General features: G+C 40.7%; 3 protein-coding genes and 1 non-coding gene across 4 annotated transcripts; 2 read left to right on the forward strand and 2 right to left on the reverse strand.

The window, feature by feature from the left end:
- Window positions 1-392: 392 nt before the first annotated feature.
- On the forward strand, window positions 393-18,182 carry NELFA (negative elongation factor complex member A). The gene is made up of 11 exons (XM_065735897.1): window positions 393-795; window positions 5,720-5,891; window positions 7,355-7,516; window positions 8,391-8,480; window positions 11,260-11,390; window positions 11,543-11,612; window positions 12,432-12,520; window positions 13,518-13,629; window positions 15,413-15,669; window positions 16,394-16,493; window positions 17,810-18,182. The coding sequence occupies exons 1-11, from the start codon at window positions 544-546 to the stop codon at window positions 17,992-17,994; spliced, it is 1,620 nt and encodes a 539-aa protein (XP_065591969.1). The 5' UTR covers window positions 393-543; the 3' UTR covers window positions 17,995-18,182.
- A 5,472-nt stretch (window positions 18,183-23,654) lies between these two features.
- LOC136048294 (uncharacterized) lies at window positions 23,655-32,973 on the forward strand. The gene is made up of 9 exons (XM_065735882.1): window positions 23,655-23,860; window positions 26,427-26,903; window positions 27,676-27,811; window positions 28,274-28,362; window positions 28,774-28,837; window positions 29,555-29,643; window positions 30,386-30,498; window positions 31,201-31,357; window positions 32,668-32,973. The coding sequence occupies exons 1-9, from the start codon at window positions 23,806-23,808 to the stop codon at window positions 32,817-32,819; spliced, it is 1,332 nt and encodes a 443-aa protein (XP_065591954.1). The 5' UTR covers window positions 23,655-23,805; the 3' UTR covers window positions 32,820-32,973.
- Window positions 32,974-37,538: 4,565 nt separating this feature from the next.
- Window positions 37,539-109,164, reverse strand: NSD2 (nuclear receptor binding SET domain protein 2). Its single transcript, XM_065735883.1, has 22 exons — window positions 109,054-109,164; window positions 95,677-96,302; window positions 79,753-79,918; window positions 73,631-73,797; window positions 72,806-73,300; window positions 68,288-68,432; window positions 65,643-65,761; window positions 62,604-62,685; window positions 61,477-61,601; window positions 48,863-48,994; window positions 47,721-47,844; window positions 46,399-46,599; window positions 45,533-45,712; window positions 44,328-44,484; window positions 43,373-43,578; window positions 42,806-42,909; window positions 42,280-42,549; window positions 42,068-42,184; window positions 40,904-41,045; window positions 40,160-40,266; window positions 38,913-39,117; window positions 37,539-37,898 (listed from the first exon to the last, which is right to left on the reverse strand). Exons 2-22 carry the CDS (start codon window positions 96,271-96,273, stop codon window positions 37,630-37,632), a joined length of 4,110 nt encoding a protein of 1,369 aa, XP_065591955.1. The 5' UTR covers window positions 96,274-96,302; window positions 109,054-109,164; the 3' UTR covers window positions 37,539-37,629.
- LOC136049095 (small Cajal body-specific RNA 23) lies at window positions 41,139-41,269 on the reverse strand. Its single transcript, XR_010622263.1, has one exon. It is a non-coding gene; the product is annotated as a small Cajal body-specific RNA 23 (non-coding RNA).
- Window positions 109,165-129,769: the final 20,605 nt, after the last annotated feature.

Here is a 129,769-nt window from a genome sequence, read left to right on the forward strand (position 1 = left end):
GAAAACGATGGAAAAAAAGAAAGCACTGAGCCCCACTTTAGTCAGCTGGCAGCCTTACAGGGCTTTCATCACCGCACTCATGGTGTCAGCAGGCTGCAAGGCATGCTGAAGGCGGGCAGATAAGGGAGCAATGAAGGACCCACGGTCAGGGAGGCGAATGCGCTTTAGCTTGCTGTCAGCCACAAACACAGCAGTGGGCGCAGCCGAGGAGCCCCTAAAGGACAATGGAGTGCCCAGGAGAGCCCTCGGGTAGGACACGAGGCGCAACGCGCGGGAGCTGACACAAACACGTCTCAGCGTCAACGCGGCACCATCTTGTATTACGGAAGAACTGCGGTGGCGGGCGCCATTTTGCATCCGAGCGAGAGCGTAGAGCAGCCTCGCTATTTTCCCTGCTGGGCGCCGCCATTTTAGGTTACGGAAGAATCTCCGCCTTCCCTAAAGCGAACGCATAGGGCGCCGCCATTTTGGCTTACGAACAAACCCGCGACCCGCAGGGGTCCTCACCCCCCTCCCGTCCTCCTTTTTAGGTGTCTTCATAAAATGCCTGTGGAGAACCCCCTCTTTTTTCGCTCCGCTCCCAAGATGGCGTCGATGCGGGAGAGCGACACCGGCCTGTGGCTGCACAACAAACTGGGCTCCACGGACGAGCTGTGGGCTCCGCCGAGCATCGCCTCGCTGCTCACGGCGTCGGTGATCGACAATATCCGCCTCTGTTTCCACGGCCTCTCCTCGCCCGTCAAGCTGAAGCTGCTACTGGGGATGCTGCACCTGCCCCGTCGGGCGGTGGATGAGGTGAGCTCCGTGAGGCCCATGTGGGCTCCTTCACCTGTCCTTATTTCGCTATTACTTTCCGAAGCTGGCCCTGAGGGAGGGGGCGGCCGCGTCTCAAGGGCAGCGCCGGGCGGGGTACTCCGATCCCCGCTTCTCTCTCATCCCCTGCACTCAGCAGTGATTTTCTCCCAACTTCTTGTAGTCAGTTTTTCCCCGCAAACATGGCCTGATAGTTCTTGTTACATGCTGCCTATTTGGGAACAGCTGGTGCTTTCCTTCCCTCCCCTACCCAGTTTATAAGCTGGCACTACAAGTGGGCTCCAGCACTGGCCCTGGACCGTACCTCATCTGCACGTGGCTTTCTCCTACCAAACAGCAGCTGCTGATGGCTGGGGTAGTAGTCAAAGAACAGCTGAGAAATGTTAAGTTTCTTCTGCCAGGTTTGAGGACTTTCCACCCATGCCATGTGTGGTGTGGTTTGTGATCATGGTTATGGAGATGGTGCACATTTAATTAATCAGAGAGATCGTGGAGTCTCCTTCTCTAGAGATGTTAAATATCTGTCTGGATGCTTTGCTTTGCAACCTACTGTAGGGAACCAGTTTTAGCAGGGGGTTGGACTTTATGCTCTCCAGAAGTCCTTTCCTACCCCTGTGATTCTGTAAACTGCACCTCAGCTGTGCTTGCACCAGTCTCTGGGATAGGACACAGCTGCTTTGACTTTATTTACATGTATACTAGGCAGGGTATTCATAATTCTGGTTGTGTGCTGGGCTTTTATGTACTTCTAAGTTGGGAGCTACACATGAGCTTACGTAGGCTGTTGAGTATGTGAAAATTGCCTGCAGTAGTGTGGAAAAATTGTAAAAAACTGTCTTTAAAATGGTTCACGTTAAGGAACCTATACCTGTAACAGCCTGAAAGCAAAATTCTTCATTTAAAAATCGCTCCCATATGTGAAAATGATTTAACTCAACTGTGGAAGTGTTTTATTAGCCCCTTTGGAAAGTCATACGTATGTTTTCCGTGCCATGTGCCAGCCTATAGATGATGTGTGAGGAGTACTGAGCTGGCATTTGGAAACTTAATAGTGTTAGAATATACTGCATCAGTTTTGGGTATCTTGGTGGTGGATGCACGATATAGTAGGGGTGTGTCATGCAACATGTTAAATGATATTCTCTTCTCTAGATAACAGATTGAACTTTTTTTCATCTAAAAAAAAATATGTATTTTAATATTTTTTATAATAGCATTTTAACTGGCATAGCATGGAAACAATTTGGGAACAGACATCTGAGTAAAAAAATAAAGAGAAGTGTGGTATTACTTGGCTTAGGAGGGATTGAGCTGGCTTCTGGTCCTTTCTAAATCTCTGAAGGCTGCAGTCTAGACAGGCAGATCTTCAGTGATCTCTCTTGAAAGCTTAGTCCTTAGCTGAAGTGCTACGTTTCTTCTCAAATGTAATATCCTGTAGCTTTACACTATATGTTTTCATTTGCTGCTCTTAATACTGCATACGTATTAGTGACTTAATCCTGTGGGATAAGTAATAAACTTGAATTTTTGTCACGCTGTGAACCTCATTACAGCTTGTTTGTTCCTGCTGACTAATAAGAATAATTGGCTCCCATTTTCATTTTCACAGTTAAGTGTTCTGTAGGCAGTTATCAGAAATATCCTTTCCTGCTGCAGTTCTCTGGGCAGAACTTGCAAATTCTCCAATCTCTGTACCTCCAGCCTTTTTTGCTGCTATTTCTTTTTCTAGATTATCATGCTTATTTTAAACAGTGCCTACTGCTCAGAGCAGTGCTGACCAGAGTTTAGGTGGTGATTTTGGCACATATTGCTTCTGTTTGGTTTGTCTGCTACATTCCTGTGAACTCGAGTCACAATGGCAAGGTTTTGTGTTCAGAGTCAGACTAAGGTTGGTGTCAGGACTGGAATGAAGACTGTGCACCTGTGTGCTCTATGAAATACAGTGAAAGGAAGGCACTGCCTGTCCCTGCAGTGGTGTGCCCTTTTATGACAGTAGCTATGGAGAAGAGAGCACAAGTCAGACTTTTATCTTGCTGGTATGAACCAGGAGTCTTCTAACCATGGATGTGGGAGCTGTGGAATAGTAGCACAAGGGACTGAGCCTTTGCCTCCCTCTTCAGAAGAGTCAGGCTGTTCTGTTTGGCCTATACATAATGTTCTTTGTTTTCCTGGATGTAATGGGGTTTATTTTAATCTAATGCTACTCTTGGCCACTCCTATGCTTTTTCATGATTAAAATACAAAACATTACGACGATGCTACTTGATCCGTCCTAGTTTTCTATTGTGTAAACAGTCATACTGTACTTTCCAATGCTTTTAGCTTAATGAAAATGCTCTATAATATTACAGATACTTATTAAGCACCATGTTCTCTGTGGCCCTGAAAGTTTAAAACGTGATTGGCTTTATTAGCCAGCTGTTGATGCAGTTGTTTAAAGGTACAGCTCCACGTCATTTTAGGCCTAATGGAAAGTAAATTAACGAGACTGCTTTACAAGGAGTCTTGTTGGAGCTATGACTTTGTGTATTCCTAGTAATATTCTTTTTTAACTCATTCCCACAGGGCTGTTTTCATGCTCTTCCTGCACAGCCATTATTAATTTCCCTTTGTCTCTGTTCCCAGACTACTTCCATCCTGCCTGATCCTTTCTTCTCATGTTTCTAGTGATGTCCTATGCCAGCAGGCTGAGAAAAGTACTTAAGATCCCTGGGTTTTACATGAGAGAAGTGCCAGAACATGTTGCTTTAGGTCCTGATGTTCGTGCTTAACAAGATGCTGGTTGGAGCCGATTGGACTCTTGCTTGACCCAGTGTTGCAAACTTATAATTAAGTTTGAGATTATGGCTGTGCTCAGTAGGATAAAGCAGCAAAGGGGAGGGGAAACGTATCAGAATCACAATTTGAAGAAAAGTCTGGGTCAGAACTGTAATCCAAGCTCTTTAAATGCAAACTTGTACTCAGGCAAGGTCTCAGCTGAGCTCACAGTGCCTGTTAGGGTGCTTCACTTGCCTGTGTGGCAGTGACTGTTCTTTCTCTGGCTGCTGTGAGGCTTTGTGATAGTGCTGCTTGCCTGGTGCTAGGCAGACAAGTTGTTCTTCAACTCCTTCCTTGAAGAAACCAAAATTGTGAGGTACAGGAGCTTGGGCAGTGTTAGGTGTGTGAGCTCTAACTGCCCTGAACGTAGCATGGATGCAAATGCTTGACAATAAATATAAATAGTGCAGGCTGTAGCTCTGTGTTTATCTATTTGCTGCAAGGATGAGTTTTGTAGAGCAGACATGAAGGATCATTTAGGAGGATACAGGAGAAATCTTTTGTCCAGCCATTGTCTTTCTGCTTTTGATGGAAGAAAAAACCTGTGCACTTGTCTGTATCTTTGGTATCCAGCATCTAGCTGGTAAACAAGTGAGAAATAAATCACAGCTTCATCAGTTATGATTGCATATTTTGAGGTGTTTTGTGTAAAGCAGCACTGTTGGGGGATCCTAGATTGGGTGTGTTAACACGAGCCTTAAACAAGAATGCCTAAAGGACAGACTCCCCTTTGTTTTATACCTGACTGAAGTTAGAGGGCAATAACATTGCATGACTGAAAGGAGCTGGGAAATGTCAATGTTTGTCTGCCTCTGAGTGCTGAGGTTTATAAGTGTTTGGGGGAAAAATGGAGGGCAAAAATTCAGCTTTCATTTCCCAGAGTTGTGTTAGATTAAGCTGATGAAATCTTTTTTGTGTGAGAAAAGGGCAGCCCTAAATAAAGGGAAAGAATGACAGCTTTAAGGTGAAGAGGAACCTTTTTGCTCATTTCCCTGTGTTCAGAAACAGGTAGACGTAGTGATCAGCTACATATGCTGTAGTGGGTTGTGAGAAGTCAAAAGTGAAATATTTTTCCTATTCTTAATTCCTTTAATGCTAATTCCATACAGATAGAATATGTCTGAATACTTTCCATGGCTTTATTGTTATATTGCTTGGCAGATGACATGCTGCATCTCAGAAATCTCAGTTCTTTGAAGCTAATCCTTCTACGCTTACATAGGAAGAACAATAAAACAGGAGTTCATTCTTTATTTTAGGGGTTTAAGCTAGCTATGAAAAGTAAAACAGCCAATTTAAGAAATCATAATTCACTCAGTAAAATCCCAGTTGTGGTCTCTTGATATTTTTTTTCCCCATAACGTTGATCAGTAATTTAAAAAATGACTGTGGCAATCTTATTCATTGATATTACATATTCGTTCCCTTTTTTCAATGATAGATGATGAAAAATGTGTTTTTCTCACTGTTGAAGCTTTGGCTAGGTGGAAAACCTTGCTACTTCTGATAGAAGAGAGTTGGGTGCACAGCTTCAATAAGGAGATTTTGTTGAGCAATAGCTTATTAGCATGAAACACAATTCTTGGCCTAAACTAAACTTCTGGGGACTCGGCTTATGTTGATGTGATGTAGATACTGTCTGTCTGCTGTTCTGTAGCACAAACAAGGGTCCATCTTCATTTAGATGCATGTTTAAATAACTTGTTTTCTAGTTGAATATTGTTATCACTGACTGAGGTGTGGGTACATGGAGTTGTAAGTGGGCTGTAGAACGTACCGAGACAACACTGTAAGAATCTGGCCTGTATTTAGTGAAAATTATCTGAGGTGAACAAAGCTTTGAACTATCAGAAGTTCAAAATGCTCTTGTTAAATTGACCAAAAGCAACATTTAAAAACAAATCTTGGTTCATTCTTTGCTTTGTTCAAGGGTTAATGTTTAACTGTGACACAGTCTCCCTCTTCCCTTCCCTAGTAGTAAAACATTGTGCATGTTTATCCTAGTGTCTAACAAATATAAAACTAACCCAACTTCAGCTTGTTTAGAACTGTTTCCAATTGGCTGATTTTCTTTTTCTTTTTTTGTTAGATGAAGGGGGCACTGACTGAAATTGTCCAGCTCGCTACCTTGGATTCAGACCCCTGGGTCTTAATGGTAGCTGATATTTTAAAATCCTTTCCAGATACTGGCTCCCTTAACCTTGATCTTGAAGAACAGAATCCCAATGTTCAAGATATTTTAGGAGAACTTAGAGAAAAAGGTAAGTGTCCATTGAAAATGACAGAAATGTGACAGCTCTTTTCAGGAATAGCCTCTCTCTGCTCAGGCAGTTGAGTTACCTTAGTGCTGTTGGTGTTGGGACAAGCAGTATGTCTTCTCTCAACTGCCACAGTTCATGACCTGGTATATTCCTGAACTCCAACTGTGATACTTGAGGAATGGTAACCTCTTAAATTATCTTTCCACAGATCATTAGAACTTGCATGTCAGGTCCCTAAGTAATTGTGAAGGGCAACATAGAACTTAATGTGGTTTCGCTTGCTTTGTAGACAGACTGTATGTGCAGTGTTAGGTAATAACAGCTCACCTTATTAATCTGCAGCACAGTTTAATGTGCTTCTGTCCTGTACACTGTTGTATTAAAGACAGCAGTAAGACTTTTTTTTGCAGAACCCTGTGTGTCTGGGAGCAGCACTATTTTCATTGGGCCTGTGGGAGCCCTCTGTTCAGTGTTCCTTTAGCCAACAAATGAAGGTGTGAGGGGAGCTGATCAAAAGGAGAATTATGTTGTCAGTCCAGCTAGTGAAGCTATTCCTACATCAGTGGGTTTGAGCTAGCAATTGTTCAGGAAAAAAAAACCTCTTAGACATCAGTGATCAGAAATGGCTTTGGAGTTAGGACTGCTGTAAGCCAATAATGGAATGATTCAAGCTTGGTTCTTTCCATGAGCAAATGAGTACTTTGCCAATGAGAAGAATGAGAGAGTTGGGGCTCTTGAGCCTGGAGAAGGCTCCAGAGGGGCCTTATAGTGGCCTTCCAGTACCTGAAGGGGCCTACAGGGAAGCCAGGGAGGGACTTCTGACTTTTTATAAGGTCATGTAGAAGCAGGATGAGGGAAAATGACTTCAAACTGGAAGAAGGTAGATTTTAGACTAGACATTAGGAAGAAATCCTATACTCTGAGGGTGGTGAGACTCTGGAACAGGTTGTGCAGTGAGGTTGTGAATGCTCCCATCATGGAGGTGTTCAATGCCAGGCTGGATGGGGCTGTGAGCAGCCTGGCTCATGGGACATGTCCCTGCCTATAGCAATTGGGTTGGAACCTAGATGATCTTACAGGTCCCTTCCAACCCAAACTATTCTGATTCTGTGATCATTTGTACATTCACAGTTTTGGTTTAGCTTTTCATTCAGTAGTTCCCTTTTTGTGTGTAGTTTTTATAAAAAACTGAGAATGTTATCATCTTCTATCTTTCTTAGAATTATAGCACACCTAAAATTCCTGTCATTTGACTAGGTAGAGTTAGTATGGGAGCATACAGACTTAATGTAGAAAACAAACACCCTAATGGTATGTACTGTTCAGATCAGAACTAAATTACTCATAGCGTTTAAATGAGTATCTAAACTTCAATAAACCCTTATAGAGTCTAGTAGAATATTTTGTAATACTCTGTCAACGAGATGCTTACACCCCATGTACTGTGTTAACTCTTTATGCAGTAAGTGAAGGTGAAACATCAGCTATGTTGCCGTTGGAATGCCAGTACTTAAACAAAAATGCTTTGACAACACTAGCGGGGCCACTTACCCCCCCAGTGAAACACTTCCAGCTGAAAAGGAAACCTAAAAGTGCCACTCTCCGAGCTGAACTCTTGCAGAAGTGTAAGTAGTACTCCAGCCAGTTGTAACACCGAGTAACAAACAGGGAAAGGAAAACTTGTCAGTTTTATTGTGCAGTGTGGAGACATATGCCAGAATTTTCTGTTACAAGAAGTGCGACTGATTGTACCCCAACACCTTGATAGCATGTGTAGAAAAGCAGGTGCAGGTCATTCTAGCCGTGATTATATTAAAATGCTAATCTGGATTTAAATGCTGTTCAGACTTGAAGGGGTGTAAAAAAAACTGTATCTTTTTAAAGCATAGATGTGTTCTCTCATAAGTATATTTAAGTCAGTGGTGAAAGCTTGAAGGACAGCTTTGGTTAAAGCTCCTGAAACAATTTTAATATGCCATATGTTTCTGCAACAGGGAGCAAGAGCTGCTAATTAATGCTTCATTTCCCTCAATATAGGGGGTGAAAGCCCATAGTGTTCACTAACAAAAGGCAGCATATGTATGCATCTATATATTGGTAGCTGATCTGACTGATCTTAAAATAGTTTCCTGACCTACTGCTGTGTTGGAGTAGCTTCATGCTTTCTTGCTCGTGACCCAAGAAATTGGTGTTAAAAAAGCTGTGAATCCTATATGAAAATGTTATATCTCAATCTTACATAGAACTTAACTTATTCAATAAAGATTGAAATAATTTAAGTAGCTCAGTCCATCCTGTCAGTTGCAGTTATACCTCTTTTGCATTTGTGCAAGTGCTGTGTAGCTGACAAATTACTTGGTTGTTTTTTTTACTTACAATATAATTCTCATTGATATTCCCATTTTTAATGTATTAATAACATTTTATGTAGGAAGCCATGTATTTTCTAGCATAGACTTTATAATAACTGAAGTTTTGGGTTTTGTTTTCTTTTTGTAGCAACAGAAACTGCTCAACAGCTCAAGAAGACTGCAGGAGTGCCTTTTCATGCCAAAGGCAGGGGACTGGTCAAAAAGATTGATACAACAAGTATGGCTCACTTGTATCACTTCCCTGAAAGAAAATCTGATAAAATTGTTTTGAAGACTAAAATTACTGTTTCCTTCAAAGGCTTAATTTATTCTGAAGCAAAAGATAGATCCCCTTCTTTGTTGCTTTACTGCTATAAATGTTTTTAACAAGTCTTATGAGAAGGAAGAGTAGTTTATTTTGTAGATGTCAGTGTTTCTGCCATGCTTATCTAAGATGTGTGCAGCTAGATCTTGCCTACTGACTTCAGTAAGAACTTAATTTGCATTAATCCAGAAGTAACTTCTGAGTAATCTGCATTGCTCCGAGAGGGAGCAGTGTGGATCACAGTAATCTGTGGTCTCAGAACTACTGTGGATTGAATGAAGCTTGGATTTATATAATTCCCCATAGAGAAGGGGAGGGGAAAGTAATGAAGATAGCGTGTCTAATACTTTATGATTACTGCAGAGGATAGTTTAAACATAGTAAATTAGAAAAGTGGAGATAAATCTCAGTCACACAGATTCAAGCAGGGATAAGGAATGCTCAAGAGCCAACACATGATTCTGATACTCTTAACTACTTTCTAAGTGTTAACTAGCACAGCACTTTAGTGGAAAGGTGCACTTACTGTAGCTTAGACTGTTCAGTGTGGCTTCTGTTTAACAGACGTGACATGTACAGCTATTAATGTAAGAGTTAGGACTGTTCAGTTCCAGAGCTGCCTAATTTTTTGTTGATGCATTTAATACATAGATTTGAGCACCAGGGTGTTTAGCCATGTGTTTGTGCAGGAAATGCAACATGTAGTTGTGATTTGAACTAAAAATCATCTCAGTGTAAAAATTGACAGTCAGTTCTGTTGATGTTTCTAATTTTTATTTAAGCCATTGAATAATAATGCCAGTCTTTAGAGCCAGGTGACTTCTAGAAATACCAATTATGGAACAAGCTGGGCTTTATAACTCTGAAGCTTATACTGGTGTGAATTGGCCTGTGCTGAGAATGTTTTCACTAAAACATACCGAGGGGTTCAGAGTATCCAGCCTCAAACCAAAATCCTATTTGACCTAAAATGTAGACTTTCAGTCCATAGGCCATAAGGCCTGAAGACCTGACGCATTTGCCTACCTTATTTTGTAGCAGTTGGTGAATGGATGCTGTTTTCAGTGCTTATTTTAAGTGTGATGTGGAGGGATAACAGTGTAAAGTTTGGGGAAACAGCTTCATAGGCATAGCAACTTCTGAGCATTATTGTAGCGAGTTTTTTGGTCTGCAGTACAGAGCTAAGTTGGGTACTTCCTTTGCAGACCACTAGCTCCAGCATTTTAAACCCTTCTGTGAAACAGTAATTCACAATTTCACTGAATTACAAAACATTTGAGCTCTGCAGATCCAATATTGCAGTGTAATATAACTAGCTAACGAGCATCTTCATCTGGGGCAGCATCCCACCTTGCAGAATTTTGAAGCTCTATCTTCATTTCTCCAAACTCCAAGGCAATAGTGCTTTTATTTCTTTGTGTCTTAAAAGGCAGGAACCAGGGATATTGTGAGCCTTGGATGTAGAAGTTGCAGAATCACAGAATTTCTCAAGTTGAATGGGACCCACATGGATCATTGAGTCCAACTCCTGGCTCCCCATATGACCACCCCAAATTCAAACCATATTTCTGAGAGCAATGTCCAAATGCTTCTTTAACTGTGGCAGACTTGTCACTCTGACTGCTTCTCTGGGAAGCTTGTTCCAGTACCAGATTTATGCATTTATATTCAGAGGTGCAAAGTGTAACAGCCAGTTTTGTGGAGGGACCAAAAACTAAAATTTGGATTGATATAACTTTAAAAAAAAAAACAAAACCCATGGTGTTTTGGGACACTTTGGAAGAGCTCTAAGTGGCTCCACTGCTGCTTAGGAGCTCTCCAGGTGTGGCTCCCCTAACAGTATATTTTTGCCCAGGAGTTGTGTGATGTTGACTGCCAGCCTCAAGCAGTGGCACCCTTGGTGAGAGGAGTAACAGTACTTCAGCTGGGAGGTGCTGCCAGAGCTCTCCTGCTTTCTTAACTCTGAAAAGTAGGCAGCTGTGTGTTGTGGCTTGCAAGGTAGATAGGTTGTGATCATCCTGCAAAAACTTGCCTTGAATCAAAACAATTTGTGTTCCACAAATGCTCTGTGAATCTTGGATATTCACTGTATTCTTCTCATGGCATCCACAAGCAGGTCTGATTCTGACCCCTTTAGTCCTCATTCAGCCTGTAGAACGCTGAGACTCTTCAGTAAGCACAAGCAGTAAACTCACTGAAATGAAGGAAGCTAGTGCAACACTGGGTAATCTGCTACAGGAATTGCAACTGCTTTTTGGGTAGATACAGTTTTACCAAGAAACTAGATACTGAAGTTTGGAGAGTAACTGAAAGTAGTAGGATACTGAACTTATGGGTTTGAACTTTGTTTCTTGTAAGTGAGGAAAGTATCAATATATGTAGAGTATATTCTGATAGCGGAGTGCTGATGTGATTACTTCTTAATAGAAGGCGTAAAAAAATACTCAAGATATAACTGTAGTAAATATTGCTTAAACTTTGGGATCGCAGATGTTAGTATGGAGGGACTCATTCTCCTTGGTTGAAGGGCAAAACCCAATCTGAAGTTTGAAGAACATTTACTGTTTTGTGGACAGTTCCATTTTAGACACTTTTGAAGTTGGGGGAGCGTTAAGAAGGGGGAAAAAGTGTTATTTGTAATCAGTGAAGCAGGTATTTATTCATTGCTTTTTTTTTTTTTATCTTACTTAAGCACCACTCAAAGGAATACCAAAACAAGCTCCATTCAGGAGTACTTCAGCACCTAGTGTGTTTAACCCTTCTGGGAACAGAAACCCTATGCCACCTTCCAGAACACCTCTGCGTAAAGAAAGAGGAGTAAAGGTAGGTGGATTCCTGCTCAGTTCTCCTCCCTGTTTTAAAATAACTCTTTGATGAATCAAGCATCAGCATGTTAAAGGGGAAAAAAAACAAACAAGGATAGTATTGAGATAATTTATGTTGCTGTTGCTAAGATTCTGCACTCTTTTCTTCAGCTTTTAGAATTCTCTGAGCTGGATATGGTAGGTGCTGGCCGTGAAGCAAAGAGAAGAAGAAAGACATTAGGTTAGTATGGAACACTACATTCAGAGGCTGTTAATACACATGCAGATATACCTGTTTTATACTTGGTGTCTTGAAACTCATCTTCTGCTGAGGTTACAAAGAAGAAAGGGCATAAACATCCTAGAGGAATTCCACTTCTGTTTTTCTTTATTTTTTTCCTCTGGTGTTGCTGGCTGTGCCTCCACGTGCCTTGGTAGTAGCTTGACTCAGTAGTATGGAAGGACTGAACCAGCCATTTGTGCTTTGCACAGCAGTTAGACCTGAAGCTAGTCTCACATCTGGAATTGTTCAGAGATTCTTACATGCTTGTTTCTACCAGTTGCATAGCTGAGTAAAGGAATTTGAAGTAATCTGGGTTTAAAAAGACTCTTTTCAAAGTTGTGGTTTAGATTTTAACAAGTGAATGATATCTTTTACTCAGGTGACAGTGCTACTTAAGCACAATGTGCTAGACAGCTTATTTTCTGCAAAATAAAAAAAATAAACCCCAAATTAGGGTTTTTTTTGGTAGCAAATGCTATCATTTTGTTCTGAGACAGTAACTAAAAGTTCTTGGTGCTTTTTAACATCAGAAAATCAGGCTAATTAGCCTTAGCACTGCATCTTGATGGATATTTACTGTGGTTCACTTAATCAATGAGCTGTTCCTAAAATTGTGTATGAAGATTACTGTCTATTCACTACTGGAACCTCTGAGCATATGCTTCTTAAGTGTGGTCTAGCAGACTCTTTAAAAATGTGATTATTTTTTTTTAGATTGCTGTTTAATTCGATATTTAAGAATATTTCCTTGAACTGACTTTTGCCCTTATGCAATAGATACAGAAGTGGTGGAAAAGCAAGCCAAAGAAGAAACAGTAGTAGAAAATGCTACTCCAGATTATGCTGCTGGCCTTGTATCTACACAGGTAAACACAAAACATCAAAGGAAAAAATCCTACCACGCAGTCAAACAAGAGAGATGAGAAAACCATGGTGCACATTATTCTAAAACACTTAGAACTGTTACAGTGTTCAAGTTGTTGAAACAGACTTCAACATGGTGATTTTTTTGTTTTTTAAGAACAAAAACCAACACTGTTACATAATTATTTCACTATCTTTGAGCAATATTAAAACAAATCTATCAGGATTTCAGTGAAGTTCACTGCTATAGGTTTATGATGAGGTATGGTATGTAATTGAGGGCTGCCACCTTCTGTCAGAGGTATCAGGGACAGGAAGCATCCCTGTACTTGGAGGAATGGTTGTTTTCAGGGGCACCTGCAAGTTTCACTGTGCGTGCTTTGTGACTCTAGTGAAACAATGTAAAGGAAGGTGAGGATGCTTGTCAGTGGATGGTGCCTGGGAGGGATAACTGAGTATATGTAGCTGAGAAAGAGAAGTCTTCAAAAATTCATCTTCTGACTTGAAAAAAGAACCTTTATGCTAGTGCTATTCGGGAGCTCTTCTCCATTTTCCCTTGTAATCTCATGAAAATGTTGCTTAATTCAGGAGGCAGCTTCTTCTGGGATCTCAAGATATGTTCTGTTGAGGCTAACCCAGCCCCATTCCTTCTGAAAGGGAAGGAGAAATAAAAGGAGCTGATTTCTATTCAGAATACCATTGGCTTATAATCTCTTCCTAAAAGCCATGAAATGGCCACCTCCCAACTCCTTCTCTAAATTGGTATTTTTTGTCTTTATGAAGTGTGCGTGATATTGTGCTTTAAGTACAGAACAGTGATTCCTTTTGCTCGATCCAGGATGGTATCTGTGTCCTACACTGGTGTTGATTGCCAGTTTGAGTGGAGACAAAGACTTAAGCTTTTACCTGAGGACAGACCTTCTGCATGCCTGTGTCCCAGAGGCCTTTGCATTCTTTCTGTAGATATTCTACCAGGCATAACACTTCTGTGTTTTACAGAAACTTGGCTCGCTGAACAATGAGCCAGCACTACCTTCTACAAGCTACCTACCTGCTACTCCCAGTGTGGTGCCATCTTCCTCATACATCCCAAGTTCTGAAACACAGCCAGGTAAGACATGCTTTTTTTTTCCCTATTGGGACTTTTTACTGTTTGACTTCTTTTATTTACCAACTTACTATCCTCCAACTCCACCATTCTTGGCAGTCTGAAAACCCATTGCAGGAACCCAGCCTTTAGGTTAAATCACCTAAATGTCTGCACCTAAAAAGCAAACAAAGGTGTTTGTTCTTTAAGGCTTAAAAAAGGCTAACTGCTTTGCTTACTAAATTTTGTTGGGTTTTTTTCTGTCCCTATTACAGGAAATACATGTATTTCCAAAGAAACACTAGTGATGCATATAAATCTTAGAGTATGCTCAGTATGCACACACTCATCTGTTAAAGAACGGGTAATTGCTTTCAAGAGTCAGATCTGTTCCTAGAAACAAGTACTATGTACTTTGACACAGGTATTCTTCTCCACTTCCTTTTTACCTTTTTGCAGGTCTAGTAGGTAATAGTTGAGCTCCTGTAGATTTTGAGGGAGAAAAACCCACACCCTTTTGTACAAGTCTTTTCTCTCCACCCTTTAATACACTGGCCTTTAATTTTCCTTCCCTGCTGCGTGTACAGTCTTACAGGAGCATATCAGCTTGCACTAACAAATGTACATGACTGGGATTCATTACCAGAGCTTGTAGTTCATGGAGCACCAGCACTGCAATTTGTTATTTTTGTTCTTGCTTGTTAAATGTTACTGTAGCTTTAGCCTTTGTGAGCTGTGGTGTTGGTCCCACAGAAAGTCATACACAAAAACTAATCACTTAACTTGGCTCTGAAACAGTTCAGAATCTCTGTGAAGGTCTATGCAAATCTCTCTGACAGAAAATTGGCATCTCTGGAAGGAATGCAGCCAAAAGCACATCAGTGTTGTCAGCAGCTAGTATTATTTTCCAGAGCATTGGCAGTGTATTCCACATCAGAAAAAGCCTAGTTTAAAATTCTCTATTGTCTTTTATGTCCTGATTTTTTTTTCTTTCTCTTTCTAACTTTCCTTACAACGAATACTGTATTCTTAATGAGCTGTGAATTTGGCTTATATAATCTGATGTTGCATAGTTAAGCCGTGTGTTACTTTATGCAAGTCAGTTCTGACATGAGATGAAGCTGGTAATAAAACTGTACAAAATTAATGGGTAGCTAGTTATCATACTGGCTAAGAGCTGTGTTAAAGCCAGTGCTGTATGTGCCTAGATGAATGAGGGTACTAGAACTGTCAGATTCTCTAAAACCTGATCTGAAAGGCATCCACTGAGTTGTGATCTGTATCTGCCTTTTAGTCTGTTGTGAACACCGATATAGGTTAGTTTAAAAATCTCACGAGACTTGGAGTAAGTACTTACAGAGCTGTGCCTGTGTTGGAGAGCTGCAAGAGAACATGACTGGCTTGAATGTGCAGTATTACTCTCTGAGACTGCATTAGGTTACAAAGAAAGATTAAATTTTGTGCTTTTGATTTCTGCGTAGCAATATGACAAACATGGTGGGGTCAGCACACAGTTGTTATAGCAACACATATTAAAAAGTAGATCAGTGTAAGTTTAATTATGCACGTTAAAGATGGAATTTGCTTCTAAATGTAGTGTAATCCAAATTGGAAATCTGATCACTGTGTAATTGATAAAAGTGATAGACTGGGGAGAGCACTAGCTCTTCATGTTTTCAGATGGGTGTTCGATGGCATAGTCATAGTGATAAATAGAATCAGAGATATTAGATCCTTTTAAAATCCATTGGTGATGCTGAGCAGCCTTGTTTGTGCATTATACTTCTAATTACTCTGTTTTTTGCAGCAGGCTCTGCACGAGAGGCCTTGCAGACTAACAGACAGACTGAAGAGCCTGCAGCTCCGAATGCTACCACAACTCTTCCTGCACAATTCAAGCAAAGGACTCCCATGTACAACAGTAACTCAAATCCACCTGCAACTACGCCTACCTCACCCCTCACACCTACCACTCCTCCTGCCATTTCCCCTGCAGCACAAGCACCACAAGTGGCCCCTCAAACTCAGCAGCAGCCACCACCGAAAAAAAGCCTCTCTCTTACAGTAAGTAACAAGTGGATTGTTCTTTGCTGATGAAGTAGATTGGAAAAGCAAATTTTTATTTTGATCTTACTTAACAATGTGGCAGTTCCTAGCTTTAAGATGATAACAACATAACTGAGATTGCTTGTTTACAACCAAAGATAAAGAAAATATTCTTGTGGCTTTGTTAGCATTGCTGTCTGAAGTGTTAATCATAACTTTTTATTTATGCAATGTTAACATTACAGTAAGATGTCTGCACTATTTATTATCAGTCTTTTAAATCCTGACAGTGTGGCAGTAACTAAACAGCAGTTACTCTAGAGCTTCTTACTGCTCATACTATATTTGTATATTGTGTGCATGCTTGAAATAGACAGGTAACCAGTTTGAGATACAGCTGGCTTTGTAAGCCCAGCTTGCAAAATCTGAACCTTAAAAGCTATGACTTTTCAGTAGATTTGCTTCATTTAAAAAGAAAAAAAAAACACCTTCCCTTTGAAATTACTTCAAGCGTGCAGAATGTAGAGACACTTTCTTTTTTTGTAACTAAGGTCATAACATAATACGTAGTGGAAACAGCAGGTCTGTAACTCAAGTATCTTCAGTTTAAGTTTCAGAACTGTCACTGCTGCAAGTGTTAGGCATAAGCATTAAAGATGAAAAGCTTTGAGGCTAAGGTGTTAATTTTATGTGAGGCTACAAGCTTTTCTGCTGGAATTCATGTTTGTTGTATCTGTTACAGAGGGAGCAAATGTATGCTGCACAGGAAATGTTCAAGACCGCAAACAAAGTCACAAGGCCAGAAAAGGCTCTTATACTTGGATTCATGGCAGGATCCAGAGGTATTGAAATGAAATTACTTTACTTTTCAGTCTTCAGTCTGAAATGCAGTGTGGCAGTGAGTGCACATCTCTCCTGCTTTACCTTTACTCTGTGTGTGTTAGAATCTGGTTTACTGTGGACTGTGATTATCTTAATAGGTTGAAGTTCTGACTACCTGGAAGCAGTTTTTTAGTCTGTTTCTAATAAAAATAGAATCATCTTGGAGCAGCCACTGAACACAAAACATGTAGAGCTGAACTGAGCACATCTAATACTGCTCAAGAGTTGAGAAAGTACAAGCCAATGCAATTGGAACAGTACAGGCTGACTGGGTTCTAGCATTCTTTCATGGCAAACTGAGGTACAAATTGCATAATAGAGCCTCTTCACTAGCTCTGTAGCATTAAAAATGTAGCAGCTAATTCTCTGACTTCACCTATAGGTGCTGAAAATCATAGGGAGATCAGCTGTCTTCTAGGTCTTGTATATTGCCCTCGATACACCAAGACTGTTCTACTCAGTCATCTACTAAATGTAAGATGAGAAGGAGCCTAAGAGACTTTAAGTGAACTTTAACATCTGCAATGGCTCTGCTTTCTAGGGTTGGTATTTGAGGGCTTCTAGCACAGGAGTGCTGGAGTCTAAATGTAGCTTATACATTTGGATTAGTGCAGTACATCATCCAAGATAGCCAGGATAGAGTTACTGTGATGGTCCCAGGGCTTAAAGAAAGTTTTGTGTTTATTAGTTCAAGGGCACTCTTAGTACTAGATACCAATTCAGAAAGCTGCAGCAGGATGTACTCTAATATCTATATTGACATTTTTTGTGTTCCATGTAAACATTATTTTGATAGTGTGCACATGTGTTTCCTGTGTATCTGGACATTTACATATGTGAATGTAAGAAAATAATATAAATTCCTAACTAGTAATGTCAGTGTTTTTTTTAAAGTTGGGTAAATAACTGTCAACTATGATATTCCTGATCCTCCTGACTGTCAGTTGCAGTAGTTGGATGTGTAGGAGAGGTATTGGCATGCTTCCCATGCACTGACTCACTTCTGTTCTTCCAGTTACTTTGCCTTTGAAGGCTTATCTTTTGAGGTTTGGTTTGAATATAGGAGAACTCCTACAGTTCTGTGATTCTATGAAATAAAGTCCATGACATGCAGAGTGAAGGATGTCTGTGGTTACATGGTGTAGAGAGGAACCCAGAACTAATAGAAAATACTGAGGGTTTTTTTTTCCTCAGCACAAGGTTTTGAATCTCCAAATGCTCTTTGTTTTCTCATAATGCCAAAGTTTATAACTTGTTTCTGTTTTTGTTTTCACAGAGAATCCTTGCCAAGAGCAAGGTGACATCATTCAGATTAAACTTAGTGAGCATACAGAGGATTTACCAAAGGCAGATGGCACTGGCAGCACCACTATGTTGGTTGATACAGTCTTTGAAATGAACTATGCTACTGGTGAATGGACCAGATTCAAGAAGTACAAACCTATTACTAATGTTTCTTAAGAGATGCAGCAACAGCAGACTGGACCAAATCAAGCTTAGAGTCAACCAGCTCATAGAGTATGTCAACTGTACAAAATGGCATTCATGTGTACATTTATTACCCTCCAGCATAGAAGTTGTGGCTCTTCAACCTAACTGGGCTCAGTGAATGCAGAAGAAGATGGTGTTGAATATACTTTTCCTTCTTTTTTATTATCTGGGGAAGATGGTCTTAGGGAGAAAGTGGTTGGTGGCTCTTTGTTCTGTTTTTTTTTTATACAGTTTAAGATGCTGGAAGAGGAGAGGAGATCACAGCTGCAAGATTAAAGATGGGAGCAGTTTACTTCTGAGTACCTGAAGAGAAGACTACTGCACAGTCATTCACAGTTTACCATTTAAACAAGGGCACAGATCTTGATTGTTTAAAAAATAATAATTCTTTGACTACATGGGTTCCATGAGCACTTAAAGTACCACATGGGTACTTTGTTCTGTAATTCAGTTGCAGTACAACTAAATACTGCAGGTGGCAGATGTCCAGTGTCTAAATGGTACCCACTGTATGCTTAGCTTCTTTATGCTTGAGTCATAGGATGGGATTGAGCAGCTTTGGTTTGCTATATTGTCTATGTCCACACACAGTATGAGTTAATCTATGTTTGGCATTACTTGAGGTCAAGAGAAACTGAACATTGTGGTTTCCTGAAGGGAAAAAAATAGCAAAACCAGGCAAGAACTGGAAGGTAGCAGTGGGCTGCTGCTGTGTGGAAGTTACAGTTCTCTGCCATGCCTTTCTTAGGGTGAAAGCTTATCGGTGGCTCTTGAGTCCTTCAGACAACCTGGGAGGAAATGAAGCTAGGACGTATTGAGACTGATGGCAACATTTTTGTTTTTTAAGTGGCCCTGGAGATGGTGAATGAAGATGATGAGGAGGAGGTGGTAACATATGTTTGGTTGGGCAGTCATAAGGTGCTTGGTTATCTTATCCAAAAAGTTTGGGATGAGTGTAGCTGTGGTTCTTACCTTTTAGTTACTAGTATAACCATTAATGTGGCTGCAGTTATTCTGGCATATAAATGTGCCTTAGACGTGTCCCCTTCTAGCAGAAGCACGTTTTGATCTTTCTCAGTTCACACCACTAGTTTCACCTGTCCAAGTATAGCTTGCATTTATTGAGAGGGATTGTGTACGTAGGTCAGGATTCATTGTTTGGAGACTTGTTTGCATTCTTGGCTTAAATGCCTGGTTTGTGCCAGTGCCTCATGTGGAGCTGTGCTTAGTTGGAAGGAGGCCACAAAACAGTGGCATTTCTGGTGCTGGGAGGGTCCCTTGGGCTGCCTGTGGGTTCACGTTAATGTGGAACTCGTGGGACAAAATGAGGCTTTGCTTTTTCTGAAAAGAAAGCAAACCAAATCCTTTAAGTCCACTTAACATAATAAGATGTTTAGATGATTGTTTAGAATGTTTTGTATTGGGAAATTTTTATTGTTTTTATTTTTAGTTTTTCAAACTAATAACCAACTGAACATGGAAAGCATAAGAGACGAAGAGTCTGGATTTACAGTGTTTTAAAATGTGACCAAAACAGTGGTTTCCTTAGATTTATTGGAGCTAGTACACGCAATAGTGGGCAGGTTGTTGAATCTATCTGCTCATGTTATGGAGTGTCGTGCATGTTTTAGTGTGAGCTCCAGGCTGCACATTGAACCGTGGTGCTGGGAGCTCTCCTCCACGTCTTATTAGCCCGTTTCAGAAGCAGTGCAGACTGTGGTTCTGACGGTGTGTTTTGTCCTTGAAGCAGCTGGAAACCAGCCTGAAAGCAAGCAGTACTGGTGGGTTTTAGGTTTAGAATGAGCTCAGTTAAAACGTGTTTTCATGGCTATAACTTATTTGGTTATACCTTACACAGTGAGGGCTAATGGTAGAATATGAAAGCATTCATCTTTTAAAAGAAAGGTTTGAGAACAAGTCACATTCCTTTTCTCATCTGCGTTTGGATTTTTAAAGGCTTTTTTTTCATTTTTTTTTTAAACATGTTGTATGATAGCTGTCTTTAATGTCCCTACTTGCTAGGTGAGCTGCAAGTACCAAATTATTCTTTTAGAATAAATGTTGTAAGAACATTGGCCGACTTGAGGGGTGTGCTGTTACCTGAAACAGCTGATTGCAGTCCTTTGGTTTGGTAGTGAGGAGCAGCTGCTGCACGATGACTCTCCGAGCTTTCTTAGATCAGTGGAGGCACTCCTCAAAAGCTGTGGTCTGCTCAGGTCAGTGTGCCAGAGCCGTGGTGCTGGAGTGGAGGCCGCTGTCTGAGGTCATCAGAGAATGAATCTGAGCCCTCGGAATGGGGGTAGTGTGTCAGACACCTACAGTGCTGCTACCACTTCTTGTTTGCTGCGTAACAGAGTTGGTCTCCAGGCCTTTGTTTGGAGTCATGCACAGCAGGTTGAACCTTTAGGCAGAAGTGTGGTGTATTTTTAACCCTGTCGGGTTATGAGGATGAGACGGCACTGCGAATGTATTTGTTTTTAAAAGCAACTTTCCTGTCCCTCAACACTACAGCATTACTGCAAGTTGATCTGTGAAGCTTGGGAGGTTTCTTAATGCCTAAAGAAAGGGAAGCTTTTGCAACGTTATGGTAAGAAATGAAACTACGTGAAACTCTTTGGTGCAGAGAAAAAGCAGCGTGCCAGGCAACTCAGGCAGGGAACCCCAGCATGGAAACTGTGGTGTAGTGGAGTTGCTGCAGGCAGAAGTCGGGCCCTGGAACTTGCTATTTTTTGTCTTAAATGTTCAGTCACTCAGCTGCTAGCTGTGTGCTGTGCAGTGATGCTCAGCGTGTGCTGCAGAGCTAAAGAAGAACTTGTGCTGTCTCTGGAATGATCTGCCAGTGCACCGACCTGATGCTCACAGGAGCAGTTCAGAGCTTTTAGTTCTGCGTTCTTTCCCTTTGCCCAAGCATGAAGCTTTAGGAAACAGCAAGCCCCAGCTTCCTGAGTGTGTTAGTGAACCTGAGCAGGGCAGGATGTCCCGGCTTCTCTTGCCCTCGCTTGTAAAGAAGCACCTGTGTGAGCATGTCAGGGCACAGGATGAACAGCTGTGGCTTGTAGCAATGAAAGTGGCTGTCCTGTCCAAGTTTGTTGGCTGGGGGATGGAAAGAACATGCACGTGCATACCCAGGATTCTTAAGAACTTGCCCTAAAAAGTCCTGGGTTTCTGCAGGCTCCGTTTTCTTCATGAGTGAGGACCAGAAAGCGAAATGAGTTTAACAAAGGTGAGCCCAAGGAGGATGCTGAGCACGGGTACCGATCACGGGTTCCTTCCTCCTCCATTTTCCCCTCCAGTGCTCTGTAGTTGTCTCCGTGCGATGCTGTTGAGACTTGGTGTGGTTAACACTGTGGTGTTGGGCCGGTGTTGTGTGGGTTCACTTCATTCTTCACGGGTAGCATTGCCAATTCATCTTCAGTTGAATGCCACAGGAGACTGGAGGAGCCTTTGGTGGCCGCTCGATACCTCTGTGAAATTGGTAATATCACTAATGATGTCCAAGTGTGGACTGTTGTCTAGGTAGAAGCTGCTTGAGATTCTGACATCATACAGTTTGAGTGAATCACGTTCTCATAGTGTAATCTGACTGGAAAAGACTAAAACATGTTAAGCCAGAGCCCTCTGGGAGTCTGGTGCCTTTAACAAGAAATGTCATTTTGTGAGATGTTACATCTATTGCATAGTCTGTATGTTTTCTATTGTTTGGGTTTTTTTTGTACAGTGTAAATTCAAAATACTCTGTCTTTGGGTACGTATTTTCAGTGTAATACAGTATGTATAATAAAGATTTAGATTTTCTATGGAAGCAGACTCTATTTTAAATGGTTATACGATTTTTAGTGGTCTGTCACTAGATGCTTTGTGCAGCATGGCTGGCTCAGGCAAGCAGAGCTTTTATTACATGCTTAGGATTCTGTTCTAATACCAGGTTTCACGGTTGGCCAAACACTGACCTTTATAAGACCTGGACTGACGAGTCCTGAAGCTGTCCTGTATTCCTGATGCCTTCACGTGGAACCCACCACTCGCTCCCTCCCAGCTCTTGCTCTCAGGTGTGTACTGGAGAGCCTTCAGTTGCTGATGACCTTCCTGACATGGCGATGCTGTTGGTGTCTGATCCTGAGGTACTTGGAAAGCCTTTCAGATAACCACAAGACTTCCCTTTATGTCACTGAATTATGCTCTCTGTGTTCTGCTGGAAAGCAGCTGACTGGCGTGTCTTGTTTTCTTTGCCTTAGGCCACTGGCTGGGTTTGAGCTACACCCATAACACTGGCTGTGCTTCAGAGAGTGACCCTGGTCTGTTTTGGAGTCACACACATCACGTCCTGAGATCCCCCTTTTTAACTGATAGGGGCTAATAGAGAAATTAAATGTTCTCTGCTGGCTGGGAGCAATCCCTGCTGGACTCGCTTTTTTCCTGTCATGCTTTTGCTTGTGCAAATCAGGTTCCTGTTACAATAACTTACTTTTTCTCTGGTTATTTTTACCCTTTTTAATTCCCTCTAAATATAGACGCCTCAAACTCTATGAAGTGTTTGCTTGGACATATTACTTGTATTACTTGTATGTGTTACTTGTATTACTACAGCTTCCCTTCTGGGGGTTCCATCTACGCCACGCTCGGGGGTTCCTGCGGGTACAATCTTAAAATGTCTCTTTCTTTCGTGAAGATTACTTTAGCGCTGACTCTGACGAGTAGTGATGCGAGTTTTGCTTGTCAAAGCCGCATTGCCGCCATGTGGCTGTTCCAAGCACTGCAGCCAGTCGTGGTCACGGCAGCGGGAGCGCGGGCAGCTCTGCCTTGCTTCTCCGTGTCCTGCCCCGTGGTGCAGCCCCCAGCTGCCCCTCCCCTGACACCGCTCCATGCCGTTCCCTCGGGCCCTGTCGCTGTCACACAGAGCACTGCCATCCGCTCCCTGGGAGAGCGGCAGCCGCCATGAGCCCTCCCCTCAGCTCTGCTCTGGGGCTGAGCAAACCATCAGCAAAGGCCAACGTGGCTGTGAGGGTGGCAGCTCGTGTGGGGCTCAGCGGAGCGGGGATTTGGGTTGCGGTGAGGTTTGTCTGCACCCCCCTAGCCCAGTGCTGGAGCAGGTTCAGGGGAGGGCCATGAAAGATGCTGAGAGGGCTGGAGCGCCTCTCCTGGGGACAGAGGTTGAGGGAGCTGGGCTTGTACTTTTGACACAGAACGGTAGTGACAGGACAAAGGGGAGCAGCTTTAACCTAAAGAGGAGAGATTCGGGTTGAACAGCAGGAAGAAATTCTTCACTCAGAGGGCAGTGAGGGCAACCAGATCTGGTGGGGAGCAACCAGCCCGCAGCGGGGGTGTGACGGGGTGGGCTTTGAGGTCCCTTCCAACCCAAACTACAGTTGTCTGTTAAAATGGGAACTGTTTCGAGCTGTGGTTCTGCCTTGTGGTTGTTCTTGCTGCAGGAAACCCTGGCTATCTTGAAGTGCAATCCTTCCCCCCGAGGAGATCACAGGGCCTGGCCTGCAGCCCGGCCCAGTTCTTCCTGTTCCTCTTTGCTTAGCACCTTGCTCTTCTTGCATGACTTTCTGCATGAGAAGAGAGTAAGGTTTGCTCTTCTGCTCGAGGAGGCCTCACGGAGATCTGCTGCGGCCCCTGTGCATAAACACGCTGTGTTTTGTGGGGCGGCTGATCCGGCCGAGCCGCATGATCGCAGTCAGGTGATGACATTGAGCACAAAAGCAGTGCGGGATAAGCAGCTCAGCCTGGCGGATCGGCTGCTGGCCTGGCCCCTCTGTGAGCTGTTAGCAGGGGAAAATGAGCACCTGGCCCCCTCCTCTGCTCTGGAGCTTGACCACAGCTTGTCTGACAGGTGAGCCCTGACGTTGCTGCTTTGCTGTGCGGGGCTGAGCGTGGTGATGTGGGGTGGGCAGGGAAGTGCTGGGAACAGCACCGTAACGATGCACGGTGCTGCAAGCAGGCTGAGCGGTGTAGCTATCACAGAATCGTACAGGTGACTTGAGTTGGAAGTTGGGCTGTTAAAGGCCGCCTAGTCCTACTACTCATACCTCTGCTCCTGCAGCCCTCAGGCACTCACTGAGCTGCAGACTTGCAGAGCCCACTGTCACCAGCCTTATTGGAGCTGGACTCCACCAGCTGTGTTGAAACAGAGCTCCTCAGTTCCTTTCCCCCTGCCCACTAGGCAGGGTGGTGCTGGATCACTGGCACAGGGACCAGAGAGGCTGTAGCATCTCTTCCTTGGGGATCTCCAATAGCTGCCTGGATGTGGGCTTGGGCACCCTGCTGGTGGTGGCCCTGCTGGGGCAGGGCTGGGCCAGGGGAGCCCTGAGCTCCCTATGCTGTGAAAACTCCTCAGAGCAATTATCAGGTCTTTACCTCTCAGTCTAATGTGCCCAAGGAGGTGTTGAAGAAACCCAGAGATTGGCACTGAGAGCCATGGCTAGTGGGCGTGGTGGGGATGAGCTGATGGTTGGGCTGTGTTTCTGTTTTGCCCACATCTTGCTGTTTTCTCCCAGTGGCTCAGACAGCTGGGTGCTCATCTGCTGCCTCTCCCAGGGGTTACAGGAAGACTGGGATTTCTACACTTTAAGTACAAAGCAGTCAGTATATGCATAGGAGGGAGCCCTCTGAGCAGACTTGTTTCCATGTGATCATGGCTTTGTAAGGACTCTTTCATTCACTGAGTCCCTGTTTTGCTGTAGAAATGCAACTGGTGTTACCAGCCCACCTCATTGACGTGTTGCTGGGTTGGTGTTGAGCCCTCGCACCAGAGATGTCCAGCAGAGCATGGATGGGTGTAGCTCAAAGAGGAAGAAATCAAAACAGCCCCTTAAAACCGTCCTTTGGTTTTCCCCATGGGGTAGCTGGATTTCAGAAGCTGAGGTTATTGTGTGGAGGAAATCCCTGCTCTGAATTCCTGATCCAAGATGGTGTGCCTGCTGTGGTGGCAGGAGAGGGCTGGGTTTGGTTTGCTTTGTTTGCCTGGGTTTCCCTTAGCAGTGCAGTACTAACTTGCTGCTTGTTGTGTTTAGTTTTATGGGTTTTTCTTCCAACCTGAGACTGAGAAACATCCAGTCCCTGTGGCCATGTACTTGAGAGATTGCTTTCATCAGCTTGCACCATTTCAGTCTATCACATTTCACAGCAACACAACCTGCACTGCTCTAATACCCCCAGACCTCTGAAGATTACAGCTCCTTGGCTGTGAAGCACTCCTGCTCTTACAAAGGAGGGATTTTGGAATCAAAGCAAGTCTGCCCACAGGCAGGTTCCCTTTGGGTTACTGGATGCATCCAGAGCAGCTTAAAAAAAATCCCAAACCCATGACTTCTCTTCCTTGATCCCTTTAACTGAGATGGGATAAAACGCCAGTTACTTGACAAGCATCTTAAATCAGGTTGAGGGACCTCCAGGGTAAGCACCACCAGCAAAAACAAGTGTTTCAGGCAGTTCTCACAGCCCTTTATCTTGGAGAGTCAGACCTCTCAGCACAAAGATGATGAGCTTAAGGGTTTTTTTTTCCATCCTAAATGATTTTATGGATCTAATGCATGTGCTTGATTGTGCCCTTGTGTGCAGATGATGCTGCACATGAGTCACTGTCTCCCACAGTGTTCTCCTGCAGCCCGTGGCTGGGACAGGTACAGTCTTTGCTGGGTAAAGAACTGGCTGGAGGGCTGGGCCCAGAGAGTGGTGGTGAATGGAGTTAAATCCAGCTGGCGACCAGTCACAACTGGTGTTCCCCAAGGGTCGGTACTGGGGCCTGTCCTCTTCAATATCTCTGGTGATGACCTGGACAAAGGCATTGAGTGCACCCTCAGTAAGTTTGCAGGTGATATTAAATTAGGAGCAAATGTTGATCTGCCTGAGGGTAGGAAGCCCCTTGGAGAGATACGAACAGACTGGATCACTGGGCTGAGGCCAGTGGGATAATGTTCAACAAGACCCAGCACCAGGTCCTGCACTTTGGCCACAACAACCCAGGCAATGCTGCAGGCTTGGGGCAGAGTGGCTGGAAGAATGTGTAGAAGGAAAGGACCTGAGGATGTTCGTTGATGTCAGCAGTGTGCCCAGACAGCCAAGAAGATCAATGGCCTCCTGGCTTCCATCAGAAATAGCCCTGCCAGCAGGAGCAGGGAACTAATTGTCCCCTGTACTGAGGGACGTGGTTTAGTGGCACAATTCATCCAGTTGGACTGGATGATCTTGGAAGTCCTTTTCCAACCTTAGTGATTCTATGATTCTGTGATGCTGCTGCTGTTTCTGCATTGCTCTGTAGTGGAACGTAGCAGAAGGCAACATCTGGACACCAAACAGGGACACAATGTTTAAGCAATTGCTTAGAGCCCAACGGTAAGCCTTCAGTAAGGGGAGAACAATAACTTGACCACAAATTCTTTATTTTTTCTTTCTCTTAGGTATTGCTTTAGGCCAGACAACCACTACCCAGGCCCCTGCTGCATCAACCCCGCTACTTCTGAGTGCCACTGCCACCCAAGTCCCCGTTGCACCAACTCCAATGTCTTCTAGTGCCACCACGACCTCAGCCCCCGCATCCCCATCTGCTGCTGGGATGCTCTCAGCTGGAACAGTGACAAACCTCACCACCCCAACAGCTGTCCCAGCTGCTGTCCCAAGCACAAACCCTCCTGCTCCAGCCCTGCCTACCACCCCACACATCACTGCACTCACCTCTGAGGTCACGACTGCTTCTCGTGCACCCACAATGCCAATGGCCGCATCCAGCAGTGCCTGGGCCACCCCTCCAGGTGTAACCACATCTCCTGGGGTCCCAACAGTGGTCCCATCCCTCAGCACCACTGAGCCTTCAAACTGCAGCAGAGTGAATTTGACAGCATGTGCTCCTTGCTCCCCGGGAACAATTCCCAGCAATGGTAAGAGCTCAGCTCAGCTCTGCTCTCCTGTGCTGGGTGGCAAATGGAGTGACTGAGGGAGGGAAAAGCAGCATGGGGTGGATGCTCTAGGGTAACTCTGCGGAGGGCAGGAGGTAATTTCCCCTGTGCTGTGTACAGGATGTGCTACAGCAGCAGGACCCTCTCCTCTTGCCTGTGCTTCATTCCTGCAGTGCCAAGGACCGGTTTCCACGAGGAGTGGGGGTGTGGATCTGTGTGCCACCACAGCAAGTCCCACACAGTTGTTCTGTGTAGCTCAGATTTGTTTTGAGGAGTGCAGACTGCCAGAGCTCGTGTCTGGTGGGAATGCTGCGTTGCCTGTGCTCAAAGGAAGGCTGTTTCTGCTTAAGGCAGATTCTCTGCTTTAGGGTTTTCTGCTTGCAACAGTTGTAAATTTATCAGAAATCAAAAAAAGCTCATTTATATTCACTTCTCTGTGGTGGTAACGAAGGAAAACCCTCCTCTCTCCTTGGATTGGAAGAGGAAAGAGCAGTCTCAATAATTACCAGAAGTCCACGTTGATAGAATTGGGACCATGGTTTGCCTTACAGCTGATCTCCTGTCTAATGGTGCACAGCAGCATCACTAGCCTTGATGTTACTATTTTCTGCCCCCCAAAGCTGTCATGCTGGAGGAGCTGGATCCAAACACCTGTGCTCATTGCTGTGACACGTAGACAAGCCAAGGGGGGTGATGAGGGGTTGAAGTTAAGCCTCGCAGTGCTGACCCTGCTCTCTTCTCTGTCCCTTTTCAGATATTTGGAGCTGCTCGTGCTGCACAGAGGGCTCCTGCATGGACACAAGTGCCTGTGCTCCTTGCCCAGTGGGGCACTACCAGCCTGCAAGGGGACAGCAAGAGTGCCTGCCGTGTCCAAAGGGACGTTATGCCAAGTAGGTGATGGCCTCTGCTGGCCCTGGGCTAATGGTTGTATTCTTCCTCATAGTGCTTCCCCAGTCTCTCAGCCCTTGGGCTCCAGGTGCCTTGAAGCATGGAGGTGCCAGCCAGGCCCAAGGCCTGTCCCTGCACCAGGATGGGCACCAGCCTTGTTGGTTTGTTTTAAGCAAAGTATTTGCTTCTATTCCTGTTGTCTTCTTAATTTTTTTCCCTCCACAAATCTTGCTCAGCCCTGGGGTTTCCAAAGGAATAAAGGGCATGTCTTTGTTTTCCTCCAAAGCATCCCTAGCTGCTAACAGATTCTTAAACCCACACGTTTGTGGTTGGGGATTTGGCTCTATCAGGGAATGAACGCACCAGATTTCCCCCTCCACCTCCTTCCCCCTTGTCCTCCCTCTCCTGCCAGAGGCCTGACAGTAAGAGGAAAGCACACTAAACCTCTGCTTGATTCCCCCCAGCACTACGAGGAGCACGGCATGCTCACCCTGCCCACCTGGACACTACACCGACGAGCTGGGGGCTGCAGCCTGCAGTGCATGCCAGAAAGGTAGGGCTGCTGGTGTGCAACCCTGCGTGCTCCCATCACACTGCAGACTTTTACCTGTGGTCAGATGCAATTACCCAGCTACTTAAAAGCACTGACAAATACGTGGGGATCACTTTGTTCAGGCCAAAGATAGAACAGCGTATACAGCCCACGCTGCTATGGATGCTCTTGTTAAAAATGGGTCATGCAATTATAAATGATTATAAGCTGCTTTTCCCCCAGGAGCTGGGGGAGGGGCTTTGCTTTTTGCTTCCCTCGTGCTCAGCTGTAGCTCACAGACACGTTTCTGTGTGTCCTGCCCACGCTGAGGGGAGTCTGAGTCCATTTGTTTGCATGCAGAACAGAAGCAACTAACGATGTGGGGACAGGGATGGTAGAGGAAGGATCCTGAGAACTTTCTTTCTCCTCCAGGTTATTTTAGCTCACAGCAAAATGCAGCTTTCTGTCTGCCTTGCCCGCCTGGATCGTTCTGCAAGTAAGAAATCCTCGTGTGACCTTGGCTGGGGGTGGAGTGGCACATCTGGTAGCAGCCACTGAGCCCCAGCAGTGGCCAGAGGGAAGACACTGCAGATCTCCAGGCAGTAAGGATGGTGCTGCTGAGATTTGAAGGAGGTTCTACATAAGGGGGAGAGTTCTGCCAGCTGTGGTGCCCTGAAGTGAAGGACAGCTGTTGGCTTGTGTGTTCTGGGGTCAGTCCTATGTCTGCTCCCACCTCAGCCATGCTGGGGCTGACAGAGGAAGAGGGCACCTGGGAGAGGTAAACTTTGCAGCTGAAGTTCAGTTTAATTGCCACAAAAGCAGTTCTGGGGCTTTCACAGCCCTATGGCTGTTGCTCTTTTCAGCATCTACTGAGCACTTCCAGTCGAGTGTGCTGGGGAACAGCCCTGGCCGGGAGATCAGTCCCTACGAGTTTCATGCAAATAAGAGACCAAGGAGAGAATAGAAATGCCATCTCATTCCCAACCCTAATTAGACATATGGGAGAAGCTACACTGGAGAGAGTCACCACAAACACATGCAATATGGTGAAAGCTGGTAGACTGCAGAGCAGTCAGCTTCGGGCTGCGTGTGCAGAAAGAAAGCAGGTGGTGGGTTGAGTTGGGCTGTGTCAACCCACAGAATCACAGAAATTGTGGATGCTGCAGAAATTGCCTCAGTGCTCACCGTGCTATCTTGCTGCTCTTCCTCCCAGCACCAGCAGCTGCACGGTGTGTCTGCCCTGTCCTGCTGGGCACGAGGTTCTGCATGAGGCTGCTGAGGAGTGCGTGCTGTGCCGGGCAGGTGGGTGTGACGGGTTGTGATGGTGGGCACTGAGCAACCTCAGTGCATTGCATGGTTTAGTGCAATAACAGTGCGTGACCTCACACCAGAATGGAGGGACTTCTTCCCCAAATTCGGTGCTTTAGTCCAGAGGACGTTGCTCCCTGCCAGCTGCAGAGCAAACCATTGCTGCCCGATGGCTGTCCCAGTGTGGCAGGATGCACTGTGCAGAGCCCTCCTCCAGCATCAGTACTGCTGGGCTGCCCTGGAGCACTGCAGTCAGATGTATTCAGTGCAAACCAGCATTGATGTCTTTGAGACCGTGACTTCCCTGACCTGTCATTCCCACAAAGCTTAGAAAACTGAGCTTTGTGTTGCACTGCACTTAGCAAGCTCCTAACAGCAAAGAAAGGTGCTTGAACCTGGAATTAGAGGGGATGAAACACTGCTGACCTCTGGCTCTCACCTTTCCTTCTGCTTTTAAGCTGCAGCTCAGCACTAACCCAGCTCCCACCGTACTCCCACTCAGCTGTTCTCGGATTTGAGATCAGGTAGCAGTCAGTCTCCTTCCCTATGCTTTTGTTCTCCCCTTCCTTCCCCTTTACCATCCAGCTACTACCAAAGTTCAGGCTCAGCTTTTGTCATGCACATGAAGTATTTCATGCTTTTTCTCCTCGTGGCTTTGAAAGCAGACTCATCCATATGCAATTGCAAAGGCCCCTGGATCCGGTCCCAGATGCTAATGTGCTCTTTTGCTATTCAGGTACGTTCAAAGGTCCTGGCGATGATGCCTGCAAGCCCTGCGAGCCGGGGGAATACCAACTGCAGTGGGGCAAGGAGAGCTGTGACCTGTGCCCAGAGAACCACTACTGCCCCGTGAGTCTGCTTTAGCAGCTGGCATTAACAAAGACAGCTAACACACTTTTAATTAAGGCTAATTCTAGCTTAGCTTGTTTCCTTTTCTTAATACAGATAGAGCCCTTGTTGAGCAGTGGGGTTGCAATTAGAGCACGAGGAAGCTGGCTTTGTTCCACCCTTGGCCTCAGTGGCCCTCAGGGCATGGTTAGGGGATGAGGCATCCATTAACGAGGTACAAAGTGCTTATAACACAACAAGACCTGAATTCAGTGTTAGCAGGTTCATTTATTGGTCCTTGGATATTGCAGACATTCAGGTAGCTGGCTGCTAGTCCTACCTCTGCCTCAGTTTGTCATTTCTAGTATCTCTTCTGAGGCAGCAAGGCAGTGGGTGCTTTGTAAAGCAGGTTTCACAGCATACCCCAACTCAAGAAGGCATCATAAGATGGTCTGAGTTGCAAGGGACCCATAAAGGACACTGAGTCCAACTCCCCTGCAAATGAACAAGGACACCTACAGCTCTATCAGGTGCTCAGAGCCCCATCCAGCCTGACTTTGAGCCCCTCCGAGGATGGGGCATCCACCACTTCTCTGGGTAACCTGTGCCAGTTCCTCACAGGGACATGCTACGCTCTTGCTATAGCAGCACAGAGGCAATGCTTACCCTCCTGCCACTTCTCTGCTGTTTGGCGTTGAGGAATCTGCCTTTCCTTCTGGTCAGAGCCCAGATGTGAACCCGATCAAGTGCCCTCCTGATGCCTTCTGCCCCACGGGCAGCACCTCACCCCAGTACTGCATGGAGGTCTTCCTGTACAAGGTGGGCAGCTCCTGCCAGCTGACACCACTGGTGATCGTCCTCCTGGCCCTCTTCTCAGCAGGTGAGCATGGCCCTTCTTTGCTTCTGTCTCTTCACAGTGCACATAATGTTTTGTTAAATCTGGATTTCCAGTCGAGGTCCCTCTGGTTGCTCATCCCTTTAAAAGGGAGCAGAAAGCTGGCGTCCCTTCCTTGTTTCCAGCAAAAGGGGCTGCAGAGCCATAAGCTATCCTAGTGCCCATCCTTTCTTAAGGCTTCCCCCATCCTGACAGCACAGTGCCACAGTATAAAGGCTGGAGTCAGGCTGCAGTAACACGGTTATCAGGTTACAAGTGGTTTAAATGCACAGGTTGTCCTTTAAAACGTGCCAGCTCTGCATCACACAACTTGTCATTTTTATGCGCTTTCTATGCAAATGACAGTCCTTTCCACGTCTGCAAGAGGGGATACAGTGAATATTAAATAGGGATATTATACTGGGAACATAATGGATTTCTTCTGGTTGGTTGTCCTTGGGAAGCAGCTGTGTGTATAGGCTCCAAAAGAGTCATATTTTTGCCCAGAAGAAAGAAAATGGACAATTTCCCTTCATGTATGAGACCAGGTTTCCTGAAAGCATTTCCCCTGCCCTCAGTTAATGTTTCTCCAGCTCAAGATGAGCTGTTCTGTGCAGTGGTGGGGGAGCAGGCACCTGCACCCTGCACTAATTAGCTCATTAGTGGGTAGGGCAGGAAGCCAGCAGGTGGATGAGACCTCAGTGAGGAAGCTACACCAGGAGTGCTCATCCTAAAACATCTAATTGGCATTCATAGTCCTAACAAAGGAAAAAGCAAGAATTGTGTAGTTCTAGGTCCAAGTCTAGGGGGGGAAGTTTGGTCAGAGTATGATGCAAAGAGTATGATGCCAGCTGAAGTGAGTATTAATTAGAAAGAGTAGTTTTAAATGAAGCACATGAAGGGGTCATCCATGCAGGAGCAATGGGCAGTTAATCAGTGTTTCTCATAAACAAGTCTGAGAGTCACAGAGCAGTGCTCCTCAGTGATGCCCAGGGTGGCAAAGCTTGCTAAGACGAGGGGCGAAAGAAGCAGGCTGCACAGGAACCTGCCAGAAACAGACAGCTAGAGATGTCTACTGGTGTTTTGCAATTATTTCCAAGTCTGTGTGTGCTTGCAGCCTGACCTCGAGCATCTCCAAGGATGTGGCAGCCACCACCTCTCAGGGCAGCCTGTGCCAGTGTTTCACTACCCTTACTGCAGAACACTTCCTTCCTTACAGCAGAAGATAATACAGCAGTCAGAAAGTGCTGGATCAAACCTCACTTGGTGCTTTAGCTTCCTATTTGAAAGTTAACTATCGCTCACATTCCTTACAGGTGCAATCCTTATCATCTTTGTGCTCATTCTGAGAAGAAGGCAAGAATATAGCAGCAAGGCTCTGAAGTCCCTGCTGCTACCACGAGGGTCGGAGCAGCACACGACGTACGGAGTGATGGAGCACACAGAGCCTGTGTATGCTGGCTGGTAGTGGGGGAAATGCTACCAGCAAGCACTGTGTTCCCTTTTCTATAGGGCAATGTGTGCATATGTGAAAAATGCTTAAGCATCGCCAACCTATTTCTGCGTAGCTATAATAACTACAGAGAACTGAAACGCAAATCATTTTTCAGCTGCTTTGAAAGAGGGGAAAACGTGTGACTGAACTCGTGGTTCATTCCTGGACAAATGTGTCCCTTATGTTTCCTGCTGTGTTCTCTCATGCAGTGCTTTGTATTATTCCACAGAGCTACAGAAGCAACGCCTTCCTCCTCCTCCTGCAGTGAAATTCATTCACATCCCAGGCAGGCTGCAAAGCCCTGCTCAGATCATCCAGCTGTGGTGCTTCCACAGTGCTGTGCTTCATCAGCTCTGAGAGCCCTGGTAAAAGCAGTACTTAATCTTATGAGAGCTGTGCTTTCAAGTGAGCGTGCGTGGAGGTGGAGGCAGGTGTTACTTCTCACTAGAGTTCTTTCCCTGAGCTAAAGCAGCAGCAGCAGCCAGCTGAAGGAACCCAGCTGCTGGGGGTTAAGTGGCTGCTGCCCTCCACTGCTCATTCTTCTCATCCCAGGGGACAGTACTGTGCTTTTTAAGAAAAAGGAAATAAACGACCACCAAAAAAAGAGGTTCTCTGATCTGTGTCAGCTCTGCCAGATGAGTAAATGGACAGGAAGAGGGGTGTGTTGTCTTCTGTGGTCAGCAGTAATGCAGACAGTGACCCTGCCACCCGGATCAGCAGCAGCATGGACCAACCACACACCAAGCTCAGCCCGGTCCCAAGACCCTTTCTGCCCTCGGTCTCCACTTTCCCTCTGAAAGCTGGTTACCTCCCACCCTCGTGTTCTGTTCTGTTCTTCCCACCTCCTCCTCACTCCCAGCTACCTGCTTGAAATGCGCTGGCTCTCAGAATCCCCCGTCCTAAGAAGATATGTGTCCTTGGCAGCAGTGACCACCTGGGGACAGGATGGGGTCCGCTCTTCATGGTGATGTGGCTGCAGGAAATGATGCCCAAACCCCTCTTCCGTTCTTCAGTGCTGAGAGCTGTGGGGACAGGGTGCACACAGCCCTGCTGCTGGGCCAAAATACAATCGTTATCACCTCCACGTGAGCTTTAAGTATTATTTCCAGCAAGTCCCTTAGGAAATCCCAGCGTGTAAGTTTTCACTATGGAGACATCCAGTCCTTTCACTTCCAAACCATGCTCAAACAGCATGCTGCTGACTAAAAGAGAAATAGAGATTAAAACAAAACATAACAAACTGCTGAAGTAATGATACGCATCTGTTTTCCCCCCAGAAAGAACGAGCAGCTTCTTAAATAACTAGGAATAAATTTGACTATTTCATAAGACACTGAAGTTTCTCAAATCAGACATGGAACGTGATGCAACGCTGTGGAAAAATCACATTAATAATCTTTCATGGTATTTTGCTTTTCAAAGTAGAAGAGCCCCTAAAAACTGACCAGAAAAACAAAGCTATGGAACAATACAGATATTTGATTAATTATTGTAAGTAAATTCTCCTAATGCATTCAACTGCAAATGGTCTCTGGGCTTGCTCGCATGAGAGAGGAACAACAGAGTGTGAATTTACCTATCAGCTTCGATGAGTTTGCTGGAAAAGAAAATACACATTTCTACTACTATGGGCAAGATGCTGAGTACATAATTTAACATCACGTAATGTGCCATAATTAGGTGCTATTTAGTTGAATTTAGAACAGAGCATCTTTACGCTGTTGATGTGGAGAAGCACTGAGTAGCATCTTGAGAAAGCTTGATTTTTCCAAGGTTGTTTTCCCTTCTATTTGAACAGCAGAAGGGATTTGGGAAAAGCTTATTTATTTTGTTTTCTTTTTAAAACAATTCTTCAGTCTCTTCCCAGTGCTGCAGAGTAAGGTAGAGAAGTCTTTGTTAAAAAACACTTCTGAATTGAAAGCTAACCTACCAGGTCACCTCCTGAGTGACTGAGGTGGGGCTCATGGGGACAGCACATGTATATGGCCCAAGCTTCTTTTAGGGATCAGCCTCCAAAGCATGTAATCAGCATAAGAAACGATTCCCCAGCCGTTCAAAAGCAACCTTGCAGTTTGCAGCCTTTTTGTCTGTGACTCAAGCTTCCGCTGGCCAAGCAGCTAAGTAGCAAAGAGCAGAGGTAGAAGGAGGCAGAAAGTCAAACAGCAGCTCGCTAAGATCCACTTGTGTCAATGTGACGTTATGAAAGGAGTGCCAGAGGGACTGCTTTGAACACTGAAGTCTTTATTTACCCACAGACAGATACAAAAGGGGCGGCTGTCCTGCATCCTGCCGTACTAAATGTGCTTGTGGCCCCACCTGTGAGGAAGGCAGGGAGTTGTAGGCTCCACGACCAATCTGAAAACCGCTGGTATTTCTGGAACAGTGACAATCAGACACTATTGGAGCTGGTGGCTTCTGGAAGGGGGAATCTGCCCACTAGGGCATGGGGAGTAACTGTTCCAGGGTGCCAGAGTCTAGGTATGTAGAGAAAAAGCAATGAAACGACTTACAGATTTAACAAATTATATAAAAAAAAAAAAACAGTGGAATGTAAAGGTAAGATTTTATAATAACTTACTTATTTAAAGGTATTCTTATAAAGTCTTCCTTACATGGTTATAGTATTCAAACAAATAATGGTCCCAATGACATAAAATTCCTTCATTTTGTTCCAAAGTGATGAGGATAATCTACTTTACTACCTGATCTCACTTTCCTGAAGAAGCGATATAAACGTACACAACACATTTTTTTGGTTTTCATTTTAGGCACAGGCCCATGTTTCAGTCCTGGTACAACAAATATCTATAGAAGAGGGAAAATTTCCCTCCATATCAACTAAAAAATCTTCATTGTTTCCTTGAGTGCAAGGCTTGGCAGACCAGTTTAAAAACACAAACGCGGAATGTTTTCCCCCCATTCTGAACTGAGCTATTCTTCCCATAATTATTTTGGGGAAGAAAACCCAACACTTTCCAACAGTGTTTAGACAATGGATTAAAAGAAAAAAAACCACATCTGTTTGCTTACAAAACAGAAAACAAAGAGTTCAGGACAAGGGTAAGGCTACATTTAAAATCTGATTCAGTTAATAACTCCTAATAACATGGAAGTTTTAAGTGTTGGGAACAAACGGGGATCTCAATAATTCCAAAAACTAAATCTGCAATCAAATTCTGAAGAAAACACGTTTGGAAAGTAACATACATTTTATGATATAGCAAGGCTTCCATTTCAAAATGGCTACACAGAGTTTCTGCACTATCAAAGGCAAACTAAGCTAGAACATGCACAAATTCTTCCATGGACGTGAAGGCACACATTCTGTTCACATAGGCTGGATACCATGGCACAAGTCAAAACTCAGAGCACTGCCTAATCAGTCACACACCAATGACACACACTGGGAAGCAACAGGTAAAGACATTTTTCTCTACCATTTTTTCCTAGTTCTAATATCAATCCCATTAAAACTAAACCTTGTGTATTTATCTCACTGCAGGAGTAGGAACCCCATGGGAGCAAAGAACTCAAAACAGCTTTGCTGACAAACGCAGCGGTCCTAAAAAAAACTCTAGAATGATTTTGAGCAGCCTGCCAAGTCAAGTAGCCAGTTCTACATAAATTGTAGAAAAAGAAATGGAGTCGGGCTAAATTTCATGTGAAAATTGTTCCTCGTATGCTTTTTGTTCAAAAACTGCCTTCACTCATAATTAGTTGTTTGGATAAACTAGTTTTAGCGCTTGGGCAGTCAAGCTTCACCTTCTGTTCCATTGTTTCATCCAAGGTTTTCTTTTTTCTTCCTTGTCGGGCAGTCTTTGCATTGCCATAAAGTTGCAGTGCCTGGAATCCAAGCATTCCAAAGAAATGTTTGCCTCTGCATTGTACATGGCACTGAGAAAAGAAACTTCTTTTTCTTCAAATAATAGGCTCGGTATTATTTATTCTTATTAAAACAAGAAAAATCCTAGGGCACTGGGCCTAGATTGCAAGGCGATATCCCTTTAAATCCAGACCTGTACAGCTCTGCAAGATCAAATCATTTCTACTTTGCTGGAATGAAAAACAGGAAAAAACAGTATAGAAAAAAGTCTCTTACAGTGTAAGATTTCCCATCTCTGGTACAAGGTCTGCCTTTCCCACCACGTACCATATTTCTTAGTGGGAAGATACTAAAAAAAAGTGGTTTAAGAATCACTGGAGACTTGTACAATAAGAGCACAAACAAACGGTTATGTGTGTGGATCATGAACGGCGTTCAAGCACTTGCTCAAAAACACACAAGGCAAGCAAATCTCATTGGGACCACAGACCAAGCCATTTCTCACTTAAAAGGACTCAAGAGCTAGTAACTTCTTTCAAGGATATACTATTTTAAACATCTGTTGATTGACAAATACTACCTCAAAATCTATGTTTACTCCTACCTGGTTTGATATCAACCTACCTCCAACCTGAAAGAATATCGGAGGGAACCTCATACATTCGTAACAATTCAAGTGTAACTGTAATGCTGAGTATTAAGTTTGGTTTGTCCTGAAATTTTCTGAACTATGCAGTTCGTTATCAGTGCAGAAGCAGCAGAAGACTGCTGTGGTTGGCTCAGTGGATTTATAAAACAAAACAAAATAAAAACACAACAAAACAAAACAAAAGATCTCCCCCTCCTCCCTTCCCCCCCACCCCCCGTAACCTTTACAGAATATATGTAAAATTGTGTCCTTCCCTGGTAATATTCACAACTTATCTACAAGATAGTGTTGGCAGCAACTGCAGTCCATGACTATTTGCATTCGGCTCTCGTCCATCTGTTCCTCTCCTTTCTCTTGGGCTTCAACTTGTTCAGTTTTTTGCGGGGTTTCTCAGTCTTCTGAGTTTCAACAGAATCCACCCCAAGAACGTGTTCAGAGCAGCATAACTGTCCGTTCAGCGTGGAATTTAGTACTGTCCCATCTTGGTGTTCCTTGCAAAAAGAGTTTGGGCAGAAGTGGCAGAATGAAACAGAAGGTTTGCCACAAACGTCACAGTGGTGCCAAGGACACTCCCACTTCCCTGTGAGCAAAAACAAAGGACAAATCAGTAGGGAGTAAAAAACATCATGGTCTTTTTAAAAAGTGTTGCCTTTTAGCATCTGAACAACACACAACTTCCTTCAGAAAACAAGATGAGACAGCAACTACTACGGCAATCTCTAAAATCAAAATGCTACGTCGTACTTCTGAAGCTCATCTGACATCACTAAGTAGCAGAGTTGACAACTTTCATTTAAATACAGCTGTGAGTTCAAGTGGAAGAAATCATTCAGGTTTTACTCAGCAGCATTTTACAGAACTTGCAGGCTGGCAGGATACTCAAGAAGACCAATGGCATCCTGCCTTATATCAGAAATAGTGTAGCCAGCAGGAGCAGGAGGTGATCGTCCCTCTGAACTCAGCTCTGGTGCGGCTGCACCTTGAGTACTGTGTTCAGTTTTGGCCTCTCACTGCAAGAAAGACACTGAGGCCCTGGAGTGTGTCTGGAGAAGGACGACAAAGCTGTGAGAGGTCTGGAGCCCTATGAGGAGCAGCTGAGGGAATTGTTCAGTCTGGAGAAGAGGAGGCTCAGGGGTGAACTTATCACTCACTATAACTGCCTGAAGGGAGGTTACGGTGAGGTGGGAGTCGGCCTCTTCTCCCATGTTACTGGTGACAGGATGAGAGGGAATGGCATCAAGCTGTGTAGGGGATGGATGTCAGGTTGGATGTCAGGAAATGATTCCCCGAGAGAGTGGTCACGTGGTGGAACGGGCTGCACAGGGAGGTGGGGGAGTCATCATAGCCAGAAGTGTTCAAGGAACAGATGTTGTACTGAGAGGGCATAGTTCGGTGGGAAATACTGGTGCTAGGTGGACGGTTGGACTGGATGACCTTGGAGGTCTTTTCCAACCTTGGTGATTCTATGACTCTACATACTGTGCACAAGTGAAGTTCTCACCATACAAAAAAGAATGTTTTCAAAGAGATTCTTGCGAGGTTTCTGTGCAATACATGAGTTATTTATTAAGTCAAGTCAGGCAAGGTGACTTACCAAAGGGACGTTTCACCAAACCAAGACAGGAGAGATGATAGGCTTTAGTACAAGATTTCCTGTCGCACAGTACCAGCTGGCCTCCATCACCACAACGGAAACAATCATCTTCAGATTCTTTCTTCCCTTCATTTTTCGTTCTGCGCCTCCGTGTTCTCTTTTTGGTCTTTTTGCCTTTTTCTTCTGAGGCATTGGTGGAAGAATTCTAAAAGATCAAGTGGCAAATCTGTAAATGCCAGTTTTACAAAAGAAAAATTTAACACAAATGAGCAAAACCTTTGCATTTCTGGTAGAGAATGCACGCAGGTAGAAATGTGATTTGGTGCAGACCAGCATCCACTTCTCTTTTTTAAGGAACACACAGAAGAATTTCAGGAACTATAACTGTGTCTGAAGAACAGACCAAACCATATCCCTATTTCAATCTGACATTTTCTCCTCACGTTTTATCCTGTTCTACCTACCACTGCAGAGAGTCCTGCAGAATGAAACTGTAACATTTCATTTCTTCATGGCTGTCTGCATAAACTCATCCCAAGCTTCTGTGAAACCCTGCTTAAGCCTCTCCCTTAAAGAAAAGCAGCAGTGCAAATTCTGGAGATTTTAAGCCCACTCTCTGAAGCATCTGATGCTGAGCAGTGTGAAGGACCACAAGAAGGTTTTTATATTCACAGCTGAGAATTTTATTTTCACTTGGGAACATACTTGTGCCTTCCCTTCCACTCCCACGCCAGGTCTGGATGACAGGTTTTAAATTCAGGTGACCTGAATCACTCAGGCCATTTCGTGACATAATTTTACATCTCCTTTCCCCCCTACTGTGTTTATTTCTCAAAACTCACATTTTTTATTCATTAGTTTAACTTCAATTGAAAGATCTTTGATGAACTGAGCACACATTCTAGATTTTAAGTCAGAATAACAACACTGGCTACAGCCAGGCTTTGCAGGATAGGATTTACTCAGTAACGTTCAATTTTGTGCTACCATCTCTCTCTGAATTCATTCTAGTGCAGCATTTGAGTACCTTTGGTCAGTTTGTACCAGTGCCTGGCTCAAGGGAATGGGGATCAATTGAAGGCTATTCCAGTTAGTGCCAGTACCTATCCATGTTTCCCACTCAGGACCTGATGTGATCAACCCTTACCACAACATAAAACTGGTCCACCCACACGTATCTCAAAAGGAAAAACAAAAGGCTGACAGTTAGACAAGACACTGTCAGACTCTTGTGACGTACTACTTGCCTTTGGTCTGTCCCCAAGAAATCCACTGCAGTTTGGGGCACCACATTTGCAGACTGTTTTTTCATTGCCCAGACAGTCAAGGTTGTAATTGAAAGTCAGTTCCGTCCCTGAGTGAGATAAGACACACTGTTTCATTACAAAGGACAAGGTAATGAAGTCTATCAGAATTATTACAACAAATAAAGGTTTTATTGTCTGTCTTCTGGTTTTGTACTTGCTTGCTGAGCTATTCTCATAAGTATTTTATCCCCTCCTTTTTTACTGATCACAAGCACTGACCACACAGGCCATATACCTATGTGTGTATATGTAGCTGTAGATACGTGCAATACAGCTTCATCAGTAGCTATATATACACGTGGGTGTGTGTGTGTGAACACAAACCAGAATATACATATTTTCCAACAGCCTACTAAAATTCACTCAGGTTTATCTTCAGTTGAAGAAAAGATGCAGAAATACTGTTTGAGATCTCTAAAACAAAAACTGCTCTACTCTTTTGTCAGGCAACACAAAATGAGTGCAGATAGCAAGGGCTCTTTGGTGCAACCCTGAGAAGTAAGCAATAAGAAACAGCTATAGGATCCACTGTTAAGAAGCAATACAGGAAAAGGAAGACCAAAAGCATCTCTTCCCCGTGCTGAGTTCTCTACAGGAATACTTTGAGTGAACCAGTTAAACCATGACTTAATATAACCACATAAGATGTTTAGTTCAGTGAAAAACCAACATAAACTAAAGTACCTGCAGGAATATCACACACAGCAAACAGGCCAACACGAGTATCTCCGTTTACCGTCCATTTTAGAGTTTCACAATTTGGTTGGCAGCTGTGATTCATAAAACGAGAATAGTTTCCTTTGGGGCCAGCATCAATAATACGGTCCTGGAGACCAAATCAGCAACAGAATGAATGGTTTTACTTTCAAAACAGACATGCTTTTGCTACCCAGAGAAGCCAAAGTAAATCGATGTTAGGTGTTGTATTGAAAACTGTAGTGTCTCATGGGGCCTGAAATGAGACACTCCCAAAGCAATACTCTTTATGTAGCTCACATTGTCCCCAAACCCATCTCAGCCACATGGCAGGATAAGTGTTCTTGTGAGCACTCTGGTGGTCCTTCCAAAAAGCCTCAAAACGCACGCTCAGTCCCTTTACCTTTTGCTTGGCATTCAAAAAGCTCTTATGCATTTACAAGTGCTGTGCTTTATGTTACTGATGAAGTGACTGAATGATTACTTGCAGAGATGATCAGTTTCTTACCAGCTTCGTCCCCCCAAATCAGCCTACTGAACAAGCTGATGCTGTATGCCAGTTCAGCAAAGGAGTGAGAACCTTGAGCATTAAGACAAATACGGCTTCATCATTCTTAGGCAATAACTCCTGGGTTACAGAGCTAACAAAACCCAGTAATGGTAGAAATACAGAACAGCACACTCTTGGAGAAAAGTGATTAGGACTGCAAAAATAAGCAAGACTGACATCCAACTCTTCTTTCCTTGGGGATGCTTTTTTTCTCCTAAATAGCTGTCTGGGGACAAAAGCAATGAAAAAAGCACGTGTTTATAATCAATCTGCCCAGGTCTACTGTAGTTTCCCACTTTCTCCCTCTCAGGAACAAAACACTGGGAGAGCTGCACAGAAAACTGCAGCTACTGAATTAATTTGCTGTGCTGGCCAGAATCGATTTGTGCAGTGCCAACTGGCTCCTAATGAAGATGGTACACTCAGGAGAGAGTTGCTACAAAAGCCATGAGCTTATTTTTGCTATAAGGAAAGAAAGGGGTAGATGGTTAAAAATGAAAGTTCAAATGCCCAATATAGGATGATCAAAAGAAGGAAGAGAAGGGGAAAAATCAAAGTATTGTTACAACTAAAAACAAGGAATGATTTTTTAAATACTCTACCTTATCAATAGTAAGCATATAGAAGTGAGTAATGTCATTTTCATGTGCGTATTTGATTCTTGCCATACATTCCTCCTCATCAATGAGCTCACCAACGTACTCATTCACAAACTCTCCCTGAAAGACATTGAGTATCACTAGTAAAGTATATACCAAACCCACAAACAACATCACAAGTTAACAATTCTTTGCTAGGCAAGAATGATTCATACCTTCTTAATGTCCCTCTTTGCAACCAAACCCCATCCTTTCCCATCTGTTTTGATGATCTCTGTCTCAGGGTATTCACGCTTTGTAAAGCACTGGTTTTGGCATCGTTCTCCTGCTGGACAAACTTGTGGATGACATTCATACATCAGCATCCGATTGAGGCACTCAGAATCAAAGCCACAAGGGTTTTCATCTGTGGGTTTGCAGTTGCACTTGGGAATCTCAGAAATGTCAGCAGTATATATCTGCACTTTACCACAAGGTTTATTCACCTGAATAATACATTAAAATAGTTCAAACATCACTTTAAAACATTTGTATTTATGGTGAGAGTTATTACAGTTGCTAATAAGACGGTTTTGCAACACTAGATGTTCCAACAGTAATGAAATCTCCTAATTACATGACCCTGAAGAAGCACAGTTACCAATACAACGTCACAAGCTCTCCTCCCCATCTCACCATTCAGCTCCTCTCCAGTGCTACCCTAGGTCTCTGAGTACCCAGTGTCATTTCCTCAAACTTTACCTTAATGTGTTTGTATGGTGGAGGTTTACGTTCACTTTCTTGGGTTTCTTTGGCTTCTCGCTGCAGCTTTATTTCCCGAAACCGAGCTTCAGCTTCTTGCAAGGCTTAAAAAAAAACAACAAAAAAAAACCAGGACTGTTGTGTCAACAGAAAACACTAGAAAGAGAATGACTCTCCTCAGGTTGACCTGCTTAGTCCCCTGCGTGTTAAAGAAGCACTTCTACTTCCTAGCTAAACCATTAATTTTCTTGCAAACAATGCTTCTGAAGTGTTGACACTTTTAACAAATGTATTGGTTCTACTCTGCCCCCAGCTCCATTCAAGCTTTGCTCCCCAAAAAGCCAAAGTCATCAGAAAGAATTTCAGTTAGATGCTAGTCCTCTACGAGTAATGAAAACGATGTTTTAATTCAAAGTTAATATGACTGACTACTGCACAGGACACTACAACAGAGTTTTGTAATTCATTACAGTAGAACAAATGCACAGAAACAGTCCCAAGACAATGTGTGAAAATGTAAAGCACGCCTATAACAAGATCATTTTTGCTTTACTTCTGACTGTGTACCATTTTTGAAGACTTTTCCAATTCCTTTAATCCCCCGGTATCTGCTCCCTCTGTCTCCCTCCATATAGGGGAACACCCGTGCTTGGTGTGTCCAGAAGTAATCCTTAGAACCAAAGAAAAATACAGGAAACTCTCCAATTTCGTGCTTCATTTTCTGGATATTTGGGGGCACGTTTTTCGGATGGCAAACTTCTGCAGGCCACCACCTAGCACAGAAATACAAACAGAAAAATACACCATTTCTGTAAGCTTAACAAAATCACCCTGAAGAGGAACTGATTTTTATTTCCAAACACGGGGTGAAAAAAAGCCAAAGTGCATCAAAATAAAATACAAAACAAAACATCCTGAAGGAGATGTGTTCCTCCCTACAATACAGCTCATTTGGCACAGGAAGAAGAGTGGGTAGAAAAAGGAAAGCTTGACACTCAGATCTGTGGGACTTTTGTCTGCCTGCAAGATACACGTAAATCTCCTTGTATCTGGTTAGCAAAAGTAACATCTTTAACAAAGTCTGCCATCTCTGTATTTGTCAGCGATCAAGAGGCAGTGTGTAACAGCTATTAATGCTTTCCAGGATAAACACCACGCATCTCTACGGCACTTAAATCTCAAGGTAAGTGTAGCAGCCTGAGCGACTTCTCTCCCAGCCAAGGAAGCCAGTAACTCAGCCTATTACAAGTTATACACACGCAATTAGTCGAAGAGGACTCTGAGACAGGAGCCAGAAGGCCAAGCACACAGCAGAAGTCTGCAAGGAGTCTTGTACGGGCACTGCTGTGGCAGAGAGCAACAGCAGAGCTTTCAAGTCTGGGAACAACTAAGCACAGGCAAAGCAATAAGGGAGATGTGGTTCCTAGCTTAGAGACACGGGGAATCTGTGTGCAGCAAGGCACAGAAAAGCCAGCAGTATCACGCCAGTATCACTGTAAAGAAAACAAACTGTTCATCGGACCTGTAATTTCCCAGTTTAACCCAAATGATATCCTGGAAATGCAGTTTCTTCCCCGCCCTGCAGTCATTGCAGTACCAGCTCCCATCTGGCATTTCGATGTTCAAACAGTCCGGGTGAAACGCTGCAGGACACGACTCGCAGCACAACAAGCTTCCTCCTTCCAAGAGAAAAAAAGATGGAAAAACATCAAGACAAAAAAGAAAGATTTGCATTCCAACCAGATTCAAAGCAGTGGGGTGTGTGGTAGGGTCGGCCAGGAAAAAATGGTTAAAACATGCCAGCTTGCAACAAGCACACATCATCTAACTGTGCACAGAAACTAAATGATCTTCACTGATTTGAATGCCTGGCAGACTCCAGTTAGTAAATACATACAAATTAAGAAGCAAGCTAATGATATAAAAGCCAGAATAATGCACCATAGGAAAATCAGTTTGTTTTACTTTAATGACTACAATACATTTAACATAGCCTAATATATATTAGTAATTCACCACATGTAACATTTTAACAACAAAAATTAAGCCTAATTAGATTTCTCTCTCTTTGTTTCCCTCTGGAGAAGTGGTAGGGATGAGATTGTTTGTTCCATGAATTACCACTAGGAAGTTAGCTGCTGCTTAGTAAGCTGCCATGCTGCATGTTAATTCGTTAACAAATCAGGTGAGTTGCCTCCTCATTGCCACGGTTTAACCAGCACGATGTATTCTGTGCTTCTCAATACGAAATAAATTTATTACTCAGCATGAAGCAAAATGTCCTTCATTAGTGGCACACCAGACACAAATGTGGGTTCAGTTTGCTGTCTGCTACCAAAGTAAAAGCAACTCAGGAAATATTTATGTTTTAATATTGTGTGTTAGCAGTAAGGAAACAGAAAAAGCTTCAGGATATTGAACATGGGGGAAAGAAGAGAAAAGGATTTTTTGTGATGTGTGTCTGGTAAAGAATTAAATCAGGCTTCCGGTTGCTGGACAAGGTCTGAGTGAAAATATTCTTTAATAAATTATATCTGCAAAGGAAAGGACGCTCGCAAACTAAAAGCAGCACAGGCCAACTTGAGGGCACTTCAATACCTAAGGGAGCTGAACTGAGCACGCCACATTTCTAATAGCTTTCTGGAGAAAGATTAGTAAAATAAGATTGAAACAGAAGAACAAAACACCTCGCCGCTGCGCATACGTAAGAGCTTTGCATCGGTTTACCTTTGGAACACACAAAGCACCAGCTCACATTGACATGCGCGTGATGACTTTTCCCTTTCATGGCAGTGAAATGATTGGTACAAACAATGCTGTTGGAAGCGATGACTGCACATCCCGCAGCAATGCACACGTCTCCAGCATGGTATGCCACAGGACAGCGGACACAGCGCATCATCTTTCCTAGCAAAGCAGAACACTGCCATATTTATTTCTGAACAAAACCCACGTATTAGTCGAACGTCAAAAAGAGCATTACTGCTGGGAATGGCTGATAAACACAAAAAGCGTTTCAATTCCGTTTTCAAGGTTTACGTATTTAGTTTCAGTGACAACAGGGAATGAACAAAGGTTTTTAGAGAGCATTATACCGAGCTTCAAGCACTGTAACATTTAAATACAAAGGCTTCAGCTATGAACAGAGCAGATAACCTTTTCTCAGTCACACAGTTGTCTGCAAACGTTTCCCAAGGCTAAAAACATGCACAGAATCATACAGAATCAGCATGGTTGGGGTTGGAAGAGACCTTAAAGCCCACCCAGCGCCAATCCCTGCCGTGGGCTGGGTGCTCCCCACCAGCTCAGGCAGCCCAGGGCCCATCCAACCCGGCCTGGAGCACCCCCCCAGGGACGGGGCACCCCCAGCTCTCAGGGCAGCCTGTGCCAGGGCCTCACCACTCTCTCAGTAAAGAACTCACTCGTAACAGTACATTCACTCTCAGCAAGCCTTGCTGCAGTATCTCAATCAATCAGTAGTCCCCGTATGGCTGTAACTGCACTGAGGAACGACTACATGAGGAGACTCCTTACCTTAACATACCACAAACAGACTTAATTTATCAGTCATAAACATGTAAAAATGAAACTACCTTTTGAAATTCGTGGATGGGAGGGGTTACTAACATGACAACTGAGGCAGCTGTGCAGAGGACATCGAAAACCCCTGTTCTCAAACACAGTAAGGTGGAATTTTTTCACACAGGCTTCATGGTAGAATTTTCCACAGTGGGATACGACACAGCGCTTCAGATCTGCCTTTCTCTCTTTACACACAAAGCAGGTATGCACACCTAGCAGCAGAAGTAATAAAAATCACATAACTCATTTTTCATTCAGACCTGTGCATTTAAAACACTTCCGGGAGTTTTTGTTGTGTGTGGAGGAGGGTTTTGTTTGCTTTTTTTTTAAATTCCATTATTTGAAGCAGCAATTTATCTGCTTTAACTCTTCAGTGTTGAGCACTGTTTAGACACAGATAAAATAAAACACAACAAAAATAAAGTTACAGAACAAATCCAGAACAGTTACTGTGTACATAGTAATACTGTGTACATAGCCAACATCTCACTGGTCTGCTTTTGTGTGTCAGCATGCCAGCACAACCCCAAATTCTGTTTTTAAAGCAATAAAATTGGATGCTAGTTTGTCTGCAATTCTGTACAATTTGGACTGTAGGTCCACAGACTAAGAACAAGTATCATAGGCTCATAGGTTCATTAGGTTGGAAAGGACCTACAAGATGATCTAGTCCAACCATCCTCCTATCACTATCCCTACCCAACGACTAAATCAAATCCCTAAAATTATCCTCTAATCCTCCCTCTGGACTGCTTGGGACAACCTTACTTGGAAGCAGACTTTTTTTTCCCAGCAGTATTCACCACCTCCACTGTACTGAGCTTATGAGCAAGGACACAAATCTTTACGTAACAGTTTGAGATTCCAAGCAGTTATTGCAGGATTAAAAGCAAACAAAATTAATAGCAGTAAGATGGGACTTTTAATGGGAAAAGCAAAAGATTTATGCAGACACAAAAAGAACTGAGAAAAGACTTAAAATGTTTCACTTGCTGCTTTCCCCCCCCCCCCCCCCAGTGTTTCTTAGGTCTTTGTGGCAGACCTTAAATCTGCCCTGTAATTGTACACAGACAGATACAATCTGCAATTATTAAGGCAGTGGAATTCAGAGTAAATCAGCCACGTTGCAAGAGATTTCTCACTGAAAAGAGAGCGAGCACCCTGAACCATGGCACAGTTAATGATAATGCATGAATTCCCACACTGTTAAGCACCAAAGGGTAAGTATAGTTTGTTCACAGATACATCATCTGTATGGGATGATTTCCTGTAACAATGTAAGGGAAAACACCACCTTTTCTTTTTACAATTTAATAGGAAAGGACAAACTTGCCTGATGTACATTCACTACAAACGAATTTTCCTGCTGGTCTTCCAGAGAGCCCAAGGCAGCTCACGTGAAAAGCTCGATAGCAAAGTCCTTCACACAGCAGGAGATCACCTGTTTTTTCACATAGCTTTTACAACACAAAGGCATTGAATGTTAAAGAAAAGTTCATATGCAGAAAAAAGAGTATTCACTATTCCTTTCCATAAATTGCTCCTCAAAATCTCTTTTCCCACGGTCGAAATCAAACTTAACAAGTGAAGGACAACAGTACAAGTATCATCACATGCCCTTGCTTCCTGTTGCAACAAATACTAGTCATTAAACTGTGAGAAATAAGCACTGATAGGAACATGGTACACGAGAACACACCCAGATACAAAAGAAAACAGCATTAAGAATTTTTCCCTGAGCAAACTGATGCATCTGAGCAGGGTTAAAAGAATCCTTCTTCTCCTTTTCTTTGGCAAAAGGAAATCAATCTAGGAGATACAGTGATACTTCTATATCCAGGCTCTTAGCAGTGACATAAAACTAAAAATGAACTCAGCAATATTGCTGGCAGAATTTAAGCCATTAGCAAACATTTAAAGATAGATATAACCTCGCTGCCATTATGTACAAGAAGAAATGGAAACATAACTGCTTCCCAGCCTGCTGGAAGCAGCTTTAATCTGCCCAGAGCTATCGTGTAACCCTTCCATAAGCTAAGAGCTCGGTGAGCATGGCTCCAGGAAGTGTTCTGCTTGCAGTGAGCGTGCTGAAGTGCGGTGCAGCCACCTCTGCTGTGCTCACGCTGAGGCACACAGCCAATTGTGTCAGATTTCCTGCTCTTCGTTAGCAGGCAAGCAAGCAGTTCTCTATCACTTAACCCAGGGACCTGGCAACATTCATGCGCCGTCCTTGAGGTACAAATCATGGTTATTTTACTGATCTGTGATCTAAAATAGAAAGGCTAAGTCACTTATTTTAGCTCAAATTCTGCCTTTCTCTCCATTTACTGATATGTGGACCCATTCAGTGACATCTCCTCCAGCAACAGGCACAACAAACCTGTTTTGCCCTAATACTGTCATTTTCAAACTTAAAAATACCTTTTCCAGGACACCTCAGAAAACACAGCTCCCTGCCCAGCTACAGTCTCTCACCTGACACACATATTCTTTTTTTGTTCCCGTTCCTCGCTCAGACTTTTTGGATGATATAGACACTTCAGTCTGAGTTTCATCAGCACTTTCATAGGGAGACTCTGAGCGCTCATCTCCTGGGCCATCGAAGATCTGAAGATTAAACATACACGTTAGAGAAAGCAGCCACGTATGGGAATCGTGTTCAGACTGTCAACCGAAGGAAGCAAACAGACAGCAATTCAGGCTAACAGATTGAGGTTAGTTCTTTTGGTTTTATTTCCCCCCTTTAAAAAAAAAAAAGTTTGATTAAATTCAGAGTAAGCACTTGTGGAAGTCTCAGCAACAAGACAATATAACAACTATTTTCACAAACTCAACAGTTGCCAAAACAAAACACCAAGACTTTGTAATATGGCATTTTATTTGTACTCAGTCCTACAACCCAGTCAGCCAGTGCCTAGCCAATAACTTGGGGACACTGTAAAAACCCACCATTAAAGCTTGAATACATGCTTTACAAGGTATTAACAATGGATTTTAGAAAGAAACTCAGTAAAACTTCAAGCTGCGTACCGAAGTCTCTGACTCAAATATTCTTCAAGAAGTGGTAATGCTATACAGAAGAGAGAAAAACTATGTTTAAGGAATGTAACAGCTAACCATGAATTCAAAGATGACCTTGTCACACATAAATCTCACATAACAAGTCTTACCAAATGAGTTAAAGTTAGAAGATTTCTAAAAAATATGTTCACCATTTACTTTAAGGACAAAAACCCTAACATTTAAGAGAAAGTACCATGCAGTTTTCAGCTGAACAGAATTCAGGGCTGGGGTGCACATGAGTCACATATCCTACGTCTTCTTGCAGAAGAAAATGCAGAATTTCATACCGAACTCAAAAGAGTTGTTTTGGCTGCAGACATTCCTTAGGAGAACATCACCATTTGCAACTGCAAACCCCACCTGTCACTTCTCTCAATGCTTCTTCTAATGGTTACTCACACATATAAAACATAATGACTCGTGTCCCTTCTGAGCTAACTGCTACCCACAGCTGACGATGCTTTCTTGAGGTATTTCACCTACAACAAAAGCCCTTTGGAACCACATTTTCCCTCCCATTTCCATCTTTTTCGGTAAGCCAGAATGCAGTCTAAATTTCTCACTATGGATTTCTTCCAGCCTCAGCAGAATTTTGGTGAGTTTTCTCTAGCTGGAGACAACATTTGCCATGTTAAAAGCCCATGAGCATCTGTCCTCTCCTCTGCACTACCTCTGTTCCACTGCCTGAGCATCTGCCCAAACCTTATCAATACAACACTGAAACTCACTGTGAATTGCCAGAGTGCTCAAGAGATCATTTTGCCAAGAGCTGCTTGTCAGGACACAAACACCCCACTCCATACGAAGAATTTGCATTCTGTTTTCATACACACAATCTTACATGTATCCATTTCATTAAAAACAGTCCAGCTAAAGTGATTTAGACAGCTAAGTGCACGCTCCCTATCAGCAGACCTACACATCATGTGCAAATTTATTACAAGTGATTTATTTTGAAATCGGAGATAAAAATATAAAATATAAAGACACCAGGCCCAGTATTAGTCTTCATAAAATACCTTGAGAAATGCTGGCTTTGTCTGATTACTTCTCACCGTTGCTGCCAGCTAATCTGCATTCCTCCATTTAACATTTGCTCTCCTTGACTGTGTCTAAAAATATTTCATAAATTGGATCTGACCTCTTTTTCAGATTACTTTCAGGACTCCTATTACAAATGCATTTTCCCTGTGCAAATACAAACTACTGAAGTGATTCCTGCCTACATGTCATCTATGGATACACTTCTACAAGCGGATTCATCTCGGGATTCTGCACAATGGTTTTATAAGCAGTGTTCTTCAGTGGGTTAAAAGAAACTGAATGTAAAGCCATTGCTTCGTTCAGATCAGGAAACCTCTGACCTCTGGAAGGAGATGGAGAACATCGAACTACAAATGCACAATGAATGGATGGCCAGGAGAAGCCAGGTTTTGCTGGGAAGTGGTGGATTAGTGGAAGGCAGTACTGGGGTTCTGTAGAAAACCAGAAGTGTTTTCCCTTAGGGTTTAAGTAAACTTACACAACACTTTTGTGTTCAAACTCTTCCCACAGAAACACTATTTGGTATAAGCAGCACACTGCTCTTACTTTTTTTTTAGTACATCATTATGGCCTTGTTAGAACTAGCCAAAATTAGTCACTTACAGAATAAAAACCAAAAGAACAAGCTAAGCATTAGACCTGTATTTCTCTTCTATTGTAAGAATGAAAAGGTAAGCTTCATGTTCTAAACAGAACAACAGGCATATACTAATATAACACTACTGCTGTCCTCTGTATTCCCCTCACACCAGAAACTTTCTGAAATCCTAAGTAAAAACTTTTGTTCACACATCTGAAGAGTTAAAAGAATTGTCTCCCCACTGTGCACCCCTGGAGAAGAGCACCCTGAGCCCCAGCTCCCTGCTCTGAAGGCAGGGTGTGGAAACAGAACAAACCCAGTGACACGTAGGCCAAGTCACAGGAGAATAAGGTTTGCTTTAAAGCAGCAGTTTACTGACGTGACTTTGGTTAATGTACCTGTAAATAGTCAAATGAAGGATGCAGATCTCTATGTGGAAAGGTAATCCTATAGACAGAGGGCAGCCTTTCAGAAACCCCCTAGACAAGGGCTACAAAATTACAGCCATGCACAAACTCTAGGTTGAGAACCTTTTTCTTACACACCTGGCATTTTACTGCCCTACTTAGAGTTAATGCAATAGCCCTTCATTTACAATCGACGGTTACAGAGCCAAAGCAGTGCTGGCAAGAACTGAATGCTACCGTCACAGCCACAAAACCCAAATTCTTGCCAAATTTTAAGACAAAACTCAGCAATTCACAGCAGCCTATAGATCATGATGGATTTCAAGCATGAATACACAGAGCACGAACAAAGTATCAGTAGTCAGTCAGGCTACCAGGCTGAGAGTATCTTGGAGGAACAATGCAACCTGTGCTTTGCATCACCAGGAGCCCTCAGCACATCACCCATCTCCATTCAGCACCAGCTCTGTGCTGTGCGGCCGAGCAGGGACACATCGCTGCGATACCAAAGGGTCACTGCATCTCTAAGCGTAGCACTGCACTTAAAATCGTTTTGTGCAGGGTGCCACAATCCCAAAGGTTCATCCCATGCAACACTCAGAGCTAGTATCAACACCTGAGTTTTCATACTAGCTTATCTTAGGGAGCAAATGAGTGTGGAGAGATTTGTCCTTATATCTGTAAAAGAGGGATGCCTTTCTGGAGGAGAATACTGAGTTCAAACTCATGTTCTTAATCTCACTTCCTACTGGTCACCTCCCTCAGGAAATAACCCTGTTCTGTACAGTCATCGTTTGGGTCTGCTCCCTCTGTGACAGCCAGAATCAGGGAGCTCAGCTCCCAAGGCTATCTGATGGAGATGTAACGAAGTCAAACGCGTGCCAGCCCCCTGAAAGCCAGCGAAGGAGAGGCTGGGACAATCTGCTGAAAATGTTTCTTGGAGAACCTACAACAAAACGGCATGAAGAACAGGAAAAGGCCGAGGAGACGGCCTGCAGCCTGAGCGTGCCGTGACAGCACAGCCAGGGCTCCCAGCCACCAGGGAACAGTTTCACAATAAAAATACCTTCAGATTAAATGCGCTAACTGAAGCGGATTTATAAGACTTGCTGGCAATCGCTTTCCACAGTAAAACAGTGCCACCTCTAGAATTAAACATTAACACCCGTGGGGTTTGTTAACACAGCTAGTTCGTCACATCGTGACCGATGCGACAGATACGCATTCGCAAGAAACAATACAAGGTTTTGAGGCCTTCTGTTTTTTTCAATGTAAATGTTCCTGGTGATCATGCCAGAGCTTGTCCTTTCCTTATTTCTGTAACATAATCTCCTTAGAAAAGTAAATTGCATGTAATTACCTCTTCTGATATTTAGGCAAAGGTTCAAAGGAAGCCACACTTAGATTAGTGGCAAAACCTGTTAATTAGTAATTTACAGCAGTCGCTGGTTTCCTGCTTTGTTCTGTTGCACACGTTAACACCTTATTTCTTGTAAAAGCAAAGTAAAACTCTTAAGAAAATGTAAATTTAGAGGGAAAAAGGCAAAGCTGTTCACTTCAGCTGTACAACTGACAAGTCGCATCAATGAGATCACTTCCAATCCCAATCACCTGCGTTTCTCATTAGCAATTAACAGTGTTGCAACACAGAAGCTACTGTTGTTCTTCTGAAGCTAGCACAGTCACAAGCACCAGCACACATCATATTCTGCACAGCAGACAGGCTCTCCTCTCATTTCCACTATAGAACAACTCCGTTTTGTGTAGCTGCCGTCAGCAGCTACTGCACAGTGTGCTGGCTGAACACACAGCAACCAGCTGATATCTGAGAACTCAAATCCAGGTCTTTTTACTGAAAACTGTGCATCTGTGAGCACACAGAAAAGGGAAAAATCTGACCTGAAAAGCAGGACTAATTGAAATCATCAGGAGCTGTACTTCCTTTTTCCATCAGATCCTCACAGCTACCTTTCCTTCTGCATGTACATCATTCACTGCACACACATGTAAGTCTCAAAGAGGACATGGAAGGACATACGCCTACTTTAAAAAAGTAAATAAATTTAAACATGCTCTCTGTAGCTTTGTTATTGGGAAAATATTCATTACGGAGTCAAACTGGGATAGAATTCTCTGTAATGACATCTCTGTAAATTCTTCAGTGTTAGTATTGTATTTTTATCATGTTTTAGCAATTGAAAGATATGAATTCTGGCAAGAGATCACAATATTAAGAAGTGGGCCTGCTGATCTCAATGTTCACTGATCATACATCTGATATACTTCAGTGTTTGGGTAACAGTCATTCAGAGCGACGATGGTACAACAATCAGGGCATCAAGGCTTCACATCTGCAACGTTGTGGTAATTTTCCTTGGAACCAAGCCTTTTGCATATGCTAAAATTCCCTATTCACAATAATCAAAAGAAGCATTTACTGGATTCTTTCAAACATTGACCTACTTTTAGAATAACTGTGAAAGAATGGTTATTAAAGCCATCTCCAGCATTAATTCTTCTCTGAATGAAGATGCTTTGCATACTGCAATATCTGATGTACAAAGGCAGATTACACCAGCAACCAATACAGCAGGCAGTTGTTTATTTGCTAAATACAAGACTTTCTACTGCCTAACAACCTCATCTAAAAGGTTGTGCATTCAACGTGCACAGAGATGTGAGGACAGTGCACAGAATAATGTACTTTCCTTCTTAAGGTTATGCTGAGTAAGAATTCACTTTTGATGGAGGCTGTTTGGGGGCAGGCTAAGTACGGAGGGAGAAATGTGTGTGTGTTTACATTTAAAATAACAGTATTAAAAGGAAGTAAGTTGAGTCAGCAATGTATATCATGAGATTTGACATGTTTATATTCTCAATTTTGTCTTTTCATTGAAGCTGTCTAAAAAGATATGTGGGGAGAGGACAGGAAAAGGATTTAACAGAGGCATTACGTAAAAATCACTTTAAAATTAATGTTTTTCTTGTAATACTTTCCTCAGCTACACCACTGAGAGTTTCAGCTCACTGCACCTTCAACTAAGGCATTCGAAGGTGAAAGGATAAAGCACTAACATAAGGAAACATCTTTCACTCTTACATCATTCAGTGCATCTAAATGCTCAACTCCATCACAGTTTTTTCAAGTATTCTGCAACCAGATTCCTGATTCGTTTCAGCCACAAATTTCAGCAGAAATGTGAACCAATTCCTTATCCCCTCTGACTTGTCTTTACTTAAATTTACATGCAAGTTGGCACATACGCTCAGCTTACCAACTTCTAGATTCACGTGGATGAACTCTGCAAATGGCACCACACATTCCACATCTGGATGGTTGAAATGTCATGCCTTCACAACATATATATATGGTACTGACATACACTGAGGGATCGGATGCCAACTGAGAGTAAAATACAGGAAAGGATGTGGAATTTAAGAAGTCAAATGATGACACGCTTCAAAGAAGTGAGTGAGGATGAAGTGAAATGCTTTGTGGATATCTACTCCACCCAACCATTCTTTTTTTTTTCTATTTAAAAACTTCTACCCCGTTTACAATTTTCCTCTTCCTTTCAGACAGCTCCCATATCAAACAGCAAATACCAGTCCCAGCTAAACTGCTACATCATAATTTCAAGGAAAAAAGATGTTCAGAAATACCAGATCTGAAAACAAATGGCTGTACTCATCCAATCTGCAGCTTAAGAATTTAAGAAAAAAAAGTTTTGCTGGAGGATGAACATAAAATGCAACTCTTCTGCTCTTCAAGGCTGACTCAACCAGCTGTTGACCTGGCCATTAAATGTGCTTTTTGTTTTAACATTAGGATTAAGTTTTCATTTTTGGAAGCTGATATCTAAAAACCATTTTGCTGGCTCGTGTTGTCTTAGGGGCTGGGAAGGGGGTTTAGGTGGTGACTTTTTTTCTTCCCTGTCTCTAAAGGATGAGAACATCAATATTTGCTGAGGTAAAAGCACATCTCCTGTGAAATGTAAGGTTTTCAAATGCTATCCACTGTACATTAGCAATTGGAAAGTGTAGAAGGTTCAAGTACACTTCAGTGCTTATTGGTTTCACCAGGAATTCTCCTTTCCTAGAGCCAAATCAGACAAGCTTTCCCTGGAAAATGGAATTGGACATTCCAAGTGAGAAAGTTGCTAGCATTTATGCATCCCTGGTGCACTCACAGGACTGGGCTCCAATAGCCATCACTTCACCAGCTGCAAAACCTTCCAGATTTTTCTAGCTACGGAAGTGCAGTTCTCATTTAAATGCACATACTCTTCCTCTGAGCACTTACTTTATCAGCACATTCAGTCTTACAAAAGCAGTTCTTCTACTACTCAAACGTGCTTGTAAAACAGCATACATCAAGAACACAAGCTGTGGTCTTAGTCACATTAAGACAAGGTTGCTCTTCTGTCACGTTGTGCTTAGTCAGTTAGAAAATCAACTAAAGGGCAAATATTTTCAGTCAGGGAAGTTAACCGTCCTGCAGCCCTTTGTTTGACCCGAACATCTTTTGCTCTATAATCCTGGCTGTAGAACATAAAATGGAAACAAAATCCACAAGGTAGACTTCCTTTAAAGGCAGGGGTATAGAAAATGAAAAGAGAGCATAGCAGAAGCAAGTCACCTCTGCTGCAGGTTCATCAAGACCCCCCAAAAAAGTAACCTAGCACTTTCAGGTCACCCACTATCTCTAGCATCTCGTAAGCATTTCAGAAGCATGTTTCCATGACTTCTGAATGCTGTTGGCTATTAAGCTCCACTCTGCTTAGAACTAAGGACACTGTCACAAGCCCAGGCTTCCTGGAGTGACTTCAGCATCAGTGATGTCCATACCACAATCAGCCAGGAGGAAGTGGACCAGTCTGGCTAAGAGCTCCCTATTGAAAGACTGGAGTATGGATCTTCCGAAAAGGAAAGCCTTTAGTCTTTCCACAGAGAATTACCAACTAGATTTTCTTTTTAACAAAAGTCTTAATGACTAGTTGTGTCATCGTTGTTTCTTTTTAAATCTAAGCACAAGATAGATAAAAAATAAATAAACAACATGGAGATAGATCAGACTGTATTCAAAAGACAATCTATTGTGCACCCACACGGAGACAGAAAAACTGACAGAGCCAATTGAGTTACAGTTAACATTTCCTTTATTTCAGTATAAGAATTCCTGAACTGAAGAATGGTATTTTGGCCCATACTGCTAGACTAGATAAACTCTTTAAGTATGCGGTGCCACAAGTGTACACAGTACTATCATAGCAAAAAGACGGCCTGGGACAAGTTTCATTTTTATTATTAGCAGTAGTTAGACGTTTCGGGTTAAGGATATTATGCATTTTGAATTTGCCTGGAAAGTTAATTAGAATTTTGAGAACATTTTAAAACATTATAAAATCGCCTATAGACACCCACGGTACTTTGGTATGAGATGTGGAATAAAAACCTACATTAGATAAACATTCAGTAAACAAGATTCTCTGCACTCTGAAGCCTAAGTAATACACAAGCTGAGAGTAATTACATAAGAAACTTAATTTTCTACACAAAATGTGCTGCCAAAGAATAAGATTTGAACCTAAAACTTCTTTTTTTCCATGTGAAAGTGAAAGCATTGTAACAAAGCAGAATGGCCTGGTGGGCAATGCAAGTCATTTCAACTGTTAGGGGCTTTGGCAGAGGTTTAGTGTGAAAGAAATCCAATTACTTGCAGTGTTCCACAAAAACATACCCCTGACTGCTTATTGGTGCTTTGAAACAGGGAAGAGAAATCTACAGGCACACAGAAACAAACAGGAAACAACTGTCTGCTAGGTCACAAAGCATGTAAACAGACACTAAGTATTAGGTTATTCTTAAGTCTTGTTTTGAAGAGAAAATTATCAATAAAGGAAGCTAGGAATAAAATGCCAGAAGCACACTGATATGTACGTTTTTAAAACAACCTGCAAGGATATCTTCGACTATTTTTTCTTCAGGGCAGTAGTTTCTTTAGAATAGTGTGAATTTCCTTCTTCCTTTCTGTTCTTAGGACACAAAGGCAGTTATTTTTACCTTTAGTAAGCATGCCTAGAGTATTTTAGTTGCGTAATGTAGGACAACTAGACTCCAGGGTTGATAAATGGAGCTGATGTACTTAGTTGCAAGTTGTACATGTCTCATGACTGCCTTCTGGTTCGAGCCGCTTACCTTTCAAGTTCTGTATGTATTCTTCCCATTCTGTATACATACTAACACCCATTAAACAAAGAACGCAGATAAAAGAAATCTGCTTCAAATTAGTAATTAAAAAAATGTACTGTTTAATAAGCACAAAAAGAGCACAACTTAAGGCTACTGTCTTACATTATTAGGCATTGGAAATACAAGAAGTTGGAGCTATCACCAGCAACTGACCATGTTTTGACACTGGATGTTATACAAAAAATTCCCTCTAGGGAAGATACAGACCTTACATTAAAAACAGTGCTTTCAAGATCTTTCACAGGCTCCTCTGAACTGCCATCTGCTGGTCAGCTCCTACTTCACTGAGGGTCTGATGAATGAAAAACTATGAAGAATTTAGAATATTACACGTTCTTTATTTATCCTCTTTAAAGGTATTATGATTCTCTGACAAAGTTCAGAGGTATTACGTAGACCCTACGAGATACTATGACATTTATGTACTGTGAACAAATCCATTCAATTTAATGAAGCCAGCCAATAACCATAAAAATGGATTGAAAAGCTACAACAGGTATGTCTTCTGCAAACACACGAGATGCACTAATGAGCCAACAGCAATGGTAACACAAAGCCTTTTTTTATTTATTAAAAAATACTGCTTACACTCTACTGGCACCTACTATATTATTGAGGGGTAGAAGGAGAAGGCAAAAGACAGCACTTGCATCTCTTCTCAAAAATACGAGGTTTTGGATGGTTACATCAAATCGTATGGCAGCAGAAAAGTACTACTCTGAACTTTTGTAGACTTGGAAATGCTGAATATCTTTCTCACACTATGCTCCTCAGCTGCTCATTAACAAATAGATTTTACGGAAATTATTACTGATGCCAAGTGCCTAGAAGTAAAATTAAGTTTTGTTGTTTTTTTTTCCCAAGATTAGATGCAGGTTTGTCATTTATTCATTCATGTATAAATACCAAATAAAAACACAGGCATTGCTATTTTTTGCCCAGTGATTTACAAAAAATCCCTACTGGTCCCATCCATCATGTCAAAATAATTAAAACTCCAATGTTCTGGAAGGAGCAAAGGCCTACCTTTTACCCTCCAGTATGTTAAGTCTATAAATATTTTTTAAGGGAGAAACCCACTCCATGGTTCTCTCTCCCTTCTAAATTAGGCACCTAAAGTGACTTATGGATTAAAAACTTGGCTTCCATTCATTTTGTAATATTTCAAGTAAATCCCATCAAAAATAGCCCAAGTAACAACAAAAAACATCCAGTATCTTTGTGAGTAGTCAAAATAAGGTATCTTTCAAAGAAGAAAAATAAAACCGTGCACACCCCTCCTTACTGAACATACTTTTACTAAACTTTAGTTGCAATGAGTGACATTTAAGTGGTTTGCAACTAGCTACAGTCCTTGACAAGTAGCAGTTACATGCAGGTTCCCTTCTGGAACAAGATGTCCACAAGTAGTCAGGGAATAAAACAAACAATCAAACAAACAAACAAAAAAAAAACCCAGCCAGAATCCACTTAATATTGCTTGTGAAGATGTATGTGCTTGTGAAATATGCAGTATGCTCCTTCACCTTTGTTAGAAGGTCATTTAAGCCAACATTTAGAAGCGTAATAGTGAACACAAATATAAAAGTTAGTCAGCAAATGCATTATTTAATATTGAAAAGAATTGCATCCTATTCAATTAACGGAGCAAAGCTTTCAGCATTGCACGACTGTGTATATTTTTAAAAACTCTTTCCTTATCTTTCTGGAGAAGGTTTTTCTCTGGATGAACACTCGGGACATACATGTACTTAGCTGTAAAGACAAGTGCTAAATGACAATACAAAAGGGAAAAAGGTTTAAAGCCACCCACAATATCCAAGGTTTATATCTTTCCTTGTTTTGTAGAAAATAGTAAGTTCAGAAACATCTGCCTGTCATATATTTTTTTTATATTTATTTAAAGGCAAAATATATCTAATATCATAGGAAACAAACTGGGTCCAACCCTTACCTGGTAAAAGTTCATGTCAGTGCAGCTTTAAACCATTTAAAGATCCAGCCCACTGTTAGCTACTCCTCAACCCACCCAGCTCCCAGCAAATCCATGTTTGTTTTTTTTTTAATAGGGTACATTTTTGTTACGCTGACTGCAATTGTTTTGAAACAATAGGAAAAAATGAATTCATTCTCTAATTTGTACATCTGTCTTATGAGCAGTAAAATGAGCAGTGCATGATGTTAATTTTTCTCACATCTTTTGCTGTTCAGCAGTAGCTGAGTAAACTAAGAGCTAAGTTCTAAGGTTTTCATCTCAGCCTAAACAATCATTTACACTGTTACATGTGAACTGTAAAGACAGAACACAAAATCCTATAAAAAACAAGCCTTTTATAGAGAAAGATTTCTATAGACTTTTTTTCTATAACGCTATAAACAGAAATAGAAGGATCTTTCTCCTGAGATTACAGAATTCAGAGATGCATATTTAGAATGAGAAATATAGTATGATCCTTAAACGGGTCTGGCTTAATAGCTGGTCCCAAACACCAACAGCTTAGACAGTAAGTTCCGATAGTAAAGTCAAAACAGCAGAAAGTGTTATGTCAATAGTTGGGAGGTCCCCAATTGCAAGAACAAAACAAGAACAAGTATTACTTTTCTTGACTGCTGCCCTAGACATTTTTTTCTGGTGGGACTTCTTTAGTACGTTTTATTAGGGTACAGGAGGGAGAATGTGAGGTGGTTTTTGATTGTTTTTTCCTTAAAAAAGGTATTTTTCCAGTTACAGTAAGATAAACAGCCATTAACATGCAACCTTCCCCACCCCCCAAAGGTAAACCATTTACTGAACATAGTCTAGATATTTTAACTGCATTCATTATAGTGCCTAAGCGCCTCATGCTTTTTGTTTAGGGAGACTAAAGTGTCTCTAGGATATTTGGAAGCCCTATTCCCTCAGTAGCAGGCAAGTATTTTCTCTACAACTTCTGTAATACAAACTTCTTGAAGCCATTTGTCCGTGGATATTTTACTAAATGCTACGAACTACCTTTCTGTATCCACCTGCAACACAGCATGCACACTTGACCCTCATGCTGCTACTCTTTGGCCGATTTGTTTTAATAGTGTAGATAACTTGGGGAATGGTTTAATGGATTGTATGAATACAGTTCTGGTACATACATTTAATTTATTGTATGTCAATTGAAAAGAATTACAGTTCCAAATACGCAGAGCTAAGACTACGATTAGTAAGTATCAAAAGATACATCCTTCACTGCCTTCTTAACTCTACTATGAAGCTACTTGTATCACAGAGAAATAGCACTTAAACAGCCTGAAAACTAATCTGAGCTTTAAGGGGCTCTGCTCCGAAAACTGTCCAGTTTTGGATTGGAGGATTAGGAAACTTGCTTCAATATAAAAGCTATGGCAACGTGACAATATTGAGTTACATAATGTAACTAATGTAGTACGCTTACATAAAGTCTGTAGAAGAAAATACAGAACACACTGGCATTTTACTTTGCCTCTAACAGAAGGTTACAATTCTAAAACTTCGTTGGTAAATACATTAAAAACCACAATAATATTTCAACGCCCCCAAATCAGACGTTCTTGTTACAATAAATGAATTTGCAATGCACACATTAACAGGTTTCACAGAGGCCAGAACTGTAACTTGTCTAGAGCACCAACGTTAGAGAATTCGCCTTTGTTTTTTGCTTTGAAACAAAAAGATTCACACCTGAAAATTTCTGTAATTAAATGGCTGTGTGCAAACACCATTTTTTTTTTACCTCATTCTCAGTTAAGGAAGCTGAAGGAGATGAACTTTTGCTAAAAGCAAGAGTTGAAGATTCTGCTGCTGAAGCCCGATTTCGCTTCTTCAGAGGTTTACATGCATCAGACAGATTTTTCGTTGCTGTAAAATAATTTTGGTTTACAAAGTGAAGTTTGGAACTTAAAAACGTTATCTCCCTGAAGCCATTTAAAATATTCCTTCGGATAAAGGAAGGAATGATTTAGGTAGGTCTTCTGGGCATCCATGTAAGGATGAGAGAACAAGAAGTTTCTGAAACCACGTGTTTTTGCTTGATTTTAAAAACAAAGAGGTTTCTATTAAGCAAATATATACTACAGATGGCTAAAAAATGTTTCCCCCAAGAACTTATGTCTATTAACAAAACACCTTGTGACTTATGACCTCTTTAAAGCGGAGGGAACAGGTATGTCCTCAGATAAACACTGGAAGATCTACGTAATCTCATCACAATCTGTGCACCAGTAGTACTTCATTAAGAGAAAACTTACATACAGGGACAAGGTACCAGACATATCACCACTTCTATGTTGAGCAGAACTTTCTGAAGCTTATTCATCTTTGGAATTTCATTATAATATGTAAAGAGACATGCTCTTACAGAAGTTAACTTAAACTTAAACATCTGATTTTTGGATTTTGGTACGAGGTTATTTAGGACTCCCTCTCATGCACCACACTGCCTCCCATAAAGCATCCTTTAAAAGGTCTAAAATGACACGGTAACTGATTACAGTGATGGTCACTGTACTTGTTTTATTGGGCAAATGAAGAACAACAAATTGGAGCATTAGGATTTATATCGCTGCTCTCCAAGGGAAGAGCAGCTTTCTCTTCACAGGGAAATAGCTTTAATTTGGTGCCATCAAATGGTGAACTTGTGAACTGCTGCTTCTAAATCAGCAATACACAATTTCAAGCAAGTATAAAGTTGCAAAATGGTGGTAGCGTAGGAAGAGGGCACAGTCCCCCCCCCCCATGTGTGGCACAGTGGCTGTATCTTGTTACTGCATCAGCAAATTTAGCTGGCTGTCTCAGAAAACCTGTTTATTTTATATTATTTAATTGAAAAAGTTACATTAAAACTTATTCTGACCACATTACCTGACTGGTTCTTTTGTGAAGAGGAGGTTTCTGTGACCTTAGTAGAGTTTGTTTTTGCTGTTTTGTCATTGCTTGTCTCCCTCTGTCACAAAAAAAAAAATATGAAAAAATAAAAAAACTCCTAATTTATGAGTGGTTGGACAAAACTGTCAATTACTTCTGGATTTATGTTATTAAAATGTCTTTACCAATACCTGAATGGTAATGTCATTAAGCTAGCCCCATTTAAGTGATATTTTTAAAGCTCACTTTACAAAACAGGGTACAAACCCATAAACAAATGAGTAAAATTAAACAAGGAATTCCAGCATCCCACTTATCCATCCCAGACTCAGCATATCAGAAAGGGGAGTTCTACATGAAAAGAAAACATGTAAGTTACCCTTACTATCTTTGTCTAAACTCATCAAATTGATATCTAAATATTAAGGGTAAACTGCAGTAGTAGTATATAAATTTGAGAATAAAAGCAGAATTTAAGTCTCAGAGGCTTGCTTTCAACTCCACAACTTGCAGCAGTGCCATTTTAAAAATTACTATGGTTAAGATTGTTCCAGCATTTCCAAAACATAAACGCTATTATCAAGGGAGCATATACAATGAGTAACATTGCTCCAGGCTGAGAATTTATCATTAAAAGTTTAGGCCAAAAACTGGGGAAACTGTTGTCAGAGCTGTATCAAAAACAGACACTGTTCCTTGCAGGATATCACCGTATTTTCATTGTTATTTTTAAATAGCAAGTCCCTAAAATTGTAGCCAAGGATACTCAACCCTAAAAAATACTCAAATGAGCAAGAACAAACTCTGCAGAACAAATGTTACGTACTTTTTCATATCCTTTATCTGACTGTTTTATAAAAGACGTCCAGGTGAACACCCTGAAGGTGAGACTGTACTACAAATGTGCTGCACCATGCTTCTACTGAGGTCTAACAGACTAAGGCACCCTACCACTGATGCTGCTGTGTGTAATGAGCAAAAATGTACAGTGTAATTCACACAATTTAAAGCAGACTTTACACAATCTCCACTGTGAATGTGCATTTTACATTCAGCATGAAAGCATCAACAAAAGGTTTTTTTTCACAACCTTCATATACTTATTATAATTTAGTCACTTGTGAAACAACATTCAGACTTTCAAAGTAAGAGTTGAGGACAAAAAGAAAAGGGTAACACACAGCAAGAGCTCATGAAGAACGGTTAAACCTTCACCTAGCCCCAAAAATTGTAATGTTAAGTCTGCACACAATCTGGGAATAGCAGAAGGGAGTGTATAGCTAGTATTTGCTTTTTTGAATCACTGTGCATAGACTGTCTATGACATTCACTACATTTTCTACTAAGCAGCAGCACACAGAGCTAGCATCTTGGGCTGGTGGAGGCAGGAAGATGACTAAAAAATTACCCATAAGAAACAGAAGAAGCAGGGAGCACCCATTCTACAATAACTGATCCTTCTGTGGGCAGAAGCACAAAAACTGCTGCCTTATGCATTTAGAGTTTCCAAGTCGCATAGTATTTATACATACCAGACTCCTTGCAACTAATTCTAATAAATTAAATAAAATAAACAAAGCATGTTACCTAAGTCAGCATTACTAGTGGTATGGATCTTAAGATGATTGAGATAAGTGATTCTTATCTTTATTTTCCTGTTACTAGTCACATCTGCATCATTTATCAAAGATATCAGAACTCCCTCCTCATGAACTACACTGTAACCACCCTTCACTCTAATTTGGGATCATCTAGGCCAGCTGTTGCAAACAAAAGCCTGTCAGGCAATAAAGGGACTTTTATTTCATTCAAAACAGGGACTTGTAACAAGGGTTAATTTCAATAAATAAACTTTCCCTGTATCTAGCATTATAGTGATTCAAATCAATTAGACATATGTTTCTAAAAAAATTATCCTAGAGTATAAAATGAATACTCCATGACTGACCTGTCAGAGCAGAAAGTGCAAACAACACTTTTGTCCCTCTTTTCTGCAAAGGTAACAAAACTCCTCTGAGAATTATTTTTGTTCCTTACTGATCAACTACTTAAGTCTGGTTATCTGAAATTCTACTTATTGTTTACAATGAGCTTTAATCAAATTGTATGGATATTTGCAATATCAAGACAAGCTACTAAAATAACAAGCATGTCAGACCGACATCTCTGAATGTGACTCCAGGATTCACCTAAAAATAAATCCATCACCTTTCCATACGTTAGATTGCTTCATTTAACCAATCTGACACTGAAGTATTTGGGAAAGGTTTGCAATACCCACAGCACAGTACGCTAGACAGCTACACATCTGAAAATATCTATGAACTAAACTTCAGAGAAGTAAAACCCAAGAAGTGCACCAGTCTAAAGCCACAACTAAATAAACCTATGCTTGAGCATCTACAGGCTTCGGGCAGATACCTGTATACATCATTTTAGCCACCTACAGGAGGAACATTCTCACCCTCACAAGCAAGTTAAACTGAAAAGAAGCTTGTGATCTGCATGATAAATACACTGTATTTACCTCAGTTTCCTATCTTAAGCAATTAGACAAGAGGTCACTAAAATGTACTACAGGATTCGATACAGTTCTTGAAAATTCATTTTCCTGCTCTGCTTAACTTGCATTCCTCTCTTCCCCAACTTTTGGCTAAAAGAAGTATTACTAACAAGTTAAAGATTCTTGTACATGGTCTTGTAAACACACCTGAAATCTGATTCATGGGGAAAGAAAAAGTACTATGAGGCTTGGCATTACTGAGATGTCATGCCTCTGCATATTCCTTTGGGAAACAGGTTTTCTCAGCATACATTTTCACCACAGTCTAAGTAGCAAGAGCGACTTCACATCTCCACACAAAGAAAAAAACCCATGGCAATAAGTTCACGTTTCTCTGAATATTTACAACAGTCTGATTTGATGCAAAGACGTGACTTTTTTAGTCCTGGAAACGGAAATGCTGACAAACTTAACTACAGCAATGTGATTGGTGCTGCTATAAATCCACCCAAACAAACCAACAACATAATTACCTTCCGATTATTCTGTTTATCCATCCTGAGTCTTTTCCTAGGTGCCTCCTGAACTTCAATATCTTCTGTAGGTTCCTTTGTCCTCTTTTTTTGGTTTCTTTTATTTCCATGTAAGTTACCTTGGGATGGGGGATGGGGGAAACTTACATGAAAAATAATCTAAAACCCACTTTCAAATTATTTTGAACTGATCTAGTTATTTAAGTTACTTTTCTTTCAGTCATTATTTCTAAACATGGTTAAACATTAACACAGTTTGATGACCTCTTAGTGCCTAAGGTCTGGTTTCTGTTGCTGAAGGTAAGCTCTAGACACATCCAAATCAACTGCTTAACAGTCATTTTAGAAAGATGAGTCTACCTACAAAAGCACTACTTTAAGATCTGAATATTACTGCCCAACATTCCATTCATACTGTCAGACTGTACATGGTTTTAACTCTTCTGCCACTTTCTAATGGTGTCTTATCATGGAAGCTAATTATTACGTCTCAGCCAGGTTCTCCAGTTGATACCAGTGAAGGTACTGGAGATCAGCTTAAGGGACTTCTGGAAAAAACAAGCTATCACCAACTGTACAGATAAATTCTCTCTTTCTGGCATAGCAATTCCAGGTTCTTTCCAACAAGCTTACTTACGTTTCACAGGAGACCATCAGATCCCCTTCCTTTGTGCACCAAAATTCTTAGGAACAGATTCAATTTGGTCATTATAAACCAAAACAGATATTCACACATCTATGTAATCATTCGCTGTAAAGTTCAAAGGCAGCTAGCTAAATAACAAAAGGTCACTGACTAACCTACATATTCTTTCCCTAGGTTCAGCAATTGTTTACACTTGCTCTATCGCAAAAAGATAGATGAAGGTTTAAGAAGTATACTGGTTCATCAGGATGAAACAGCAATGTCATGACACTCTCCAGTACTCCCTAGTTTATGAAGCTACAGAGAATTATTATTTCAAAGATTGTTATCTCCAGGGGCACAAATATGTTAAAAATGAAAATTGCCCTACAGCAACAAGTATCCCATTCCAGTGGGAAGAAATAGTTGCAAATATTAAAAATATAGTAACTTGAAAATATGGATAATTTTCAAATTAATGTTCCTATCTAAAAAAAAACAAGGACTCTGATTTCATAAAGCAGACTGAAGTGGCTCCAGGAGAACCTGCTACTTACAAAAAGCCAGTAAAACAAATCCCACAGTGTTCTTCCAAGTTTAAGAAAGAGGATTTGGGTAGGGAAACGATTCAACTGACATGTTTTCATCTGCAGGTAACTATAAATGTACACAATATATGTACTAGAAACACCTGGTACAGGTACAATTTCAATTACATTTCTTGCAATATGACACTGAGGAAGGTGAACAAAATTCAGCACTACAGTGTTTAGATATTTAATTTGGGATCCATTAAAATTCTATCGTCAAGGAAGACAACATCTGAGATAAAGAGATTATGATACGTGGGCGATTACATAAAAAAATACACTCAATAGCTACTTATAATGAACTATTTGCACACAACACAGATTTCAATTACTTCTGGATCTTGATCTCCTTTTAGGTGAGTCTTGAAACACTTTACGTTTGGCCTCTCCAATATTCTTCAATGATGAACCTTGAGAGATACAGAATGTGTTTTTTTTTTAAACTGATATCCAAATATTTGACACTTAAATTTTAAAGTTAAAAACTTTTCAATTTTCCACAAAATTATGTTATTTCACACACACACACAGATAGTTAACAAAACTGACTGCCATTTTTATACAAGTTTTTCCAAGTCTCACAAACTTTCAAACACTCACTCTCATTCTTGTCATTGCCCAAAGCAGCACCTGTTGGTTTCTAATACTTCCACATTATGTCTTCTTACAGTGCTGAAAAACTATTTAAATTTGAAATGTGATAACTACTAAAAATTGAATAAAATCCATGGATATGCCAAACTACCTTCCTCCTTTCTCAAATACGTGACACCACAACCCTCAAATATTTTGCAAAATAATGGAGACTGATCACTAGAAGTAAATGCTAGACAACAACGACAAGAAAAGGGAGAAAAAAAAACGTATTTGAAATCTTGTACAATGTCCTAAAATTTTGCATAGTACAATAAAATGACAAGTGGATGAAAGGTTCAGCATAAAGTTTGGAATACTTCCTCCTGAGTTGATGATGATGAGGCAATACACTATAAGTATTCACATGAAGAAGAGGTGTAGCATCGATCACTCTTCTGAAGCCATTTACTAACTATTCTGTTTTTAAAAAAGGGCAACTCTGATTTTACTAGTATTAACACTTCATTCTCTCTTCCCAGCATCCACCTGTAAACAGGCAGTGGATGCAATGGCAGCTGCTTATGGGCAAAAGAAGAATGAGAAATCAGAAATCTCTGAACAGTAGAACGTTTACATATAACAACTTTTCAGAACAATGAGCAAGAAATGTAGACTTCATGGGTTGCTTTTATTGTAACCATTGGCATTCCTTCGCTATTGGCACAAACACCAAGAATTAAAACTTGGAAAACAGTGAAAGCTGTTTTCCCTACAGGTCTCAAGTATGTGCTTAGTTTAACACCACTATGTTTATCAAATTTAGTTAGAGTACACTAGCACAGTTTTACGTTTACCAGAGTCTTCTTCAGATTTGGGAGAGGTCACTATGGCAAACTTTGTGTTATAGCGAGCTTTCTGTTTTTCACTAAGCATGTTCCACTGCGATTCAAGCAACTCTTCAATCTCCTCACTTGATGCATCGGGATGTTCAGCAACCACCTATACATGCAGAAACAGGGTTTCATTAAAAAAAAGTGACCACTGAAAAGAACGGGTTATGTTCTTCTATTGCTTCAGCAAACTGGATACAAACGAGTTATCTCATGTTTCTGCTACAGATGGAACTACATTTTAGCATTCTGTACCCAGTTTGGTTGTACTTTTTTTTTTTTAATAACCACTACTGTTTCTAAAAAGAGAATCTTTTAGCAGATCCAGAAGGATTAAGAACCATTTTGGAACCATTTGCCTTTTAACATACAGAAAATTGAGTACATGTAAATGATGTGGCAGGATGATTCAAAATGGTTTTACTGTTTCTGGATGAAGTTAAAACAGAATATAGGCCAATGATATTGGAATATGTGCTTGCCTATAAGGACATCCACCAATCTATAGTAGAATTCACTATTTATAGGGAATCTCCTATCTTAGCAGACAGATATACTCAAACTAACATCAGAAGTGATATTTTCCTGTATTAATTTCTCATTTCATACTCTTTATACAAATACTAGGAATTCAAAAAGCTGTGTATCCTTTCTTAATATAAACGCAACACACAATAGCCTTCATCGCTGAAATTAACTGACTTCCTAGGAAGTTTATTCAACACAAACAGAAAAGCCAGAAACTCTTTCAGTATTTCCATAATTTCTCTTAAGAAAAGGCAGATTTGGTAGCTTACAGGAATCAAAAAACTCTTAAGATTCTGCATTCTACAGAACTGAAACAAACCTGAAACACAGCCCTTGGTCCTTCTCTCACTAACCAACACTCTCCAATTCTAACCAGCAGTCTCAACATTTATTACTGTACTGATGCAATCAATACCCCTGAATCATGGAGCAAAATAAATCGTAGGCCAATAAAGCCAAGTGTTTAAACAATAACACCATTCAACAGAATAGAAAGACATTTCTTCTGTGGACCTAATCAACCCTATCTTCTTAGAAATTAGTATTTTTACAAATTCTGGTGCCAAGCAAGGTACAAGTGTGACTACAGCTTCTCCAGGGGTTGGAATAGTTGTAATATCTTCCTTCCGTTGAGATTAACTAGTGTCTAGTATGGAAACACATGCTGTGATTTTTCTCCTAGATGCTAAGATTATTTTTGCTTTTATTTCATATAATTTACTTGCTCATAGAATATAACTATGGGGGCCTCTATTCTAAGTCTAATTAAAATTGAGAAGCGTCCAAAAAGTTATTGAGAGGAGATAACACAGGCAGATCTACAAGATACCCCTTCCACTGACCTCACTTCTTAAAGCAACCTAGGTCGTATCAATTTTGACCTCAATTTTGGCTGCTGAGTGAATACAGTTCACTGTGCCAAACTAGGGCATGAAATTATTTAACTTTCTAAGGAATATCTAGCTTTGCTTGCACAAATGGGATACAGCTTAGTGTCACCTCCAGTTCCAATAAAATACGAATAAAAATAATTGTCAGTCAAATAGGAAAGCAGTGAAAAGACAGGCAGGAGAAGCCCATGTTTCTTAACCATTAGGGGACATAGGCAAAGAATGACAGCAACATATTCACAGTATAATACTCAATTCCTGGCATGTGCAGTTGAAACGGTACATGTGAAAGTGATGCACTCCTTGAAGGTATTTTTCTAAATATGAACAAAACATATGAAATTTCTTGCATCTGGGAATTAATATGAGCACAGGTGTATAAAATGTGGTGCTTAGATCAGGCATGTACTAGCTCAACCAAGCAAAGCAAATTATCTCCACTCTTATTTGTCACGATGCTCAACAATTCCTTATACATGCAGAAAACTTAAATTGTACACCCTACTAATTAAATCAGTTCTTCAATTACCTCCAAAAAGACTCAAGGCCCAAATCAATTCAGTAACACAAACAGTATGGCTCTGTTTCTCACTGAAAATACCCTTATCTCAAGACACTTCCCTTCTAGCAATTTGTGATCATCGTATTTCACAGAGGAAGTGCACAACGATGCCAACAGTACAAAACATGTCCAAGCTCATTTGGGAACTGCACAAAAACCCTGATACAGTAGAAGTCTGGACTCCAAACAAGACATAGCAGAAATGTATCTACTTCTAAGATACCCTGTGATTATTAGAAGCCTTAATGAGTAGTCATTAGTCCATCCTTTCCATTTACTCCGTCCCTCCCACATCTGGGAAAACCTCACATAAATCCAGTTTTTTCTTTTTCCTAAATATCTATCTTCAAATACTCAAGCAACTATACTCTGATCTTTCAGATGCAGCCAAAACAAGTGGCTTAAAAAGTGGTCTGCTTTTTAGCTAACATTATCACTCCATATAAAATAACAGTATCTACAACAGGAAAAAAGAACGACCAACGAACAATTTATATGGACAGCAAGTTATTCAAGTTCAAACAGACAAGCCACACAGAAGGGAAAATACCAAATGTTATTTGGATACAATCTCCACGTTTCACTGAAGACACAAAACTGCAACTTAACTTAAGCAACTAACAAGCTTGATGTGTTAACTAAACTTAAGAAGCAGGCATCTAAAATGCCAGTTATCTTCATATAGAGAAAGGAAAAATCAGGCCCCAGCAATCTTTATTTGACAGAGGGACTGGTAGTTGCTGCTATGTGTTATCCATCACTTTTGTAACTTCGTTCCGTTCTATGTGCTATGTTTCTAGTGCTTCAGTACCTACTAGAAATAATCCCATTATCATGTGGATTTGGGTTTTCCTGATTGAATTGTATTAAAGTGTATTCTAGACAGAAAAGACAAGATGCACTCTCTACATATATAATATTTTGAAACTCTAAAATCTGTAAAATATTAACTTTACCATCAGTATGATTTTTCAAGTTTATGCAAGGTTTTCAGTGTCTCAAAGTGACACTGAAGACGAAGTGTTAAATACTGCAATATCCTTTGTATTTTCCATCTATTCATTGGAGAGCTACAGTATAATCACAGAAGGGAAAGAAACGTGTTAATTGGCACCGAAAAAAAAATAGACAAAGCATGTCTCTCTGTGGAAAAATGTATTTGGGTAAAACCAATCGTAATAATCTCTTTTATTCCAGAGAAGTAATCTTGTACGTCCCACTGTTGCACAAGACTTCTTGTTGCATATCTCACAGGCCAAGGAAATATCCTCTTGCCATTATACAAGATGCAAGGTTATTTACAGAAGTAGAATCAGGACTCTCTCCGATGTGAGAAAGATGTTTCACACATACAGCTTTTCATGAGTATATCAAGATCTGTACTTAATAGTCTAGCTACAAATGCTCATTTCCAGAGCCAGCAAACTGAACTGTCAGTGTTTTTCTCAAGTAAACCAAACCTGCTAGAAGCTATGTACACTGTATTTGTTTTTACTCTCATCAATATCCTGACTTGGAATGATCTAAAGAGGTCCTTATATTGAATGACAACTATTTTATCACCATACAATATAATCTGGCTTTCAATTTTTCCATATAATGGTCAGATTTTTTAATATTTTCCAACACGAATATCTTATATTGAAATCAAACTTTTAACAGCAGAAGTCTCTGACCAAGTCATCTCTAACTTTCTGCCCTTGTGGGTATTACAGAAAAGTACAACTAACAGAAAACATCAGAATTCATGCTTGTTTCAGTGCATGGAATTGTACTGCAAACGCAGCAGAGGGTTGTAAAGAAGAAAAATAACATTCACAACTTCAAAATAATGGGTTAGAACAATGGTACCACTTTTATACCTCTAACAGTCTTCCTTGGAAATGTTGATATTATGGTAGTTATTTAATCTACCTTGCCCTGGAGTGTAGTCCTCTCAAGAAGGCCTAGTTTCTGTCCCAAGATACTGCACACTGACAGTGATTTTCATACACTTTGGTAACTGTTGAAGCTTTTTCTGAAGCTCAGCAAAGGACTCTAGGTAGGGAAATTGAGTTTTTGAGGAGTTAAAAGACAAGGGAATACACTGCATAATTTGAGCCATGTTATCAAAATGAATGCATAAGCTAACTGTAAGTAGATGACCACAGATACCAAACAGTATACCCTTACTTGTATTTGCCTGAGCATATGTATAGCATATTTACCACATTTTATGTACATTTAAAAAATTAAGACTAACAGAAACTACTGTTAAATTATGTAGGAAGATAGTAATATGACACGCTTGAAGTAAATGGCATTGTCACTGTTTTGTTCATATTATTTATATACATTCTCTCCTTTCTCTGTTACTGTCTAGACCAAGATTTGAAGCAGGCATACTTTGTCAAACTCAGAATATTATGGATTCTATAGTAACAGTTTTCAACTGAAGAATTTCCTTTAAGTACAGCAATGAGCAGAGGCAATCATCTGTATTAACAGCTAAAAGAGACTAACCTCATCTCTGTGCTTCTGACAGAAGACCAAAAACTGAGATACTGCATCGCCCTTTCTGCTTCGTGGAGTAGATGCTGGAGTTTTCTTTCTACTGAGAGGGGAGCCTATCCCTCTTTTGTATTCAGCCTGTTCAGATGACTTTTGAGGAGTCGTATTCTTAGCTTCCAACTGAATGCTTTCTTGTGTATCATCAGTGGCAGACAGTTTTGATGTCCTTCTCCTCCTCTTGTTAGGAATGCCAGACTCCTTCACTGATTTCAGATTTTCAGTGGTTTCTTCGTTTGAGTAAGGTGACTCATCTACCTCCTCCTCTAAAAGCTCCACAGCAATGCCAACTTCCTTTGCCACTTGAGGATTAAGATGAGGTCTGTCCCTAATGTAGATGAAGGTGTATTTGGCCTTCCGTTCTTCCACTGTCATGTCTACTGCTTCACCTGCTTGCTTAACACCCATCTCCCACTGCGGTCGCAGCTTCCCTGGAACAGGCTTTAACATCTGCAAGATAAGAAAACACTGTGAGAAATTTGCTTGTTTTTCATTCTAAGATACCAACATAAAAAAAAAAAATTCCAAGCGACTAAGTGTAATGTATATTTACAATTCAGTTATTCAAATCTAATTGCATTTGAGAGTAGTAATACCATGCATTAATCAATGACAAAGCAAAACAGCAATGACTTTTAATAAGTAACAGCGACGTGTCATCCCATGCTTCTCACCTATACATAAAATACAAGTTGACATGCCAGCTTAAAAGCTCACCAGGATATCTATTTACATCTGTACATACCTATACAACAGAGGTCAGAAAATCTTGCCTCTTACCTTTATTTTCTCTGCTTTAGTGAGGGCTTGTTTTGCACTTTCCTGGCACAATTGTTCAAACTGGTCTTTTCCTTTGAAAGGCACAAGGCTCTTCTCAAATATCCAGGCTCGTTCTGGAGCATCTCCAAAGAACTGAACATGATATTGACGAAAACTCTTTTTCTGTCCTGAAAAATAAAACCAAATGTATTTGAAGTTCAACTGAGGTTGTTCTTTAAGTTTTGCAAGCTGCTACACTTACTATAATGACCAAAGCGCCGTACAAATGGTTTACCTTTCAAACACCCACTTACTGGTTTCTAAGTCTCTAAGTTAAGTGATGAAGTTTGATATCAAAGCCCACTAGTTTAACCCAAACAAGAATATGCTTTGCTGAATTAACTTACAATCATCTGGCAGTGTTATATTAATTTATATGTAAGCCCACATTTTTCTGAAAATGCTACATATGAAAATGAATTAAAAAGCCAAGATTTCAAAGCTTGTATAGTTTGTGCACTCAGCCTGATCTCCAATCTGCCTAAACTTTATCTTTTAAGTATTCCTGAATAGAAATACACACTAATCTTATCATTTGCAATAGAAGTTTCATCCTAACCAAGCTTTTAAGGAATCAACAAGAATGGAAAAGGATTTGTAAGGTGGATGGGAGAGAGGGAAGATGAGAGAACTATTCTGAAATCTAGACAATAAATATTCATCTAAGATCATAAACAGGAACACTGTTTTCTTCTCTAAGGCATATAATCTTTCTAATATCAGGTATTCTAAGAAGAAGGGGGAACAGAACACTCTGAAAACACACGGAGGAATTCACAATTAACAATTCCTAAATGGCAAATGGCAGAGGTAAAAGAATCAGACTTAAAATATCTTCTAGTATCTCCTTCATATGTTTTTAACATGTGGATTTATTGTCTGCAAAGTATTTAGATTAGAGAATCCCTCAAAGAAAATAAAAGTTTTAACTGTAGTGAGCTACACTTCTGTGCTTGTCAATCATGCCAGAAAGGATTCATTGCCCACTTTAGGGTATGTGCTTCAATTCAATGGTTTTTCAAGGTTCCACCATATTAGTATGTCTAAGATGTAGTATGTGAGAAATAAGAAACCAGGGAAGAGTATCTATACAGCAAGAACAAGTAACAGTCACAGCCATTGGCAACAGATGTCTTTAAACTTAGTTCTCAATTTCATTCTTTTTCACAATGCACCTTCTGCTTTAGTCAACAAATACTTCCAGTTGATTGCCTCATACACTGTATTATTACTGGGCTTTCTAGGCTTACAAAGAACACCCTCTTTGTAGTTACTCAGACAGCAGTTACTTTTCAAGGCTTTGATCTTGCCTCAAGATGTGGCATCTGGAATGGTAATATGAAATCAACCTAATTAATGGCACAAGCAGACATTTTGTTAACCACTGCAACCATGTATACTACATACATGAGATCTACATGAGAAAGATGATGACCAGTCAAGATCAGGTACAAGGCTCTACAGGAATAGTATAGGAAATGGTGTTGGTCTGTCTGCATCATACATTCAATCCAGTATCCTAATACACATTCCAGTAAAGTCCTAAAACTTGAGAAAATCCTTAACTAGAGACTACTGAGTTCCAATGAATTATCTCTGATGGAATAAAGGATAATTTTTGTATTTAACCATGATGCCTAACCTGCTGATCAAGAGATGGTCCATGCTGCATCTACAACCACTCACTACGATCTGCCTTTGGTCATCCAACAGCCCAGTACCAGGGCAACACAAATGCTCTCTACCTTTTGCAATGTAATATTGGGCATCTGTCACTGCCTAATTAATTAGTGCAATTAATAGTGTCTGCTGATACAATAACTGAAGTTAGTTTTGAATCCGCAGGTGTCTCCTGTGGCTGGAATCCCTAACAATGCTCTTGGATAAAATAAGGGACATTACTAAGGATTACTACACATGAAGACACCATTTTTGGCTCAAAGAATCCCAGAACCACCAGTTACTAAAGGTTTGAGAGAGTGTTCTGTGGGGCTTATCACTATCATTTGTCTTCTACTGTACCCTAGCTCTGTTCTTGACCACTGTCAGAGGAAGGATACTGAATGAAATGGGAACTCCACCCTGAAACAGTATGGACCTTCTTATATGCAAGCATGCATCCTGCAAAATTCTCAGGCCAAAACAGCTGGAATAATGAAATCAAGTATAAACAGCAAGAAATTCAGACTGTTTATACATACTGTTGATCCTAATCCTAGAAATGAGAAAGACTCAACTGGGAATTTCTACAGCTCCCACATAAAATAACTCTTCTGCTTGGAACAGAAGACTTTTGATGGTCTCTCCACAGTAAACAGCAGCAGAAGACAAGATTGGGAATACATACTGATGTAGAAGAATCTATATCTGTATCTGTATCTATATCTATATCTGTATCTGTATCTATATCTATATCTATCATCTACTATATATTTATATCTACATCTACATCTAATCTATATCTATATCTAATATATATTCTTACCAATTGCATGAATGCCTGAAAGGGATCTCAAGAAGCCACTTAGTTTATTATCAACACGGAGTCTACCTACGATCCTAGAGGTCCTCCTTCTATTTTAAGAACCTACTGTGAATAAGATCATGCAATCTCTCCTAGCAATCCATTCCAATGCTTCACTGCCTTTTTCAGTTCCAAGCTGTTTCTTTATATGTAGTCTAAACATTTTTTGCTAACAAGCTTGCTTCTTTCCAGAGCGAGAAATTTATGCTTTTTCTCCTTTGTGTGTTAATTAAGGGCAGTTAATGAGCTTTCCTCATCAGCTTAAACAACTCCAGTTCCTTCAGTTTGTTCTCACACTACATTTCTGTTTATGTTCTCTCAGTACCTTCTCCATTTGGTCCACATCTCTTGAAATAAGATGAAATGAACACTGCTGCCACTGAAAGAGCAAGCGATCTACTTCATGCATTTTACAAACAGCATTATTTATGTCAGTTTAACTTTGGTCCTACTGCTGGCAAAACTACATGGGGACATTATGACCCTCCAATTCTCCTCTGCAGTAATGCAGCTTTCTACTCATTTTCCAACTTGGTCTTCTGCCACTGTAAAAATCCCCTTCTGATGAGCTCAGTTTTTCAGACCAGACCCACAAAGAATCAAGATCACTCTCACTTCCAATCCTACATGTTTATACTCTCTCTACATTAGAAATTTGTAACTGTAATATGATTTTTATACGTATTGTCTGTTTTCCAAGTTCTCAATGCAACCCTTGATATCAACTGAACGGTGAAGGGTCCTCTTCTCCCCCCGAACTCTCTCTTCCCTACTCTTTCACACACATGCAAAAAAACCCTCAAAATACATAATTAGAAGTTTTGTAGTAGCAAGAAGATGTCCTACTCTGTTTCTAGCAAAGGAAACTGATACCTTTTCTTGACCAAATAAAACATATCAAAGTATTCAGGAGTATAAATAAAAAAGCAAGGTTATGTCCTCCTACTTTGGTTTGATATTCCTATTAACTTGCTTTTCCCCTTAAATCTCCAAATTTTTTGGATTCTGTTGCTGGTTTTCCAAACTTTCAGTAAACCTTGAAATAAACATAGTAAAAATACTTTATAGCATTCAGAAGGAGCTAGAACTAGTGAGGGACATAATGTGCCTGCAAAAATGCTTTCTGTAAATGTAATGGTAGCAAGAGAAAGCCAAAGGAATGCTCACTGTTTTAAGTACCAAAGGACACTGAATAGGCTGAAACACTGTCTTTTTTTTTTTTCCTTTCAAATTTGGTAATGCCTACCTTGAGCCTTCAGCTCTCTTAGTCTAGTGATCAGGGCTGTAAGAATGAAGCACCACCCTGAGAATACTGAGGAAGCACTTAAGCAAATTGGACATATACTGCATTATGGCACCAGATGGGATGCCTTAGAAGGAGCTGAAAGCATTGGCCAATGCGACTGCAAAGTTGATATCTCTAATTTTTGAAAAGCAATACTGGGGATATCCCTGATGATTGGAAAAAGCCAAACACTGCAAAAATCACCTCTCCCAGGACTTGATGGGAGCTTATCAACAGGAGGGGAAATGACTGCTTACACAGGTTGATAGTGACAGGACAAGAGGGAATGGTTTTAAACTAAGACAGGAGATTATGGTTATATATTAGGAGAAAGACTTTCACTCAGAGGGCAGTGATGCACTGGAACAGGTTGCCCAAAGAGGATGTGGATGCCCATCCCTGGAGGCATTCAAGGCAAAGCTGGATGTGGCTCTGGGCAGCCTGCTCTAGTGGTTGGCAACCCTGCCTATGGTTCTTTTCAACCTAGGCCATTCTGTGATTCTATCTTCAAGAAGAACAAGAAAAACTGAGGAAATCTGAGGAACTACTAGCTTAGCCAAGTAATTTAATGCCTACAAGATAATAGGGAAAATTCTTTTTGAAGAGATGTCCATGCACATGAAAGAAAAGAAGGCGCCTGGGAACAGCCTACAAAGACTCACCAAGGGCAAATTGCACCTAATCTGTTCATTTCCTATGAGGGGATAAAGGAAGGGCAGTTAATTTGATAACTAAAATGGTTTCACAGTGTTCTTAAAACACTGTATGAGAGATGGTTAGGAAAGGGAGAGAGAAAACTGGCTTAGCCACTGGGATTTATAGCACTGTGAAGAGAGATAGAGTGCAACGTGTGGCCATTACTAGCTGTGTCCATCTATACTAAAGGCAGATACTGGCTGGCATCTTAACAATAATCTGGAGCAGAGCAGAGCACGTCTTCAAACTGGGGCGTAATTCTAGTCAATACAATACTGCTGTGCAGAAGAACTCTGGAGATAAAGGGTGATAGGAACCTCATTAAGTTAAAAAAAGTCATATATGAAGTCCTGAAACCGAGACAGGATCACCTGGATATAGTAGATGCTGTCCAACTAGACTGCAAAAAAAAAAAAACGTAGGGTCCTTGCAGACATCAAATTAAACTTGAAACAACAGTGCAACCTTGTAGTGAAGAAGGCCAGGTACTTGCATTAGCAACAATAAAGCCAGCCAGACATGCTTATTGCCTTCTACTCAGCCCCTGTGAGACCTCTGAAATACTCTATCTAGTTTTGGGCTCCGCAGATCAGTGAAGACATAGGGTCAACAAGAAGCTAGAGTACATGATGTTCAATAAGATGCTCAGAGAGCTTTCTCAAGTCTCAAAAAACCAACCAACCAAACAAAAGAAAACCTAAACAAAAGAAAACCAATCACATCAAACCGAACAACCCACTGATTATTGGAGAGATCTTACTGCTGTCTTCAACAACACTATGGGAAGGATATGCAGAAGAAAGAGACAGACTCTTTCTGGATTAATGTGGTACTAATATAAAAGGTTGTACAGTTTCCATCTTTAAGACATTTAAACACTGCACTGGAGAAGGCCATATACAACCCGGTCTACCTTAGAGACCATACAGCTTCCGGGGATCCTTCCTAACCTTTATTACTTTATCATTCTACAAACAGCACAGATAAGCCTTTACAGTTTAAAGTATAAGAACAGAGTAAGAAACTACAAATGAGATGCTGAAGAAATGGGTAGAGATTCCTACATAAGAATTTCACTCACACTGAGTAGTGGCTGCACTTAGAATCAACTTATGTTGGCTGCAGATAACTATCGATCCCACAAAGCACAGAAAATTGAGATGAATTAAAGACTGCTTTTAGTAGCATAATCATTGGGATTATTTAATCCTTGTGAGTTTTCAATAAAACATTCAGCCCATATCACTGCTCCAAACATCTCCATAAGAAACACTGGAAAGCTTGTGTCATCAGGTCATTTTTTAATAGGACTTCAACCAGTTTCACAGATCAAAACTTTGATTGCTTTTGAATAATATTCAAGTTAAAAAAACAAAACAGAAACACAGTAGAAAAAAACAAATTCAGGCTGCTATATGCTGAAAAATAGTGCTTGCATGATTTTAACATCCCTCTTGACAGAGATGAACTGGTTCAGTTACTGATACAAACAAACAGATAAGACAAAGAACAGAACTTTCCCAAAATAATGTTTACATTCTGAAAGAAATATAGATATTTGTAGCACCACTGACATACCTTTTAGTTTAGTGTAGGAATGGAGAATAGGATCAGCAGAAACCATACATGGCCACCAAGGAAAACCCGATACTTTTGACCACACTAGATCTCCTATATTATACTTCAACAGATGGACTTTGTCATCTTTGATGGTACTTTGTGTTGAATCTCTCTTAGCAGGAGCCTTAAAAAAGAAAAAAAAGGGGGGAAATATTATCATGATTTCTCCTTCAGATATACACTAGAATTAGTAACCATCACACAAAAATAAACAACAAACTAAAGTTTGGTTTCAGTTTAAATATTCAAGTAAAATGAAAAAAAACCCCAACAAAACATGGTGATAATGAAAAGAAGAAATAGCACACTAATATAAAGGGTTATAGCATTTGCTATTATTATACTTCATGTAACAATTACTTACATTATAACAATAATTATACTTCATATGTAACAAAAATTTAAGTCACATCTTTTGTTCTTTTACAGCAAAAAAATCCCTATTTGTTCTTCTTTTTTAGCTTGAAATATTAGCATGTAAGCTGTGGCTTGCCTCTATCACTTTGATTAACTGCTGACAGAGCATCAGGAAGGCTTGCTTTAATTTCAAACATATTCACTGAACACCAACTGAAGACATATAAGAGGCGATCTCAGTTTTTATTGAACATTATCAATCAAGTTAAGTGCTATACAAACAAAAAAATCTGTTTTGGATTAGAATCTACTCTAGATTGAAATGTCTTTATGTCTAAACAGAAACAGCATGCATAACCAGTCATGAAAAAAAACCCCACAAATTTTGCATCTTTTTACATCATAAAGGAAGCATGACACAAACCTACATCCCTACACTCTTATGCAAAGTCTTTTTTTCCCCAGTTCCAGAAGTTTGTGAGTGCCCAGTTCATGCTCTAAAGGTAGTTCAGTTCTGGAAAACTCTCACAAATCTCTTTCCATTTCAAACAATAGATTTAAACAGTAGGAGGGAGTTGTGTTTCCCACTGACAGGTTTATATCTTCTATTATTTATAATGAAATTCACCAATGCAGACATTTATTTAGAAAATAAAACTCTGCCACATTTCATGAAGTTAGTGACATTCTTTTTATCTTCATTTGTTCTACTTGATGTAAACAACAAATGCCCTTATCTAGGTAAACTTTAACACTGGATGTAAGAAAGCACAGAATATTTCTCATTGTACGTATCTGTAAAATAATTACTTATTTTGTTTTTCTGTTATTCTAAACGTGTAATGTGTGGTATCATTCATCTTCTGTAGTAGCAGCTCAACAAACAGAAGGTAGACCAGAGCTTCAGGCTTTCTGTGGATTTCATGTTAGAGCTGGAACAAAATCCTGTTTAAATTAATACAAGCATCAAGAGGAAATACTGTTATGAATCTGAAAATGTACAGTGTGGAAACGTATAGTATTTCAAACACTATGTTGAAATCAAAACAGACAAGGTTATCTTATAAACAGACTTTTAAACCTAGAGAACGCTACTATGACTAACCATACATTATTTTCCAAAAGCAAACAACAAATCTTAGACACACTGCAATTGCATTGAGGATTTTTAATATTCGGACACAGGGGTGCACCCTGATAGAAAACAAACTTAAAGCTCACTGTACTGAGAAACTCCTTTCCTCAAAGCTTTTAAAGCTGCTCTGGGTAAAAAACACATGATGCTATGTCATCTGATTGTTAGGAGCAGTTACTCATCGAGTGATTCAGCTTTTCTGCTGAATTTAGACTTGGTTCATGTGCCTGCAGCAAGAGCTGTGCTCCCATGTCTCAATGTTTTTGGCTCTCTAAGGAATCTGCAAGACTGTCATAAAGTCCCTGCTGCTGAGCTTGCCTCAAGTCCAGAGCTCTCAAAAGACCTAAAAGATTCCAAGCAGATGTGAAAAACCAAATGCTCCTTTCTAGCATTTAAACACGGAATGAAAAGTTAAGCTTAACAGCTACAAATTAAGAAATGCATATGCTAAGAGCAGATCCAGAAAAACGTTCCCAACATCTAAAATCCCAACGTATAAAAACCAACTTCAACATTTAAACAAAAGAGATGGGATGAAAATATTTCCAGAAAAATCTAACTAATTGAAAATCTAAAAGTTATTCATGACTCTCAATCTCATTTTTAATTTACACACCCCAGCATTTTTCTGAAAGTGCAACTAAGCTGAAAAGATTTACGACTACAGTTTGAGAGGGATCTGGCTGGAATCATGAAAAGGCTCAAGCAGAGCTCCTTATTGCAGTGTAATCTAAAAGGGATGGCACTACAGGGGTGAATATTGCATTTCAACACATCTACAAGCACGCCACAATTTTTAATGTCTTTGATGGATCATGCTTTAAACAAATGGGAAAAGGACGGCCCTCTGATAACAACTGCAGGGCTGATCTACATAATAATTTCTGTATTTATGCTTTCTTTTATTGATAAAATGTACATACTTTAAAAGATGGCAAAATACAGCACAGAATTCTAGTTGCATAACCCTTAAGGAGCTCCTTTATGAGGTTATTTAAAAACCTATAGACAATATTGCCACAAGCTCGTTCTCATCCATCTTCTCTTCCCACGTTATCCTGATTTCATTTGATTTCCTCATTCTTGAAGCTGCTCTGATCCATTTTATAGGTATCTCAACTACAAATGGTGAAGTGAAATGCCTGGCACTACTTCAGAGATAAGCAGCCCTGACAATAACAGTCTCTTTAATATTCCCTCTCTATTTTTGCACACTGCCAGCACAGCATTAGAAGCCCTAAGTAATTACTTAAAAATCATCAGGAAATGGTAGACAGTGGCAGGCAGTCACATACATAGATTTTTCTCCAGTTTCCAAGTTGCTTCTTTTTGTTTTTAAATTACTGACGAGACAGGATGAAAAGAGCATCTCTACACAAATCTATGTAATTGTATGATGAGGGCTGGAGCTTTTTCAAGAGACACTTGTATTCACTGTACAGAAACAAGTACTGTGGCTTGCAGTATTTTTCCTCTGGAGGAAAACAGGAATTGCTGTTTGGAGCATTTTTTAAGTAGTAATTGAGCATCCCTAACAATAGGCAGTTAATAAAACAGACAATCTGACTGTGCATCCGTGAACATGGAGAGGCAGGGCTGGAAGCATTCCTGTGGTGGTCTGTGACAAGCAATTCATACTGCTTCAACAGATCAATTCTTTCTGTGACGACACTTAAACAAGCAAAATAAGCTGGGAAACTCCTGGTTTAAGAACGTAACTGCAACGTGAGGGAAGCTCAAATGAGTCAAGTTTCTTTAAAATACTTTCCCGCCAATTTTGGCCTTTAAAGATGACATTCTTGCCTGAAGTAGAAAATAAACAGACTTCCTTATAATTGTTCAAATTTCTAATGAGATATCCAACACACAAATGTAAACAAATAGAAGTCCATAGGTCTTTCTGTGCTTCAGAGGTGCACAGATCACTTACTGAGCTTACTGTAACTGCTGAATTAAGACAGGCCTGCTGTTTTGCCCTATCCCGTTATATTCTCCGGTCATTTTGATAGGAGCAAACATGCTTAGCTACAAAATTTCCCCTACCTCTCCCATATCAATTATAAGCAAGCTCTGCAGCCACTGAGATAGACACCTCTGCAGTCACCCCCCCCAGACTTCAAGCCAACTACACCCAACAGGAAGGCAGAAACAGTTAGGAAGCTTCTTTCTTTTTTACTTCGACATGGCTCTTTTTTTCCTTTTTCAAACACTAAAGTGCAGAGAAGTTACATAAATAGCATGGCTTAAGCCTGGGTGAGCAGGTGATGACTGAGGATCACACAGGGCAGTCCCAACACTGAACACACAGGCTGTGTGACAGGCTCCACACTCCTTAGCATTGCAGACATTGGTTTCAACAGAAATTCCTGGCTTTCTGGATTTGCACCCTAATGAAAGCCTTGCTCTGAAAGGCAGCTAGACAGATTTCAAGTTTATTTTGTCTGGGGGACTGGACTGAGTTTTTCCTGCAAGAAATTATGCCTTGAAGAATACCAGCATTCTTAAAAATTCATCCAAGACAGCAACTGCAACAGGCTGAGATATACCAAAGAAGAAAAGAATCTTTAATGTGCCTTTCCTCTTCTCTTAACATTTCCAAGATTTGTTTGCCATTTCTCTCAGCACTTTCATAAGTGATGAGTGACAGGCAGATTGACAGGAATGCCTGACAATTCTGTTAGCATTCTACCAGACCAAAGAAGTGAAATGTGATAGCTTGGCCATAGAAAACATTTGCATTTAATTAACTTTGTCTACAACCCATCAAAAGAATTCATCCAGTTTTAATTTAATTCTGGTCTGACTGAATATGAGGAGGCAAGAACATACTGTGTGTGACGCATAATTTCAAAGTTGAAAATCATTTTGAAACAACTACAAAGCACAATGCATTTAAGAACATAATTCCTGCACTAAATGGAGAGCTTTATAGTTGTTTGCAGACTTTGTTATGAAAGTACTATGATCAGTTTTAAGCTGGCAAAGGACAAACGTACTCTTCTTTAAAAAAAAGAACCTATAAGGCTTACTAGGTGATGTCAGAGTGAGCTAAGCTACCAGCTTTGAAATTATCAGTGGTAAAGAATAAAGATATTAATATAGTAATGGATATTAATATACACTAAACATATCATTGCTATTATATGTGAATGCATGTGCAAGGAATTTTAACACATCAAATTTATTGGGAATTAATTGAAATGTCAAAAAGAATAGTATTTCACTGAACTAACTTCAGCAGCCAGAGATTGTGAACTTCATCTAACTGTAAACTGTCACAAGGGGATCAGACAAAGAACACTGTCCAGAAGCAGTGGACAGTGTACCACCAGAAAAGAGTTATGACAGATGAAGACAGTACACGTTTTATTTTGCAACATAACAGCAAAGCACACACTGTACAACTTGCAGGCATCTCCCCTTCTGTTTTCACTTTCAATTCAATTTGGATGAAAGTAGTAACAGTTTGTAATCCTTCACCAAGAACTTCTCCTAGGCTGTGCTACTCATACAGACTCCTGGAGGATCTCCTGCACTCTGGAATAAAAATCTGCTAGCATTACAAAGGAACTAGGACAAAATAATCAAGGTTCCAAAATAGAATATATGCAATTAAAACGTACTTCAAATCACAAACAGAACACAGAAATGAGTCACTTTTTGCCTCAACATGAAATAGTGTTCACTGACCAAGACCACATATTTTTCCAGTCCTGCTATCAACTTGAGAGTATTTGTGGATGAAACACACTGTACTTTTTATGCTGGACTTGTGTAATAAAAATGAAAATGTTTTGTCTTCTCTTGCCTCTCTATCAGGAAACATAGTCAATAGTGGACGTAGAACTCCATGCCCTTGAGAGCTTCAGGAGAGATGGGAGCTTGTGCGGACAAAAAGGGTGCAACAAAGCAGAAAAGACACTTGGTCAGTTACACTGACCAATGACTACGTTCACTACTGACAGACAGACAGATGCTCTTCATAAAAAGACAAAGGTTCCAAACTTATCTTCCTTGAGAACTGACCGTCACAATTATGTTCTCAGGAAAGTTCCTGCTTCCTGAAAAGTTTGAGACTTTAATCTGACAAAGGACAAATCCTGGTTCAGTCTTCAGGCAATAGAATGGAAGGATGCAGCTACTTTCCTCATGAGTTATGTGCTATCACTCAGGATACAGAAGTCACAAAGCCACTTCAAAACCAAAAATCACAACCTAAGCTTGATTAAAATCAGTGCAAATCCCTCCATATATATTAGTGCTTCAGATGAGAAGGTTAGCAATCAAAGACAAATTCTGAAGTGAAGCCAGTACTTATTCTAAATGATTCTAGTAAATACAGTATCTTCATACAAATAGCCACCTTAGTGATGGTTATTTTTGAAGAAGCTGAATTACTGCTAGAAAATGGAGAACCAGGAAACATGAAGAAAGAAGCAATGAACCGCTGAAGTTGTGTTTCTTTTTCAGCACAACAGAAATGGGCACTGTACTAGAGTATCCAAAGCCTGCAGTTCTCAAAACACCTCTGCATCCACGTCTGCTAACTGTGTCTTGCTCCAAACATCTGCAATACTTTTGCAAAATATGCACCATAATGAGTAGTGAGGAATAGACTGAAGGGGGGTGACAAGATCATGACACTGTGAAGAATTACCTTTGAAGATACTGAATTTGATCCTTCCCAACACAGTCTATTTTTTTTATTCTATGTGACCATTTGGTGAAGCTATCAAATAGAAAAAAAAAAAAAAAAAAAAGGGTAGAAAACATAAACAAATCTCTGCTCTACTTGCAGATGCCCTAAGAACACTGCTTGGATGGTTGAGGCTCTTCAATTATAAAGTACAAGCTTAATTACAATAGCTTTCTTTCCTCCGTTGCTTTCTGCAAACTCATCTAGTGCAGCTCATGACACCATGCAGGATCCTCCCTTCTGAGATTAAAGAAAGCAAAAGACAAATCAGAGCAGAAACTGAAAAAAAAAAAAACCAAAAAAGTTAAGATGGAGATTCGTAATTTAGATTATGGGTTTTAAAATAAAAGATCAACTTTGTATTTCAAATCAGGAACATTTCAATTATTTTTTCTGGCTTTGCTTCCCTCATCATCGAGTTCCAAGCCGATGACATGTTTTCTAGATGTTTTTACAGTTAAAAACAAATCTGTCTATCCAAATCAGCAATATTCCCTTACACAATCACTACATGAGCAAGCATTTCAGAAACCATCTTAACATGGCATTTTACTAACTAGGACACTACCTTTTTTTTTCCACAGTATAGAGTTGAAAAGAAACAGATTCAATCATTCACAGATAGCTCCAGTACGACAGAAGTTCTGGAAGGCTTCCCAGCCCTCACTCTTTCTGCAAATGTGGAGAGCAGTTTCATTCAGCAGCTTTACTGAATTTCTACATTTACATTTAGATGACCTCTTAAATCACAAGCTACTGGCTTAATGTTGAAAGGTTCCATGTTCTAAAAAAAAAATCAGTATTTAAATTAGACACAGCTTGATCAAAACAAATGAAACTTTCTTTTATAGCAAGAATTATAAAAAGACTTTTGCCTACGCTCAACTTCTCCAACATTTGCTCATCCTCAAAAGTTTTAACTGTGGTATCTCAGTATATAAGATGCTGTGGATATGAGATGCTACAGAAGTCTGGAAAAGCACAGTGACAGAGCCACGAGGAAGTTCAGAATAGGAAACAGTTGTTTTCCAAAGAATTCCTGTTAAGATTTCACACAGTGTAACAGGAACAAAACTAAATCATCTCAGCACACATAACACATTTTCAGAATGCTACATCCACACATATTCTGTTACCTGCTTGCACAATGTTTTCACACGCAGTCCAGACTAGAATCTGTACAAGGGCCCCATTCTTAGCACTCTCCTAACACCCTTAGAGGTTTGAGTAAACTAAAGATTTCCCAAAGCACTTTGTTATATAGATATGCTCTTTGTAGCTCACGAAGATCCAAGGTAGCACAGGTAGAAGTTTTGAATCGTAATACTCCTGGTAGAAAAACACAAGCCCTGATAACACCACCAAATCCCAGACCTCCTAAACATTACCTGGTGTGGGGAACCTGCTTTGGCAGGAGGGATGGATCTGATGATCTCTTGAGGTCTCTTCCAACCTCTATGATTCTATGATTGCCTTCTGGTGAAAACTGATACCTGTCTCTACATTTTCTTGCCATAAGACCACTTCTCAAAGGAAGTTTAAGGAAAACAAATGCTGATTTGGTGTAAAGGACGTCCATGGCATAGTCTAAATACTACTTAGTATTAGTAGTATTGAAATTGAACACCATACATAAAAGCAGGCAAGAGAGTTTTCCAGGTAAGTAATTCACATTGTGTTGCTATATACAGCTAGCAGGTCCTTCAGTTGTAAAGGTTAAACACAAGAGTATTAGTGGTTTAATGAGCCCAGCAGCAAGTGGAGGAAAAAAGTAAACATAACCTTGGTATGGCAACGATGAAACATATTTCAGAAACATTTATTTTCAGCAATAAAGATGTGCTGAAAACACCAATCAAGAAAATTCCTAACCCAGAAAAACAAGGGGGTCACTGCAGTGAAACAGAATAAAGCACAAACTCCAAGTGCTATCATTTCCACAGGATCCAAGATCCCAAATTATTTTAGTTTGTTGCAAGCATCCTCAGCACACATTCAAATTCAAATTTATTTATCCACTTTGTCTCTCCCCAAACAAAAATAAAAATCAAGCTTTCTATTGTTAGGTGCTTTGAGGCCACAGATTCACCATTCAAAGATAGCTGGGCTTCCTTGGTAATTGGTCTGCACAAGAACCAGTTTTCCTTCCTGTGCTAGACTTCTAGGACAAAGCATTTTTATAAGCTCTTTTTGTGAGAAAGGAATTTAGTCCTTACAATTGACATGTTACATTTTTAGCAGCTGTCCATTTTATAATGCCCAATAAAACAGTTCCTCTAAGTGCTCTCACAGAAAGCAGTCACAGAAACGTTGGCCAGGTTGGACCTGTTTACTCAAGAAAAAAAGGTAACTGAACAGTGGTAATATGCAAAGTGAAAATTAGTGTCTGTGAACAAAGAACTTCCTGAAGTCTACATGCCTGACATGAAATCCACTCCAGAAGAAGCCAAGGTGTAAAGGCTGAACCCCTCCTCCAAGATAGATAAAAATATTTTGCTTTTGTTACTTTCTTTAACAGTTACTACAAAGCATCCTTCTTTCCTGACAGAAGAAGGCTTTAAAGGGCCAGAAATGACATCTGGTACACATCACTAGCATTTCCCAAAGACCTGCCTGTAAATGCATCCAACTAGCACAGCCCCGAACTGGAGATCTAACTCAGCAAAATGCAATAGTTAGACATGCATTAAGCAGAAAACTGAACAAAGCAGTAGAAAGGCTTCACCTATCTTGGACAGAAAAGCAATGAAAGCAACCTAACTGCTTGTCATTTCAATTGGTAACAGGATAAGATGTGAAGATGACAGTATCCTTGTGGAGTGTTGAGACAGCATCACTACTGAGTGACAGAACTAGTGCAACGACTGAAAATAAGACCAGTCAAAACAAACAAAAAATGTCACTGACCTCAGCTGTTACGCACACCATCCGTTGTTGAGATGAGATGGGAAGTTGTTCCAGATGAACTTTGCCTGCTCTACCATTTCCACACAAGTGCCCAAAGAACAGAATAAATAAAAACAAAATCTGAAACACTGTAATCAATGATAAATGTAAAACAGTGCAGTATTTGGTAACGCTCTTTGAAGCAGTTAGATCCACCTTTCTATCTGGTCAGCTCCTAAGGGTTGTTCCAACCTCCACATAGCTGATAGCTCAGAGGTGCACAGATGTGATAAATAAGAAGTTTTAAAGTTAACCCCACATCTTTAATGCTCACATCACTGTGGAGCAGTCCTTTGGGCTGCACAAGAGTGGTTAAGGAAACAGGGTTCAGCAAGGTTCAGCAGGTTAATGGGATGAGGTTCAATAAGACCAAGTGCCGGGTCCTGCACTTTGGCCACAATAACCCCATGCAATGCTATAGGCTTGGGGCAGAATGGCTTGAAGAATGTAGAGAGGAAAAGGACCTGGGGGTGTTGGTTGATGCTCGGCTCAACATGAGCCGGCAGTGTGCCCAGGTGGCCAAGAAGGCCAACAGCATCCTGGCCTGTATTAGAAATAGTGTAGCCAGCAGGAGCAGGGAGCTGATCATCCCCCTGTACTCAGCTCTGGTACGGCCGCACCTCGAGTACTGTGTTCAGTTTTGGGCCCCTCACTACAAGAAGGACATTGAGGCCCTGGAGCGTGTTCAGAGAAGGGCAACAAAACTGGTGAGGGGTCTGGAGCATAAGTCTTATGAGGAGCGGCTGAGGGAGCTGGGATTGTTTAGTCTGGAGAAGAGGAGGCTCAGAGGAGACCTTATTGCACTCTACCACTTCCTGAAGGAGGGTTGTGGTGAGGAGGGGGTGGGCCTCTTCTCCCTGATAAGTAATGACAGGACGAGAGGGAATGGCCACAAGTTGCGCCGGAGAAGATTTAGATTAGACCTGAGGAAGCATTTCTTTTCTGAAAGAGTGGTCAGGCACTGGAATGGCCTGCCTAGGGAGGTGGTTGAGGCACCATCCCTAGCGCTGTTCAAGAAGCGTTTAGATGAGGTGCTAAAGGATTTAATTTAGTAGTTGGGTAGAGATAGTGATAGGAGGATGGTTGGACTAGATGATCTTATAGGTCCTTTCCAACCTTATGAACTTATGAACTTATGAAGGTCAGGATTCACACCTACTCTTGCAAGCAACAGGTCACTTCTGAAAACAACCCAATTCCTTCTTCAAAATGCAGCTCTTTGGTTCATACTTCACTGAAAAACTGTACTATGACAGCACTGCTTCACAGCTAGCCTCTGCACCGTTAGCCCAGGCTTAGAAGCAGTGCAGTCTCACTGCTCAGGGTCACTATCACTGGGTACTGAGTGGAAAGAAAGCTCAGGCGATCAAAACTATCTTGCTCAAGCTGGCTCTGTAAAGACTACTAACACAGAAAAAATGCATACATCTGATCTGGAGTTTAAGAACCACAAATTTATTGGACTATTTATATAGACAAGTGGAAGACCTGGCTCAAGGACTTTTAGGTACTTCTGTGACAAGCAGCTTGGAAAAACACTCAAGCAACATCCAGCTGACATTATTTATATTAATATATAGTTATATACAACACTATTTATAATATGGACAATAATAGAGAGATGTATCATGCCACTATTTACATCCAGAAGACAACTGTATCTTGAACATCTTGTACTGTTCTGGCACCTCATTCTCCAAAAAGGAGACAGTGAAGAATGAAGAATCAGGAGAAACAGCAAAAAGAAACAGTCATATACACCATACACATCTTGCTCCATTACACAGTATCATGCATAAGAAGTTTGCACTGGCTCAAAAAGAAGTGGAGTTTTACTCCATGAATTCAGTCACCTACAGCTAAGTCATCACCATGAGCTCTAGAAACCTGAGTTACAAACTGCTGAGGCTGAGTGTGTTCACAGAACGAAAGCATTGCTCCATGCTTTGCTCCTCTTCTGCACCCTCTGCTGACCCTCACCCCCCAGGCTGAGGTGCAGAATTTGATGGTTCTTAAACAGACTTGTTAAAGCTATTTTTAAGTATTGTTTTGGCCACCATGTCAAGATATTATTTCATATTTGATATGGATTTTTCCACCCATTTGATTATGAATATATGTGAATATGAAAACACTTTTTCCACTTGGTACACAAAAAAATGTATTGAAACAACAGCTTGATGCAGAAAGCACACTTATTTCAGACACTTCTGTACACAAGAACAAGAAGCCTGGTATGGAAGAGAGCCTTGAACAAATACTTCAGCTTTCTGCAACTGATTTTGCATTCACTCTGAGACAGCCCATAGGTTTTAATCTCTGAAACAGGCATCATCTTAATGCTGTGTGCTTTTGGTGCTATGCAACATACAGGTAGTTCTTTAAAATACTATTCCTATGAGATATTAAGAAAGATTTGAAATTCCAAAGTAACAATTACTGCTGCACATTGGGAGATGCTGGGAGCAAACAAATTTTCAAGGCACAGCTAAACATAATCTTCTACTGAGGGCTGAAGAGTAACAGCAGCTATGGAACCCTTCCAAAGAGTGTTAAGCGTCCATTTCTCTTGCTCCTGAAGGGTTCACCTGTAAGAGATTTTAAGGTAACTTCTACTCCACTGGCATTCTAGTGACAGTAGCCAGGAAGCCTGCCTTACTACTAGTCTGAAGACAGGCTCTGAAAACTCAGCAACAGCCTATTAAAAAAGGTCATTATAGAGTCCAACTGTAGACACCAATTCATGTGGCAGTTTAGCAGCACATTTTACATCAAGTAGACCACAAATTTCTAATGACTGATGATGAAAAACAATCGAGTCCACTTCCTAGAAAAGATCTATTTATTTGACTTCCTTTTTTCCCCTCTGTACTTAAAACAGGTCATCTCGGGATCTGGCTGTTTTCTCCACTCCTAACAGCTATAAACAGGATAATAAACGGGATAATTGATTACTTGATAAGAACAGCTCTCTAGTCTTAGAGGGAACTTGCTGGTTTCTACCCAGCTCTACTGATTAGATGCAAGCTGTGGCCAGAGCAATAGCAACACCTCCAGTGGTGCCCATCTTCCAGCATTTAGCGCAGAAGCATAAAAAATAAGCAGATAATCCTGAGACTGCTTCTGTTCTACCCTTACTTGGTTTCTAAATCATTACCATTCACTTGGAAAGGCACTATAACATTATGTAGTCATCAGATATAATGGAGTTGGCCAGAACAGTTTTTCCTCTGTGAAAGTGAAATGGCAACACAAACACAAGGCACAGACCAGTGGCATTTCTCCAGTAACTTGCAGCTGCCCCCCAGGTAGCCACTGTAAAATCATTACAGACTGTGTTGAGTAGAAAGAGCAATGAACTGCCAAGTTTCTGGTACAATACTACACGAGGACCGCAAGAAAACTGGATAGGAAGCTTTGTGAAAGGTACAGCTTTTAGATCATATCCATCTTGCACAGCTGGAATCCCTAAGCTAACAAGTATAGCAGTGTGTGGACCTTCCAGGTTTGTTATGGACACAGTGTTGCTGCTGCTTTTCTGAGCTACTGCACCCATGCTTGGTAGTTATGCCAGGAAGCTATGCCAAATGGGCAAGCTGCCACTTCTAGGCCCAAACTGGCTTATGTACAGCAGGCTCAAATGTGCCAGTATAGTACACTGAACTCTTATTAGGGCTGCAGAGCACTGCAGATTGACTCTGGGATCACCAACATAAAAGCTAGAAATATATGTACCTTCTCTATTTCCTGTGCAGAAATTCTTGATTACTTTAGGGATTAATCTGGATTACTTGGTGTTACTGCATTAAGCAGATCTCTGCCATCCTGCTTCAACAAGGAGGAAAATCATTTCACATCTAACAAAAGCAGCAAATGAGAGAAATCTAGCAAGTCCCTATCCATAACTGCCAGCATTGTGAGAATGCAGCCATGACAGGATCTAGAACAGAAGCATCCTGCCACTTAACATAAGAAGCACTACAAAGTGGGCAACTATCAGACTGTAGGCTTGGCACTGATACAAACATCCAACACGTAGTATCTATCACATTCTGAGGTGTTCTCGGACCAGTATCAACAGAGCTCCTCAGTACAGAAGCTGCTACTTGCTAAACCCACACTCATTAAAATAGGCCTAGATTTTAAAGTGAACTCCTTAGATGGAAAGATAATGGAGTAGAAGGAAAAGGGTGAAATGCAGGAGGGCAGAGAAGGAAGAGCCATGATTTGTCTTACTTCCTTTCCTTCAAACTAGGAAAGTGAAAGCACTACAGCTGTCCCTCTGAGGCCTGGAAAAAGCTGTGGTATCAGCAGAAATCTAATCAACATTAGAGCTGAGTAGATCACATTTATTCCCGACTGAAAACAGATTTGCAGATAGATTTTTAAACAATTTTCCTTTATGTTAACGGAAAATGTCCAAACAAGACAGCCCAACAACAGAGCAGTGGAACATTTGTTAAATGATATGCCTCTCACCTCAGCAAGATAGTAATCTGGTACGTCCATCAAACAGAGATATAATTACCTCACACAAAAGGCAGTATTTGAACCATGACAATTTTTGCCGAATAAAAGAATGAGAGCTTGGACAAGAAGAAATTGAGGGGAAAAAAACAGTCCAGAAACAAAACCAGACAAACAGGTTCTACATAAACTTGTGGCCTACAATAAACGGGTATCTAAAAACAAAATTTATCAGCTTCTACTCCATGGATATTTTTCCAGCTTCAGCTTTGTGACCACAGCCAATGACATAAAAGCACAATACAATGCACTAATTAAGCCTTGGGATACTGGCAATGAAACAACATTTAGAGCAGGAGCTTGGAATTTCAGTACACTGATAATTAAGCTATTAAAGTTGTGGACTACTGATATATATGTATTCTCTGTGGCATGTGGACAAACATACTCCCTACTACCGTTTTAGTTCCTTTACTTTAAGCCTGTACAGTTGCAAGCTTCCACTGAAAAAGAAAGAAAAGACCCAGACCTCTTTCAATTTAGGTGTTTTATCATGAGACAACATCCTGTGATCTTCAAATGTTTTTCTGTTTGCCCTTTGTACTTAAGCACACTATGCAAGAAGGGCCAGAGGCTCGACCCACTGTTCCAAGCATTCTGAAAAGAACAGGGTTATACCAATGTGAAGGCTCTGATGAAGCAGTGGGATCCCCTGCTTTGGCAGTTTGGTAGCCCACTGCCTTGGCACCACTCTCCAGCCATTGCATCTCTGGTGTTCTGGGAAACAGTATGTACAGTTTATTCATGACAATTTCTGACCGTAGGACAATTCACAGAACACAGATCAATCTTTTAACCTTAAACAGACTGCTCATCACAACAAATTAAAGGCCAGTCTTAACTGACAACCATTATGAAAGGATGATCAGGATGAACTACAGAGATGGGCAAACTAAATATTGCCTTCACTTTAATAATAGAGCCAAATAAATATGCTAGAGTTGTTAATGCTAGTAAGTGTACAACATTTTATTCCAATTTATGTTCATTCATTAACAATGAGCAGAAGAAAGAATTAAAACTATGGATGTTACCCATAATTTTTACTTCTGAGAGGTGATTTGGAAAAATATGAGCCAGTTAGTACTAAAAAATGCCCTTAAATAAAATGAAAGAAAATAAACTCTTCAATAAAAATCCTGAGCATTCAAGGAATAACATACTGAAATCATAAAAATAATATATTTTAGATACTTAGAAGAGTGCTTATACAGATCTGTAAAATCATTTCAGTAGTTCTAATGAGAACAAAGGTAATTAAAATTAGCAGAACAGCAGCAGTGTACATGGCTCTTCTCTGCGTGTATAAAGAGTAACAGTCAACGTTTATTTATAAACTTCCAGATGATGGATAAAAAAGCTTTAATATTCATTTTGCATTTAAAGTGTGTTAAAACTGGACCTGTCCACCTGCCAAAGCTTTAATTACCACTTACCATCACCGCTACACGACACTTGTGAATTACTCACTGGGAAACTTAACATACACAAAAAAATTCCTGCTATGCAGATTTTTTCTCTGAGACGAAATCAGTGTAGGCTACCTTCCTTTAAATGAACTCTATTAATTAAAACTGAAGAGGGAAAAGGTCTAACAGCATTCTTACTTTCAATTTGGTAAATTGGGTTAAAAAAGAAAAAAAAAAGGTGAAACTTCTATTTCTGCCCATGTTTAAAAAAAAATTCAAGAACAGACTATCTGGATCACAGATGTTGATAACATTATAAAAGTATCTAGCATTTTCAACTAGTATAATTCAATAGGTTATAGCAATAAAAGCTAGCTAGGTCACAAGTAAGCATAAGAAATACAATTTAACTGCCAAAAATAGTTAAAGGCCGTAGGTGAATTTCAAGACCGCCCAAGCTCCCTTGTCCAGGTGCACATCCTGGCTGTGCTTTGGCTGTGTGTCTGGATGAAGCTTCTCTTTCATTCAACCCATATTAATACATGCCCTGATCTCTAATAAAGACTTATTTTACTTATTTGGACCTGATTTAAAAGTCCTCCAAATCTAGACAAAAAATCAGGATGGACCATGGACCAGAACTACAATGCATCTGGACACTGACAATACCACAGAAAGTGAACCATTCAGGTGAAAGACCTACAGAAATATTTGAAATAATGATTAACACACAAACAAATGAAATATCAGTATGAATAATAAACAAATATGACAGAAAAGCGTAACAAAAGAAAACATGTTTTAAAAAGTACCTTGTTTTCAGGGGAGCTTGAAGTCTTCGACACCAACGCTGCTTCAACAAGACCCTGCTCAAGTAAGGAGTCATATTTTATGCTTCTTTTCCTGTTTCTCCTCTCCTTGTTTGTTGTTTTTTGTTCATTTTCCTCTGATTGAGACACATCTGCACCATTGTCTCCACAAATAGAAGACTCAAACAGAGGTTTTCCATTCATGTAGGTTTTAGTGATTTTCAGCTTGATTTCTGGAGAACCATTCTTGATAGGAGTAGTGTTCGGTGGTGTTCCAACTCCTTTTATTTCCTGGGGTTCAAAGCGCAGCTTGGCATCCTGGGCCCCAGACTCACCATTGAACACACGAGAAGTTAGATCTTTCAGCTTATCAGCTGGGATGAACGGAAGAGCATCGTGGCCATTATATTTTTGCATGACACCGTCCTGTAGAGTGGCAGAAATTTGTGCTTTGCCCAAGTAGACAGAACACTCACGATTCACTTCACAATTCTGAGTTTTCCCATTGCTATTTCCAAGGATCTCTGGTACTTGCTTCATCTTTAAGTAGTTAATTTTTCGAGTTAAAAGTTGGGAACTTCTTTTGATGCTAAAGTCCATCCAGCCCAGATGTTTCCAGTCTTACACTGCTATATGAAGACAAAATAAAGCAGAAAATATTTTTAGCAATGCAGAAATGAGAAAAGCCACCAAGTATTTAGATAGAGATGTCTCCAATGGTGTACCGTTAGGAGCATATTTATTCAACTTTTACCAATTAAAAGTGTTGCTCAGAAACTTCATTACCAAAATACTTTAATATCTGTTAATACATTTTATTAAAAACACCAAGGAAAAGCGATACTTTATCAGTACTATAAAAATTCAAACATAGAGCAAAGTCACAGCTTTCATTTTAATAATATACTATTGATCTACAGCAGGGTACTAGCCACACTAATCACTCAGAAGTACTGCACTGTTTAAATCAAGTAAGATTTAGACATAAGTTAATATTATTTATAACAAGGTCATGAGTTTAGTTCTAAGAAGCTGTGCCAGAGTAAAACCCCACAGGGCTGCATTACTGTAGTACTACACAATGGACAGCAGCATGACAAGCTTATCCACCTCATTCTAAGAGCAGGTCCTCAATTCTCCATCGAAGCATCCTGAGGAAACCACCCCACAGCTCAGCCTTTCACCGCATCTCACAGATTTCTGACTATGAGAATGAATAAGTTTTGTATCATAAACGTCAGCCCAACAGGAACCAGCTCATCCTACAAGCCCATAGATACAATGTGCAGAATATAATTTCACAAACTATCTGATGTTATTGTTATTAAAAAGCTGAAACTCCATTATCTAACAATGTTTTTTTCATATAGAGATTTGGAAAATAAAATATCCAACAAGCCAAACCTACCGTATTATCAGCCCTAGGCAGGTTTTCTAAGTGTTCTAAAATCTAACCCTGCCCATTTCAACTTTGTACCTTCTTAGCACACAAATATATCTGGCAGAAAGATTCCATTGTACAGGCACTATCTCCTAGATTAGACAATATGACTGTCTTTCATTTATGAAATTCATATGCACAGGCTCTTCACATTAGCAAGTCCAGTATACACAATATATAGAATAACACTGCCATAAGTATTAAAAAATCTCAGCACAATAATCATCATACCCATGCTTAAGGTAACCCATTTCATGTATGATAAAGCCCAAGAAGCCAAGTCACTCCAAGTCAAAGATTCATCACAACCATTCCTGTGTGTCTGTCTCCATACAAACTACACAGACTCATGGAAACATGGGGTTCAAAATAAGTTATATTCTCCAGGGACAAAACATAGCCTGCAAATCTGGCACTAACAGGAAAAAAGAGCAAATGCACCTGAACTCAAGGAAGAAATGGCTCTGATATTTTTGTTAGCCAGGTAAAGTCTGAATTAACAGTAAAATTTGATAGTACTGCAGAAACTAGTCAAATACATTAACTGTTTTCAGAGAACAAACAGAAGTAAATGGAAAACCTAAAGTATACCAGAGAAAACAAAGAACTCACTAAGCCAAAACAGAACTCATGCCATTTTGCAAGATCTCTAAAATATGGATGACTTTAAAAGATTCTCAACCCAATTAATAATATGACAATGTTTCAAACCGTAATTCAGCAGATCTAACAAATCACATTTATTTTAAGTAACTACTGATGACAAATTCAAGAAACCTTTGTAGAAAGGCCAGCTCATTACAGAATGTGCTAGGCTGATAGTTACACAGATGACAGCAAAATAACTTAAAACAAAAAACCTTAAAACACTTAATTTTTAGAAAATCCTCCAGATTCTTGATAGAGTAAACCGGAGACTTGATCTTGGCTTCAAAATTCCAGCTAAAAAAAGTAAGCCTACAGAGCCTGAGCAACTGCGAACATGGTGCTCCCTTTTTTGTGGCTGTGGACGCCCTCCAGTGGCTCTCCGGACCAAACAGCACCAAATGCCACAGCTCACTGCTTCCCTGCCAACAGGAATGCTGCAGACCATAGCTTCTCACAACACGACCAGCACCAGAAATGTCTTATGTAACTGCTTCTAATCCATGAACTAAGCAGTAAGTAAATAAGTGGTTTCATCAACTGCTTCCCAGGCTCTGCATTTCTGAATCAAGATGTCTAGATTTTGTAACTGTTGTTTTCCATCTGTAATTCTACTAGTATTCTTTTTTTCTCCTGCTTAATAATAACTCTTATTTTCATTACTTATTTCTTGAAGCTAGACAGTCATCAAGCTTGAGGCAGACCAGGACAAGTCAAAAAAAGCAAGATCTAATCAAATCAGACTATATTATTAGTGCATCCAATATAAAAGACTGGATGAACTCCCAAAGTGATAGTTGCAGAGTGAAGGTTTGGTTAATGACTCCAGTAACATGGATCACTTTGAAAAGCTAAAAGCTCTGAAAAAGACTCCTCAGACTGCAGGAGCCAAAAGAGAGAAGAATTTCAGGTGCATGAAAGGAAGTCATTGCAGCCAGGTCTATGGTATATGAAAAATGAAGACAAAAGACCATCATGTGAGCTCAGAAAGACCATCACAACTGGCAGCACGTACACTTGAGAACGTGAAAAATAGACTGTTTGTAGAAAGAATTAACTGAGTCAAATGAAAAGAGGCAAAGAGGTAGAATAATGGTAAAATATAAATGTATTAGTACCTAAAAGCAAATACAGTCATGTAGCCCCAGTACAGAGATGAGACCTGTAGAGAGTAACCTGCAAGTCAGTCACCATTTCAAAGACAACAACAGAAGAGAGGGAAACGGTCAATTCTATTGTTACATCTCTCAGTCCTTATCTTGAAATAGAAAATATGTTGTGAGATTCTGTTAAAATGAAGAAGCTAGGACATCTGCACTCATAGGAATAACAGAGGGCCTTGGGAAAGAATGGCATATTTGAAGCTAGTTAAATTTTGCACAATTTTTGCTCCTTACAGTTATGGCTGCACAATAACATAAACAAGGACTGAGTGTTTTGTGAAAAGAGGACAACAGAGCAGAAAAGAAGAAAAGGAAGAAAGAAAATGCTCAGCAGCAGATACAGGCAGTACTATGAGCTTAGAATAATGCAAGGAGAGCTAGAATTCAGGACAAGGAAGGATGAAGTGAGACATCACAGAAAAGATCTGGTTGAGCAGAGTTCTAAGAGTAAGGCCCTGAAGCAGCCCAGCACATGAATAGGTTTTGTAGTCAAATTAACTTAATTCTTAGACATATCACACAAAAACAAAAGCAATCCTTATCTTTTTCTAGATGACACTGTATAGAAAAGGAAGCTTGGGGGAGGGGAGGGAAAGGCAGGACAATAGTACTATACAGTAATAGTTGCTAATGAGCTTAAGCTTGTAGCATCCCATATTGACTGTCTGGTGACCCAACAAGTACCATTTTCTCTAATAATGAGGAAAAAACACGAGAGCCAAAAAGTCTGCCAAATAAATATGGTATTTTGGCCAGTGAACAAATAGTTTTCAGTAAGCAAAAGGGGATTTGACTTATCAGAGAAAGGTCTCTAGATATTCTAATGGAACAAAGATGTCTTGGTAGTGGCTTTGCATGTACTTCCATAGTAAAACACAGGCTTTATGGACGACAAAATATTTTGTACACAATGTAAATGGTTTATTAATTACTTAAAGGTCTGCCATCTGACAAGAATCATGTGCCAAATAGTTTGCCTGCATGTCAAGTTCCTCCTTTACTGTCCAGGCCACTATCAGTTATGTGATATTTATTATTCACTTCTTCCACATCTGCTTCAATTTCAGAGATGTTTTTCTTCTGTGTCAGAAATAATGGAGCAGTCCATTCTTTCCAATTCGACCAATTCCTTCCAACAGAGTAAGCAATCAACAACTAACATCACATGAAATACCACTTCTGTTTTGTCTAAGTGCTTTCTTAAAGTCACTTCTCAGGTGAACACAAATTTACAGCAAGAGAATGTGCACAGAAGCTACATTTATTATCTACTAATCAGGTTTCAGCTGGCATTAAAAACTAATAGATGGCTACTGTTCAGTTTTTTCCACATAACTTTGTGCTAAGTCCTCTCCATTCTCTCACCAACATTAAGGACAAAGGCCTTAACATTCCTGTTTTCAATCAGAATTAGCCACAATACTTGAAGATGAGCAAAGTTACAACACATCCTGCTAGCACAGCTGAAAACCTGGAGTGTGCTCCTTCCTACCACCCTGTACAAAAGAACAAACCAGAACATCAAACAGGAATAAAATCACATGACATATCGTGCATTACACTGACCATCCTTCACTGCAGTAAAATAATGAAAGGTTACTAAAGGACTACTAAACATAATTTACTTTTAGAAAAAATACGTAGAACTGAAAATTGCTTTGTGGGTTTGCCAGCAGTTGTTATAAACCAGCTCTATCCAGCAAAGTCAAAAGCATTCTCTCACGAAGTAAAACATTACTATAGCAGCTAGTAGATAACTGGAAATCACTACACCAAAACTTTCTAACAACTAAGCAGTCTTAGAGGTGTCTTCTTAGAAGACTTAGAAAAAGTAAAACCTTCAGTACAGAGAGACCATTTTAAATTTAAAAGCACCTGAAGAGCTTCATTAATCTCGCAGCAGATAAACAGCGATTCCAGTTAAGCTGTCCTCTGACAAAGCTGACCAGCAAGGCACTTTTAAAGCAGCACAGGAACATTTCTTCAGGCTTACATTACAGAATGAGGATTATATGGAGGCTACGTGTGCATTTACATAAGATCAAGCTTATTTTGAAAATTGTGTGAAAAGTTCAGAGTAACCAGTGTACTAACAGTTGCACTTGCTCGCCACCAATTTCTTTTTCTCCTTTTTTATTAATTAGCATCAGTATTTTTTAATTGTTCTTTTTTTCCCCCAATGAATAAAATTTCAGAACTTAATTGTAACAATCTGTTTCCATCGACTGAACCAAGTATTTACTGCCTTCTCCTGAAGGCAACAGGCAATACCAGCTTGTACAGAATAGTAGCTTGTACAGTTAGGAACTGTACAATGCCAAGTAAACAACTTCTTCACTCTAAATGTTACTTGCTATTGCTAAAGCAAGCTTACAAAACTCATTAACTTAACATTTTGTTCCTCCCCAGAAAAACTTTTCGTAACCAATCCCTGCTGCTGAGGATAAGCCTAGAAGATTCTACAAAGGGAATCTCCCCCATTAGTTTGTCTTCTTCAAAATTACAAGGAAGATTTTTTTTTTCACTTCTGAAAAAATTGAATTTTGTTAATGTTTTCCTCCCGAGCGTGGGTGGTGAAGGAAGTGGGATAGATTTGAGCAAATTCCTGTAAAATGTGGTATTTTTGACTGAAGAAAGATTGTAGATCTCTTCTTCATTTGTAGGACCACTAATCAAATAGAAAAGAATTGCTGCTTCTCTGACAACAAGCAGAGAGGAACATCAATGCCTAAAACAGTGGAAATTGCAAGGTTTACCACCTGGATCCGATAGAATAGGTGGCTCTCAAAGGATGCTTAGCAAGTGGTTAAAAAATCCATTATGTTTTCAAATGTGTACTTGAGACGTTTCTCCCTTCTGGGGGGTTCCAAATGGCTCATCTTACAAGAAGGCTGCTCTGGCAAAACAGGATTCAGCAATACACCACAGCCAGAATGTGTGCAGTGTAGGTACCTGCTCACCACTGAAATGTTTCTGTCTTAAGAGGACCAGAGTTGTGTTTCTGCCTTCTATTTTAGACTGGGAATGAAAAGCAAATGCGATCTCAGATAACTTACTTGCACAGCTCCTTTATTTACGCTGTTGTGTTCTTTTTTCACCAGTCCTAAGCCCACCTTCACTTCCCACTCCTCTTTTAACCCCTACTGCTTTTTCTTTTTATCATCCTACGTCTGCTCCTTGCATCATGAGCTTCAGGACCTGGATCCTCTGATTCTACGTGATATTCACTGCTGCAGATTAATGCACTCTGATTTGTCTGTTTTCTCTTCACTGCAGCCAATGATTCTGCCCTTTCTCCCATGAAGTGATGACAGCACAGCAATTGCCTGAAGCCTTGCTGTGAGCACCATGAAAATTTCTGCTCATGCATATTCTGAAGAGGGATGATCAAATCTGGGATGACATCACAAAATAAGTTATCAATGTAAGTAATGAATTAAACTGTAGTATTACCAAAACATTAGCTGCTACAATCCACAGAAATAAACCATGTTGCAACTAATTTTAATAAAGAAGATACATCCATTTTGTATGGACCTTTTATAACTCTGTCAGTGCATTAAAAACTGCTCACTCAAGTAGGTGGATTTAGATGCCAGAAGCACTCTCATTGCGTTGCAATCATTCTGAAAAGCACTGTGTGCCACTAGTGATACATGAGGCCTTGTCAATAGCATGAAAGCCTAGCTATGTGAACAGAATAATCCTTAACACAGAGCAGTATTTGCCCGTGTCTTCTGTTCATACAGAGACACAATGAACTGATAACACACCTGAACAGGTAACACTTGTAAAAATATATACAGAACCCAGCATGTAAAAAGAAAATAAATAAAATAGAAGATAGGTAATACTGACTTTACTGCACTGTTTACTGATGGACTTGCACCTATTACCATATCTGAGCAACATAACTACATCTGTAATGTACTTCTGGCCACACAGTGCTAATCTTGGTGTATTTCACATGCATAATGTTCTGTAACTACATACATCCAATTACGTTAAATATTCTGTCATTGCACTGTTTCAAAGTAAAGTAGCACACGCATCTGGCAGATGTATGCCAGGAGTGCTCAAACTGAGCCCAAGCTCACAGGAGTCTTGGAACATTAGACACTTATCAAACAAATCCAAACACTTCCAAGTAAGTGGCCTTTCTGGTTGGATACCATTTGAAGTATGAAGTATCTCCCTGTGCTTTAACATACTTTTGCCAAAATGCATTACCAGCATTCCCACACCTTTTAATTCCCAGCTTTTTTTCCACCTAATCTACATCAAGAATGTGTGCAGAGCAGAGATTAGTATGACTGTTACAGGTAAAGGCAATGCAATTTGAAGCAAGTTTTAGGACTGTGCAGATATATTGTGAGTTACCCGTTCAACATGGAGACAGAAAGATAAAACACTTTCCTGTTCAACAAGCTAGTTCCTTTCTTACCCACTTCCCAAACCCGGCCTTAGGGATTTGCAATGGGTATTTTCTTCCATTTTCGCCCTCCTTTCATTTAGCACAGTATTAGTTCTTCCACATTAGTTCACTGCCACATTAAATTTAGTTATTTAGGGCAACTGAGGTAACTGCTTATCAGAACATCCAGTTTTGACTGCAAAATATTACGCAGTTGTAGTTTCTGTCATTAGCTGAAGAAATTCTGAAGACCACCACTTCAGAGCCAAGCCTTCTACTACTGAACAGATACTACACACACACTTTGTACTCTACATTTTAAGCCTACTACTTTTTATTTTATTATCAATACACCTTGTTTTTGTACTATTGATGAATTCTGGTCATGCTCCAGATTGGATCACAGGGTTTGTTTGCAGTTTATTCATGAGTGCTACTATACAAGAGCTTCTGATAGCCTACATTTTGCATCCACAGAAAAATCACATCTTTAATTTCATTCTCAAGTGTCTGATTGAAAGTTCTTGGCAACTACTCCATATAGCAAAACTATCCATATTCGTATCTTTCATCCTACACTTCTCTCCAAGGTTAGCATTTTGGCTTAAATCCCACTGGCTTTATTACCAGACTAGAATCTGGGCATTCTTTACTACAGAGACAACTCCCCGATTTAGATGTTTATGAGCACCAGTGCAGCCAGGCTCTTTGCTTCAATGGCATCCCACCAAGGCTGGCAAGTTCTGTAATTGTTTTATCTGATACATCATCTTGTGAACTTTAGCTCCACAGACTGATCTGTGCCACAGCAGGAGCATTTACACTTCAACATATTACAATGAATAATCAATGATGTGGGTCTCAAACACTACAACGGGACCTTGTTTTACTGCATCTTCATCCTATTGCTTCTTCTATAATTTAATCACTAGTTTTTCAAAATATTTCACATGGAGCTCAGATCACATTTCTAATAAAAATCTTACCTAACCCCAGATTTCGTTCTCGAAAATAATTTCATCACCAAACATTGATCTTCTGTCCCTTGGTGTACCTATTATTGAGCTAGGCAGAGCCTGGAGAATGGGACAACATTTACTCTATTATGTTTTTAATGATGGCTAAGAAAAAATGGAGTTCCAATATTGCCTTCCAAGGCCAAGTACTGGTAAAGATAATTATTTTAAAATGCAATTTTTCCAATTTATTATGTGTTTTGGCACAGACAGAAGACATCAGTATTTAGTTACGAGGTATAGACCAGGAAAGGTTTCACAAAGACAAATGCTCATCTCTGTTGGCCAACTTCGCAAGATCGCCATGGGCTTCTACAGAGTCACACGGAAACCTGGCTGTCTTTTACACACAGCAGAAGAAAAATGTTAAAGCGTCTATGAAAGTCTACTCCAGCGTAAGAACTTGTTATACAAAAAAGTAAATAGGCCTAAAATATACTGAAAGAATTGGCTTGCAGATGTGTTTTTCCTTTGTTAGCTTTGTATTTGTGCTGCAAAAGGATACAGGTAGGAGGAAAGCAGCGCTTCAAGCTGTAGTTTTTCAGACATTCACTCCAAACATGGATGAATATATAATAGCTCCAATTTGTCACGGGAAGCTGAATACCAAAGTTCAAAACAAGATCAAATTGTTATCTTGCACCAAGTTAAAAATAGGACAAGTTAAAAGGCTGGAGACAAAACTAGAAACTGAACCATCACCTGTTGAGTAACCCTTGTAATTTAACACGTGCTTTAAGTCGTGTATTTTATCAGCTCCAAATTATGTCAAATACCAGAATGTGTAAAAATGGTGTCTGAAGCGAGGGTACCCTGAAGTACATATGGGCCAGCACTTCACTTTTCCATACTTAGTGTTTCATGGCAATGAAATTAAATTGACTAAAATCAAGATTTTCAAGCATTTCCTTCCACGTGTTGCTCATCACAATGGAAGCTGTCCTTAACATTGGCAGAAAGTAGAAAAACATTACTTTTGGTCCAACCATAATTAACAGGTGTTTGCTTGCTGCACACAAAAATTAGGCTTTGGAAAAGCCTATTTCATGCTTCAGACAGAAGTAGCTTTTCAAACGTACCAGAGACTTGGTACATTACCTGGTGCTGAAGTTCAGAACTGCTTGTGAGCAAGGTAATGCACAGTGGACTACATGCATTGAGCTCTCATCACCACACACAAGGTATAAGCACAGATGGTTCGTTCTCCAGGAAACTTGGGTATTTTCATGGTTTGCTGATCCTCAGAAGGGCAACAGAATGGAGAATGATCTAAGTTTCCTTTCTAACATGTTCTTGCTGGTGCTAGAAAACACAAAACTATGCTGGCCATCATCAACTTGATAAAATGACTAAAAATAGTGCCTGGTATATCATTTTTATAATTTCTGTCAGTGTAAATTGAAAATTGCAAGTACATTTATATAGCTGTTTTATCACCTCCAGTGACTGCAAATCATAGAGAAGCTAATTTGTAGTGAGGGGTTAATTCAAGTAGTTTCTCTCTTGTCCTTTAAAAACCTTCTCAGAACCGAAGTCTTCTCAGTAACCGTTAATTTTACAAGATCACTAACTGACCCATTGGAAAGGCCACTGTATTTACAACCTGCAGGGTGACTACTGACACACCAACAAGGATCTCCTCACTCAGCCGCCAAAGACTCCACAATTATTTGCCAAAGGAAATTTGGACTCCCGTGCCAAGCTCCAATGGGAATTTTTTTCTCCCTCCACTTTAACCACACGGCTCCATTTAGTCCACTTATCCTGCTTGGCATATTCCCTCTCCACCTTCTCATTTACACCACCAACACGTGGGTACATCCTCGGGGAAAGCATTTTTTAAAGCTACATTCCAACTGGAAAGCGATGCCTTCTAGAAACACGGACTTACTTATCCACTTAGATCCACTTCAGTATCTCCATTCTTTCTTCACCCAGAGGCTGAATAAAAGAATTATACCAGATCATATTTACTCAACCATAAGGTCATTTCATTTGTCTTTGCAGAAAATGAAACACTTCAAACAGTACACCACAAACACAGCATTACAAAATGCAGTCATCATCTATGGCTTTATTACTACCTCCATCACACGTTTCTCCGTGGATGTCTGTTTAGCCAACACTAGGGTATCTGCTGCTTTCAGCAATACCACTTAATGGTGCTTCTCATTGTGCAGCATGGCACTCCCAAGGAGAGGCAAAACTTCCCCCCAGGAAAGGCAAGGTGTTTTGCTTCATTCTACACAGAAAACAACGTTTGCAAATTACATGCATCCAGCCATCTTCTGTGTGGAAAACCTAAGAGACATGGTTGCAGTTACGTAAGTAGGAATGACCAGAGGTGAGCAAATAGTGCTTGTATCTTCTGATCATAAACTACGTCCTTGATCCAGAAATCTGCCCAGAGCAGGTGAACTTTCATATATGCATGGTTTCTGTGCAGTCAATAGGCTTTGATCGACCACAAGGAAAGACATTCATTTATCAGTCCACAGAAATAAGGCCTTGCCTTGCAAGCACACTGACACGGGTGGAACAAAACACAGGCTCGGTGCAAAAAGTGAGGGGTGAATGGGCAACAAACAATAGGACACTGAAAACAATCCCTTCTTTCCATTCCTATCCTGCCTCGCTCGTGTGACATTTTGGAAATGAACTCATACATGTACACAAGTACACACATACAAACATATATATATATATACATACAAGTCTACATCCACACAGATAAGTTTCATCACCCAAATAATAGAAAGCAAACCCCCACCCCAATAATTTCCCAGTCTAAATTTAAAGTTTTTTCAGGTTTGCACGCAGCCGTAATTTAAATGCAGTCTTCTCATCTGCAGAGCAACCACAGGCTTCACAGAAAGCATGTAGCCCTCTTGATTGTAAAGATGGTATTTTCCCATTCTTATTCGCAGGAAATGTATTTTACATTTAACCTCAACTGTATAAACTGCTTTAATTCCACACCCTCAAAATATCACGGCCTGGTTTTCTTCTGACATTTTCAAATAACACGTGATAAATTTATAGCCTTTACTGTATTTTCCATATCTGATTTTTTCTTAGCGTGCACGAGGTTGGAATTCCTGAAATCACAGCAATCAGCCACACAGTCTCCAGGAATACCCAGAGCTTTTACATGTAAGCTCTGTGGAAAATTGTCTTATTTTCTGATGGCTACAAACAAGATGGAATCTCAGCGTGTTCTAAGAAATGGGACATAGACACTCCCTGCAACAACCAAAAATTGCATATACGCTGAGTATGGAGCCCAGAATAGCCCTGCAAAACAGTGCTTTCATTTAATGATCGCATCCACACTATGAAACTGAGGAGTTTATTAAGATCGATATGCTGCATTTCCTAAGCAAAATTCCCTGCAAAACAAGCAAAGAATTGCCTCCACATCTGCAGAGATCCTCCCCATGTACGCAGATTTTGGTGAAGAACCCATTGATTCTTTCAGCTGAAGCCACACACTCCATGTTTAAGGAATTGCAGTGAACATGTAAGTGCACACAGCTCAACAGCAAAGACTCCTTGTGAAATCTGTTACAAACTTCATTGCCAGCCTTCAGTGTTTACATTTACCTTATACTCAGATGTCTTTTCATACAAATAAGCCAAACAGATCTGCCTTTTTTTTTTTTTTTAAGCAAAGAAACACGGAGATCTCGTTGAGTTTACTCACTGCCAGCGGCACTAGCTCCTAAATCTACGAGTCGTTATAAACCAATTTTAATGCAAATGTCAATAAGGAAACGCACAAAACACACGGGCAATGAGCAGTACCAGCCTCCTGCCTGCTTAATGGCTGGGAGCAAGAGGCCTGTTTTCTCTGAAATCTGTTGAAATACAGTGTTTACTACCCCTGCACTTCTACCAGAACGCACTCCTCCTTCCACCCGACATCTTTAAAACACAAAACCGAAATGCAAGCACAAATACATTCAAGTAGTGTGGCGAATTCCCTCCTCCACCCCCAGAGCGGTAAAGCCACAGCGGATGAGCTGTAACTATGGCCTTGGGAATACAAGTTCCCCAGGCTCTTTACCACACAATTCAAGTTGCGTGAGCCCCATCCTCTCCTTAGCGAGGATAGAGACGAGGAGCCCGCAGCCCTCGCAGGAGCGTTTCCTCCCGTGTGCTCCCAGCGAGGCTCGGGCGCAGGATGGTGTAAGTGGCAGCAGGATCATCGCACCAGCGTTCAGAGGAGGAATAAATCAAACATGGCTGCTTCCCCCTCCATACATCTCCCGAGTTACACGCACTCCCGCTGCCGGGCGAGCCGGTCCTACCCGCGGCGAAGGGCACGGAGCACCTTCCCCAATCCCAATCCCACGGCCACGGGGGCAACGCAGCCGCCCCACACCTCTCGGGGGAAGGGGCTGCGGTACTGGGGGACGGCTTTTTGTGTGTGTGTTTTTCCCCCATCCCACCGCCTCATTACCCCCCCCCTCCCCCCTCCCGCTTATCCGTTTTGCTATCCGCCGTGCACTGATTGCCCCCCCCGACCCAGGGCGCTTGATGCAGCACCGAGGAGGAGGAGGACGAGGAGGAGGAGGAGGGAGGCAGAGGGGGGACGGGATGAAGGCGAACAGCATCGCTGCTGCTACCGCCGCCTCCTCCTCCTCTCCTCCCTTCCTCCAGGAGCGCAGCCCGCCCGCCCGCCCGCCCGGCCCCACCGACCTGTGGCCTAGTGCATCCTTGTCCCCCGGGAGCCGGGCGGAAGCGGGAGCTCAGGGCCGGGGAAGGCGGCGGGAGCAGAAGCGATTCGGTAACGGCGGCGGTAACGGCGGCTCCGGCGATCCTGCGCGGCAGCCCCGCCCCCTCCTCCGGCCAGAACCAGCGCGAAAAATCCGGCGCGCTGATTGGTCGCCGCCGCTGCGCTGCCCCCGGAGCGGCTGTTTCAAATCCCCCCGCACAGAGCCGCCCGCACGCGCGGCCCGGAGCGGCGCCCGCAGTGTGCGCGGGGCGGCGGGCGCGGCAGCGCTCGGCGGGCGCTGCGTTCATGGGAGCGAGGAGGAAAAGGAGGGCGGGCCGGGACGGGGAGACAAGGGAGGGAAGGGAAGGCCGTGCGGCGAGGTGGGGCCGAAGGCGGGAGCTGCCCGGCCCCAGGTGGGTGAGAGCGCGTCGTGGGGCCTGGAGCGGTGCATCCTTCCTCGGATGCGGAGTGCTTCCCCGTACCGCGCTCGTGGCGTGCTGTGCGGTGAGTGTGCCTTCCTCGGCAGCCCTACACGTAAGTTCTCGTGTAAAAGGAGGAAAAAACAAAACAAGGGCTTCAGGATGTCTGTAGGAACCCAGGTGTGCCTGGCTGCGGGTTATCTGGGCTGCGCTCGGGATGCTGCTCTGTGCTGGTGAAGACCTTGCTCCTTGGAGAGGTCAGTGGGAGGTGATGGAGGAGCAGCACTGTCCTCCCCAACGTGAGCACCTGAGCCCCACAGAGGCTCCCAGTGCTGCTACCTATGAGAGGTTGCATGCCTGTGCCTTAATGGTGGTTGTACCTTCCTTACACTGGCAGTTAGCATCCGAGCAGTTTGTGCTTACTGCTAATTACTTAGTAATAAGAAAGTTAATCAGGGTCTGATTAATACTTTAATCAGCTGAAGGAGACCTATCTGTGGTGATAAAGGTATCTTGTTTCACAGCCTTTCTGTTAAAAAAAAAAACCACACAAAAACCCCGTGTTTCAAGGTGTTAGCTTTCTGGGTCTTAGCTTCTGGATTTCAGTTGTATGGTATTAAAGTGTTGTGCCAGGGAGGTTCAGGTTGGATATTAGGAATGGTTTCCTCTCAGAAAGAGTGGTCAAGGTTTGGAACAGGCTGCCCAGGGAGGTGGTGGAGTCACTGTCCCTGCTGGTGTTCAAGAAAAGGGTAGAGGTGGCACTGAGGGGCATGGTCAGAGGGCAAGGCAGGGATGGGCTGATGGTTGGACTAGATGATCTTAGTGGTCATTTCCAGCCTTAATGATTCTATGGTTTTTGGAAGTAGCTAATTTGAGTTAAATGCCATTGGCAAGTTTCCAGCTTCTTCAAGTTCAGTTATGTTTACAGAAAAGAAATGCTTTCTAATTGAAGATAGAGGCAAGTATCAGTACAAATTAATAGGCATACAAGTGTGTGGATCCTGGAGTTTTGCTGCAGAATTGCATGTGTAGGAGCACTTTTCTTCTATAGTTAAGCAATAAAGTGGAAAGAAAGCCTGAAGTATGGTAAATGCTCAAGAGTGCTGCTGTTTTCTGTTAAAAAAAGTTTGTTAGAAATGAAGTTAGTTATCAATAATATGCTACAAATGCGTTCTCTACTCTTTCAGCATCGTGTACTGTGCTCAAGTTTAGTAATAAAAATTATTCCATTTACAATTTTTAAAAAGAAAAAGAAACAGGATTATTTATTCTGTACTTATTACTAATCTATAAGATCCTCCAAATAACAGTTCTCATGTTTGTCTTCTCTGCCTGTCATTTCAGATTTAAGAGGAGGGATTTTGCTATCATGGCCAAGGTGACACGAAATCTTCCTTGCACCTTTCATTTCATATAGATAATTGGCCTTGTCTTGTCTGCACTATTGAGATTTGCAACCATGTAATTGTGTCTTTAACTGGAATGGAACTGACTCATACTGTACATAGACACTGTTGTGAATTTGAAAGTTAAGGCCCATTTAGAGATAAACTGCATGTGCAGTCTTTTTATTCCAAAACCAAAGTACAATTTTCTGTCAATTTTTGTCTGTTTTCTTGAGCTCAGACCAAGATACTCAAGTCTGTTTTTCTATAGCAGTACACAACAAGGCTGATTCTCTCGAGTAGCTGTTTATATTATGCTTTTTGAAACCTGAGTTTAAATTCTGATATACAGGTGTAAATGGCTGCACGCACAGTGCAGAACGAGGGTAGGCTGACAAATAGGAGTCACAGTGCCTTGTTTTTGAGTGATGGCCTTGAAATAATTGAAGTAAACATCCCCTAATCTGTTTCTGCTGGTTGCAAATTTCCAGACTGAACCTCTAGGGCTGTTTTACCCTTTCATTAGCTGTTCTTGCAGTTCTGAATCAGCCGGTATTTTTTATCAGTTAGATGTTTCTCAGATAGCAGAACAGGTCATTGAAGATAAATGATGTATAGCTAGAGCAGATCACAGTATTCATTTATTGAGTCCTGTTTCATTTAGTATCTAAGATTTTATTCCTCTTTACATTCAACTTCTATTAACAAACAGTATCAAGATCAATATCTCTGCTCAACTCAATAGTGGAATTTAAATAAATGTAGCAGTTGCATATTGTTCTAGAAACATTTAAATGTTTGGGAGATTACTAATTAGTTACTAGGCTCAAGGATAATTTGCAATTTAAACACTTTTCCAAGAACATTTTCACTATTTATTCAGCAGTAAGGGTAGTCAGTGCCCTTGGCCTTAGGCATGCATTAGGATACTCTGAGGTTCTAAAGCAAAGGAAGATAATTATTTTTGTTGCCACCACAGGGACAGGCTGTGCCTGAAAGGGTAAGGCCTGTGCTGCATTTGGTGTAGTTTCACTGCATTAGACAGAGCTCTGAAACAAATTGAATGTGCATGGCACTATTCCACGCAACAGTGCAAAAATCTCTCCCCTGAGAGTCTGGTCAGCCCTGCTAACAAGGGGATGGGGCACATTTTGGGGCATCTTTCACTGTTAGAAATAATGGAGTTTTGCTTTCTCTGTACTAAAGCTTTGCCTTTCTCATGCCAAAGGCCAAACAGAACAAAGGTGCTGTTACAGCAAGCACGTTTAATCTAATTGTAGATCTTTGTGGTAAAAGCTTCAGGTTTATATTTATCTCCTGCACAGATCCTGGGGACTGATTGCTCTCTGAATTCTTCTCTGAATCCCTTTTTATTTTTGTTTCAGTTATGGGAGTGCAGTTGACAAATTAATCAGATCTAAAAAAGGTAGTAAAACAGCACAGCCTATCCACAGTTTTTACTGTCCGACAGGTGTTTAATGAGATAAGAGATGTACTAGACTGCTTAGAATCCACAAATGTAGATACCTTTTGTTTTGTATCACATTTTCACCTTTTAAGGTTAAACACTGAATACATTTGTAGTTCTAATTAAAAATGTGAATGCACTGGGAGAGTTAATGCTGCCTGTTCTGTTTTACGGTAGCACTGATGCAGAGAAATCTTCCCAGTGTCATCCTTCATCACTGTTACTGCTCTTTCATGCTGTCAGTTGGTAACCCATCACCTGAGCTCAGGCTTCAGCTAGCAGTCTGTGATTTTTCTTAGGATTAACATTGAGCAATGGTTATTTCCAACCTGCCTGAACGCTGTCTGAGTCTATCCATAGCTGTGTTAGGTATAGATAGAGCCACTGATCTGTCAGTCCATGTGTTGTCAAGACTGCTAAGAAAAAATCTTCATAAGCATGTGTGCATTTGTCTTCAGCCATGCAACATGCTGTGTTCTGCTGCTGAATACATAGAGAACAAGCTGCTGATGTAAAATTAAGAGTGACTTAACAAAGTATTTCCAAATATTTTGCATTGACTGAAGCACAGTAATACTAAAATTGTATTTCTAAATGAATCCTCAGGAGTCTACATTTGGTATTAATTTGAATGAAAGCTCATTGGAAATGATAACTTTAAAATTGGCTATTAGAATTCCTGCAATGTTAAGTAATTAAAAAAATGAGAAGGAATAGGGTTTTCAGACTTCTTTGCATGTTTTTTTTACAGTCTCATAAGAAGGGAGCAATAGCATTTTTAATTGCAAGTTGATTCTTCAGGAAGAAGAAAATAATCTGCTTAGAGAATTTCTAACATAATTAGGCTGTCCAAATGAGAGACATCTGAAATGCAACTATACCTCATAGCTCAAATGCTGTTCAGAGTAAGAAATTAAAACCTCAGTGAAAACAGACAGTTAAATGTGAACCTCCTTCATACTATGAGTTATATACCAGTCTGTTCAGCACACTCATTTTTTCTGTGGGGAAAATAATGGGAGTAAATGTCACTTCTTGCAAATAAGCTATTTCAGTTTGCATCATTTGTGCTGAGCAGAAAGAAGGGAAGTGTCACTGAGGGAGCAAAAGGTAGAGGAATGTTGAAGATATGGTGGAGTGGGATACGTGTTCAGGGGAAAGCAGAGGCTGGGAGAAAGGAGAACTGAGGACCATATCCCTGCTATTGCCCTATACTGGGATGATAAAGAGCTGTATACCAATTCTAAGTAGCTAATGTACTCCAGCCTGGTGTAAGTAACTTCAGTGCACTGATAAATTAGTATGAAAGACATAATTTCTATAGATGATATTGAAGTTATTTACTTAATTTAAACACTGCTGACATATAGAATAAAATAAACCTATGTAGGAATAGTTTGATTAAAAATCTTAACTCTGCATAATATGCCCCTGTGTTTATAAACAATCTCATTTAAAAATATAAATACTGAAATTCATTAATAATCACAATTAATGTTTGGCTTGGGAGTGGAATTACCATTCGCTAGAATGTTTGCTGTAAGTTTCTAGATCTCAGCTTGTCAAAACTAGAGCTCAGCTCTAACTCTTAGCTTTTAAGGGTCTACACTGTAGGTTTTACTGTTGTCTGTTACATTTCAAATCATAACCTTATGCTTAATCTTTGCATAATTACTCTTCATTGATAAACACCAAGTGGTAAGCTTCATATTAATGTCTCAATGGTTTTTTTCATTCTGGCAGAGAAGTGACTATTTCTATTTCTACTGTATGCCAGTGCCAAAGAGTAAAGTTAGTTAAGGGCTGAATAGACCAGATAGATAATGCTAGTTCTGTTTTCAGCAGACTCTAATGCAGTGTTTTATTTTGCACGTATATTAATCTTTGCTGCCTCAGTGCAGAATGGTAAGGGTAACTATGTCAGTCCTAAAGGTTAATTTCATTCTTCTTTAAGGCATGCCATTATTCTGTTAACAGTAATTGCTCTTTTTTGAGTGATTAATTTCATTGTATGAACTGTTTCTAATTATTTTGGTGGCTGGCAATTTCCTGGACTGAGAAACTGTAGCTGTGATCACATCCCATTTACTCAGTATCTATGCTTTGAGAAGAATTCTCACTGACAGACGTTTTCAGAAATATCCACTGGTTTTGAGGACTGTTTGGAAATTTATGTAAGATTTCCAGCACCTGTTTTATATTGCTGTTGGGTACTTGCAAGTGTACTTGATGAATAAGGGCCAAGCAACTGGATTTGAGCCATAGGATGAGCAGGCTTGCAAATGCAGGCCTAACTGTTAAATTATCACCTGTCCTGTTTTTGCTGTGAAAACTGAAACGAGTAGGATGTGTTTCTTGCACATTTTACCATGTTCTTACACTGTTCTTGAGCTTTGATACGTTAGCTTCTCTAAGCTATGTTTATTCGCTTCAGTTATTGTTAATGAGCCAGAGCTTACACTTTGCAAATCAGTGGAGGCATATTAAGAGATGCTTGGTGAACAAGCCCTAGCAGGAGGTGCAAGGAGGCTGCTGAGCTGCCTGCAGGAGTTATGTGGTTCACTGTCAGCAGCTCAACCCTAAATGCAAGAGTGATTCCACTATGGCAGTTCTGGCTCCAGCTCTGGATCTGCATCCAATTTGCACAGAGTACAAAGACATCACACTGTCTCAGCTGCCTCTACAGCAATTGAATTAAACAGTGATTCAAATGAAGAATGGACTTGTTGGAGGTGTTGGGCTTAGCCAGCACATACAAGCATCCCACGTGGAGATTCACCCACTTGGTTGTCTCATGCTGAAGCTGGCAGCAGTTGTAGTAGAGTTGTGCTAACAACAGCATTATTCCCATAGCCATAAGCTGTTGTGTGTTGGGCACCTCTCCTCTTGCAATTGTTACAGACATTGGGCGTATGGTATTTGCTGGATGGCTGAGGTTATATGAATCTTCTGGGTTTGAGACTGCTCTTCATGGCAAGAAACTGTTTACAGTATCCAAAGGAGACAAGCACTTAAATGGCACTTGGAGAATACAGGAGTGTAACCCATTAATCTAGGCCTCAACTTCTGCTTTATCCTAGAAGCCCTGTATAGGTACTAGAACCTTGCCTTTGACTGCAGGTGTACCCCTCCCAGCAGGCAGCTCATCTGAAAACCAGGATCCCTAAGATGAGTGATACCTCCAGTGACCTGACAGAGGTATTCACAGTATTACCAACTGCTTTGCCACAGCATACCATCTTAAAGGCATGTTCTGTGCATTCCTTATTTCCTGTATGCTTATAAAACAATTTGTCTTAATGTGGAATCACTCTGGCAAACAAAAAGCAAAAGTATTACCTTGAACCCTTCACATTATGTGAGTTGTCTCTTTGCAGTTCCAATTCTATATCTTTATGATCAGCTGTAGTCCTCACCAACTGTGGAAAATATCTGGTCTAGTTCAGTCAACCTGCCAGAAGAAAGAGTTGCATGCCTCTGTGTTCCCTAATCTGTATATAATCTGTCCCTGAGGATTTTTTAGGTAGGCTGCCTGCAGGTCTGCTACAGACGTGCTTTATGATACAGTAAAGAACTTCATCAGACTTCAACTGGTTAGTTAAAACTGGCACATGATCTCTAGCCCATTTCGTGGACACACATACTGCCTCTGCATCCACATATTGCCCTCCCTGACTGCTGCTTCCCTCTCAGAGGCAGAGACATGAACTGTTTGTGATCTGCTTGGGCACTGCTGCAGTTTTTAGCCAGGTATGCAAAGGTAAACTAGCCCTCTTCAAGAGTGGATCATGAGATCATGTTTCAAAGGCTGTGTGTTAGGGCTGGAGTTGGCAAGTGCTTTTGCTACACAGCTACCTGACTTCATCTGCCTGATGCCATTCAAAAACTATTAAATAATGGCTTTATCGGTTTCCTGACTTTGTGAAGAGCAAATAGAAATTTGAAAGACACTTTGGAGATGCTTTCTAATGCAGTACATAGTGATTAAGTCTCTGGAAAGATCTACAGGTATGCCCACACTGCGACACTTTTTAGAGTTAAACCTGTCTAATTTAGGAAAGGCCATGAAGAATGCATTGGTTCAATGGGAAACTTTTACTCGAGAATGTATAGTGTTTGGATGATATAAGTCTTGGAAGAGAATTCCCCTTTGATAGTGGCTACTCAACTATCTGCTGTAGTTATTAAGAAATAAATTCTAGGTCATCTTAAATAATCTTGTCTTCCATTTCCCTTTCATGACACTGTAGGCAAATTAATTTTAAGAATTAATTTATGACCCAACTGTACTTGCCCTCTGAAAGCTCTGCAGAACAGGGAACTTAAAAATCTTACTGTTTATAAGGCTCTGTGTGTTGGTGTCCAGTATGCACTATTGAAATATAAATGCTAAATAACGGTCTTTTCAGAAGTACAAACCACACATTCTCAAGCTTTTGGCACACTCACAGGTGTGTGCCAGGTAGAGAAGCACTTCAGAGTTTGGAAGTTGAACCCCTTTTGAACTATAAGCATCTCATCTCAGTGTGATCCTAGGGAGAAAATCTTCCTGTTTTGTTCAAGCCTTTTGGATTTATGTAGGCTCTGTGGAGTTCACTGGTGGGTTTATTTGGCAGGTGGGCCTTATTAACCTGCCAGCAAGGGACTGTTTGACCTGCTTAGGTTTGTACAGCTTGTAAATAAAGATTCTGTCAGGGAAGAGAGAGTCTCTTGTGCTTTGGACTATTTATATCTCTTACAACTGCGTCTGCTAAAGCTTAGAAAGAAACAGAAGGTCTGGGATGCGAGACAGAAAGCCCTGAGAGAGTCTTGTGTGTTGCATTTAGATTGCTGTGTTAACATCCTAAAATAAGAATAGCATGTGAGAAAACAGGAAGAAGTTTTTATTAATTCAAAGATCTAAATTATTGGTTATTGAATGGAATATGGCTGAGCTTGGTTGCAGAAGATAAAATATCTCTTAATTTAACACTAGAAGCTATTGGCAATCAATGGGAACATGATGTTTAATGAGCTTAATTTCCTCTTTTTTGTTTTCATTGTTCTCAAGTTTCATAATAACTAGTCTTAAGTTTTTACAGCTCAGGTTAATAATATACACAATAAGTTTACAATAAATTGTAATCATAATAAAGATCAAGCTGTGACTGATAGACTCTCCATCAATGGAATTATTAAATATGGAAAAAAATATATATTGAATGAAAAGTCTGTTGGTCTGTCTGATGCAGGCCTGACTATAGAGTTCCCCATAGTATATAGTTTCCTTTATAGATGTATCTTTATCAATGGAAATAATTGTAATGCAATTAAAATGCTTTATTCAGAAGCCACCAGTTGGGCTAGATAAACAATTTCTGAGAAAGGTTTCCTTCTGCTCCAGTTGACCTACTCAGACATCCAACTGCTACTGCAGATAAAAGGACTTCAGGTTCAGCATCTGCCAGAGTTGAGATTTTGAGTATGTATTCCTCGTTCATTTATTTGAAAGTCAATTAAGTAATATTCCCACCTTTTGTCTTAAAGGACTCAAATGTTCTTTGGTCTTAGGTTATGCTCATCTCCTGTATATAGTAGCTATACTTTTAAATATTAACAGCCACATTATGGAAAATCAGCTGAATTTACGATTATAAACATACTGTCTGCAAAAGTGCTTGAACCAAAAGTTTCTTCTGTGGACCAGGAAAACTTGATCTTGGGGAAAGGACAGGTAAGATATTACCACTGACATGCACTGAGTGGAGAAAGGCTTCCAAATTCTACTTAGTCACCATAACTTTACCAGCAGAAGACACAAGAGATGCCAAAACAGGTCGTGCTCTTTCTTGATTTATTCTATTTCTTTTCCATCTGGAAGAAAGGGCATCCCTTTTATGAGCTGCATCTCCTGGCTCTGCAGTGGAGGCACTGGCAAACCACTGTGCACCTGTTCTAGATGGATTAGACACTGGTGACAGCCCATACCCAGAATTTCCTCTGCAGATGCTACCACCCTTCAAGTGAGTCAGAACCATTTGACTTGGAGCTTTTTATAGTTGCTGAGGGTGATGATAATCATCCAAACAAAGTCTAATTCTTAATCTCTCATATTAGTGTTCTGCCGTTGGTCAGAGACAATGATACCACTGTCTTCTTCATTCTCATCCCTATTTTCTTTAGCACAACAAAGCATTGTTAAGCTTTTATGATCATCTGTCATTGTGCAGGAAAGTGAGTGTTGTCTGGATAAGATGCCAGGCTGAATTCAGAATTGACTCTTTTAATGAATTCACCATTGGGAAATCTAAGGCTATATTACTTCCTCTGCTGTTTTGATTTTTTCCTACTGATAAATACATTCATTTAAGAATTCAATAAACAACTCATGCTGAAAGCCAAGCCATTCTGGTTTGTAGAACTGGACTTTACATTAAGGTGCAAGTCCAAACTTTATGCATCTTGATGTGTACCATATACAAATATGGTGCTGACACAATATGCAGATTTTTCTTTAATCTACTAAATAATTTATCATTCATGAATGGGTTCATTATAGCTAAAGGGAGCAAATGTTTCAAATTTGACTCCCTCAAAGTTTTTGTATGTTTTTTCCTTTTTTCTTTTCCACAGATGCATTAAAAGAATCAAGCGCTTCCTGTTATGCTCTAAGCACAAATTTAGTTCCTGCTATATCCACTCTAACATATTCAGGAAGGAAGAAATAATCTCTTTCAGTCTGTAGTGGTTTTAACAGTGGCTGTGTTACCTGTAGCTCAAACTGTCCATATGCAACTAATGCTGGAGGAGTTGAGCAATATACAAATAATAAGGAACAGGTCCATTTATAGGTGAGAATAATATACTTGGGTTAGCACTGTGCAATACACCCAAGCAGACAACATTCCTGCACTCAAGAGGCTACCATCTGTGAAAACTAAATAAAATATTCACACCAGTAATGAAACACACTAAATAAAAAGAATTCAGAAATAAACCCCTCTGCTTCCCGGGCAGCATAAAGTAAGATTGATTAGCCACCACTTGTAAAAGGTAGGATTTGCAATTTGCAAAAGAGGAGGATGATAAGTACCCTGCAGAAGGATTTGCAAGGAAAGGATGATAAGATAAAGATTTGTCTGAAATAGGCCTGGGAAGTGGCTAAGTGGGAACTATGAGCTGAGTGTGTGGGAGGGAAGGATGCAAACATTTGTTTTGCTGCACAGTACAAAAACAAAAAGGCACAGGTGGGGGGCAGACATTTTTCTTGGTTTGCTTAAAATTAAATGATGTGTTGATTTTAGTTCTGTGAGATACTAAAGCTGTGTTAATTGAGCCTCAGAGGGTGGGTCATCACTGGCACAGAGTCTGGCTGTAACTGCTGGTATTTCCTGGGGCTTGGTGCTGAGTTCAGTCTTCTTCAACATATTCATCAGATATTTCAATGAAGGGATAGAGTTCACCCTTAGCAAGTTTGCTGATGACACCAAGCTGGAAGGAGTGGCTGACACACAAGAAGGCTGTGCTACCATTCAACAAGGCCTGGACAGACAGGAGAGTTGGGCAGGGAAGAACCTGATGAGGATTAACTACAGCAAGTATAAAATCTCATACCTTGGAGGAATAACCACGTGCACAGGTACAGGTTAGGGGATGACCTGCTAGAGAGGAGCCCTGCAGAGAAGGACCTGGGTGTCCTGGTGGACAACAGGTTGGCTGTGAGCCAGCAGTGTGCCCTTGTGGCCAAGAAGGCCAGTGGGATCCTGGGGTGCATTAAAAAGAGTGTGGTCAGCAGGTCAGGGGAGGTGGTGATCCTCCCCCTCTACTTTGCCCTGATGAAGCCGCATCTGGACTGCTCCCCAGTTCAAAAAAGAAAGGCATCTACTAGGGTAGAAAACCACAAAGATAATAAAGGACCTGGAGCACCTGCATATGAGGAAAGACTGAGTAACCTGTCTGAGGATCTAAGCTTGCAGGAAGAGCTCCACAAAGAAGGGATCTTCATCAGGAGGGGCAGTCAGCCCTTAAAAATTAAGTCTGGTAATGCAGGTGAATTGCCTTCACCTGTGCTCCTGGGGCTGACCAGGGCTTTTCTCCAGGTGCTCCATCAGTGGTAACTGCTGAGTGACGGCCTGAACCATACACTTGGCATAAATCCAACTACTTTGTTTTACAGATGGCATCTACTATTTTGAAGGTATGTTCTAATCTCACCTGCTAGCAGTTAGAAACAGATCCAGCATACCCTCACGACGTGGAGGAGTCTTTCCCAGGTCCCTGTGACTGAGATTTGAACAGAATAGCATATAATAGGATGTTCTGCTAGGGTTGGACTGAAACAGAACTGCCTGGCAAAGCAGTTTTTCAGCCTTTAGTGTAGTATGTCGGGAATCAGGAGCCTGCCATTTTGCCATAAGCTAGCTGTTTGCTGAAAATTTCTTACAGCTTTTAATAAACAGATTGTTTCATCCTTTTACTTATTAGGATGCTCTTATCTCTGCTATAAAAAACGTATATAATTAGGAGAGATTCTGAGCGATGGAGTGGATTTGTGAAAACATCTGCATAATGTTTTTCTACTTGCTTTCAGCCCTGTTCTTGGGTTTTCTGGCTGAGACAATGTTTGGAGTAAATCACATGATCAATCTGCATTTTCTTGCAGTCTTCCTGAACTGTTGCACCAGTGTTTTTCATGCTAGGTATTCTGCAGATCTATCTATCTAAGCTTCATTTTTTTGAAGGTAATAATCAAAATTATACAATGTTAATGATTTCAGTCAGAGTGATTATGTCTGAATTAGAACATTCCTGAGAGAAGGTCATATAAATCAACCCTTCATTTATTCCGTTTTCAGTTTCATTGTAACAAACAGTGCCCTGCTTGCAGTGCAAAGCTTATGGTGCTAGAATACTGATAAGATGATATTGCATTCAGAGTACATTTTCTGCTACTGAATGAAATCTGCAATGCGATATATGACATACATACAAGGGTCTGTGTTGAAATGTCTTGGAATTGTCAGATTATAATATTCTAGAGATGAGGTTGGTATCTAAAATCATTGAATTACCTTTATTGCAGAATTTTAATGATCTGAGGAATAATAAAGCTCTTACAGAAGAATTGTAAAATAAAAACATATCTGATATTTTCATATATCACATATCACTCTTTCAAAGCTAGCATATTAAACAAGTTAATGGAATATTGTCGTGCCTTCCTAATACTGGGTTGGTAATGCCTAATAGTTAACATCACTTGTCATATATTAAGTATGTGACAAATTTATAATGTAACTAAGTAGCCATTTTAATTGCTTGTGGAATCATAACATGGAAGTAAGGAATCTGAGATTACTACCAGCTGTTAATACTTGGTGCATGCTGCTCATTCTTCAGGTTGTTGTCTAAATTCCCCTGCATGTAACCTATATAATATAAAACCTATATAATCTATACTTGTTAACGTGTATATTGAGTCTGTGCTCACAGGACAGCGTAAAGCAAATACTATTCTTTGAACACAATCCTACTACTCACTTTACCCTGGGGCCATAGCTAAAGTGTGCGCACCTGTATTTATTTACTATGCAAAACCTTCCATTGATATGCCAGTATAGCAGAGCTTGTATACTGTTTTTCTGCCATCTTTCTTCATTTCTAACAGCCATGCTCTTCCCTGCTTGGGCACTTAGCTTACCAGTCACCTTGATGTACACTTGACTCACCCTGCCCCTGGGCCCCATGCCCTGCACAGATGTTCATGGAGGCAGCAGGAGGACAAGGAGCTCTCCAGGGTTCTGCTCAAGATGAGCAGCAAGCAGCTGGAGGATAAGCATTTGGGGAGAAATACCTCCAAACTGCCCTCTGATCCAGCCAACTTGAGTCAGCTTGCAGAAATGAGGGTATGCCCAATGGCTAAATGGGGTAAGTAGAGCATTAAACTGCTAACGGCTCTCTACTGCAAGATTGGAGATGGAAACTAATTCTGGCAAATTCCCATCTACCTGCCTACATCATGATGTTCTGAACAGCGCGTTGAGTCTTCCACATGGTGTTTCTGGAAGGATAGTCCAAGTGGACTGATGGTGGTGAGACAATGGCTGCAATGGAGGAGGCAGCTGAGGAGGAGCCAGTAGAGTTTCAGAAACTGTGCAGCTGAGAGAAGTGGATAAGCAGTTGATGAATTCACTTTCTGAGGATCAGTTCAGGAATGATCTAATGCTGAAGAGCGGTCCTGAAGTAAAGTGAAGCATGTTTTTAAACAAAAATACTAGAAATTTTTAAGGAGTTCACTTCAACAATATCTTTCTGATTGTACTGGCAATCTATCATTTGCCTTTTCACCAGCATCTTGAGCTGGACATTAGGAGTCACACTCTTCACCTGGCTTGATAGATTGACTAGGGCTAAGCAGTCCAGGAAAAACATTTGCAGTCTTTATGCTATTTGCTGAGCCTTACTTCTGGAGCTGAGGAACTGAGGGATGACAAGCTTAAGACAAAGCACAAGAACCATAAGGATTGGTTGTGATAACCATGTGAAAAATAGAGGAATCAGGAAGAACAGGGGAGGGTGAAAGTAGCACAGTAAGAAGTGCACTGGGACATTATGCAGGAAACAAATCACAGATGTTAAGCAGCTCATTAGAGAGGCACAAGTCTCTCTAAATGGTAATATCAGATCTGGCCAACTACAGCACAGATGTGTGGGTACCTAAGCGTGGGCTGCGTGTGCCTCTGCAGTGCAGAGGCTGGAAGACAGGTTTGTCACAAGCACTCATACACACAAGCTGGGACACAGCAATAGAGAAGTAACCTTGGTGACAGCAGCAGGACTGAAACGTGCATTCATAGCTCCCAGCTCTGCACTCAGACCACTAGACTACGTTCTCTGTTATCAGCAGTGATGAAATACAACAGTTGCTGCTGCAGGCAGAGTAGGCTAATGACAGCACTGGTCTACGTTTGCCCTATTTCCTATAATCTTACCCTAAGCACTCGTTTCTGACTATGATCAGAGATTGGATAAAGGGACTCAGGCCTTTGGTCTATGCCAGTACAGTTTTTCTAGTTTCCCTAATGCCCAAAGAAGCTCTCATCCACTGTAAATAAAGAACAGGATGTGGCACAGTAAGTTTCTTTGTTTACAGTGTCTTAATAAATTCCAGAACAAATGTACTCAATTTGGAAGCAAAGAAACGTTTTCTTACTGTCAGCACTACAAGCTCATCTTGAAAGCTGATAGTCATTGCTTGCTTGCTTTCCTGTACATCAATGCAAATAAAGCTCTGGAGACAAAATCTGTGAATTTCTTCTGCAGTATCTTCTCCCTGCCTTCAGCACATCAGCAGTTCTTACCTTCAACAGGTTTATAAAATGTCTCAGCTGAATAAAAACGAGTTGTTACTGACACAAGAAATTATCTAGTATACAGTAAAATTAAATTAGTTATGTTATCTCAGTTTTAAAGGGAGCAAAAATATATTTTTTAATCTATACAAGTAAAATGACACTTGACAAGCCTGATATGGTATATAGGAAAATTATTTTTATATGACACTGTTTCACAATATAATGTAAGTACCTGAGTTACATAGGTATTAGTAAGGGCTGAATAAACTCAGAGCAAATGATTAATTACGCTAGTTTTTCTTTTTTTTTTTCAGTTAAATTCTGGTGTATTATCATTTAGTGATTTGTCTTGTGTTAAGTATTTAAGTTTGCCATAATACTCTGTTGGGATTTGGATTAGTAACTTTTGAGGAACACCATTACCACAGTGAATTAGGAAGGTCAGTGCATCAGGGAATCTGTGAGAGTACTTGTGTTGTAGTGAAGTGTCTTTCCTGTCCCTTTATTTATATAACTCAGAGTTTTAAACAGAAAGATGGCAAAGAGTGATTACTACAAAGCCTACTACCACTAGAGAAAAGTATCACTATCAAAGCCTGACACAAAAATCTCTCCTAGCCAGATCTGTCGTTTTCCATTAGGAGAATACTGGCTTGTTCATCTTGTTTTTTGAAATGTGCTTAAACAGACAAATTCAGAGTAGTCACAGCAGTGAAACACCTTTGAGATTCATTTCTAATGTATTTTCATTAATCTGAATCAAGTAACAGCAATAGTATTTAGTCTATATGGACTGCAAAGGAGAGAAATGCAGTTCCATAACAAAAGGCATGCTCTGGTTAAATCAATTTCTATAGCATCTTGTCTCGACATATTTGAGAGCACTATCTTTCTCAATTAATGTCAGCTCTGCTCTGGGAATACTCTTTTGTAGTTAACTATTACTGTTAGAGAGCTAACTTTAGACATAACACAGCTGGCTTATGTATTTTGCTGTTAATATTTTTGGTAATGGAACAACAAATTGTAAGTAAACAGTCTATTAAGTGGAATCCAGCAGATTTCCCACCCAAAGAAGTCAATTTTAAGGATAAGAAAACTTAAGTGTAAATTTCTTTTGACTGACTCATGGTAGAAAAATCAATTATAAGCCTCAGGTCTTAAGGATTTCTTTTTCACAGATTTCTAGAGTACTGAGGTCTACACACATGCCTGTGCAAAAATCAACAATCTCTAGAATATTTCATTTAAAAATAATTATTGGGCAGCTTCTGTACTTCCACTTACATCAAAGTGAAATAGAAAACCCTCAACAGCCTAGATCCTCACATAACACAGGAATTAAGGACAAGAAGACATGATGCTTAAAGGGTATCAAGAAAACAATGGTTTTGGGAAAAAAGATCATGGAGCATAGAAGAAGAAAACTGAGGAAGAAGATAATGGGAAGCAAGTGCAAGGCAAATTTCTAATGCATGTGTTCCTATTGCTTCCATAGGTAACTACCCACTAGAGGGAGATAGATTGTAACTCGTAGTCATGAGGCTTGTGGTTGGAGTTGGGCTTCGTCAAGATTTGGAAGCAGGAAGCACAGTAGTGCGAAAGCCAAAGATGATGTTAGCTCCCTACCACAGTAGAAATTCACGGTGCAAAGTTCTGTGAAAGTCATCCATTGGATTTAAATCCTTTTCCCTTCTGGCCTACTTTTGTCAAGCCTTTGTTCAGAAAATCCCCATCTCTGTTACCGTTTGTTCTCTTGTTGGTGATGGCAACACCAGGAGCTAAGGATGGCAGAATCAGTGTGTTGTCAGTGTGCTCTTTGGGACTAGTGGTCCTGTCACAGCCCCCCAGCACTGGTTAGTTGCACATGCCTGAAATCAACAAATCAAGACCTACCAACAGTGACCCTGCAGTTCATTTCCAACACCTCTTCCTTAGTTGCAATTTACAACTCAATTCCTACCGTTTTCATTAGTTGCCCATGGGGAATCATTTATGGTCTCTTATTCTTGCCTCTCGTTATCTGCAGAATGAAAACAGCTTTTAAACTTAAAAGCAAGCTCAGCTATGTCCTCTCCTCAAGGAAAACCAAGAAACGAAGTACACAGTAATGTCTAGAATTGGAAATGGGGGATAGGAAAATTAGCCCTTCCTTGGTTGTGTCATGCATGCTTCTCAAAATCAGTAGTTTAGGGACTTCCTGATACAGATGTATCTAGATAAGCAAGTGTCAGAGACATTGTTGAGCCTAGCTCCCATGAATTAGTCTTTTTTCTTTTTTAACCTATTTATTTATACTTTAGGGTTTTACAACATTCATAAGTTCATAAGTTCATAAGGTTGGAAAGGACCTACAAGATCATCTAGTCCAACCATCCTCCTATCACTATCCCTACCCAACTACTAAATCAAATCCCTTAGCACCTCATCTAAACGCTTCTTGAACAGTGCTAGGGATGGTGCCTCAACCACCTCCCTAGGCAGGCCATTCCAGTGCCTGACCACTCTTTCAGAAAAAAAACATTATGTGACAAGAAATTCATATAAAAATGTATTTCCTTCTTTTTAAACTCCCTGATAATCTGAATTAAGATGTTATTATGCAAACTGGTAATAACCATTTTCTGTTCACTTTCCTCCCACCTTCGTTATTTTCCAGACCTCTGTGTATCTTCCTGCTGTTGTATGGAATGGAAGTCCCACTCTGCCCCTGTTTATACTAGGACTTTTGAATGACATGAGGGCTTTTCAGTATTAAGCTATTAGCAGTGACAATAGTCTTCTCTCAGCAGACTGCCTAAGAACTGCTGGATAAGTAAGCACACAATGCAAACTCAGAAAAGATGCATAGTTATTTCCATGCACTGAAAGAAAAAAACACAGGAAGTTTGCAGTTGATAGTTTGGTGTGACAGATAGAAATGACTCGTCTGACGTGCTGTGAACCAACTTGGAGCCAAAGCAATTATCTAATGCATGTGAACCCTTAGGGTCAATTACACTCTGCTACCCTCCCCGATGCCAGAAAAGTTCTGTGACAAACACTAGCCATCAAAAACACTTCTTCCTCTCAAACACCATCTGACCAGTTTGCAAAGTGGCCTGCAGTTGTATCCTGCTCATCTTCAAATTCCAGCAGACATAGCACAGAGGTACTAGGCACTACTGTGGTAGTTTAACAGCCCTAGCTTGAGGATTATGAAAAAGATGGCATAGCTCTGTTTCTCAGTGCCCTGTTAGAATCCTTAAAACAAACCAGGATAAAGGAGTTTTAAAATTGTGTATCTGCAAACATCCAAATACATGCAACACACTAACACTGCTAATCCAAAGCAGCGTACAGAAAGGAAAAGAAATAGGGTGTACAGGACATTTATGGACCTGGATGAGCAGCTGGCCTCACTGTGTAAGAAAACTAGGCACAGGTGCTGGGATCCAGCCCAGGGCCCTGATTCCCAGCTGGCACACTGAAAGAGGCTTCCAGCTCAGAGAGTTAGATGTCTGTTCGTTGGGAGGAGAGGCCTCGGAAAGGGGAGGAGGTTGTTCCCTTAGCATGACAAGAAAGCACTGTTGCCTGAGCCAAAGGGGAATGGAGTCTTTTCTTTTATCTGTTGGGTATACTTCCTCTTTCATCTGTTAGATTAGCGATCAAAAATAGAAAATGAGAGATACGTATCACGCTGGAACGAGCATGGGGCTTGTGATCCTGGCTGACGAGCAGTCTGGATGGTTTACTTTTTACCTGTTGCTCAGATCAGTCCGAGTTCCCCTCGCTATATCCAGTACAGCTGATGAGCTGCGAGATATGTGTGGCCCCAGCTGTGCCTTCGGCTCTCACACAAAGCTCCCTCCTGAAGTTGCTTTCAGGGAAGAGTTTCCGGTTTGGGGGACTTTCTTCCCCAGAATACTGTTCAAATCCAACAGTAAAGCTCTTTAACATCAACTTAGTGTTTTCTTATATACAGATACAACTTGTTCGCCTCACTTTGCACAGTCACACAGCCAAGATTAAAGCATGTAATGTGTTAATGAGAAGAAAAACAAAAATAGCTTTAAGGTAACTGGACGTTTTTGGGTGAATGCCTCCTCAGGCCGTCTCTAGGGGACACTATAATAGTAGTTAAGTGAATAGAGGCCTAAGACACAGCAGAGGTTGCTGATTACATGGGAAAACCTAGACAAAGCATCTTCTGTTTCTGATGCCTGAAATTCAGCCACATAGGAAAAAGGCAGGATATAGGCAAAGCACCACCAGCATGTACTTGTGCTTGATGGCTTTTTGTTATTTTTCTATAGCTTCACATCACATTTTACCCTCAAGATTCTTATATACCCACACATCAGCCCAAACCAAATGTCATTATAGCCGTACTTTACTTGCCTTGAAAGTTTCTGTTCTTTCTGTATCACATAAACTAAGATTTAGAAGATGTTTATTTTCAGCACTTACCAGTACTTTAAAGATATTATCTGCAACCATCACAATTTGATACTCCAAATTCCAAACTGTGCGTGATCCCTTACCACATTGTGTCTGTTAATGTCACTAATAGCAAAGGGACATGACATGCATATGCATGTATAGGAATGGGGCCCAGCAGCTTAGGTCCTGCTGAGGTCAAGGCACAGACATTCAGACAAATGCTGATTTAGAAAATTTACAGTATTCGAGGATGGTTGTAGAAAGGGAAAGCTCACTGACCATTCCAAAGGATCCAACTCCTTTTTTAAATCTCTTAATCTGCTTTTCATTATCTCTGTGGGGAGGCCTCTTGAGAAAAGCAGCTCTTTGACTTGAATAAAGGAGGGGCTGTGGGCTTGCATGCTGGAATGGGAAGGTCATTGTATGGCAGCACAGAAGATGGGAGTGTTAGTCAGGTCAAGGAGAACAGGATAAAAAAGTGTGAGATCTGTGTTACAGCCTTGGTCTGGATTATGTAAGGTAGTGAGTTTAAACCAGAGAACGTAAACAAGAGAGAGTGATTCAGAGGCTGAAAGATATTCTGGTGGGGTCATTTGGACTGATTGTTAGGAAAAAAGTATATGGGCCAGGACTGATACAATCATCACCAAAACCAGCAAGAAAGAGGTAACAATAGCTGAGGCCCAAGAGGGCTAAATTCTACACAGGAATTCTTTGTACCAGGCTTCAGCAAATCAACCTTTCCATCCTCAGTATCTTTCTTATATGTTCATTTAAAAGAAATGCTCTTTTAATGCTTTCCCTTTCAGACAGACAAAGGCCAAATATGCCTGGGAGACAATGAGACATAGCATTTTCCCTGCTACCCAGTTGCACAGCTGTGTATGTGTACTTGTAATCCTCTCTTCTAACGTAGTGCTTACCACAAGCAGCCTCAGCTTTACCAAAATGCTAAAGAAAGTTAGGCTATTGCCACTAAAATGGCCTTGGAAGTAGTCTATTTTTTCTCCATCTTTTATAATACAAAGCTTAAAATTCTCCTAAAATGGTGTGCAGCTCTTCTGCTGTTTCTTTAATGGACACAGACTAGAAAGTATCTGGCTTGCAGGACCTTCATATTCCCCAGCACTCCTGTAATCCTGGCTGACTTCAACCAGGAGATTTAAGATCTATAAGGTGTGCAGGATCAGGTCTACTAAATCTGGGATTGGGTCAGGGGGGACTTCCCATGGTTGCAGGATTTTCTTGCCTTACATCCTGACGGGTTTATGAAAGTAGAGGTGGCAGATTTCAAGCTTTTATTGACAGTAACACAACATTTGGTGTTTTCTTAAAGACCTAACTGTGAGAGGCAGATGATGGCATAAGACTGTCAGCTTTCTCTAATTGCAGACAGGAACTTGCAAACCCTCCAGACTCAAAAAAAAAAAAAAAAAAAAAAGAAACCTGGAGGCAAAGAATAACTCAAAATGCGTATTTTTAATGCCTGTAATTCATAAAATCAAATTGATGAACTAGAAAGCCTGGCAGATTATTTTAATTACAGTACTGGTAATACTGTAGTAGAATCTCAGACCTCATATCATCTGGCACTAACAGGTGCATTTTTCACATCAGAAACTCCCTTTGTCATTTTTTCCCCCTCCATATTTTTCAGTGTCTATATCAGTTTA

This window comes from Cyrtonyx montezumae, unplaced genomic scaffold (assembly GCF_038088225.1).
Source record: "Cyrtonyx montezumae isolate F1298 unplaced genomic scaffold, pur_monq_1.0 scaffold_2, whole genome shotgun sequence".
NCBI lineage: Eukaryota > Metazoa > Chordata > Aves > Galliformes > Odontophoridae > Cyrtonyx > Cyrtonyx montezumae.

What these genes read in the sequence shown, in the direction of transcription:
- NELFA (XM_065735897.1), top strand. Translation starts at nt 544, where the DNA reads ATGCCTGTGGAGAACCCCCTCTTTTTTCGCTCCGCTCCCAAGATGGCG. An exon ending in AAGTTCTGAAACACAGCCAG is followed by an intron (nt 13,630 to 15,412) that starts GTAAGACATGCT and finishes TGTTTTTTGCAG; the next exon opens with CAGGCTCTGCACGAGAGGCC. An exon ending in AAAAAAGCCTCTCTCTTACA is followed by an intron (nt 15,670 to 16,393) that starts GTAAGTAACAAG and finishes TATCTGTTACAG; the next exon opens with AGGGAGCAAATGTATGCTGC.
- LOC136048294 (XM_065735882.1), top strand. Translation starts at nt 23,806, where the DNA reads ATGAGCACCTGGCCCCCTCCTCTGCTCTGGAGCTTGACCACAGCTTGT. An exon ending in GACCACAGCTTGTCTGACAG is followed by an intron (nt 23,861 to 26,426) that starts GTGAGCCCTGAC and finishes TCTTTCTCTTAG; the next exon opens with GTATTGCTTTAGGCCAGACA. An exon ending in CCTGGCCCTCTTCTCAGCAG is followed by an intron (nt 31,358 to 32,667) that starts GTGAGCATGGCC and finishes CATTCCTTACAG; the next exon opens with GTGCAATCCTTATCATCTTT.
- NSD2 (XM_065735883.1), bottom strand. Translation starts at nt 96,273, where the DNA reads ATGGACTTTAGCATCAAAAGAAGTTCCCAACTTTTAACTCGAAAAATT. An exon ending in TTGTAGTGAATGTACATCAG is followed by an intron (nt 46,600 to 47,720) that starts GCAAGTTTGTCC and finishes TTCTGCTGCTAG; the next exon opens with GTGTGCATACCTGCTTTGTG. An exon ending in CCATCCACGAATTTCAAAAG is followed by an intron (nt 45,713 to 46,398) that starts GTAGTTTCATTT and finishes CTGCTTTGCTAG; the next exon opens with GAAAGATGATGCGCTGTGTC.